Source organism: Pleurodeles waltl, chromosome 11 (genome assembly GCF_031143425.1).
Source record: "Pleurodeles waltl isolate 20211129_DDA chromosome 11, aPleWal1.hap1.20221129, whole genome shotgun sequence".
Classification (NCBI taxonomy): domain Eukaryota; kingdom Metazoa; phylum Chordata; class Amphibia; order Caudata; family Salamandridae; genus Pleurodeles; species Pleurodeles waltl.
The window spans coordinates 475,927,804-476,071,982 of NC_090450.1; the positions used below are offsets into that span (position 1 = coordinate 475,927,804).

The window sequence follows — 144,179 nt, forward strand, 5'->3', positions numbered from 1 at the left end:
ATGATCCTTCTAGACTGTGTGGCTGTGTAGAGTGTTGTCCATAGATTTTGTGCTGTATTTGTCCTGTGTGCTTTCTGTAAGGTCCTTTTGTGAAATAAATATTGTTTGTGTATACTGTGTTTTGTCTACATTTGTCCATTTATCTTGTGTATTTCTTGTTTGTGGGAGTCTGTTGTGGGTAGTGTTAGTTTGGGGATAGTTGGGCTCTTTTAGTGTTTAGGTTTACTTTTTTTCCGTCTTTTTACCCCTACTTTCCCCCTTTTCCCCTTTTTATTTCTTTTATCCCTATTCCTTATCTTCATCTATAAGTATGTCTGGTAGGCCACGTCTTGGCAGGATGGGGGAAGAGGAGTTGGGGGGCTTCATCTGGCTTGTGACACATTTCTTGCCGCTCATGATCCAGGCAGGGGGCAGGGTCATACAGGAGTATCCGACAGAGGCGCGCAGAATCCGGTGGGGAAAGGTGCTGCATCACCTGCAGCGTGTGTATGCCAGCCAGAGGAGTGACCACCAGCTGAAGCACCGGTGAGCTGACCTCATCACCAAGGAGCAGGATCTCTTGGACCTCCTGGGAATCATGATTGGTGGCACTGTTGGTGAGTACGACTATTGTTAATGTGCACGATTAAATGCGCTGTAGTGACATCAGGGGATTAGTGCAATGTCTGCCAGCTAACTTGATGACTGTGTGTAATTCTGGGGAAATATAAGGGGATCATTGAGGCACTATGTCAAGGATCACAATTGCTAGCTGTCAGGTAGCACGTGCTCAGCAAACTTACAGGTAACTTTACCATGAAGGAAATTGGTGCGGCCTTTTTGTCAGCACAGCTAACAAAATAGGAGCCAATCATGTCTATATAGGGTACTATTGACAGAGAAGTACAGATGTACCAACATTTAGGCCAATTATGTTGACGCGATTGCTAGACTGACTTTAGAATCACTACATGATGCTGAAAATGAGTGCTGCCTTCACGTCAATTGATAATAGCAAAGTGGCTCAGACATTGGTCTCATGTTAGTCTGGTGAGTGTGGAAGGAAAGCGTTAACAGAAGTACTATGAATGTGTGGGATTATTGTGTTTCTTGATCTTTTTGGATACATGTCAGTTCATGATTTGAAAACATTGTGAAAAGGTGTAAGGTGCCCTCAGCTAATATCTTAAGATGTTTGTTGGAATTAGTTGAGCCACAATCCAAATATGGATGGCAGTCCAAGTGTATGCACATGGCTTCACATCTCCATGGTTGGTGCAGATCACCATAGCTGGGCCACATCAATTGACTATACTGTAACAACAGGATGGCTTACAGGAGTCCCTGACCCTCTCTCTGTACATTGGGCCTATGTGCAATAAATGGGTCATGGCCACAAGGCATGTTTGACTGGTAATGCAGTCCTCAAGTAACCAGGCGTTGGATGTTTCTCTTGGATGCACATGATGAGACAATTACACTCCATATTTTTTAGTGCTCACCAATTATGGGGCAAGTTTGCAACCACATGATAGTTAGGGCCAATGTATGTGTGCAAATATGTGTGTAACTATCACAGGAGACCCATGCTATGTACAAGTTGGCCGTATAATATCAGATGCAGTACCATCATGTCTGGTTATGGACTTGTGTGAGTTGGACGCATAGCAAGGTGTGATGCGTTGGGGAAGCTTTTCACTTGTTCCATGAGTGGGAATGCAGTTCTCACATGTTTTGAGTTTGCCAATGCGTATCCAAAGGTATCATGTAGGGATTGTAGGACTTCCCTGTAGGCCCCACTGTGAGTACAGGGGATAGTCATGTGTATGACACTTGTATCACCATGAGTCGCAATGGAAGTCAGCCCCTATTTAGTCAGCCTGTCAGACCCACATTCTCTAAGATTGGTAGAGCTAATAGCTTTCCAATAGACATCTGCTTCCCTATTTACCTACGTAAGTTTGAAATAGTAGGTAGAACCTCCTAGCAGCATGTACTTCCACATGTAGTGCATCAGGTCGGTGGAACCTGAGTGTAATGGCCTAGGTGTGCATGCAATTCATGATCATGGGTGTTCTAGCAACTCTGTGTCTGATGTAAGTCAGGCCTCACTGGAAGTATGTGTTGTGTACTAAGTTCTGCATTTCCTGACATGTCTGACCCTATGAGTGCTCTAGGGTTTGCTGACTCCTAATTGTAGATAGACCTTACCTGTGGTGTGTCTGTAGAGACAAACATGTGTGGAGTTGCCTATACACTCCACTGTGTACATGTTGTTGGAAAATTATAGTTTTGTATCCACCGCACCCCCTCAAACTCGGCCATAGGTTTGTGAATGGGGTACCTAGTACTGATGCTATCAGTATGTTACACATGCCTGTGAATAAGTGACGGTTTGGTTGCATACTGGTATACACACTCAGGTTTGGCACTTGATACCATACTGGAAAGTCCAGTTACAACTTGCAGACCATGTGGCTTTAGTTTTGCTTTCCGTACACTGACATTTGTAGCCCAACTCTTGGTGGAGGATATGAGGCATGATTCTTAGATGATAACTGTCAGAACTCAGATTGCAAGTCAAAGCCAGTTGTTACCCATCTTGTGGGTTATGGGTGTGCTTTGTGTGATGTGACCTTTGTTGTCTGGCCTGCCATATACTTCCTCAGGGACATTCAATGCTCTGTATCGTGATATGAGCTGTTACAAGTACAGTGAATGTAATGTCTGATTAACTTGCTGTGCCGTTTCACACAATGCAGTTACTAATGTAGCATACCTCCATTTGTCTTCACAGCAGCTCTAAAATGACTCCAGACCAGGTCCGTGAATTTCAGCGCCGGGCCATGCGATACCAGCACATCCTGCTGGTGGAGTCGGAGTTCCGGAGGATGGCCCGGCGATATCACCATGAACGTGCCTCCGGGGCATGGCGACCCTTCCCACAGGGTGGGCCTACTTTGCCCACGACAGAAACAACCACCAATCAGAGCCAGGTGTCCCCACCCCCAGCTGCCAGTGTTGATCCAACATCTGCTGGACTTCCTGGCCCCATCATTGCCACCGGTGCAGGACAGCCCACACAGACCTCCTCCACCGGTACCCAGACTGCCACTGCTCCATCTGTTGACCCTGCAGCCTTCAATAGACTTGAACATAAGATGGACAAAGTGCTGCGCAAGGTGAGCCACCTGAGCCGGGGGACGTGCGGCACATTAAACGGTGGGTCAAGGATATTAAGAGGACCCTCCGGAGGTCCAACCTCTAGACACTTGATTTGATGGACATGATACCCTCCCCTCCCTCCTCTTTCCTTGTTCTTATAGTTAGTGGGCTTAGGGGGCTTAGTGTTAGGTTAGTATAGGCTGTTAGTTTAGTTAGTGTTAGTGGGTGTGGGGTGGGGGGTCCTGCTTGTTTCTTTTGTTACATATTACATGTGTGGGTGGGTGGGTGGGGGGCTATGTTGGGGTTCTTGTGTGTAAAAAAAACACAAAAAAATACCCCAAAAAATATATTTGTTTAGGATAGTATAGTATGTGTTTAGGTTAGTATGTGTTGTCCTCAATGTGTCCCGTCTCATATGGGGGGTGGGGGGTAGATGTTTAGAACGTTTCGTTACATGTGATTAGTAAGTGTAGCTTAGGTTAGTTAGAGACAGTTGTGGGTAATGAGTAGTCAGGGTAGATTAGAGTAGGTAAGATTTTTCCTTCAGTTTACTCATCTATGGTTAGCTTTTAATAAATATTTGGTTACCCCTTAATAGTATGTGTTGAATGGTACTTGATCGTGGGTTTGGATTCAGTGTACATCAATTTTGTACTATAACATCTGTGTCCTATGCTACTAACAAATCCCAACTGAGCTGTACGATTGGCAGCTAGCCCAGAGCTACCTTGTAAAGTGTCTACCCTTTGTTGCAACCACCATTCACAGTTAATATAGATCCCAATGTGTTCCTGTTGATAAGTGTGTTTTCAAAGTCACTAACAGTGCTTCCAGACTTGATATTGGGGAAACAGTTTTAGGTCTGACTGCAGTGTGATGATCATGCACACCCTTATAAGATGAGTTCTCATTGGCAATCTTGTATTCTTGTCTTCGTGACCCTCATACATCATTTGTGACACAGTTCGGCATGATTACTTATTTGTATGTTAATCCAGACACCTTCATTTGTGCAGTTTATTTTGTATTTACTTAGATAAGTGTGGCATGTTTATTGTGTTATTTTTGAATGGTGAAAACATTTTGCGGCCACTATTTGATGACTTAGTTATCCCCTGAGGAAGCATTCTTCTCTCCTACACAGCATGGTGGTGTATGGTTTCTCACTTCATCAGATTTGTCCCTCAGGATAAGCAGAGTATGATGCAATCATGGGCACTGTGCAGATTTATCTAACTACATAATATCAGGACAGTTGTATTGACAAGCTACGTAATTTGACAGTAGGCACATTTCAGTTATCTACTGCACAGTTGATATGTCACATTACCCAGAGACAGATTTGTTGTGTAAGTGCTATTTATTGAAAAGTGCTGTAGTGCTATATGTACGTTGTCCATGATTGTGAGTCCATTATAGTGATATCTTCCATTGTGATCCAACACAAGGGTTTACCAAAATGCTTTTGTCATGCTGGGGTTGCTGTTTCAGACAGTGCAGAGGGACAGACTTAGCCAATGAGTAGGAGAGAGACAATCACTGGGCTGGGTGACAAGATATACAGTGGTTAGCAGAACACTGCTTGAGTACAGTTGTTGTAAGACTGTCATGTTTCAAAACGCATGACTTTGGTAATAGTTGGCCATGTGGCAGGGACTAGTGCTTCCGGGTCATTTTCCTTGTGAATGTGATCTGTTCCATGTTTTCTTCTTCTGATGTGTGTGTTGCCTGCTTTGTCCTTGTTGTTGTTGGTTGTGAAGGGGCAACACACACCTCAGTGTTAGAAGACGTGGAGTCAGACATCCCGGTCACTGCTCCCTGTGAAGGTCTTAAGGGCAGTACTGCTGCAAGGAGGGCCTGCTGGTTCTTGAGAATAGCAGCCACATCACGATGGTAGGCAGCCAGGTCGGCCCTGAGGGGTTCAATGTTGCATTCGTGCACGCGTTGACAGGATTGCTGTTGTAGGTGTTGGGTCAACTATACTACAGCTGTGCTGATTTCCTTCTGGGTATTCTGCAGCTCCTGCAAGATAGATGTTAGGGCTTGCATAGCTGCTGCCTGATCTGCAAATGACATTATGCACGAACGCACCCCCTCTAGGCTGGCTGCCATATTTTGCAGCCCTACCCGCACCTCCTTGGCCAGCTCCCGCTGTACTCCAACTACAGTTCTCTCAAAGCTGGTGCCAGTATCGTCTGAGTCCTCAGCTGTATTGGAGCTGGCAGGTCTTACAATTGTGGTGGTGGGTGGTTCCTCTGCGATGGCTGCTTGTTCTGTGCTCCTCCTTGTGACAGAGGGCGGGGTCTGGAGGGTTTCAAGGACCTTTTGGATAGTCTCCTGGGGAATGTTTATCGGCTCGTCATCCATGTCATCAGGGAAATCTGGGACAGGCATAGCGGCAGGAGATCCATCTTCCTCTGCAATGAAACAGGGTACAATTAGTGTGTCTGTGTTGTGGCAATTTTGATGTGACGTGCCTGCCTTTTGATGAATTCACTTTGTGATCTTGTTTTGTGTTAATATCTCCAGTCCATCAGATGGGCATTGTTTCAGGCCTATGGCCCACCTGTGTGTCACATATATGTTATTGAGTTATCAGAATTGTCAGCCTCATTGCCTCTAGGTGTTGATTTTAGCCAAATAGAGAATTGCCACCTTCTTTTCCTACTCGACCCTCCGTGTACATCCGTTCTCATGGTGAGACCTTTCACTGGCTGTGGGTGTTCTGATGGCCCTGGCAGCACACTTAACAATCTGGACCTGCCCCAATCCCTGATCGTTCACATCGACTTAAATGTAATTGACATGTGGCATATCCTATGCATGGCAATGTTATGATCCGATATGGATGTTGACATTGTTAATGGGTTCTGCTGATGTTGGGTAATGTGTGTTACATTGGATTTCCCTGATAGTCACATCAATGTCCTATTTCGTCCTCTGACTGTGCAGGTGTATTTCACTGACCAGTTACATGTGTCCCCTCCTCAATGCTGTTGTCTGAGCAGTATGACATTTGGGATGTTGCCTTGTTACCCAGGCACAGGATGGACCCTGACATATGCAGCATGGGTGTGTCCTTAGTGCTGTGTCACTCCTATTGTTGTTTACTTTGGCTGATGTTTGTGACAACTATGGGCATTGACATTTGAGAGTACTGGGGCCTTTGTCTTGTTTCTGGGGCTTGTTGCAGTTGTCATCCTCACCCCCTAATTTAGGTGTGTATGATCCATGGGGAGGTTACTGCCATTGGCTACTTGAGCTGCACACAGATCAGAGGTGGTAGTGGCAACTGTTGTCGCAGTTACATTGCAGTTGTCGGTTTGGCTAGAGGATTGCTAATAGGGCCCTAGTTAATGTAGGGGGAATGTTGGATGACGAGTGCCAGGATGTAAGTTTGACGTAGTGGCCTTCCCTCCTGTCATGGCTTTCCCTTTGCTCCAACGTTGGCATGACAGCATGCCCCCATGGGACTGTTGTTGGTGTAGTGTAATGGTGTGCCCCAGCTTCTGTCTGTGCAAGCCATGCCCCAATGCCGTGCCCCTTTACCCATGCCACTCCATGTATATGATGACTTCCATGCATTTTGTGGTCGGTATCCCCCACGCTTGCAGTTAACATTTGTGCATTTTAATTCCCCATGCAACTTACCCTGCATGTGCGTTGTCTCCTGGTAGTCTGCGCTGTCCTGTCCTTGAATCCCTGTGACGATCTCCTCAGGGATGACGGCTGCGACCATCCCCTGCATGTGGTCCAGGGCCTCCTGGTGTGCTGGACTCCCACCTCCAGTCTGCAGTGCTGCCTTCCTGTTCCTGGCCATCTTTTCCTTGGTCCTGCGTTTGCAGTCATGCCAGCGTTTCTTGCACTCGATGACTGTTCTGCATACTTCAGCCATCTTGTCGACAATTTGTTGCCATATAGCCTCTCTCCTACTGATTGGCAACTTTGATGTGACAAACAGTTGGTGCTGGTGTTCCGTCACCTCTTTAACCAGAATTTCCTGCTCCTCTGCACTAAAGCGACACATTCTTTTCTTCTTAAAAGTGTCCTGGTTCTTGTGTGGGTCCTCCTGGCTGGTTCCTGGTCTGCTGTCATCTTCCTGGGGTCTGTAGTGGCATCTGGGATCCATTTTGTCTCTCCTCTGGTGAAATGGCTGTGTTCGCTGTGTTTTTTGACGCTATTGCATAAAAATAAAGGCGCATAACCAGTTTGCGGTGTCGTAAATCGACCCACAGTCATTTCCGCCGCATTAACGTTGTTTTCCTTTACAACTTGACACCGCGGTGTGCATCAAAAATAATGACTCCCACCTGTTGTTTGTTCCGCTGTGCGTCAAAGTATAAATATGACACCCGCACGGCGCACCAAAATGGCGTTAGCCGACGTCAAAAAGTATAAATATGGGCCCAAGAGTGAAAGGATAGATTAAAATCATAACGACAACGCTAATTATTCTCCAGTTTCACCCAAGCCTTGGAGATGTATGCTATGGATCCTTCATTGAGAAGTAGCGAGTTTAAAAGAATGCCTAAATATGAAAACAGAAAGAACAAATGTTTTCTTTTCCATTCTGATTTGGGGGAATTAATGGGCGCATAAAACCCCATGCAAGAGGGGTAGAGTTTAACTCTAAATTATATGGCACAGGCGCGGTGTTACCACACAGCTGAAGTAACTACCCAAACTCTTCTGTCCAGCTCATATTTGGGGGCCACGCAGTTGAAATGCTGTGCATGTTACCATCAACTAAAAGTCTTGAGCAAACTACTCTAATCATGAATGGCAAAACATGAGCTAAACACGATTGTTTTAGTTTTTAAACATCTTAGGGGAAATAATACATTCCTTTCATAGGTTAAGTAATTACCATGTTAAGCATATGATTTTTATTTACGCATTCTCTCCCGGCTCCAATCACCATCTTTGGTTACCTTCCCCCATTTCTCAATCTGGGCCATTTGCTACAACGCTGGCCTTAGCGGCATAGATTCAGGATGGGTGTTTGGTGTGTGGCAACCCCCACCCCCGAATAAATGCTTTCTTGGCCTGGTTGATGGGTTGGGATTCCCTGAGTCATGTCTGTTATTTCTGTGTTGGGTTTTCTCATCGTTTGGCAAGAATAAAAGACAAAACAATGGTCTTTGTTGTAAAACAGGAGAGAGAGAGAGAGACAGAAACATACATTTAGTGGCTGGATTTCAAAAACCAAATAACTTGGAATCAATGGTGGCTTGCCTGCTTGTCAAAAATGTGCTATCCTAGAAAAGATTTTATTTCATAGACTCATTTTTAGGTTTCATTGTGAAATCTATTGTATTTAATAGAAATCTTAAAAGGAACTCACATCCCGGTTCCCCTTCTTTCCTTACTTTTCATTGCCAGTGCCAGTGCTTGCCAGTTACATTTACTCTGTTTTATTTGCTGTAGCGCTATTTCCTGCATTTTCCAATGCTTGTTTTTTTCTTATCAGTGTTCTGAGGCCAAAGTACTCCTTCTCAGCCCCCGAACTTCTTTATTACATAACACTCACAGACTTTTGGCAAACTTCTTTGCTATTGTGAGCAATCTCCAAATGATCTCTGGGCTGATATGTGAATAGAGCGTGACTGGGGGAATTAATGCGGTGTCTTTCTCATTCCATGAAGCAGATGGCACTACTGTGGAGGCTGGTCTCTTTGTTGCCGATAATGGGCAACATTCTAGTGTTCCTTCTCTCCGGTATGAACCTCAGCTGGACGCCACTTTCTGTTTGTTCAGGCCTCCTTTGGAGCTGCAGCGTCTATGATACGTGGTACACTTATATACTCTTTGCACACGACCAATGCGTCCTTCTCACACCTCTGCTGTGGTCTTACTCATCTTCAAAACATGCAGTACAGGCACCTGTACTTAGCTTCCTCAGTTCACAACAGCACAGTGCATTTTTTGCTTGTCCACAGAGTGACCTGTTGTGGTTTGAAGCATGATTGACACTTCTTTATGTAATCTCTTTCCTTGTATATTACCCAAGGGCTGGTTTTACGCCTCTCTGTCTCAGAATGTCCACAACCCATAAAGCCCTCCCCATACCCTTTGAGGCTTCAGTGAGCTGACATTTCCTCATGTCAAGCCTCAGAAGCCTCTGGTTTTGCCGCAGTAAAATTTACGTTAGAGAGGATATTAATCTTACAGTGCAGCCTGTGGATCTGGCCTTTCCCTCATCTTGCCCCAGTTGCTTTATCGCATTGTGTTTCTATAAAACGACTCAACAAGCACAGCGTTTACATGTGCGCCTAATCTTCCTGTGGCTGCACGCATTTTAAAGCGTGCATGTAAACCCCTATGGTGCCTGGGGCGAGGTGGCCTTGTTCTCGCACACGCTTCCCTTGTGCTGGGGACGAGACCAGCCCGTCTTGCACCTGGCCCATGGGGGGAGCACTACCGCTCCCCTCGTGGGCCTCCCTCCCACAACACCCTGTCGGGGATGGAAGGGGAATCGCTTCCCCTTCCACCCCGACCCCCCCTCGGCAATCTGATGACGTTAGCGCACTCACATCGCACCCACGTCATTAAATGCTGCCGTGACGCACAGCGCGTCCATCGGAGAGGACCCTTTGCAGGTGAGTCCTTCTCCTAGGGGGCTTTTACGGGGAAAACAGACACAGGTGGAAAGAAAAGAGTTTTTCCTTTCCCCCTGGCCTGTTTTGAGTATTCCTGTTTTGAGTGGATTCCTGTTTTGAGTGGATTCCTGTTCCACGATCGCGAGCGAAGCCTGCGATTGTGGAACAGGATTCTACCCACTCGACACCAGGGATTCTTTTTTGTGTATTTTGGGGAGCAACCTCTTAGGCAAGGGTCACTTTCCTGGGGGCAATGATATATCCGTGTTCCAACCCCCCACCGTGGGCCAGATCGGCTGTTTTGTCTGCCGATCTGACCCCCCAGGGGGGGTTGAAACCCATTAGACAACAGGGATCTCTTCCTATTTTTTATTTTAGGGCAGTGACCCCTTGGGGAAGGCTCCCTGCCCTGGGGGCATGATTTGTTTTGTATGTTTTGGCCCCCTCGGGCTAGATCAGCCATGTTTTTGGCTAATTTGGCCCCCTGGGGGGTCAAAACCCACTAGGCCCTAGGGATTATTGTGTTTGTGTGTGTGTGTGTTTTGTTTTATGGGGCACCCCTTGGGCAAGGGTCGCCCCCCCCAAGAGCGGTAAAATGCGAATGGCCATTTCTGCCCCATTTGGGGGCAGATTGGCCTATTATTTTAGGCCCTCCTGCCCCCAAGGGGGCAGATCAGCCTATGTTTTTTTAGGCTCATCTGCTCCCAAGAGGGGCAGAAGCCACCAAGATTCCAGGGATTGTTTTTTTTTCTTTGTTATTTTTTGTGTTTGGTGGGGAGCCCTCAAAAGGGGGCACAGAACTGTTGGCCATTTCTGACCCTCTTGGCGGCAAATCAGCCTATTTTTTGAAGACTTATATGCCCCCAAGGGAGCCAGAATCCACTTAGGCACCAGGGAAAAATTATAAATGCTTGGTGGTGGGGTGTTTGTCAACTGGCGAAGTATTTGCATTTGTGATTATAACAGTTTATTTCTCCTTTTTGTTCTAGTACAAAGCTTTTGCTTCCTTTGCTGTGGCTCCTTGCGGTTTTGGCAGAGGATCACTGGGGGTTGCGTAGTTGCATGTTTTAGGTAAGTAAAAACAATTTACTCCAAAGGAGTATTGTTGTCCTTGCATGAATGACATTTATAGGTGGTGTACTAAATGCAGGATTGTGTGTGAAATTGTCCTTAGATTTGTACACAATGATATTTGTGTTGGCTTATGTCTAATTTGCTTTTCTTTTTTCTTTTTAGTGGGATATCATTGGTGATTGCTGTGTCTGTGCAGAGTAGTTGCTGGTGAGTCTAGCTTTTTCAAGCAAGTGAGTGGTATAGTTTTTGAATTGATAACTCTTTGTGATAAAGCCACACTGTGTTTATTACTTATTTTAGACAGTGCTAGTTGTTGTTGGTGCATTTGTCAAGTTACACTTCTTAGAAAGGATCATGGCTGGCCACAGAGTGACCCCTCAGCAGGTTGTTGGCATGCTTTTTTAGTCATCTGACCATGAATATGAGACTGACTCTGCATCTGAGGCAGAGGAGGAAGTGAGAGATTCTGGCAGTGAGTTTTCTGTCTGAGAGAAATCTTCTGATGAGGAGGCCACTCTGAGTGCAGATGAAGGGCCTGTTTTAGAGGTGGACACTGAATGCCAATAGTGCAGCAGCCTGGGGCTGAAATGTTTCCCATTGGAAGACCTGACACCTGGCTTGCCCCAAACATGGAGCAGCCACAGTCGCCTGCCTTTACTGGTCTCCCAGGGTGTAGAGTAAATATGGAAAACCTTTTGCCTGTCAATTTCTTTGAGTTGTTTATGGACAATGTATTTTTGTAAGAGATTATTGAGAAGACTAATTTGTATGCGGAGCAGTATTTGAGGGACAACCCTGCCAGACTTCGGCCTCAGTCTAGAGCTATCCAGTGGGTTCCCACAAATCTGGAAGAGATGAAAGAGCTCTTGGGTTTGACTTTTTTGATGCAGTTGATAAGGAAGCTGTCACTGGCTTTTTATTGGTCTACTAGTCCCTTGATGGAAACGGCTATATTTCTTGGAACCATGAGTCGTAACCGGTATTTGCTTCTTCTTCGGATGCTGAATATTGTTGACAATGCTTTAGCCTTGCCACAAGATCACCCTGATTGTGATCGTCTTTTTAAGATTAGTCCTGTCTTTGATCATTTTGTAGATCGGTTTTCAGAGGTTTTCAGAGGCACTAGGCCTACCCACTTACTACCATTTTTATTGGGAGACTTGGAGGAATGCTGGGTTGAAGGACATTTGTGGTTCCTCTTAGATTCCAGAACTTTCCATCACGGAAATGTGAAGAAAAAGTGTTTTTTTGCCAATTTGTTAGGTTTGCAAAGGATTCTGGGTAAGAGAACCTGGTAAGAGCCCCACAGATCACCCCATTCTGGATTCCCCTAGGTGTCTAGTTTTCAAAAATGTATAGGGTTGTTAGGTTTACCTAGGTGCCGGCTGAGCTAGAGGCCAAAATCCACAGCTAGGCACTTTGCAAAAAACAGATCAGTTTTCTTTAGGAAAATGTGATGTGTCCACGTTGTGTTTTGGGGCATTTCCTGTCGCGGGCACTAGGCCTACCTACACAAGTGAGGTACCATTTTTATAGGGAGACTTGGAGAAATGCAGGGTGGAAGAACATTTTTGGCTCCTTTTAGATTCCAGTACTTTCCATCACCAAAATGTGAAGAAAAAAGTGTTTTTTTTTGCAATTTTCTGAGGTTTGCAAAGGATTCTGGGTAATAGAACCTGGTGAGAGCCGCACAAGTCACCTCATTCTGGATTCCCCGAGGGGTCTAGTTCCTACAAATGTATAGGTTTACTAGGTTTACCTAGGTGCCGGCTGAGCTAGAGCCCAAAATCCACAGCTAGGCACTGTGCAAAAAATACTTCAGATTTCAATGTAAAAATGTGATGTGTTCATGTTGCATTTCCTCATGGGCGTTAGGCCTACCCACGCAAGTGAGGTACCATTTTTATCGGGAGACTTGGGGAACACAGAATAGCCAAACAAGTGTTATTGCCCCTTGTCTTTCTCTACATTTACTCCTTCCAAATGTAAGACTGTGTGTAAAAAAGAGGTCTCGTTGAGAAATGCCCAGTAATTCACATGCTAGTATGGGCAAACCTGGAATTCAGAGATGTGCAAATAACCACTGCTTCGCAACACCTTATCTTCTGCCCATTTTGCAAATACAAAGGTTTCCTTGCTACCTTTTTTCGACTCTTTATATTTTACCAAATAAGTTGCTATATACCCAGTATACAACGAAATCCCATTGCAAGGTGCAGCTCCCTTATTTGCTCTGGGTACCTAGAGTTCTTGATGATCCTACAAGCCCTATATATCTCTGCAACCAGAAGAGTCCAGCAGACATAACGATATATTGCTTTTGAAACATTTGACATCACAGGAAACAGTTACAGAGTAAAACCTGGAGTAAAATGGCTTTTGTCACCTCAAATTCAATATTTTTTTATTTCAGCTGTTAGTTTCTGTAGGAAAACCTTGTAGGATCTACACAGATTACTCCTTGGTGAATTCAGAATTTTTTCTACTTTTCAGAAATGTTTAGCTCTCTGGGATCCAGCATTGGTTTCACACCCAGTTCTGTCACTAATTGAAAGGAGGCTAAAAGGACAAGAAATAGTAAAAATGGGGTATGTCCCAGTAAAATGCCAAAATTATATTGAAAAATTTGGTTTTCTGATTCAAGTCTGCCTGTTCCTGAAAGCTGTGAAGATGGTGATTTTAGCACCGCAAACCCTTTGTTGATGCCATTTTCACAGAAAAAAACACAAGCCTTCTCCTGCATCCCTTTTTCCCATTTTTTTTTTAAAACAACATTTTCACTGTTTTTTGGCTAATTTCTTGGTCTCCTCCAGGAGAACCCACAAACTCTGGGTACCTCTTGAATCCCTAGGATGTTGGAAAAAGAGGACGCAAATTTGGCGTGGGTAGCTTATGTGGACAAAAAGTTATGATGGCCTAAGCACAATCTGCTTCCTGAGGGGGAAAAGGCCTGGCAGCGAAGGGGTTAAAGGCAATCTTGAAATCTTGATACACATGCTGCCATGGGGAGATTGGGTAAACAAGCGCAGCGCTTGCACTGTTTACCTAATCTCCCTGTGACTGCACGCATTTCAAGATATCAAGATTGCCTTTAACTTGAATGCTTGAAGTGGGTGCTTATACAGGGGGATTAGGTAAACAAGCAGAGCGTTTACGCTGTTTACGTAATCTCCCTGAGAATGCTTGTCACTTTAAAAAAAAGCATTGGTGAAGTCTAATGTATTTACCAGTGCTTGTTCTTTATTATTATTTATGAGAGCAATTTCATATGGCGTAGTTCAATATTCGCGCTGTTTAAGCACGTCTTACATATGATTTAATAGACTATAATGCTGTTTCCTCTGTAACAATTGGCCATGTATAGTGTTTACATGACTACTCTGGTGAATCTTAGGTCACTAATGGCATTGTCGTTGGTGTCGACACAATGACGCAATTTTCTGTATATGCTGGGATAAAATCTTATGTACGAAGCTGAAGCAGTTCTGCATGTCAAAGGAACCCCGTTTTTTTCATTTTTAAGAGATTGTATCATATTTTTACATTTTGGCTGTAGCACTATATACATGGCAAACATTTTCATTACTTGGTTCATGCACGGGCCCTTCAAGCAAAGGCAGACTCTTTGCTCAGTCTCGGCTTGGCTTCCTCTGTTAATCTGTTAGAGCACCCACCTTTCTTTGCGACTGAGGCTAGTAAATGGGGCCGTCAATACCTTGATAAAATGATTTGGAAAAGGCGAGTGGTGGGAAAATGAAGCTCTGCCGACATGCACCAATTTGACAACTTTGCCATGAAGGCTTTCATTTGCAGAGATGAAGTAGAATGTGTGCACTGATGCATTCAAAATAGGTGATCCATGGCAGCAGCACCCGGTCGTTGTGTTAGGCGTGACCGCAGGCATGAGTTCACAGGGTGAACTTCAGTTCCCAGGTGGTATGGAAAAGGTCTACTTTTATTGGGAAGTTTAGAATGTGCCACCCGCACATGCTTGCTTGACTTGTTAATTGGGTCCGGGGGACCTGAGTTGGGGCTGCTATGTCTGTCTCAGTTTTTCTCCTTGTTCTCATTTCACTAAGAGCTTATAACTTGTTCATGTTTTGGAGCAGAATGTTTTGATCTGTATAGTGACTGGTTTATCAAGAAAGTTGTAAATTTGCACCCACATAAGTACTCCTTGAATGGGTGAAAATTAATACTTTTTGGCATTCACAAACGTTAGCAGTTTTAGGCTTGGAAAGCTGTCTCTGATTTCCAGGCATACTAATACCCAAAAGATGATGGAATGAATGGTTGCAAATAGTCTAACCATTGGCAATCGCTCAGGGTAGAGTTCAAACTTATCGTTTTTCACCCATTGTGCAACTATAGACAGTGATCCACCAAATACAGATCACTACTACTCCAGTTTACCCCAAAACCTGGTTTTCACACCCCTCATTCCTGAAATGGACTGTTTATTTAGTTGGGAATTTTGAGAGTCACACCCCCACATCTCAAGTCAAAGCTGTATTGCTGGTTGACTTTCAAAAATAATTAGATGTGTATGGAAATTTGACAATTAGATATGTTTTGTAAAACCAAAAAAACTATTACATTCCATCAAAAACACTTGTAAAGAGATAGCAGTCTAGTTAGCCTTGATCAGTGACATTGGCATTGTTTCCAAACCCTATTTCCCTGCGGCATACCTGGCAACAATATAGTTGAATGGAATAGTAGGTCCAGGTACTGTGATAAATGGGGTATGAGTGTGTCACTTCATTTTGGCTTGACAGCTCAGCTGTCTGTCTACATGACCTATTGTGTCCCAAACCTTCATATATGTTAAGTGGGCTTTTGCTCCACCTACGCAAATATTTCTTCTTCACCTTATTCTATTAGCTGGTTGGTGTTGTTCCGCCTTCTATGAAGTTCTCAGACTGTCTTACACTGGAAAAGTTCACTGAATAAAAGCACATAAAGGCCCTCATTATAACATCGGCAGTAAAAACCGCCTACCTCCGTGGCGACGGCTGCCAAAAGACCGTTGCCGCGGCTGCCAGCCGTCCGCCATAATATGGCTACAGCCAGATTTCCCCCACAAGAATGGCGGAAATCCGGCTGTGGCCATACTGAATGGTAAGATGGCGCTGCTACCACCAGCAGCGCCACTCCAGTAGACCGACGCCAGCTGTTTTATGAGAAATAATACGGCCTTGCAGTGTTCTTCTGGCGGGCGCTGCTGGCAGTAGCAGCACCCCGTCTCGTCTCCTGCCAGAGGACCCCCTGGATCCGGGTAAGTCGGGTCTCCGACAGGGGAGGGGGATGGGGGGTGTTGTATGTGTGTGTGGGGGGTGTGAATGTATGTATGTGTGTGAATGCGGGTGTGTTTTGAGTGTTGAATGCGTGTGTGCATGTATGGACGTGTGAGTGCGTGTATGTTGTGACATGTGAATGAGTGTCTTTGTTTATGATTGGAAGTGTGATTGGATGTGTGTGTGATTGGATGTATGCATGCACGTAAGTATGTAGGAATGTGTGTGTGTGTGTGTGTGTGTGTGAAGGGGGCATGAATGTAGGGGGTATCTGGAGAGGTGGGGGGGATATCCCTATCAGTGACAGGGATGGAATTTCCTGTCACTGATATGACCTACCACCATGGTTTATGCCACGAAAACCATGTTGGTAGGCGGGGTCAATATCCCGCAGGCGGCACAATGGCGACCACGGGGCTGGAGATGGATATCTCCAGCCCGGCGGGTGTTACCGCAGTGGCGGTCTGAGTGGTACCAACCCACCAATGTCATAATGTGGCGGTAAGTACTTAGGTACTTACCGCCACATTATCGCCAACCGCCGGGGTCGTGAGGACCCTCTAAATTCTTTACCTCATGTATGCTTTGCACACTAAAAGCAATTCAATTCTTTTTGAGTTTTTTTCACTGCTGCAGGTTTTTTTATAACGTTTCAGTCATGAAGCAAAATGCCACAGTCCTATGGCATTCCAAACGCAGGTCTTCAAAGATGACAACAGTAGAGTTAAAAGTAATTGTCCAATCATCTAATAGCTAGAAAACCCAAGTGATTTCCAAATATACATTTACAAGAAGCTGGCCTGTTCTCTGAATTGCAGAGTAAACACAGAGTCAGATTGAAAGTGAAAGTGCTCGTTTCTTCCTGGTGTGTGCAAAAAGGCGGGGAGTTCCCTGTGACTTCTGAGTTGCTTTCTGCACAGAAACCGTTTTCACAAAACTGATAACTTGAAAGCAGGTTATCCAAAGAAGAACCCTCATAGCGAACGCGGTCAGTTCGACCTTAACCCCTTGTGTTCCATGGCCTCATCAACGCTCCGTCACGTGGATCAGGCTGAGCTAAAATGTGTGCAGGGAAGGGACGATATCGCAGGTACGGTACGTTTTTAATCTGTTATAACGAACTGTAGATCGCTTTCAGAAAGCTGTTGTTTTTGATAAATTTGTTCATGATGAAAGTGGGAGTTACGCATAGCTGCTCAGTTTTAAACTGCTTATGTGTGACGTTTTCATGGTTTCAGTGTGCTTATGACTGTCATTCCTCTGCCAAATGTGCACCACTTAAAGTGACACTTTACTGACTAGTAAAACGAAACATAAAGTTCATGTAATGACACAAATACCCCCTTTTCAGCAATGAAAAGCTCGAACATTACATTGAAACTGCATTACCGCCCCTGAAATAGGTCTCTAAACTTTGGGACAAAGTTTCCAATTTTCCAAGTGGCGATAGCTTCTAAGAGATAAGGCATGCACTGTAAAATAACAACTGCATTTATCGAGTCATGTAGCACTAATAACTCTTTATCACTTCTAAAAGGAACCATTATTTGCAACCTTAGAGTACTGAACGTCGGAATGAATAAAGTATGGCATTTCTTTGCTTTTGCAGTATATTAGTCACCAGAGTTATCTTCTCACTATTATCCCATGGCACTGGTTGGGTGCACAAAGATATTTGAAAAAAGCTGTCTTAACTCCACAAGACATTGATAGCGCGTTGGAGCCTTGATAGGTAAACTTACAAGGAGACATGCCTGGGTCGATGAATCTTTGTACCACGTTCGGAGACTTCCCAGTACGAAGTGTCTCTTTGATATCGCAAATCAATAGATCAATAACCCAATCAATATTCACAGTAACTAATCAGCAAATTTATCAATAACATTTAATAAGAATCAACAGTTAAACACACCATGACCTTTCAGTCACAAATAACCACAACAAATTGGTTAAGTGTTAGGATTTCTATTTCCCTATTGGTTACAGTCTAATATAATTTCTGTTAATCTCGTTAGCATTCAATCTCATTAAGAACTCATCTAATTATTAGCAATTGGAACGCAATTAATCAAAACATAGAGAATAGTCATTCAGCATATAGACACATCATTAATATGAAGCAACTTAGCAAAGTCTCACTAGTACATGATTCAACAAAGCAAGAACTCAGTCATTTGTCTATTTGCACCGGGTAATTGTGAACTCCTTATCTAACCTCAAATTAGCATTAGCATGTTGGGCTTCATGCAAAACAATTTAGCAAACACAAATTTGGAAAACATCTAACTATGGCCTCTATCAAAAGCGCAGTTGGTACCTAGAGAGAAATGCAAACGGACAATTAAAATTTTTCATCAGATAGTTACCCATCCAACGAATCAGCAAACAGCGACAGTCTTCGTCCTCAGGACATCAGTTGTTTCACCATCAGCAAAGATAGGACAGGGCAAAGTCTCATTATGGCATAGCTAAGGAATAGGACTCTTCCCTCATATGGAGGAGAGGTAAGTATCAGGTAAGAATGGATTGAGGATGGTTTAAAGTATCAGGAAGAATAAACGGCAAAGTCTCAAAAGAATGGCCTCAAAGCCTCAGTAGAATGGCAAAGAATGGCTTAGAGTGGAAAATGTCCGATTTCTCTTCAGATCATGCAGTTAAATCAATACTGCCTAATTTACACCTAATTCCTCATTGGATTATAATCTGTGCATTGTTATCTCTGTCCAATAATTCTCCAAGCATTTTAATAGAATTTTCCGTAAACCACAGTTCTCATATTGTTGATTGGCCCATGTTATTGACGTCTTCATTGGTTGGAATGTCAGGTAAGAAAAGTTACACTTTACGCTCCAGTCAGTAGCTCTATTGTTTTCTCCTACTCCAGCCAGCCTTGCACCTGTTACGAATTACACCTATCCATTCAGCAAGGATGTCTCCTTGAGCAAGTCGGGTCCCATGAGAAAGAATTTACTACGGCTACACACACATCTAGCTTCTGGAAAAGTACAGTTTTGTGTCCTTCAAGAAAACAGCACATTGCACGTTAGGATAACACAGTTTGATATGAGACCAGGCTGCTAGGCCCAGACCCTCGCTAAACTAAGGCCTAGTGATTAATTTAACAAACTCCTAATACATGACTCTAATTATGATATGCTAATACAAATTCAGAACATTAGTACATAATTAATTCATTACTAATACATTACATTTAAAACGTGTGCATTATTTTCTAAGTTAACACATTTTCTATGCAGCTTCATTACAGAATATATTGCAAACTTTTCATGTTAATATTGCTTTTAAAAGACACACTCCAACAACATTTCCAAGTCCAGCATGGACTACTGGGAATAGTTCATTGCTTAGCGGACCCCTGAGCTGTCCTCATTGGGCCTGGCTGCTGGGTACTTTTGCTATGAGGGAAACGGTTGACTTATACAGAGAGGTGCTGACGCAGGTGTATTAATAACAATTATTAATGAGTATCCATGTATTTTGAGTAATGGATATGTGCAGAAAATGTAATACTATAGAGAAGAATAATGCACACATTTGAAAATGTGATCAGGATGAGTGGCCGTCAGTATTCACGAAGTATTCTTATTAATGACTTATTAATATGAAATATGGAGCTTATGTTTGATTAATGTAGTAATACATCATATTAAGAGCTATGCATTATGTATTAGCTTTACTAATTGTAGGCCTTAACTTAGCAGAGGTCTTGGCCTAGTTGCACGGCCCCATGTCAAGCAGTACTTCTAAAACTGATTAGTAAAATGTTTACTTAGAGAATTAAACTGTGATTTTCCACTGTAACTACTAAGGGGGTCATTCTGACCCCGGCGGTCATTGACCGCCGGGGCCAGGGTTGGAGGGAGCACCGCCAACAGGCTGGCGGGGCTCCACAGGGTATTCTGACCGCGGTGGTTCAGCCGCGGCCAGAAAGGGAAAACCGGCGGTCTCCCGCCGGTTTTCCGCTGCCCTGGGAATCCCCCATGGCGGCGCAGCTTGCTGCGCCGCCATGGGGGATTCTGACACCCCATACCGCCATCCTGTGGAACAGGATGGCGGTATGGGGTGTCATGGGGCCCCTGGGGGCCCCTGCAGTGCCCATGCCAATGGCATGGGCACTGCAGGGGCCCCCGTAAGAGGGCCCCACTTTGTATTTCAGTGTCTGCCTTGCAGACACTGAAATACGCGACGGGTGCCACTGCACCCGTCGCACCTTCCCACTCCGCCGGCTCAATTCTGAGCCGGCGTCCATGTGGGAAGGATGATTTGCACTGGGCTGGCGGGCGGCCTTTTGGCGGTCGCCCGCCAGCCCAGTGCAAATCCCAAAATACCCTCAGCGGTCTTTCGACCGCGGAGCGGTATTTTGGAGGGTGGAACTCTGGCGGGCGGCCTCCGCCGCCCGCCAGGGTGAGAATCACCCCCTAAATGTGCTCATAGCTAAAAGTCTTTCTCATGAGAACGGATTGCTAGAAGATGCTGTTCTTGCTAAATGTAACAATATGAGTGTAATGTGTGTAAGACTGACTTTCTCAGGAGAAGAACAATAGAGACACTGACTGGAGTATAAGCTGCAACAATATTGTTTACTGACGAGCCGGATGATGAGGACATTTGATGAGAAGCCAATCAGCGACATGGGAAATGAGTACTAGAAGGTAGAGATTTGATGTTTTAGTTTTATTGGATAAAGTGTGAACATGCGCTCCCTTGAAAATAGGGATTCGGGAAGTAGTTTTAGGGAATCTAATTTAGCCAGACTGCGCCAAGGGAAGACAAGCCATTTGCCATTGTACTTTTGCCTTTTGCCACAGCTGTTACTTTCTTGAGCGTCTTGACAAGAGACGTGCTTAACTTTACTGCTCAAAGACTTTGCGTTTTCCGAACTGATGTCCTGATGATGAAGACTATCTTAGATTGCCGATCCATTTGAGGAGAGGTATATTACTACTGATGTATTTCTTAAGACTGTTTTGCTTTTCTTTCTAGGTACCAGCCACATGATTTTGATAGAGCCATAGCTAGATGTTTTCCAAAATTGTGTTGACTAAATTGTTGTGCATGAAGCCCAATAGGCTGATGCTAATCTGGGTTTAGATAAGGATTCCTCAACAATGAAGTTCACCATATGGAGTCACTTTTGAAGTATTTTTTTTGCTGAATATAAGTGTATGTGATATTGTCTGCGCAAAAGTTAATCGAATTGCGCTGTAACTTTAGAATGTGTAGTGGCGCAGTTTTGATTAAGATTAAGCTTCTTTCGCTGATTTGGACAGCAAGTGATTTTTCTGTATGTGTATCATTCGATTTTGAGATTACCTTCATGAGATTAGCATTGTTAATATAGGGAAATAAATATTCTAACTTTTACCAAAGGTGTGGTTATTCATGACCTCTCAGTCATGGTTTGTGACAATAACTGACTCCACTGTTTACAATGGCTATTGATTATCATTGATTATTGATGTTATTGATTAATTATTGTGTATTGATCTGCATGTACTGGATCTATGGTGTGAACATCTTAAATGCAAGTCAAAAGGTTCATCGACCTATTCGACCTTGTAAGTTTACTTATTAAGGTCAGACGCGCTAACAAAGGCGCCCCTTTTTTGGATGATCCAGCCAGTGTGTGCTCTTTTCCAGTGCTAGTTGGTAATATCCTGTCTGACCAGGAAGGAGGTTGCTCATTACTGTTGTGTTCTGGACCCTAGGCCCATGTGCTATAATGAATGGTCGCACAGACACCAGTAGGTAGGGTAGTGAACTGGCCTCGAACACATGTACTCAGGATCTTTTTTTGGCAAGGTCACCTGACCAGTGACGCCTGTGTTGGATGTTTGTGGGGTGGGTGTAAAGTCCAGCCCTTAGGGAGCTGTTGGCAACAGTGTTGCCAGATTGGGCTATTTCTCGCACAAATGTGCAACATTTTTCCAATTAGTGCGAGAAAAAACCCAAACGGCGGATCGCTACTTTTTAAGGGAATATTAGCCCATTGTGTACATTTAGTGAAGCTTGGATAGTGCCTCAGAGAAATGTCAGCAGCACTCCTGGCCTTGGCTCGTTATTGGTGCAGTGCAGTCACTCACTGAGCAGTGTGAGCGACACTATGATCATAGCAGCCAATCAGAGTTGCCAGACCACCAGCTTTGGCTTGCTCTTGTGATTGGCTGAGCACAAATGACACTGTCATGTGATGCAAGCTGAGCTTGCAAATTGCCCTGGAAGTAGCTCCTGTGGTCATGGTACAGATCTTGCGAGGGGAGACATTGAGAGGAATCAAAGGTGGTTGTCATGCCGAGCAGCCTGAGTCTGCAACTCTTTGTGTACCCAACAGTTTTCAGGTTAGTTCATATATCAGTTACCCTGCTGGAGAGATCTATTTTGAAATTTAGGCCCGTATTTATACTTTTTTTAGCGCCGCATTTGCGCCGCTTTTTGACGCTAAACGGTGCAAACCTACAAAATAAAATGGCATTTTGCAAGTTTGCGCCGTTTTTGCGTCAAAAAACGACGCAAATGCGGCGCAAAAAAAGTATAAATACGGGCCTTAGTGTCTGTTTATTGTGAAACACTCTTGAGGCATGGCTTGCACCATGTAAAACTGCCATACATTAAATGTGAGTTCTAATGTTCTTCAAGAGTTAATAACAAATTGTTAACATTTGCTGTTACAAAGAGACACCAGCTAGTGGCCAAATTGCAGAGTCTGAATTTGGAAATGTGGAATTAATGCCAGTTTCCATGCTTGAACAAAATTGTGTATTCTTAGGCAAACATTGTTTCAGCCAGTCTCTTTTTTTTTTGTTTGTAGCTTATGAGAACACCTTTGAATACCTTTAATTCAGAATGCACGCTCTAAAAACCCATTTGTGTATTTGATTTAATAGCTTATATGGTTGTGCCATCTATTTTGAGAATCTAGGCCACATTTAGGAGACAGTACACCTGACTTGCCTTTTAGTACACTAATAGCATTATCATCATGGAGGAGGCAGGAGTGCTTCTCAATTTATGTTTAAAAACTCTAATTTTTAATAAATACCTCTCCATAGGGTGGTATACTTTGGTGTGCTAAGGCGAAATGTTTTCATGTGTTAAAAATACACTTTTTGGAACTGTGAAGATGTCTTGTCTTCTAACAGACTTTTTATTGGTGGATATGCATTCCAAATATATTCTTGGCTCGATTCGCGTATAGCCTCCTGAAGCCCGAGACAACCCTTGACTAGGCTCTGGCTTGGCTAACACTGTTATGTTTTTTGGTTTGTCTTCCTCTGTACTATTCTATGAGGATCACTCAGTGGATTACTTTTTTTGTCAAAGAGATCTTTTTGTTACTTAGGGCCACATGTAGCAAAGTTCAGATTTGCGACTCGCAAATTGCGAGTCAGAGCATCTCGCAATTTGTGAGTCTCAAATCCGAATGTTGGGCAGTGTCCTTGACACTAATTGCGACTCGCAAGGGTGTCACAAATGTCCACCTCATGAATATTCATGAGGTAGGTCGCAATTTGCGACCCCCTTGGGAATGGGGGCCCTCACGGTGATGGTGGCCTGCTGAAGACAGCAGACCACCATGTCTGTGACTGCTTTTCAATAAAGCAGTTATTATTTTTTTTAATGCAGCCCGTTTATCTTAAAGGAAAACGAGATGCATTACAAAAACAAAAAATGAAACGTTTTTGTTTCATTTTTTTAGAGCAGGCAGTGGTCCACAGAAAATATTTTCTGTGACGTTCACAAAGGGGAAGGGGTGAACACAAAAGAAAATAATACACAAATCCTTACACCCTAATTCACAACACAACAGTAAACTACACAATAACCCATGACACAACAACATACTACATGCACACAAAGAGCCCAACAGTGATCATCCACATCATTCAAAGTCATTCAATTTCTTTGAAAAATGTCTACAACACATGTTGTGTTGGAATGTGTTAGATTGCACAACTACATCTGCACTAAACACAGCCGGATCAGTCCCAGAGCTGGTTGCCCCTAAACTCCACTCCATCTCAAGTTTCCTCCATGAATATCTTATACACCCTAGTAGACCCAAGAAAACCATTACTCCTTCCCTCTCCAGAGACACTGTAACCAGAGTAATCTCATGCCCATCTCTCCAGAAACTCTTTGCTGATTCCAAAGTTTGTCAGCCTCACTTGCCTTTTGAAAACTTGTGTACCAACCTGGGAAGAATCCATCTCACAGTTCCCTTAATATTGACACTTGGCCTCTTGACTCTCATCATCTACCCAACAATAATGCTTTCCTTAGAAGAACTGCCATTGCCCGCATTCATACATCTCCTCTTCTTATCTTTGATTTTAACAATGTGCATCCAACATGTTATGTTATATGTATTTGTAAAGTGCACTATCACACGCATGGACATGCCTTAGGAAAAACATTAACCATAACGTCATGGCGTTTTGTTAGCCATGAAGGAAACAATTTGGAACTAGGAGACCACCTCACAGTTACTGAACGGGTGTACAACCCGTAGCATGGTGTAGCGTCAAACAAAAAGACAACAACATAGCTTGGAGACCCTTCCTGCAACTTAATCCACCCCTCATCAATTACATAGTGTCCTTAATGACCTTGTTGGATCTCTTCACCTGAATAGTCACTTTAGGATGAAAAACTGCAATTCTTTTGTGCACAGTTGCTTAGATCAGGCTTCTCCAACGAGTAGCTCATGAGCTACTGGTAGCTCTCCAGCTACCATTTAGCATTTTTCCTGTGTGCATCCCAGTCTTCCAAATTATAACCTTGGTCTTGGTTGAAATAATGTATGTATGCCAAAATTATGTATTCAAGACTGATAATGTTTGGAGAAAAATGGGTGAGTTTCTAAAATAATAGTTAAAGCTGATTTTTGAGAGCTAAATCATGGGGGAGGACTTTGTACTAATAATTTTACTTTACTGCCAGGGGCATTGCAGCTGTGGCAGTTATATATTACCTATGTAGGGTTATTCCAAAAGAACAATATTTTTTTTACATTACTGCTGGCAACCCTTCCTGGTGGACTATGATGATCTCTGCTAGCTGTCTTCCATGTGGCAGCCACTAAAATAATCTTGTCCGATGCGGTCACTATTGCAACACTATGAGTATTAGTAGCTTGCAGTGATTTTCAATGAAAATAAGTAGCTTCTAAAATGCAAAAGGTTGGAGACCCCTAGCTTATATGCTCCAAATAGTCCCCAAGCTAGTACTTGTAAACTCAGGGCCATTACCCAATACCAAACATTCTGGTAATGTTTCTCTAGAAAAAACATCATTAAGGAATTCAGTAACAGTGTCCACATTAACTTTATCCACCATTCTGACTTCAGACAATTTTGAAAAATAGTTGACCATCAATATTCCAAAATTCTTCTTTTGTGGCAAAACCAAAATTGGGCCTGTTGGAAATGGCCCTCTTCACAGGGTCGCCCCCTAACATTTTCCCTTCCTCCTCCTAATTTTGCTGGATTTTTGCTTTGTTAGCCTTAGGATTCTGTGCACTTTACCACTGCTAACTAGTGCTAAAGTGCTTCTGCTCATGCTCTCTTCCTAAAACATGCTTTAAATGGTTTATACCCAATTGGCATATTTAATTTACTTGCAAGTCCCTAGTAGAGTGGTACACCATATACTCAGGGTCTGTAAATTAAATGCTACCAGTGGGCCTGCAGCACTTATTGTGCCACTCATCTAAGTAGCATGCTAAAACTTATCCGAGGCCTTCCATTGCAGCCTGAATGTAGTGTTGCTTTGCCATGTCGACTCTGCCATGTCGACTTGCCATTTTGACCCCCTTGTCAAGCCTTAAACCCCCCCCACATATACTGTTATTACATATGACATACCACTAAGTTAGGCCTAAGTAGCCCATAAGCAGGGCTCTTTTTAATTAAAAGGTGGGACAGGTACTTTTAAGTTTTACATATGCTAGTCGTTTTTCACTACTATGAACCTATTCCTCACATAGGATAACATTGGGGATTCCTTATTACAGTTAATAAGATGTAATTCCTAGTGGAAGGGAATTAGATATATCATGTTAGGTACCTATGGAACTGTAGTGATAAACCCTCTTTAATGGCAAGGTCAGATTTTTCATTGGAATTTTGAAAATGCCACTTTATGTCTGCAGCCTGTCTTGGGTCACATGACTGGATGTGGCTTACAGTTAAAGTTTGTGAAGTCCTCCCAGACAGTCACACCATATTGGAATTAGGTGTACCTTAGTGGCCCTTTAATTGGCTTGATGGGGCACTGGAGCTGAGCACAGCCCCATTTTCACCTGCATAGGCTGTGCCCTGTCTCCTCACAATAGGCCTAACAACCCTGTATTGTCATTGCAGTTAGCTTGGAGCTGGGGCATGGGAGGCAGGAAAATCACAAAATTTAAGAACCTTTCCAGAAACGTCTCTAACCTTCTAAGAGCAGGACACCATGGTGTAAAAATAGGGCCCTCAGACCCACATTTTAGTTCACTACTGGAGCTGCGGAAGGGCTCTCAGAGTACTGCCTGCTGCTGTGACCAGCTGTGCACTCCGCCAGACTGCAGCTGTACATGGGAGAGACGCTGAGAACTAGTTTGCTGATCTCTTGTTTAGAGCCACAGGAACATAACAGGCTCCCACCATCTTGAACCTGCACCTGGACCCAGCCTGAGGGAGTCCTCCCCAAGAGGTCTCCATACACTCCTGGACTCTTGGTTGTGGTGCTAAAGTTTATCAAATGTCCGCAGTTGGCACTTTTATTTGAAAGGCGCTATTTTGAACTTTAAACTGATTGGATTTTTAACATTTTCATGTCAAATAATTTTATTAACATTTGCACTATTTTTCTAAATTAGTTTGGGGGTTTTCTTGTGATGTGTTTTCACATTATTGGTGTTTGTGTGCTGCATATATACTTTACTAATTGCCTCTAAGTTAAGCCTGACTGCTTTTTTTGCTAAGCTACCCAGGTTAATTTAGTGACTTTAATGGTTTAACCTGCAAGGGATTGTGGCTGCTCACACTCCAGTCAACCAACAACCCACTTTTACACAGGGCCTATAATGTCAAGTCCCCACAGCTGCCATAGCCCTTCTGGTACATCCATGGCTTTCAGGTCAAGCCCACCCAGTTTATCTATTTTATCACTGTTCATGCAAGCAGCACGAGTCTGGGCCCAATCCTCAATACACTCATCCATTTCTCACTATCAAATATTTTCCAAAGCACATTTCTTGGAGCGGGCATACCTAAATGTCTTTCATGCCATTCCTCAAAAATAGTTTACCTCAAAGGGATAGGAGGCACCAGTTTTTCCCCAGGCATCACTGTCCATTTCCTGAACACACCCTTTTTCTTAAAGGACACACATAAGTCGCCTCTCAGTTTATGCTCCTTAGGCCATCCCAAATTAATATGCTCAAAAACTTTCATCAAGGTCGCATTTGCTTCCATAAGGCTCTCCTGATTCTCTTCAGTCACACATCTTGGGGATACAGCACGACACCAATGCACATCTTCTATAATAAAAGCTACTTCACATTCAGCATCACAAGGAGTAACATTTGTGTTTAAAGCACCCCTGACATGAAGTTAGCAAGCACATTACCACACTTGGAACATATTCAACTACAAAATGAAAAGAGTGTTAACTAGAGGTTTGTGATCAGTACGTAAATTTTATCCCCAGATAAACATTCTTTAATGATCAGAACCTCCAAGCAGATGCTACTATTTCTCTATAATAAAAGGGTAATCTCTCTCTACCTCTGTCAGGGTCCTCTGCCTATATGTGACCCACTCAGCCAGTCAAGTTTTTTAGTCATAATTAGTTTAAATCAATACTCAGCATTAAACTTTTAGAACACTTGATAATCTAATCAGTAAAAAAAAACGGAAGAAGACACTTAAAAAGGAATATAGAGCTACCCTGATTCACAGATAAGCAGGAACCCTGTGATCTAATCTCAGAACATTTTAGTCTCTTGAAGTGTAGATCAGCTCTGAATAGAAATTTTATAAACTGGCAGTTCAGGTCCGTGTTCTTAGAGTTAAAAGAAGTAAGGATTGCTTGTCTACAGGAACAAATGCCATGTTGATTAAAATACACTCTCTGAAGCTTTCATCTGTCCTTTAGAAGTCCGGGAAAAATACATACTAGTGAACTAGGTACCCCAGGCTGACCTGCATAGACACCAGATGGTTGATTCTATGGTCCGAAACCATGGCAAGTTGTGCATGAATCCAGGAAAGTGTCCAGATTGAGAAGTCATACATTTTTGGTCTAGATCCACAGGGTACCCAGACTCAAGGTGCTTTGGTTTAAGAATATCATAGTTATTTAACACCACTCAAGCTTGCGATTTGCTTGATAAGTTGTCATTAACAATGGGCAGCCTCTTCATTGTAATATTATCATATGAACAGCTTTTTAAAAAACAGCACAGGACATTGTAGGGTCCCAGAGTGATTGGATCCCAAGAGCCTGTATGGCAAAATTTAAGTAAAGCCTTGCTGGCGTACCGGGCCATTTGCTATATTTGCCTGTAAGACTTTATTTGTATGCAGATTTCAACTGCTAATTTGACCTTGAAAAATAAACCTTTTTTCCAGGCTTAAACCTCCCTTTTTCATACTGTTATACCTGCCAATCTTGGCTTGGTTTCCCCTAACATTTGTGCCATCGGACCTCCTGTTTTGCTAATTTGTTTTTGCAGGCTTTGGGACTCTGGTAACCTTACCAGTACTAACCAGTGTTAAAGTTCATTTGCTCTCTGCTTAAAACATGGTAACACTGGCTTATCCACAGTTGGCCTCTGTCCCCTGAACCGTGTGCCCACTGCCACTGACCCCAGGTCCCTGGTCATCCTGGGTTCGTGGGGTTGCCTGGGGTCCCTGTAGCGGTGGACACACTGCTGATTGACGTGTCCTGGGGACAGTGGCATGGGCCCGCTGGGTGGGTGCTTTGGTGGTGTTTCCTGAGGGGGGAGGCTCTGTTGTGGTTTGGGACTGTGCCTTGGTACTCGACTGTCCAGAGGTCCTGGATGGGCCATGTTGGTCATCCAGATCCAGGCATGCAGAGCTGCTGTCGACACTGTGGGCCTCTTCTTTGGGGGGCCTGGATGTAGCTGGCACCTCCTCTCCAGTGATGTTGACTATGGGTCCTGTGGTGATGCAAATGCAGTGTTAGTGCCATATGGAATTTACTTAAAAGTCCCTAGTAAAGTTTACTACATGTGTAAATTAAATGCTACTAGAGGGCCTGAGGCACTGATTGTGCCACCCACTTCAGTTGCCATTTAAACATGACTCAGGCCTACCATTGCAGAGCCTGTGGATGCAGGCTTAAACTACCATGTGGACCTGGCAAGTTAACTATCTTGCCAGGGCCAAACCTTCCTTTTTCATACATATGCCACCCATAAGGTAGGCCTTGGACAGCCCCAAGGGCTGGGTGCATTGTATTTAAAAAAGTTTGCACATGTACTTTTAAGTTTTACATGCCCAGGTAGTGAAAAACATTTACGTTCATTTTCCACTACTGCATGGACTATCTCTCCAGAGTTTAACATTGGGACTGCCTCATTTCATTTTGAAAATGTAATTTCCAATTGAAAAGAAATGTCACCCCCAAGTTTGGTGTCTTGTGAATCACAATTTAAAATCACAACTGATGGTGAAGTCGGATTTGAAACTGTAGTCCTGAAAATGCCACTTTTAGACAGCTGCTGGACTGATACTGTGAAGGAGCTGCTGCCTTGCAGTGTTGACCTGCTGCCCTCCTGCCTGCGGAAGAACTGGACTGCCTATTCCATCTTGCTCACAGGACCCCAAAGCCAGGAGCCGCTGCTGCAAATCTCAAGGGGGCGGAGGGACGACAAATAAAAAGAAAAGAAAACGTAATGTTCCCTCCACCGCCTCCTGTTGCCTCGCTCCTCTTCTGATGGTTCTGGTGTCCCAGCAGTCCCTGGGACACCAGCACAGGCTCCCCCATGCAATCCCTGTGCTGCTCTCATGCTATACCTAGCATGAGAGCAGCACCGGGATTGGTCTGAGCGGCTTGGTCTGCCGCTCAGACACTGTGCTGGAGTCTGTGCAGTTTCTCCGACCCGACTGTGCAACACAGCCGAGTTGGAGAAACCTAAGAGCACATGTCAATTTGGCTGGCCTAAGACAGCCATCCAAATTAACATGCACACTTAATACACTCCCTCCTCCCTTGGCCCAGGCCCCCCTCTCTCTGCTCACACTGGCTCAGCTGAGCCAACAGCTGAAAAATAAAATGAAATATAGTTTTATTTCTCAGCTGCTGGTTCTTAGCCAGAAGGGCGATTCCCCGCTTCTATTGCGGAGGAGCTGCCACTGCTCAGAGCAACCCAAAGGGTTAGTCTGCTGCCCTCTTGCTCTGAGTTCCAGGGACATAGCAGGCTCACCATATCTCCTGGACCTATCTTCACCAAGCTCCTGACCCCCAAGAGGCACCTCTAAGGTCCTGGGCCCTAGGTAGTGGTTTAGTGGTTCCTGAAATCAAGTTTCTGGGCTGTTCATGACTGAGAATAGGTCTGCTTGCACCGGAACCGCGCTGCTCGCATGAAAAATTAGTGTGAACCCCCACTTGTTCGTTTCTTCACACAGCAAGGCCCACCACTCACAACCATGAGACTCCAGTGCACCCATCCATGACGCCCTATCGTCTCTTCGCACCCGCAGACCATTCTCTCCTTGGTCCCAGCAAACGTCTTCTCCCCAAACGGGACTTCTAGTTCAACTTTGAGAAAATAAAACTTCAGCGGGACGTGTTTGAGACTGCATTGGACTGGCCATCCATCACAGTCGGCCTGACATTTTGGATTTCACCCTCTCTAATGGGACCAGATATCTCAGCCCCGGTTGGCACTTTATGCTTTTAGGCACTATAACTAAGTTTAATCTTTTAAAATTCATATCTTGATTTTTACTATTTAGATGTTTGGCATTCTGGTCTTGTTTTGTTAACTCAATTAACATCTCTTCTTCTAACCAGGTGTGATATCTTTTTGTGTGCTGTTTTCACTGTTTTACTGTTTGAAATGTTGCACCAATACTTTACACATTGGCTCTGAAGTTAGGCCTGTCTCGTCTGTGCCTCACTATGAATGGATGAGTACAGGTCAACCTTTAGTGTGTATCTGACTTATCCTGACTAGGATTGTGATTCCTGCTTGGGCAGGGTGCGTACCTCTGGCAACTAAAAACCCCATTTGTAACACATACATATGTCACCCTTAAGTTAGGTATTTCCATAGGGCTGGGTGCATTGTATTCAAATGGTAGAACATATGTTTTTAAGTTTTACATGTTCTGGTAGTGGAAAACTCCTAAATTTGTCTTTCACTACTGTGAGGCCTACTTCCCCCATAGGATAAAATTGGGTTACCTCATTACATTTAATAGGTGTTAAGATTTGATTGAGAGCAGGTAGAAATAGCATGTTTGGTTTCAAAAGTCGTGTAATTTAAAATCCTCTAAAATGGTAAAGTCAGATTTCAAGTCACAATTTTGAAAATGCCACTTTTAGAAACTTGTTGCCTGCAGCCCTTGTTCTAGCTCCCATCACTGTGAATATCTGTCAGATGGCCTTTGTGTGTCCTCCCGGACAATGAGACAAAGCAGAACTAAATGTTGGCCGGATGGGCTATCCTGCTGGGATGGGGGAAGCGGAGCTGTTGCCTGTTCTCTTGTCTGGTTGGCCATTTTTATGGTCTGGCTTGATAGCGCAGCTTTTGCCAGACTATGTTTTGAGCATCACTAAGGGAGGCTTTGGCTCCACCCACATGTTGGGAGCTAAGGCTACATGTTTTAACTGGGCAGAAGTTGTGTGCTTACACAAAAAAGTGCTTGCCCTCAACACAGCAGTGATCATTGTAATTATTTGTCAAGCTGCCTGAGCTTGAATATTCATGGTCACAGAAATTACATTGTATTTCTATTAAACTGTCCTAGATAAATAGACAGTTTACAATGTTTTTGTCTGGCAGCAGCACAAATGGGAGGAGGACATTCTTTAACCTACTTGGGTGTTTAAGTCTGATTTTCAGTGCAACTGTCACTTGACCTTTTAACCAATATTATTCTACAGTTCTTCACTTCTCCACAAATACAAACCACGCTATTTACTGGTAATTCTTCACTTTCCCTTACAACGTTCCTTTAAACACAGACCTGTTGGCATTTCCAGTGCTTGCTTATCGTTGACATCCCTGATAGCAAAACAAACGTTGCCTGCAGCAAGCTCAAACCCTTTTACTGTTCCATATTTTACAAAACAGTTATACAGCATATGTTTACAAGTTCAAAATGGCCCAGTTTGCAAGAATGGACCACTTTATTTGCTAACAAAGTCACTAATTGAGCCCACTTTTATTTTGGTGCCAGGGCATATTTTCCATCCCAGTCCGACCCTGAAATTGTTGTTGCTTTCACTTTAGGCACCATCTTCCTGGCCACTCAGTAAAATAGTAGAGGGGCAGTTGGTTCCTAGTCAAAGTCTTAATAAGCAGGTTTAGAAAAATGCTTATGGAACAAGAGAAAATGGGTAAAAGTGAAGCTTTATTCCCACTAAAGCAAAGGAAAGGAGTCAGGCTGTTACATGTGTTAAGGGTTAAATGTGAGGTACCACTCCTAAACAGAGTAAGAACCTCTGGTGCTGAATAAATTATGTGTCACAAGTTGATAAACAACAATACAATTTTCATCTGGACCAGGTAAACCTATACTTAGTTTTTAATCAAGGTGAGTGCCAGTGCTGTGCTGTGATATCTGGAATGCTAAAAGTACACAAGACAAAATGTGCCTGACATTATTTAGGACAGTGGGGGTTCTTAATTTTGGCAGGGAGGGGGAAGTGTGTCACACACAAACACAAATACTTTCACCCCCTCTCACCTATGTATTCTCTAACTCATACACACAGACCCATTCACAATATTCACTCACAACAAAGTCATACATTTATAAATACACAAACATAGGTACCAAACATTCAAAAACATAAAACTTAACAACCCTGCAGCTCCGGAGAAAAAAGCCTCAGCGGTCCCACAAGGGTTGGGACTGCTGTCTTCTCTCATTGACTGACCTCAATACAGCAGTTTTTCACTTCACTTGTCACTGAGTAGGATGCGCTCAGTAAGACTTGCTGACCCCACCCCCCTCTGTGACAAGGTGCCACTGATTGACACTCAGCACTGGGCACTTCAGGGCTTAAAACTGAAGTGCCCAGGTCCGAGGCAATCAGTGACACTCCACCTTATCATGAGGGGAGGGACTCGAGGCATTTTTGTCAAGCTGAAGAGGTCACATCCACAGTGCTGTGAAATCCTCAGTCTGGCATAGTGGAGCTCAAGCAGCCAGGAGTCCGCACATTGAGGAGCATATTGATGAAAAACTAATGCAGCACAGCAAGTCACGCGCTGTGCTGCGTGATGGGGAAAGGACAGGAATGTGCTGTATTTAACATAATATGGCACTTTCCTGTCTTTTCCCAGCACTTTTTCCTAGCATCAACACAGGCACATTTTCACCAGGGTGAAAAGGTGTCTACGTTATAAGCAGGATTGTTTATGTGTCCTGCACAAAACAAGTCCTCAGAGACATTTTCCTCATTTGCAGCACACAGAGAAAGAGAAAGTAGCAAGATGAAATATAGATATTACTCCTTTGTGCTACTCACCTGGGGAGGCATAGAATTTTGATGCATCCCAAGGTCTACCAGTAATGGTAAGTCTGGGAATGCCCCAGAATCCATGGATTGATGCATGGGAACACCCACACTCCACCCATGGAATGCCTTCCCAAGGTAGACTAACACAACACAGCGATTTGTGCTGCGTTGCATTTCTCTAGATTTATCAAGTCAAGCAAGACCACACATGGTGGCTTACATGCTTGAAAAATCTAACTCAAGATTTGCATCGCTGTTGTGCCCCAATGAACGGTGCAAGGGTAGCACAACTCTTTAATAAATATGCCACTTAGGACATGTGTGGCTCCTGGCAGCCTGACAATGAACAAGTAGCGTCTGTCAGGATGACCTTTGCTCAGCCTGACAGACTCTCTTCTTCTCTTGAAAAATGTGAGGGAGCGTGGCCTGACCACCCAGATGGATGAACTGTGGCTGATTTAGGATCTGTTGTCCTTTCTAGGTTTCTGCATGGTCACATCATTACATTTTGCACGGGGAGAAAGGTCAAACAATATGATAGGGCATGCAGTAGGACAAGGCATATGTGAGATGCACATGCTTAGTGGTGGGACTCGTGAGGGGGCAAGGCACACAAGTGTCAGTAATATATGTGATCAGATCTAAACAGTCTGAACTTGAGGACTGTTGAGAAAAAATGACTGGGGCAATACTCTCCCCACAATCAAAAATTCAAATATAGCTCCAGGTAGATACAAATCTTCGTAATATAGAGTAGAGTATAAACCATAACTTTCTGTTCAGGGTTATTGTTTTTAAAACGTTAAGCCCTTCACTTCACTGCATGTCTGAACTTTCTGCTGTACTCCTTTTGGTGGGAATGTTGGTGGTTCTTCTAAAAAGAATGAGAGAGAGAGAGGCACCTCACAGGAAAGACTAGTGGATCTATAGATATAGCTTTGTGGTGTTAAGGACTCTTCGTCAATGGTGGACTCTCTTGTATCAGTGTCTATCTCTTTTCTTGCAGCGACTGGTGGCTTACACTTGTCTATTGATATTAATGGTCCCTTATACTCCTCTTGTGGCTAAGCCTATAGGAATTACTGCTTATGGGTGATAGACATTAACCATATGGGTGCACATCCTCCTTAACTGAGTAGATAAGCTACTATCTCTGAATAAAATGTGTCCAAGGGTGTATGAGACATCTTTATTTGTTGCACCCCCAGCACAAATTGACAACCACTAGCATGCGTAGACTCCGGTAAATGGAGGTCAACATGCTTTCATGCTGGAAGTATTGTGGCAAACTCTTCAGGACCAGAAAACCTAAATGTTTTGGAAGTGTCTACAGAGTTTTTGTCGGATTCACATACTCCTAAAGGTAACTGCAAACCAGTGAGTACACTGGTTTCTACGTTGGCCGTGGCTCCTTGTCTTGTTGCCCATACAATGCTCTTCCTACTAATGGGAGAATCATACTAATTCTTAAGTGTAGGAAGCACACTTCTCTCAAGGCACAGTGAGGGGGATGTTCTTGAGAATGGTTGAGAGGTATCCCAATATATTTTTAGTTTTTAGGCTCCAGTCTTAAACATCTTTGTTGAAGTGTTTGTTGGCTCCATAGGTTTTTAGGGTGCTAAACAGGTGTTCACTTGAGTGAGATGAATGGATTTAAAATTTATGTTAGCCAAATTACATTTAAATCTGGAATCTAGAGTGTGGCAAAGCAGTTGTCTCAAGACAAGGGTGATATTGTCAAATTGTTTAGTTCCTGAAATACTCATGAATCAGGATTTCAGGGAGGAGCCAGCATGTGGATTTAGGAATGCCTGGAGGGGTGGTGTTTCCAAATCATTAAGTGAGATTACCGGAGCTTGAAATAACAGACAGTAATTATCAGAAACCAGTTGGTGATAAAAAGTGTTTTAGTTTTACCTTAAATTCCAGTGAACCTCCCTGATGAAAAACCAAATGGTGAAAATTCAGGGTATAGCTAAATGATAGCTCAGTATGAAACTAAGGTGACGCTTACATGCCAGCCCATATTTAACAAGCTGTCACACAATGCAGTGCAGTAACCAAAGTTTCTGTGCTGTGTTCCGTCACAGGAATAGAGAAGGAAAGCACAACATCTACACAGTCATGGCACTATTGTGTTCTGTCCTAGCACTGGTGCACAATCAGGCTCCCGAGCGACACGTCTTCATGAGTCTAGCATAGCTATCCTTCCAGTTCAAAATATTGGCCTTAGACTACTGTAAAGCCTTTCCCACTCTGGAAGAGTGTTATACAGTGCAGCATATATTTACAGTGGGAAAGGTTAGAAGAAATAAAAGTATTTACCTTTTTAAGCCTGCCTCAAAGTGGAATTAATGTTTGGTGCAACACTCTGTCCACTGGTGATATAGATAGACTTTTGTGCCAAAACCCATGGGTAGTTGCATGAGAATGCCCATGTACCTGCCTTGGAACATCCCTTGATGTAGAAAAATGCAAAACAACACTTTGCGCTGCTTAGCATTACTTTGAGTTAACTTTCAGTGCAAAACAAGTTTTGTTTTGGAAAGTAAAAACAGCCAAAAACATTTTGAGCAGGCTTGCATCACTTTTATGATGTACACCTTGCACAAAAGGTTTGTCATTCTGGCCGATAGTTGTACACAAATGTTGCAGTCAGTCTAGCTTTAAAACGGTGTGCATCCTGAATATCCAAGGTAAGGAAGTCTAGATTTTTTATTCCTAACTCCACATATATGTGCCTACCCGGTACATGTATCTTCAGGTTACGAAGATAGGGAGTTAGGAATAGTAAATCTATACATCCCTTTATGCACTTACATTTCAATATTTTGCCTTTCGATATTCTGCCTTCGATACTCTGACCTCGATATTCTTCTACCACGATATTGTTGATGTTGATATTCAGTAGTAGAACCCATTAAAATATAAAACATTTACCTAGTTTGAGTTCATGCAATTAAATAGAATATTGGGCATGCAAATGTTAATATGTTAACAGTACTTCTTAATAAACTGTGTTCTGTAAGTAAAAATGATTTTTCAAGGTCTGATGTCTCAGACTAAGGAGAAGACAAAATAGAATAATTGTAAATTAAGCAAACCTACACACTTCGTTATGTTTTTATGAGTGCACAGTAAAGCACCCTGATATCCAGTGTCCCTGTAACATACACTGACATAGTCGGGTGAGGGAGGCTCACAGTTGCAAGATATTGTCTCCTGTTTACATTGTGATCTTCTATACAATATTTATTCTGTGTTGTACCTGTTTGTTCTTTCTCATCAATGAAAATTGTGATCCTACGCTTAACAACAGAAGAGCTGATGCTGATTCAGCAGCAATATAGCACCTGAAAGAGATCTTGAGAAAAGATGAAGCAATTTCTGGGAAATCTTTGTCATTATCACAACTACATACCACACAATAACCAGAAATCCACCTTCATGGATAAAGACCAAGGGCCTGATTTAGCTGTTGGCGGTGTTACCGGCAAGCTGCAGCGGACCCTAAAAGACAATCAAGTCAACAGTGTTCTGCCCGCCGTACTCAGATGTCAAAATTTTGTAAGTGGCGGACTTGCGTTGGATCGCTGACTAAGTTTGACAGCAGCAGAATCCAATGGACTTCATACAATGGCAGGGGCTATGGAATAGAGGTAAGTGACACACACACACACACACACACACCATCATCCATCACAAAAAAACATACTTGCAGAAAACACAAATTGACATACATCCATGCCATCCATACATCCATGCCACAACATACACACACCATTGACACTGCACCCACACATGACACACCACAACAACCAAAGCGACTATACAACCATCTTCACAAACAAACTCACACACAAACACAGCTACACAGAGCACAACAACATCCACTACACAACAAAGATACTCACTTAAATGTGTCACACGGCAAACCAGCATACACAAGAACATCGATCTCACATGCAAGTGACACATACACAGACATAACCACACCACCCACTCCAGCTCCCTCAACCAGCCAATCCACACACACACACACACACACACACACATACTGACTCACATACACAACAGATGGCACAAACCTACCAGTGCACTGCCATGGACACCGTTGACAGGTGTGAATGTACCATTATTGTGGTGCCAGCGTTCATTTGGCAAAGAATAGTGACGCTGGATCTTGTTTTCTCCAAGGGTTGGTGGCAGCAGTGACTGTAGGTGTTGGGTCCAGTGGAAAACAGAAGTGGAATTGGGAAAAAAATTTTCGCCCCCTTCTCCCCCAATCCACCAACACAGAAATGGAGGTTGGACTGCCTCTTTTTTCTTGGCGGTAAGGCACATCCTAATCTGCACGGCCATAAGGATGTCTGGGTAACCAGCGGCATACCACTTTTTCCTCTTCTACTGTTGACATGGGCACAGTTTCTTGGCAGAGACGGCGGTTCGAAGCAGGCTTTCTGCAATGGGACTGCCAACATCTAAATTTGGTGGCCAGAATGTCCGGGCGGCGGATGGATTTTCAGTAGAAAAGTCAATGGCAAGACTGTTATCGCCAATATTTAAATCAGGCCCTAATTCCTTTGCAACACAAATACGAAGGACAAAAAATGCCCCATGTAAGTAATCAGACTACTCACCCATACAATTAGTTACAATTGCTTCAGATCTTACACAAAAAACACCAGTAATCGTGTAATCACATTGTTTTGTCTTATATGCAGAAATTGAAAGGAAATTCATAAAGATATTTTTCTGGCTCCCAGGGATTTCTAAGCTGGTTAGGCAGCACAATTGCAACAGTGGCCTGAGAGAGGCATCCAAACAATTGGAGATATATATTTGGAGGGCCATATGAAGCTTTTTGGGGAACTTACCTTGAGATACGAGGTAGACAGGGGATGGGTCCTGGCAAATTGTGCTCTACAACAATTCATGTGTCGTACTTGGCAATGCGGAGTTCGAGAACCTCCTACATCGCCCGTACTACACGAGCTGCTTTCCAGCCTAGGAGAACAACGCAGTATATCACAGCTATATAAAGCGGTACTTGATAACCCGGAGGTTGCTCAGCCTAGGCAAAGACAAGGTGGGACGGAGTCCTCTCAGCCCCATTGGACCAACGAGATTGGAATATGACACTAGGCTTGGTGCGGTCTGTGTCTCGCAACCCTAGGTTTCGACTTTACCCAGTTCGACTACTTACACCAGACTTATTTATCCCCGCACCGGCTACAACGCATGTTTCCTCAATCTCCCAAGGAGTGCCAACGATGTGGGGAGGCGGATGCAACGTTTTTCCACATGACATGGGAATGCCCGCCTCTTCGGCATGCCTGGCAAGACGTGACTGCTCTGACTGCTGAGCTGTTTGGGCGTCCGCTCTCCCCCACGCCTGCCTCGTGCTTACTGGGCATCCACCCGCACTTGAAAAAGAACAAGCAAACACAAAGATGCATTGAGCTGGCGTTCATCTTATTCAAGCGCCTGATAGCAATGCGATGGAAGGCACCGGCAGCACCAGACTTCCGACAATGGATAAAGGATATGCTGAAGTGGGCGAGAGCAGAGACACAAACAATGCACTCACTCCAAGATAGAGGAATACAAATCAAGGGGATAGATACTTGGGACACCTTGGTCACATCACTTGAAACTAAGGATGATTCCCGCCCGCCATGATTGCACGGTCGACCACGACCAGTAGATCATAATCAACACAATCCAAAAGATCTAAATGGACCCTGCGGTCTGGAGACACAAGCCACAATTTAACCCTAAGTTACACCTCAACCACAATGCACCACACAGTATGCGTAGCATAAGCAGACACCCCCGAGATGTTATGTTGCGGGCAGGAGGGGCCAGGCGGATGGAGATTCTGCCCAGGAAATGCTATTAGGGGATGGGACAGGAGGGGATTGTCAGCAGCAGTTGACCACAGGTGGCAGCCTCGGAGCCCTCCCCATATGGCCCGATCGTCATGGTGTGGGGCGCCTAAGACCAGCATATTACATCACTAAAGAGGGCACCCCTACCCCCCACCTCATTGGCCCTGCTCGTGGGCGCAGCCCCAGCCTGCCCAGTCTCTTGTTCAAGCTCACTTCCGCAAGACAATACTTCTCCTAGGATTGGCCACCCTCGCTCGGAACCCACACCGCTGGACGCATAGCTCTACCTTCTTCTTTCACACTTCTTCCCCTCCTCTCTCCCTATGTTCCTCATAATCTGGACTAAGTATTATAGATAATAACGAGAGCAGAGGTTGTAGCTCAGATGTATGCAATACTATGTTTTCCACACAATAAAGAGATTAAAAAAAATAATAAAGATATTTTAATGGCACGTTGGACATCTGCTAAAAGAGACTCTAAACTGAGCACCCAGAACATTCACCCAATAAGGCATTCCCCAAATTCTGTTATAAACTTCTCTGCCATTGGTATTCAGACTTCTTTTGTACCGAAGAGGTAGTATTTTGCGTGAAACTAATTTGGTGTAAATTTGAGTCTGTCTGCTTTTGTGCTGCTGTTGTGGAAAACTCTGACTCCAGGTTTTCAGTCTGAACATATATTTATTAGAAAAAGAGTATGAGTCACATAGCAAAAGCAAGAAAAAGTAAGGGGATTTCCCTTGCATCTGCAATGGATCCAAGCCCCCCAGAGCAAGACTCAAGACACATATATACGGTATTACAATGGTTTCTAGCATAGGTTGCATGTCTGCTGAGTTTCACTAAGAGACATATAGGTGGAGGGGGGAGATCATGGCTTTGAGAAAGAAACCACATTAATACACTGCACAACATTAGTACATGGTTTCAGCTGAACAAGCTATAATCAAGCAACATTGCATTGGGTAACAGGGCACTTCACATCTTGCCTGCAAGAGAACTTGCAATTTGTTAGAAATTGGGTTGTTAGTTGACTGAGGTGTGAACCTTAGTCAAACAACAACCACAATCGTAGTCAGGAAAAGTGTCAGGCAAACCCTAAATTAACCTTTGCTCACACTTTGGTAGCTTGACATAGAGCAGTCAGGTTTAATTCAAAGGCAAAATGTAAAGTATTTGTGCAGCACTACAAACAGTAAAACAATGAAAATACCACACAAAGAGATATCACACCATGTTGGAAAAATAGATCTGATTTTAATAAATAAAACAAGAACAAAACGGCAAAAATCCAATAAGAAGAACTTGAGATATTTATATTTGAAGGTTTTAAGTAAAAATAGCAGTAAGAAGCAGAAAGCATTTAAATGGGGTATCTGGTCGCGCTAGACTGTGACAAAGTCAAGCATTCAGGCCGACTGCAATGGAGCACTGGTTGGATAGAGGAATCTTGTTAGGTCTGCTGAACAAAAAGTAGCTTGATTCAAGGTCGCAGACCATTGCATGGGTTAGGAGCAACGATGCGTCGGCCCTACTCACACAGTGGAGGCAGTTTGCAGGTTCTGTTTGTTCAGCAAATGTGCTGCACCAGGTCGTAGATGCGGCAAGGCTACAATGCCACCTCCTTATTCGTTGATGCCAAGGATGCAGATGACTGCGATTACGATCCGAAGATTGATGTCGAGGATTTGTTGGGCTGTTGAGGCGATGCGTTGGTTCCAAAGAGCACAGTGGTTGTGATGCAGAATTTTTTGCATTGGCGTTGATTCTGCCGTCAACAGGGATGTGAGCACCTTGTGCCAGCAACAGCACTGGCTCCATAGCTTTGCCTCAGTCCCATGATGCAGAGGAACAGCAGAGAGGCGAAGTGGCTGCATTGGTTCTGACCCATGCATGTAGAGATGATGCATCAGTTCTGCTCCATGCAACATCAGCAATGCATAGGTTTTACTCTAATATTAGAGGGTGCCTCCGATTCGATGGAGCAAAGCACCCAGCTCCTCTTCTAAAGGCCCAGGACTGGGGTGCCACCACTTGACAGACCTGACAGGCTCATCAAAGGCAGAGGCCAGATGCAGAAGCAGGGTGCTTGTAAGTCCTTTATGTCCCTGAGTCTTTAAATCAGGAGGCCAGCCAGGCTAGCCCTTGGAGTCACTCTGGGTTCAAGTGATGCTGGTCCAGTCCTTTCCACCCAGGCAAGAAAGCAACAGGAGTCATCGAAGAAGCAGTCCAGCAGAGTGGCAGTCATTTAGCAGCACAGCAGTTCTTTCTAAGAGAGTCTTAAGAGGTCCACTTGCGGTGTCAGAAATCCAGTACTTATACCAAGTTTGGACTTTGAACTGGGGGGTACTTCAAAGACAGGCCTTTGAAGTGGACAAAGGTCCTGCCCTTCACGTCCTGGCTCCAGCCTCATCACAGGGGGGTATTCAGCCCCTTGTGTGGAGACAGGATACAGCCTATTCAGGTGTAAGTGAGGCTGTGCCCAGCTCCTCCGTCCCATCCTGCCCGTGATAGCCCATTAAGGCCCTTCAGGTAGTACTTAGGCTCTGTGTGATTGTTTTAGAGTAATACACAAAACCCAGCTGTCACCCTGTCCTATACATATGAGCAGAGATAGGCAGCAGGCCCCAAGGGCCAGATGTAGGAACCAGTTTGCGACTCGCAAACGGCAAAAATTGCCATTTGCGAGTCGCAAACCGGAGTTTCCTATGCAGAAATACATTTTGCGAGTCGGGACCGACTCGCAAAATGCATTTCTGACTCGCAAATAGGAAGGGGTGTTCCCTTCCTATTTGCGACTCGCAGTGGTATGCAATTCCATTTGCGACCGCGTATGCGGTCGCAAATGGAGTCGCAGTTACCATCCACTTGAAGTGGATGGTAACCCACTCGCAAATTGGAAGGGGTCCCCATGGGACCCCTTCCCCTTTGTGAATGGACCCCAAAATATTTTTTCAGGACAGGTAGTGGTCCAAGGACCACTACCTGCCCTGAAAAAGTACCGAAACAAAAGGTTTCGGATTTATTTTTTAAGCGCAGCTCGTTTTCCTTTAAGAAAAACGGGCTACACTTGAAAAAAAAAAACTGCTTTATTAGCAAGCAGTAAAGGACATGGAGGTCTGCTGACTACAGCAGGCCTCATGTCAGTGAGTGCCCATAGTCGCTATGGGGCCGTAATTTGCGACCCACCTCATTAATATTAATGAGGTGGGTCTTTGCAACCCCATAGAGACACCATTCTGCATAGCAAATTGCGAGTTGCAATTTGCGAGTCGCTCGGACTCGCAAATTGCAAGTCGCAATTTGCTTTGTACCTACATCTGGCCCCAAATGGCTAAAGTAAGAAAATGCCAACTTTGTAAAAGTGGCCTTTTCAGAATAGCAATTTTAAATCCAACTCCATCATAAGTTGTGATTTTAAATTGTTATTCTTGAGACACCACACTTTAAAAGCCTGACTCTTCCAGATTGTGAATCACACTTATAAAAAGTTATAAGGTGATAAAGTGTACATTTTCGCTCTGTTCCTTGTGCTACAAAGGTCAGCAGACTGTGACATGTTTCACTCACAAACATGCATGAGTGAAAAACTAACATAGAAAGCTGCACTTAAAAGCATTTCAAATGTGACGTTTGCTTGTATTTTGCAGTTCGACATTTGTGCCTTTCTAATTAAATCACATGCTATAAGGTTAAAGTTGATGTTAAAGTATAATATAATTTGACTCTAAACTAATTGTCAATGTTGAAACAAATTTGCATTTCTAAAGCTTTGCAAAAGATTAATGACTAAAAGTTTTTTTAAATGAGGAAAAGGCACTTCTCTGTTATACGTAATGTAATGCAATAACAATGTTGTTCCAATTTAAATGAAGTTTATTACTTACACTGATGAAATATTATTAATGATGAATTTATAAATTTACATATTATGTGTGTTTTATTAACAAGTACTTTTCCAATGCATTTGTATATTTTCTTGTGTTACCATAACTGAGGCCTACAGAGTGTGCATTTCACAGTCACGTAAAAGAGTTGGAACTGATTTTTTCATAACATGAATCCGTCTTTCCAACTTCTTTCTCACAAGAAGCAAAAGCCTATTTCTAATACGTTCTCTGTTTAACTGCAGGAGAATTGTAGTTATTCGTCCTTGAAAGTATATATTGCAGGCACATGGCATACTTTTGTTTCAAATCATTTGGAGTCATACTGAAAGAGGAGATGTTCTCATGACAGTCCTGGGAAAGTGTTGGACTGGATGATGGCCTTTTTCGTAATATGAATTTATCCTGGAAAGCCAGTTGGAAAATTTCATGTGGATTAATATGACATTGCTGATGACATTTTGCTCAGAATATTCTCAAATGCACTGATGCTCAAATGCAGAGCAGCTCTCGTCTTGTCTTGGCTTGAGGCAGACACTCTCCTTATGCTTGCTGACCAGATGCTTTGCTGACAAAGATTTCTTGAAAGCTGTATTCCTTCGAGAGGTATCTTCCTCTCTGCCATTTGCCCTCATTCATTGATTTAACGCTTTTAGGTTAGACTCTCCACCATGCTGGCGCACATTGTTTTGTTTTTCTTAGTTAGTGCCCTGTAACTTGAGTTACTCCATTTCCAAATTAATATTGTCCTTTTTGTAATTTTGTATTTGGCCTGCTTGTGTTACTCACCACACATGTGTGTCCCTACTTTGGTTAGCTGTAGTGCTATCTTGTGCCCAGTCAATGATTATTGACTTGATTGAATTTTTATTGATTAAATGATTGTGAAATCTGAGCACCAGGTCATTCTGTATATAATATCTTTCTGTTAACTTTTTGTATCATTCTTCTTGAATGCTTAGTTTTATTGATGTTAGTACGCCTGAATCTAGATTCTCCCCTTGTGCAATCCTTGGTGATTATGTATCTTTATAATTTGGTATCGCGCACAGTATACATGACTTTGAGCTTGTGTTTGTAATAAAGCTTTGAATTATTTTCCTGATTGGAATTTCCATTCCGTAGCCGCATTGGTCATGGTATGTAAATTAGTGGGGTGGAGTTGAAGTAATTGTCTATGTCCACCACACATCTTTCTGGGTCAAAAGGTTTGTTGATGTCACTGTGCATTTGATTCCTGCAAAGGATGAAAAATGAGAGATAGGCCTTGCAGAAGTGAAAAACTACTTTGGGAGTTTCTCACTCCCAGTCATGTAAAACATAAAGGTACATGTCCTACCTTTTAAACACATTGCACCCTATACCGTGGGTTTACTAGGGCCTCCTTAGGGGTGACTTATATGTATAAAAAAGGACAGTTTATGGTTGGCAAAAGGGTTATTTTGCCATGTCGACATCGCAATGTAAACTTCCTTTGATCCACGGTTAGAGGGCTATTTAAGTGGGTGGCACACTCAGTGTTGCAAGCCCACTAGTAGCATTTAAATTACAGGCTCTAGGTACATGTAGTGCCACTTTACTAGGGGCTTATAAGTAAATCAAATGTGCCATTACCATGTTTAGAGGGGAGAACGCAAACACTTTAGCACTGGTCAGCAGTGGTAAAGTACACAGATCCCTAAAGCCAGCAAACATGAGGATAGAAAAATTTAAGAAGTAAACAGAAGGTTGGAGGGAAGACCACCTTAAGGCTGTCAAGTTTAACACAGCTAACTTGCCCACCTGCTCCATTAGATAAGGAATTTATCCTATGGTCTTGACAGATAAACACATTCCATAGTTTTGAAACATGATAGCAAATAATCAAGCAGTATTTTTCTAGACACAAGCAGAAAGAGGCATTGGTAAGTTTCTAGTAGGTACTACATAACGAGGGAGACAGAAACCCAGCCAGTTTTTGGTCAGAAACACATAAGCTCGTTCACCACAGACATAGATATGTTCCAGTCTGCTTAGAAACACTACTTTGATAAATAATACTCCATGCGGGAAAACAGTTCTTCAAACTATAAAGATATTGGGTTTGCTCATTGGCTTATATGCTTATTACACTCACTACATCCCAAGAATTTTCTTCTTCGTAAACCAGTCCTTTGGCAGTCAAAGCCATGTGGATGGGAAGGGCCAAAATTCTTGGTCAGGCTTAGTCATATCATAAAGAGTAACATGGTGTAGTCATATTTAGGAATAATGTGCAGATTTAAATCAGCACACTACTCTTCCCATTCAATGGTCATCGGGAGCACCCCTCCCCCACTCTTCAGTGGGCACATCGGAAAACAATCTACACAAGGAAAGGAACAGATTCTGTTAATATAGGTCCACAACTTACAGGAAACTGTTGCCTTTGTAGATCAGCCTTTTACATCAGGAAGGGGCAGCAACAACAATCTGTTGCCTTCTTACAGCCCATTGCTCACTCCTTCCTGACACAGCCACACATTGAAAAAACTAAACAGGCTTACTGTAAAGGGGACAGCCAGACCAAGCAAGGTTGCTGGGAGGCTTTCCATGAATGGGCTTGCTGGCTGTAACTATGAGAAAGAGGAGTGAATGCATCTTTGTTGTATATCTGTGGTGCATCTGTGGGAGCTGGAGATCCTCTCTTAGTGGGTCTAGCTTCTTCAGATTGTTTTCATCTTTCAATGAAATGTGTGGATCAAGGCGGGCAGTCATTTGCACATGACAGTAGTGTTGGAAATAGGAAGGACTTTGTACTATCCTCGCCAGGTGGGTTGAAGGGATGTCTTTTACTAGTAAATCTTCACTTGGACCCAGTGGTCATGCTGTAGGATTGGGATGGCTTCAGATGGATCCTCTCTTAGTGCGTCGGTCTCCTTCTGGTTCTGTTTTCATCTTGCAATGTAATGTTTGAATCAAATCAAACAGTCCTTTGCACTTGACAGTAGTGTTGGTAATGAGAAGGACTTGGTACTATCCTGGCCTCGTGAGTTTAGGAGCACTAGTTGTTGATCAGGTCCGCACCTGTTGTGAATACAGTGACTGTGGCCTGTGGTGGAGTTGAGCTCAGCCTTCGAAGCCTACCCAGAATAAAGCATCCGCCTCTGGTGAGCCCCAAGGGAGATTGAGAAGAGACTGGTGAGACTCCCTTTCCAGTGCCATCCAGGGGGCTTGATGACAGATATGGTGCAGCTGACAGGCACCAGATCACTGGCTACGGGAGAGGCCTGGGTATGGCGACCCGTGCAACCAAGGGCTGCTGTTGACAGATTTGCTTGACTTAAGACTTTGCAGCACAGCCTCCCTGCTGCCATGTGACGTTGAGCAGGGTGAGAGCCTTGATTTTTTGGGTTGGGTGGGATCAGAGACTCAACGAGAACCTGTGGGTGTCAATTACATGGCTGGTTGCAGTTATGTGAAAAACAGCCTACAACTATCAAAGGCACTCCCCCTTTCCTTCTTCCTTCATCATGTATTGCAGTGCATTCAGGCAGCAATATGAGGGGGGTCTCAAGTTGCTGATGACCCCCTCCCCCAGAGTTGTCAACCTGAAAGTGCGTGGAGATCACCTGACCATAGAGATGGTACATAACAGGAGGTGGTTTGCTATTGCCCTATGGATCTGCTGGTGCCAAGGGTTGGGGGAGACTGATGGGAGTTTGTAGGTCCCACCACTGTTGCCAGCCTTGGGAGGTCAGGCAGTCCTTCTATTGCTTGGACTTCCAGGTATGTGGCACCTGCTGCACCCTTAACCAAACATAAGATGGGGAAACACAATTGAAATCATGCCATACTAAACTTTGAGAAGAGTACCATATGATCTCTCAGCCAGGATGGTAGCAGGGAGTAGTCACTGGAATGGGGCTTTTGCGAAATCAATGTAGATTGAGATATAACAAAAAATGACTAACTGAAATGTTGCACAGTCTCTGCACCAGTGATTCCAAGTTTGATATGCTGAACCAATAGACCTGATCAGGTGAGCTAAAACATTGATAAGCATGATGACCAACTGAAGAAACTAGTACACAAAGCCTCTGACACTCAGGATGATGCCAAAACATAAAATGAACAGGCTTTGAAGATGTTGAAAGGTTATTAAGACTAAGAATGAGAATCCTGAGGTACACTCCAACAGAACTAACATTATTATTTTGGGTCTGCCAGAATCCAGCGCCATTTTTAAGAATGAGACTTATATCGAAAGTTTGCTTAAATCTTTCTGAGGTACATTCCAACAGAACCAACATTATTATTTTGGGTCTGCCAGAATCCAACGCCATTTTTAAGAATGAGACTTATATCGAAAGTTTACTTAAATCTTTCTGTGGCAAGCAGTAGACAAGCATGTTCTCCATCAAGCGTGCACATTGATCCCTAGGCCTGCATCCCTGAGCTATCCTGGGATGGTTCCTATTTGGTGTTTGCTGACCCTGTACCTTTCTGGACCTGGGTTTGTGTTTGAGCTTTCTGTGGGTGGGTATTTTCTCCAGCAGGTTGGAGTTGTTGAAGTGGGCAGGGGCGGTGGTCTGGTTTGTGTAGTCTATCAATGTATGTCCCTCCCCTCACAACAAACTGACAAGATCTGTTTCCCACATGCCTACCAGACCAGGATGGCCGCTTAGCCACTGCTTGGTCCTAAGCCAGTAACTGTGGCCCACTGCTAGATGTTAATAGATAACAGTGTCACTTTGATGTATTTGAACATCTGAGGTTTGAACAACCTGCGCAAGATACTCAGATTTTCAAGTACCTTGGTAGATGCAGGGTAGATATTAAGCTCTTATAAGAGCTGATCCTCGCAGAACAAACTAAGTCAAGGCTGCAGGAGGGGTGCTTTGGGGAGGCAGAAGTGTTCACTTACTAAGCCTATGCAAGGGGAGTGGCAATGGTGATTAGAAAAGGAGTGTCATGGCCTCCCCTCGATTCTATAAGTGATAAAGAATGGTTATATGTTATCTTATTAAGAGTAGGACAATCACAATAGCATGTGTGTATGGTCATATTGTGGATTATTGTAACTTGTTTTTAACTGAATGGTACAAAATACTTAGGCTCCCATTACGAGTTTGACAATAATTACGACCCCAAAGGAAAAATCCTCCAGAAAAGAGCGAGTTATCCGACCCCACCAGGTCAAACAACGGCGGGAAACAGTCTGCACAGAATCTCCCACCGCCATGGCAAAAATAAGCCGCCCTCCCAATTGCGAATCCCACATCAGCACAGCGGTCACGCAACAGCAGTATGCCGTTGGCGGTACGGACCGCCACGGTCACCTAATGGACTCACCAACAACAACACCCCACATTGGTCATTTTGAAAATCCCACGTCTGAGACACATACATACACTTCACATACCCACATACACCACTATAATACACACACCAACAACACCACACAATCCCTAGCTATGCCTACATGCTGCCACACACCTCCCAGCCAACTGGAAAGGGACACCACAAACTCAAGTCACGTTTTTGCACATGCCACATATAACTCACAAACACACAACCACGCATCCCACAACTGCACCTTTCAAATATCACCACACTTGTCACCAACTCACTCTCACACTCCACTACCCCAAAACAACACCACCACATCACAGCACAGATCTCCCAACACAACCCACTATGGCACCCCCTTAGAACACCTATTTCACTGACAGGGAGTTGCAGACCATGGTGGATGAAATAATCAGGGTGGAGCCACAGCTGTTTGGTGCACACGTCCAGCAGACATCCATTGCCAGGAAGATGGAGCTATGGCAGAGTATCGTCAACAGGGTGAATGCAGTGGGAAACCATCCATGCACAAGGGACATGACATCAGGAAGAGGTGGAACAACCTGCGGGGGAATGTCCGGTCCATGGCATCCTGACACCACATTGACCTCCAGAGGACTGGCGGTGGTCCCACACCACCTCCCACCGAGTTGAGTGAGTGGGAGGAGAAGGTCATGGCTATCCTGCATCTGGAGGGCCTCAGTGGACTCATTGGAGGACTGGACTCTGGTAATTCAATGACACACCTCTCCCACCATCTGCACCTGAAAGACATGTTACCCCCTCCCCTTATAACAGACCCAACACCCTATCCCATATCCATCCCACCCCATCAACCACCCACACCCATCCCCTGCATGCCCACGCACACCTCTAACACCTACCCAAGCAATGTGCACACAACCACCAGTCCCTGCATGTAATGATTGAAAGACAACAAGTCCCACAATGCATCACCCATCCCACTGATTATATGCACTGGTCCCATCCCAATGGGAGTTCTGCATGGTGATGTATGGGGATGTAAGCACAAGAAACTGGTGGCAGATGCTGACAGGACATGGCAATAACAGGACAGAGGATAGAAACAGAAGGAAAAACATGCCACTGCTAATGTGTGCAAGTAATGCACATGTGCAGTGTCCACCATTGACAACTAACTGACTGTCAGTGCCATATCCCCTGAAGCTGTTGAACACTACTGCCACCCAGCTAACACACAGTCAAACACACTGCAGGACACACAATGGCAGCCGCCACGAGGTAACAGGAAGTGCCAGTCCCACAGCAGAAGAAGGCCCCAGTGATGTCAGTACAGCACTATGTCTGGATGTGGACGACCATCCTGGCCCCTCGGGAACCTCTGGTCAGCCACCCTCCAGAAGCTCCACCCAGCCCACCAGACAGACTCCCACTACTCAGCCACCACCAACAGCTGTGGCCTAATGCCCCCAGACCTGTGTCCCTGGGTCAGCCACTGTGTGCCCACCTGTACAGGGACCGGAGTCACCACACATCACCAGGCAAGACGATGAAGGTCCTGGTGCAAGTGGGAGTGGGCTCACTGTGATGGGTTCACAGGCACAGGGGGCCCGGGCCAGTGGGAGGGCATCTGTGGGACAAGGGGGGAGCCAAACCAGGGTAGCGACTGCCCAGGAGGCCATTTCCCAAATCCTGGCAGCATACGAGCACTCCCAGGACAGGATGGGCCAGATCCAGCCCACTCTGCAGAAGATTTAGAGGCTTGAGAGTGAACACCATCAGGAGGACATGGAGCAATGCCAGGCCCACAATGCCACCATGGCCTCATCAAAGGAGTGCTGCAGGACATGACTGCAGTTCTGTATGAGATCTCAACCTGCATGCTAGCCCCGTCCACAAGACACAAGACACCCCAGTGCTCGACATCTGCTGCTGGTACTGGACTTGTGGTCCTGCCAGGGGACTCACAGGACACCAGCACACCTTCCTCTGCTGCCCAAGAAACCCCTCACAAATGTGGCTGGCCAACGAGACATACCTCAGACACTGTAGCCATGGCCAAACCCACTGCCAGGAAGTGATCCTTTCTTGAACTGTCTCACTTGTGTGCCACTGACACACCTTGTTAACTATCTACTGTCCATGTTCCATTTCCCAATGGCCCTATGGACTCCAGACCTGTGCTACCAACAGCTGTGAACACCAAACTGACTATTTTGTCCACCATCTGCCCACTGCCTTGTATTTCCCCATCCCTTATTTTGCTGCACTTAATAAACACTATACATTCAGACCCAATGTATTTGTGCTTCATTCATAATGCATGCATGTGATGAGTTACTTTCTCAATGTAAAATGGTGAAACGGTACCAGAAATTGGCTAGGGCGAATGTCTGCAGGCATGTAACATGCCAAATCTGAGAAATGATTTCCTGACACTTGCACCAGGAATGTCCTAATCCTTTTTGTCAACGGCATGATAAAGGTTATCCCACCATAGGATGACCTGTGAGGAACAGATATGTAGCATACAGTCAGGTACAGTTTGTTCAATGACACATGTACCTGCTATGTGCCCAAAGTTGGACATCATTGCCAGACTACTGTCACTTCTTGACCGACCAATTTTACCATTTGTTAGTTGCACTACACACCAGTTATTAACTCAAATATGCAGCTTTGCAGATTAGTACAAATGCAGGCCATCTACTTCAGCTGAGGTGACATCCACCCACATTGTGAGGGGCACTTGGTTGGTGTGCAAGTGCTGAGGAGATGTGGTGTCACAAATACTGCCAGCAAAACTGGCCCACACCCTCTGTCCACGCAGCATATCCAAACAGTCCATACATGTGAAGGCAGGAAACACATCAAGGAAAACAAACTTTGCTGTGTGTACTACCTTTGGGAGTCATCAAACACATGAAGCAGTAAGGGGTATGTGACAGTGCACACATTGCTCCACACACTCTGCTGTGTCTCCAGCACTGGTTGTACATTCTTACAATTGCACACAAATCTACGTAGGCAATGTTGTGGGAAACATTATGCAAAATGTACCTTCAATTCATTGGAAGTATAGATGAATGAGCTGAGTTCTGGAGTTCACTTCATCCTCTCCTTCTTCATCGCTATCCTCTGTCCCCTCAGCTGCCACCGGTGGATCAGGTTGTTCCTCCTCTTACAGCAGGGCTACATGTCTCCTTGGTTCCAAGTTGCGCAGCATACAGCAGGCTACAATGATCTGGCAAACCTTGTTTGGAGACTAGGACAGGGATCTGCCTGACAAATGCAGGCACCGGAATCTTGCCTTCAGTAGGCCGAAGGTTCTTTTGATGACTCTTCTTGTCCTGCCATGTGCCTCATTGTAACAAATGACACCCCTTGACCTGGTATCCCTCACTGTTGTCAACAGCTAGGACAGGTTTGGGTGGCCAGAACCACCTGGGAAGAGTGGGAACATATACCACATGTCACCATTGTGTTGAGGGAAAAGAGTAAGAAAGGCAGGTTGGTAGCCACTGCACATTCACATCTCACTCACCCACAAGCCAGTCTCTCTCTCTTTGTAGTTGTGCCATCAGGTGTGGGACACTGCTGTTCCTCAAAATGTAAGAGTCATGCACTGATCCAAGGAATTTGGCAATCACTTGGGAGATGTAGTGGTTTGCAAGACACACCACCTGTACATTAATGGAGTGATAACTTTTCCTGTTCCTGTACACTTGTTCATTTACCCTGGGAGGAATCAAGGGAATATGGGTGCCATCTATGGCCCCAATCACATGTGGAGTGCGTGCAATGGCATAGAAATCAGATTTCACAGTGGGCAAGTAACCAGTTTGGGGAAATTTCATGTAGCTGTGTAGGTGTTTCAGAAAGGCAGTGAGGACATCCCTTAAGATGTTACTGAACATTGGCTGTGACACACCTGCTGCCAAAGCAAATGTCGCCTGAAATGACCCACTGGCCAAAAAAGTAGTACAGATAGTACCTGCACAGTAGGGGAATTAGCATAGGGATTACGTAGAGCTGGCAGTAGATCTGGCTCCAATTGAGCACACAGGTCACGTATGGTCATCTGGCTCAGGCGGTAGGTCAGTATGTGTCATTCCTCCATGGTTGCCAGATCAGCTAGGGGCAGATACACCCGTGCATTCCCCAGTCTCTGCATTGGTCGGTACCTAGGGTTGGACCAACACACATATGTCACCACACCAACACATTACGGATGATGTCAACTCAAACACAACTGCACAAAACGTAGCATTCATAAAATGGAAGGGTTGTATACAGCTAACATTGTGACAATCAACGTGTGATCACGGTGCTATGCAACTTACAAATGCAGCTAACTGATGCCACACATCACGTATGGCAAATATTGCTGTGTATAACTGATTTGCCTAACATGTACAAGAAGGACACATAGAGATTGCATTCCATTGCATCTTACACTTCAAATGGTGGTCGCCTGTCCTACATGCTGAGGACTGATGGAAGTGGCATGACTCTACTAGCTTAAGTCGTCATGGTGTTAAGCGGTCTGTACCGCTGTGCCATTCCTAATTGATTAACATTGGTGTCTATGGGGAACAAGGACCAATCATGATCGCCGCAGGCAGTGGCGGTGCTTACCGCCATGGTCCTCACCGCCATTTTGATTTCCCTTTGCCACTTAACTCCTGCACTCACCACGACCACAACTCCACTGCATGTGCTGCAGTATCTTGCATCTGGTCATGAAGATAGCATGTGCAACAGGGAGAGGGCCCCAGCCTTCACACATGAGGAGCTGGCCAGGCTTTTCGACGGGGTCCTACCCCTGTATGCCAAATCGCATGGGAGACCAGAGGAGCAGATCAGTGGATTAACAGTATCCTGGCAGTGAGTGTGATTGCTTGGGTGCATGTGTGTGTGCGAATGTAGGATTACCAAGTGTATAGGAGTAATGGAGTAGGTCATCAATGTGTACCTGTAGGAAGATGATGGAATGTATGGTGGCCTACTGTCAGTACGATTGTATCCTATGTCAGCATGCATGTGGTAAGTCTACATTAATGTGTATTGCTTTGTTTCTCCCATGCAGGTCAGCGCCCATTAGAAGAAGGTTACGGTGAGCCATTGCCAAGGATGTGCGGACCCTGGCATTCTATAGCTGGCAGAGCAGCCACTGCAGGAAACTGTGGGAGGACCTGAGACGCTGAGCCCAAAATACTGCGGAGGCCCACCAGGGGAAAGCCTCTCAGTGAGGGAGTGGTGCACGTCGGACCCTGACCCCCCCTAATGGCCCACATAATAGTGGAGACCTACCCAGCCTTGGATGGGCGCTTGAAGGCATCACAGCAGCCACAAAGGGGTGAGTTCTCACACTGTCCTGCATGCCAACTGTATTGAGGGGATGGTCAGGAATGTGGGGAAAAGATGCTGTTACAGTGACTCATAGGTGTCAGGGTATGCAGGTGTTCAGTTTCTTGACCAGGTTAAATTACCTTGTTGTATAGGGGGTATGTGCACCCAAGTAAGGTGGAATTTGGGTAGCCCAGTCAGTCAGGTAGTGTTCCTGTTGTCTTGCTATGTGACGTAGTGGTACTCAAAACATCTAAGCATTAAATGGATACCTCAGTTGGAGTTGCAGGACATGTGCATTGAATCTGTAGGGCCCCACTGTCAGGGTAGTGTACTCTAAAGAGGCAGGTGTAATCCCTATCAGTGGTACAGTCCTGTAGTGCAAAGGCTATGGAAAGTTGAGGTCTGAGACTGAAGTGTACTGCATCATAGTTGATTTGCTCACAGCCTGCATCCCTTTCTTTGTCTCCCCACCTCCCTCTCTGTTTTCCTGTGTACTTGTGCGTATCAGCATCATCAGGCAAAGGAGCAGAGGCACCAGCAAGTGGGGATGCTGCAAACCACGGGACTCAGGAGGCACAGTCCACCAACACCGAGAGAATCAGTGGGCTGGAAGGTGACGGGAGCACCACGGGGGAGCCTACCACCACTGCAACATCAGACTCTGATTCCTCCTCTGATGGCAGCTTCCTGGTGGTGGCAGACCCCTCTGGGACCACCCCAACGGCATCTTCATCCGCCACCCCCCTACCAGTGCTACTCTTCCAGTAGCTCCCCACTGAGTTGCCCGTGCCCGCTTACCCAGGATGGTGGGAGTCTCCGTTGCCGCAGGCACCTCAGCCCCTGCCCCAGGGAGCCCTGCTGTCCTCAATGAGGAGGCTTTTGACCTCCTGAAAACCATCTCTCTGGGACAGACAACCATTGTGAATGCCATCCAGGGGCTGGCATCCCAGATGCAGCAAACCAGTGCCTACCCGGAAGGTTTCACTGTGTCTTGTCTGGCCTCCAGAGATCGTTTCAGTATCTGGCCTACCCCTTGACGGCAGCCAGTGTCCCTGGTACCTCCGTCCTCTCTCCAGCCACCTGTGCCACATCCAGCACTCATCTACCCTCACTCATTCCAAGCACACAAGCCAAACAGCATGCATACAGAACAACACACATGCCACACAAGGACACACACAAGTAGCACAAGTCACACCGCAGCCATGAGCACACTCAGCATACAGATGCAAACACAACAACAGCCACATCCTCCACTGTCTCCCCCACTCCAACCTCCCTTACAGTGACCTCACCATACATACTGCATCCTCACTCCCAGATCCTGCCGCCATTGACACAGTCACCACAACAGCAGTCAGCCAGACATGTACCCCAGACACAACACCCACACTCACCACAACAACCATAACAGACACCTGCAGAACGCACACCAGACATGCAGACAGCACCACAACTTACATTCACACGACCTGTTTGTCCTCGACCACCCTTTTTCACCCACCTCCTCCCAAAACACGTAAATGCACCCACTCAGACACCCCACATTCATCCACCACACACAAGCTGAGCACCCACCTGCATCCACGTTCAGCACACCTGCACATCCTATGACCTCTACCTCTACTCACAAAACTATTTCCACAGCCCCTCCCCGTGCCTCTAAAAAACATTTTCTTTCCCGCGTTGACCTGTTTGAACCTCCTGTCCCACTCTGTCTTGTCCCTGTGTGTTCCCGTGGCCTCTACAAACCCAGTACCTCAACTTCAGAATCCTCCCTAGACCTTCCTTCCAGTTCCCATGTCCCTGCCCCCACAAAATAAAACATCTGTCAAGAGGCCTGATCCCGCTCCCACCCACTGATCTAAACCCACACACCCTCCATCAAAAGCTAAGGCCAAGCCCCCCCTCCCAAGCAGAAGCCCAAGCCCCCCTCCCAAGCCGAACCCAAGCCCCCCCAAGCCAGAACCCTAGCCCCCCTTTCCTAACCTGATCCCCACCACCAACCCCTCCCTCTGCGCCCTGAGGTGCTTGCCCCTCTGAAGCTCCTGCCCTGTGGAGACCATGGTCATGTCAGGAGTCAAGTTGGGGCCTTGTTGGGACTGTTTGGCCACATGGTCATGGACCTCAGAACTGCTCAATGGGCCCATTGTTCCTGTGTTTCCTCTTGTTTTTGCACAATAATATATCTGGCCTACCTGCGCAGTTGGTGCACTTTGATCAAGTTGTCCTGCATTTGGATTTGTGAGGCCACACATGGGTAGGGCCTTTGTGCAGAGCATATGGCTGCCTTGTGTGCAGAGGTATATGCATCGTTGTAGTGTGCTTGTGTGGGAACACCACTTCTATTTTTCACTTTTGCCCCTGTCTGTATTTTTGTTTGCAATGGTGTTTATTTGGTGATGGGTTTGGAAGTTGGTGGGGATGGTATGTGTGTGGGTAATTGATTGTGATGTGTGTTCAGTTGTTATGCATGGTGTGGGTGAAGTGAGTGGTATGGACGATGGCGTCATGGTATGTTACCATTGTATGTGTGGATGGCACTTGTGGTTGTGTGCCGTATGTGTGTCTGGAATGCCATCTTTTGCCTGGTGTCTGTGTCGGCAGTGGTTTTGGGATCAGTTTGTGTGCGGCTGGGTATGAGTGTTGTGACATGTTTACGGTTGTTGTTGTTTGGTGTGTGAGTGTCATGTGTGTAGGGCATGGTGTGTGTTCTGGTTGTGCCTGAGTGTATTGTGTGTGTGTGTATGTGTTTGTGTGTGTATGTGTGTGTGTGTGTGTGTGTGTGTATGTGTATGTGTAAGTGTATATGGGTAGTGGTGTTGCTGTGTGTGTATTTGTGTGTGGCCATGACAGTGGGTGTCGGGTGTGTGTGTGGCATGTGTGTCTAATTGTCCCCTTCCATCCCTTGCGTGGTAGGCGGGGTACTCACCGTTGTCGTCTTCATCTGCGATGTATGTCTTGGAGGTGGATTGCACATACCAGCATCAGGAAGATCTCCAGTTCACGCTTCATGTCGTCGGCGGCCTCCTCTCTGTCCCTACTGTGAGTGTTTCCTTAAATATTGTTCCTTTCTGCCAGGCTTTGAGTGGAGGTTGGCTTACCCCAGAAATCATGGTGGTGTGCTGATCCCTAATACGGTGGGCGGTAAGGTCCTTTCCGCAGCTCTGTGTATGCCATCCACGTCAGCGGCGGTGGTCAGGCCGCACTGGCAGTACAGGCGGTGTACTTTGTGTGTAGTGGCCTGTTCACCGCCACGGTCCAAATGCGGCAATCTGCACCACCATCCTGTTGGCGGTCAATCACCACTTCCGGGGTAGCGGGCCTGTTTCCATTAGACTCGTAATGAGGGCCTTAGTCTTCAAAACTCAACAGTTGTAAAGTGGATGACGTTAACGTTGGTGTGAACCATTACATTGATAAAGGCCCTACCCATGTGTGGCCTCACAGTTGCAAAGAATTGTGTCTAATAATAACCTGATAAACATATGGCGTGCTAGACATCCTGAGATTACAAGGGTACATATATCACTACCTCATGCAATGCTTGGTCCCACATGGATCCCTGACTGATCACCAGATGTGCTGGTGTGTGAACTAGAAGAGTGTAACACTTACCTCAGACGTTTTCTCACCACATACCAGTAGTGTTGACAATGATAATCACAAATACGGACAACTACACATTAACAAGCAGATGGCTGTCCAGTGCCCTTAGAGACCCAATCTTTAAATCTGATATTGTGAAATTCTTTAGTTTTAATGCAAATTCTGCTGCATCCCCTGTATATTCTGGGGGGCCTTTAAGTCCTTCATCTGAGGTGTGAGGGTATGGCATCTAAGAAGCATCTGAGGAAATGTGACAATGCACTTTGGGACACTGCACCAGCGACTGCAATCACCCCCTGGTAGCTACGCGAGGTCAAAAGGTGCAGTGAGTACACTACTTGTACATGTGTGGGTATGGAGCAGCTGTGCAGGGTATGACTTTCTAGCTGAGGTTTGAGCAGTTCTGTCAGCTCTAAGATCACTGTGCTAATCAGCCTGTATTTCTCATATATTTCCTAATCTGTTGAAATATGGTCTGTCTGGTTGTTTATATCGTTTCCTGTCTTCGCCTCCTCTTCCTCTGCTGGGCAGCCTCAAATAGACCTCTTCAATGCATTCACTTAGAGTGCAGTAATTGTAGAAAACCCAGATGCATTCTGACTCTACCTTTAAAGTTTGAATTTGCTTACCCTGTATATGGAATCAGTGCTAATCTGGATGTGCAAACTGGCCTTTTTACTCCTAGTCACTAATTGCAACTGCTTTGAGCATATGGTTTGCGAGTCACAAATTGATATTTCTTATTTGCGACTTGCAAAAGCCAGTCACACAATTATGTGATTCAGTAATTGGTTGCATCGCTATTTGGGATTAGGAAATAGCGTTTGTACATACCAATTTGCCAATTCCACAGTCGCAAATAGGTTTGAGACCAAATAACGAATCACAAAACATATGTACATGTAGCCCCTAGTTCTTTCTGCTTTATTTACAGCAATCTTTGTACAGTCATCCTTAATCCTACTCTGTCTTCTTCTAAAATGTTATCCCTACTCTTTATCTGCAATCTTGGGCCAAGGAAATCTTAATTCTTTCTGTTTAGCAGCTTATCAGTTTTTGTTTTAGACTATTGCATTTTTATTCAATAAAGTTTTTCAGACAACCGGTTTCTTTCAGAAATCTTTTTCAACAGCTTTTCTCCAATTTACAGTCTCAATATGATGGTTCATACAGTTCTGTACACAAATCAAGCAAATCTGATATTTGCACAATTAGCACTTGATTCATGTAGTAAGTCCATTCAGGTGCAAAATGCCTCTGACAAGGTACTCTCGCTCTTTTTGATCACCTTGGAGTTTGTTGAGATTCTCCTTCTGTGTCACTTACACTGCTTAAGTCTGCTTCTTCAGCAATTGCTGGTGGTATGCAGTCAACTGACACAGTTGGTCTCAATTTCTTTCGACCATAGGTTCATTGCCGTTCAGCATTGTAAGTAATTCTTCTTCATGCAGAACTTGTTCCTTCATCTGGAGCCTCTAGTTGTTCCGGTGGTAACTCAACTGTCACCTCAGGTTGAGTTCTTGTTTCTCTTTCTTCTTCACCAATAAAATCTGTCACTTTGTGAGATCTCAGGGATCTAGATTGGTGCACTTATCTATAGTTCTTCATTCCTTTCCCGTCTTTATTGTTGTGCCTCTTGCCATATTGCTCCTTGTATTTGTCCAACTCGCGGTGGTACTGTCACCAGTGCTCTAGGTTCTGGTTCAAAGAACACGATTTCTTCATACAGATCTCGTGTTTTCATATTATGCAATGTGTGCACCCAGTTTAGTACTCGGTACACATTTAACAGCAGTATTTGTGACTAAGGTCACCTGTTAGGGGCCTTCCCACTTTGGCTCCAGACAGGACTTTCTTACATACTTCTTGATCAGCACCAGCAATGGTATTGCTCTAGGTGCACATTGGTAGTAACAGCTTCAGCCTGTCAATAAACAGAACACACCACATCTGCCAATCCTTTGCAGTAATCGAGGATCATTTCTTCTGTGATTTTCACCAGTATATTTGCAAGCAGAGCAGGCAATCTCATTGCACGCCCCATTAAGATTTCATGGAGCCACAATTCTGTCTTCCTGGCAAGTGTACTTCAAAAGCTCATCAACATTAAAGGCAAAGCATTGGGCCATTTCAGTGAAGTTGATGCACAGACCTTCACCAACCAGGACTTTATTGTTCTATTTAGCTGTGAACCCTAGATACTTCTGGGCGATAGCTACAGTGTAATTTCTGCCCCACTTTTAATGCTGCACACAACATTCAAAGGACGTCGGTATTGAAATGATTCCCTTGATCTGACTCCAGAGAAACTGGCATTCTGTACCTGGGAATTAACTATCTCAACAGCAGTTTTGACACAGTGAGTAGGCTTCTATCCATGTAGAGAAAGTGCACACTATGATTAGGATGTTTCTCCGCCCATTACAAAAGGCATCTTGATAAAGTCCATTTGCATTCTGTTAATGGGACCACCTGATCTCTCTATATGACTCAGTGTAAGCGGTGTTCATTTTACTACGTTCATCTGCTGACATGTTACACAGCAGTGACACAGTTTTTCTGCAAGCATCCTGAATCTGGGATTAAACCAGTTTAGCCTCAATAACCTCACCTTTGCATTGCTCACTAGATGTGTGGGGCCATGGAAATGTTGTGTCTTGGGTGACAATACAATGCCTGGCAACACTGGTCTTTCATCTGCTGAAATCCAAATGTCATTTTCGTTTTTCCCACATCCTGCTTAAATCTAACCCTGCTGTTCTGCATCTGAAATCTCTTCCTGCAACCTCTACAGACAACAACACTGCAAACAGTGTCCTCTTCAGATTCACCTGGGTCCTCTTCAGATTCATCTGCTAATCAGCACATATTAATTGCCAAACTTCGTGACATCTAGAGAGTCATGTTCAAATGCATCATTATTTTCATCATTCTCAGGTAAGGGCATCAAAGTGGATGAATTTAAAAAAATGACAGCACTTCACAATTATATTATCACAAAGAATAGCTGCTAGTATTTTGTACGTCTGGAATTTGTTGTGTGCTATGTTCTCGTTCTGGTAAGAAGAGTCTCCAGAGTGTGTGGGACCATGACAGTTAAAGGATATCCATCACTATGTTTTCAGATCTCTCAATGCTGACACAGACTGCAGCTAACAATTTAAGGCAGCCAGGCAGTCTTGAGCAACTGGGTCAAGGGTAATTGAAAAGTATGCTATAGGTCTCCTATAATCTGTGTACATCTGAGTAAGCACTGAGAGGGCGAACTTTAAAGCAATGTGAACATATTTCTGTAATAAGGCATTCCTAGTGCTGGGGCATGGCAGAGAAAAGCTTTATAGCATTTGATGTCCCATGGAAGCGGATCAGGCACAATTTTGTGTGTCAGCCTCAGTAAAGGCTTAGCCACTGTGGAAAAGTTTTGCGTCTACAGTGCCAACCATTCCCAGCAATATTCTGACTTCTCTCTGTTTTGGGTGAACTGCTCCTCAAAATTTCCTCAGTTCTTTCTTGTGACACCTTTATTGTTCCCTTTTCAGTGATATGTCCCAGTATTGGACTTCTTTTTGACAGTATTGCAGTTTACTGAGATACCTTATGTCTACTCTCAGCTAGACGATTGAGCAAAGCAATGGTACCCTGTTTACAAGCTTCTCTAGTGCTCAATGACACAAGCAGGTCATAAGTATACTGCACAAGAACCAAATCACAAGACATCTGCAGCGACTTAAGATTCTTTTTTTAGATTTGATTACAAATGGAAGGAATTTTACTATACCCTTGGGGAACTCGCACCATGTCTAAGCTCTTCCTCAAAATATGCAAGGGAGCAACAATTATCTTTCACCATGCAATGGAATGGAGAACATTCCTTGGCAAATGTCCATAATGGTAAACCACATGCACAGGATTCAGAAAAGTATGGTAACTGAATTCAGTACCATGGGACAACATGCAACAATAATGTTATTAACCTTTCTAAAGTCCTGGGCAATCTGATACTTTTGATTTGACTTCTGCAAGCCCATTATTGGAGAATTACATGCGCTCCCATTTATCTCTCTCGGTATCCCTTTCCTCAGCATATCTAATTATTGGGGCAATTTTTGCCCCCATCTCTGGGTTCAGGTTATATAGTGGTGTGCTTGGAAAAATTGCATTAGACTTCACTGTGATATGGACTGGCTTTACAACTGGATACAATCCTACATCTTCTTTTTGGACCAATTTAATTTCTATGTCTTTTTCATGTGTTTGAAATTCTACACCATCCGGCATACAATAGATTGTGATATTTAACTTACACAAGTCTCTTCCTACCAGGTTTACAGGACTTGAGTAACACAAACTGGTGTTTTTCTTCATATTAACCTATTTTTACAGAGACTCCTTCTGTAACTGGATTTGTGATCTGTTTATTTGTAACTTCTACAACTTTGATCTTCAAGAGGAGTAGGCCTCGGACTTCTGCTAATCTACCAGTGGAACAGGTACCTATGGTGTCATTAAGAAATAACATGTGGTGACTATTTACCTCACTTTCTACGAATGGTCGATTCTGATCCACCTCTAAGACTGGGACAAGCACACAATCTTCCTCCCCTCTCAGGTGCTGTCATTGCAGATTATCATAGCCAGAACTCTCACTGTCCAATATAGGAAATTGCTAAATGGGTGTGTGTTTACTCTAAGCGTTTGATTTATGATAAATGTGGGGTTACCTATGTTTTGTGAAACCATCAGGGTTTCAGGATCTGCATCATGGGAACTTGGGTCTTTACTGGCACTTGCATTTGTTGCATGGGTACATTTTGCACATGCTTCTGGTTTCCTCCATGCATTTGGTTATTTCCATCTGCTCTATCTGGATTGGGCCTACACTCTTTTGTCCAATGCCTGATTTTGTAACAGAAATGACAAGAAGTTGTTTTCTTCAGCATTGTAACATCCACACCAGAATTCAGATCAATTGTAATTCCTCAATGTCTACCCTGAGAACCAGTCACACCTCCTTCAACACCTTGCATTCCATATGGAAACCAACTCCCTGCATTTCATTCTTAAAAGCAACACCTTGCATTGCACCAACATTTCATGCAAATGACTGATTCTGAATACTTTCCTGTGCCAATTTCGTCTGGGCTAACATATACTTTTCCTTAAGCTTCCTTTGCTTTATCTCCTGCTTATCACTACAATAATTTGCGTATTTCAGAATCTCACCAAATGATTTTGTCTGCCAAGAAAGCACACTGTGTTGTATACGCTGAGTAGTTTCTGGTCTCAGCCCAATAACAAACTGTGATGTAAAAAATCCCATATCACTCACCTCAAGATGTGACTGACCAGTGTGGTGCCTTCAACAACCCTTCATAATAGTCATGCACTGACTCTCTTAGGTCTTTCTGAATTCTGTTTAACCTCACATAATCCATAACTTTTGAAAAAGTAATCACCTCATTGTGTTTCTCCATTATGATAGGAAATGGTGCATTAGTGTGGGCGTCTCAGTGGCTTTGAGTTTGGCAAGCAATTTTACATTCAGCCCACAAATCATTTGGAACTACAATATTATAGATTGTGTTCAAATCAGTCCACAACATTCTTGAAATTTTAATAAGTATTTCAACTTGTCTGCACCCCTGCACAGAATTATATCTCAGTTTTGGGAAATTATTCATAAGTGCTGCAAGATCCCCTCCACTCCTTGGTACCTCAACATACCTTTCACCTGGTATCTCTCTCAATGGATACGCTTAAGCTTCTCCATCATCTGTGAATTATGTAGGTGGTTTATCCTTTATATCTACCTCACCCATTGATTTTTAACCATTTATTCTCATGTTTCTCAAATTCACTCCATTTGAAAATGCATTTAGCCAATTCTATATTGTGCAATCGCATCCCTGAAGGAAGCATTGCTTTCCTAATTGTATCCTGAAGCTTCCTGTTAGACCTGGCATCCTCGGTCTTTTTGCCACTGTTTCCTGTGTTTTGACGGTGTGCTAGACTTTGTTTTTGCTGGTTTTGGTACTCTGGGCACTTTACCACTACTGACCAGTGCTAAAGTACAAGTGCTCTCTGTTCAAACTGTATGTCTAATGTGCCCTAAAGGTAACCAGGGCCTGTAAATCAAATGATACTAGTAGACCTACAGCACTGATTGTGCCACCCACATCTGTAGCCCTGTAAACATGTCTCAGACCTGCCACTGCAGTTTTTGTGTGTGAAGTCTTGCACTGCTGATTTGACCTGACAAATGTACCCACTTGCCAGGTCTGAACCTTCCCTTTTATTACCTGTAAATCAGCCCCACTGGCAGGATGCAGTGTATTTAAAAGCTAGGACATGTACTGGTGTGTTTTATATGTCCTGGTAGTGAAATACTCCCAAATTCGGTTTTCACTGTTGCAAGGCATATCTCTCATAAGTTAACATGGGGACTGCCTTTCAATAAATTTTAAGTGCAGTTTCCATTGGGAGCAGATGGAGATATGGAGTTTGGGGTCCCTGAACACACAATTAAAAAATAATTGTGTTGATAAATTTGGTTTTTAGATGGTCAGTTTGAAAATGCCACTTTTTTAAATTGGGCATTTTCTTGCTTAACCATTCTGTGCCTCTGCCTCCTTGTGTTTTCTACGTCTGGGTCGGACTGACAATTGGACTGTCGTGAATTCCCCCTAGACAGTGACACAAAGGGAGCTAGGGTGTAGCCTGCATCTCCTGGGCTAGAGTGGGGAGGGAAGAGCTAATACTTACACCTGAAAGGGCTGTGCCCGGCCCCACGCAGTGTAATTTCCAACCCCCTGGTATGTGTCTGGGGCCAGGCCTGGGCACTGCAGGATCTTGTGAACAACAGAGACTTTCCTTTGAAGTTTGCCTACTTCAAAGGCAGAAATGGGCATAAGTAGTGGACCCAAAACCCCCATACTTTTAGATCACTTCTCGATCAAGAGGAACCTCTGCCAAGGAGAAGAGCTGGAGGAGGAGTACTGCCTCTCTGCCTGTGAGAGTGTTTTGCTGGGTTGGCCTGCTGTTGCTGCTTCTGCCTTTGAGAGGACAAAGATTGGACTTTGCTGTGTTTTCCTGCTTGTGAAGTGTCTCCAAGGGCTTGGACTGAGCTTGCCCCCTGTTCTGCATTCTTAGGACAATTAAAGACTTCATTTGCTTACACCTTGGCTCTAGTGCTGAGACTCCTATCCTGCGAAGTGGTGCTCAGTCCAGTTCCTAGGCCCTTGAAAGGAGAAGCTGGGGGAACCAAGACTGAAATCCACGCACAGGAGCCGTGGGGGAGAAAAATTGATGCAGCACCTGCTTTGCAACTGGAAAATCGACTCACCACCTGCATCCCGGCTGGGAAATTGATGCAACACCCGTGTGCGGCTGCCAAAATCAAGGCATCACCCACGCAGCGTGGCTCTTTACCACCATGTGCCAGGATTTTGCACGTATAGCCACTGGGTGTCAAAACCACAGTGAACCTGCGTGGACCAAAGGCTGCCCGTCTGGAAATTGATACATCGTTCTTCTGTGGGAGAGAAAAACGACACATCGCCTACCCGACCAGTGACGAAACGACACACGGCCTCAATTGTGAGGCAAGCATTGAAGCATCACTTCCTTTTCTGATGGACGCTTACCCGTGCGGCTTTATTTTTTAAGAACACCAGGTACTGTGTGTAAAAACAATGCATCCATTGATTTTTATGGTTAAGACTCTTTTTTTACTTTAAAAATTCATAACTTTGCTTGTGTATGTTGCATTTCTGTCATTTTGGTCTTGTTGGATTTGGATAAATATTGGCTATTTTTCTAAACTGTTGTTCCTTTTTGTGGTGTTTTCACTGTGTTACTGTGTGTGTTGGTACAACTACTTTACACATTGCCTTTGAGATAAGCCTGACTGCATGTGCCAGACTACCAAGGGGGTTAGCAGGTTATCTAAGCTGTGTATCTCCATTACCCTGACTAGAGTGATTGTCCCAACTTGGACAGGGTGTAAACAGACTGTCAACTAGAGACCCCATTTCTAACACTTCTTTGCAATGGAATATTCTTTGAAGGATTAACTTCCTACTTTCTGGCAAAATCCTCTATCTTCTCATAAATGGTTGTTGCTTGTCTAGTAATTTCTTTGCTAAGATAATGTGTTTCTTAAAAATGACTCCCAAGTTCCAAATCTAAATATCCCCTAATTATTTCTTTCAATTGTACTTTACGTCTCAAGACATCTAAAGGTCTTTTCTTTCCTGAACTCTGATTGAGACCTTGATTTTCTGACTTCTCTATCTTTTGATTGTTCTTGACAGTTTCCTCATACCTTAGAGGGAAGATCATCTTCAAATAAAGTCATCTCGCCTTCTGTTGTTGGTGTCGTGAAGACAACCCTTCTCTCTTCCCTTAATGATTGAATAGTCTGTTGTGGGGTCCATGCAACAATATGTGAAATGGTACCCCTGGTATCTAGGGTTTGGGCACTAGAGTGGGCCCGCAAGGGCTGCAGCATGTATTGTGCCACCCTCAGGGATCCCCCCCTAAAAATGCACCCAGCCTGCCATCACAGACTGAGTGTCATCGTGCAAGCCATGAGAGAAAACACAACATTGCAGGCAAACAACTTGTGGCCGTGACCCCACTCACTGCATTTAAGTGTATGTAAGTCACCCCTACAACATCCTTTGGAGCCCTGATGACAGGGTGCATTATAATTGATGTGTGGACATAGCTGCAGAAACAGATATGTCTTATAATGTCCAGTTTGATTACTAGATGTTGCAAGTGAACAGGGAACTGATCTTAAGGTATGTCGTTATGAGTTACCCGGCTACATAATGGCATTCACTGAAACCTAGGGTGTTTGGTATCAAACACCTCGTCTTAATAAGTCCATACTGATGCCAGTCTTGGATTTATTATGACATGCACCCGGTGGACACCACACAGGTGCCCTCCCGAAACCTACCAGACCCTTAGTGTGTGGGCTGACTGGTCTCGACCAACCTGCCACTGCAGACATGTTTCTGACCCCCTGGAGGGGAGAGACACGCTCTCAGATGCCAGAAACAATGCCTGCTCTGGAGGAAGGTGTTGTCTCCTCCTCCAGCAGGATGGGTAGTGAATCAGCATATCAAAGACCAGGCTGGATATTAGCTATGCAGTTAGGCGTGGTGTACTACCAGGCTAATCACAACCCTGAGGTGGACAGCCTGAGGTGCTCCACAAAAGAAGAATTCTACCATCTTGTTTTTGTTGGAACTAGGAATTCTGGGACAGGGTTATGCCTACTTCCTGCATAAAGTGATCATACGGGGAGTGTGGTCACCCCAAGGGTAAGTAGCCCATTGGCTACTACCCTACAGTCCCCTTAAAGCCCCTAAATTGCAAATGTAAGTGCCCCTAATGCCAGAAGAACGGATTTGTCTGACCCAAGAAGATCAAGGACAAAGAAGAGCTGAAGATGCGAGTGCTGCGGATTGAAGGTAGACTTTTGGTGCAAAACCTTGCCTTCCTACCTGCTTCTGTCCCAACAACACAACTTCTCCTGCAGCTGTGCATCTTGAAAAACATCAGAGGGCATTCAGCACTTCACAAAGCAATCAGCATCTCCCTTGGAGTGGAACAACCACTTCCCTGCACTCGGCAGGCACCAACTGCACCATCTGGCACACGGTTCAGCTGACCCCCAGGTCCACTGATGCAGAAACCGCCTAGAGGGAGTTCACCATGCTCCAACTGATTGAACCTATCCCTTCACCAAGTTTGAAGACTCAAGGACCCACAGGAGCCGTCCTACACAACACCTAGGGTACCAGACCCCCTGCAGCAACCAACGTTTGTTTGAAGTCCAATCTGGACTCCAGCAACACAAGCGAGGACCAGCCATCGTAGGACATTAGCAGTACAAAGGAGATCACTGAGAATGGTCCAGCTGCCCTCTTTTGTCCCCTCCTTGCAGGTCCGCCCAAAAAACATGCGCACTTTGACCCAGGAGAACCCAATGACAAAAATCCGCTGCACCGGAGCTCCACGACCTAGGTCCCCGACAATGGATGGTGTTCCCTTGCTCCCAGGACCCCACCAACCGACAACCCCTTGGGAGCGCCCAGACTTTTCCCCCTTGCAGTCTCTTCACAAGTGTCCCTCCACCCATCACCAACTGTGTAGGGTACAGGGCACATGATTCGAGCAGCACCACCGCACCCAGACATCACATGGCAGGTAAATCTTTACTGCTCGTGTTTTTAGTGACCTTGACTTCCTACCACATTACACTCTACATGGAACCCACGAGAACTGTCTGCAAGGATCCCATTACAGTAAAAGTACCTTTAGGACTGCATAAAAGCGCATACTTGCAAATGGCGATACACTGTAACAGTACTTACCTTTCAATTCTACAACTCTTAGCGAACACATAATAAACAATCCTTGCCTACTCGCTAAAGAAAACAGAAAGAACAGTTCAACAAACGGAATATTCAGGTTTTTAACCCTTCAACTTTTCTCATTCAACAAAGAATTTCATACATGCAAATGAAGTCTCGACCAGCAGAAAATCACCCTAATCAATCCAGCATTACTTTTGCACAGCAGGTCCCACTAACATCAATCAATATTAGTACATTCACAACAAATCATTACAGTCCCTATCTCAGTCATGCAGACAATGACACCTCACAACCTGCACTACAAATCTTAGTAGATAAAAAAACATAATTAAATTCCTATTTGTCAATCCCAGGATCTTGGACTATTCAACTTCTTTAAAATAAGCCCATAAACATCACCAATTCATTCAATAAACACACTAATACTTGATCAAAACCACAATAACCAAAACAATTATTATGCAAGACCTTATTGATACTCATGCCTCCAGTTCTGGAATGCCTTCAGACCTGCACTCCGTCAGTCTTCAAAATTCTGGCTTTGGGCTCTGGGATATGAGCATCTCTCTATCTCAGATCAATTAGTTATAGCTCCTCATTTTCAAAACATAAACAGCCCTCTGCTACCAACTTTTGACAGCATGGAGAAATCTCAGTTAAATATCGGTTTACGAAGTAAAGCTTACCATATCATCAGAGAGAAATCCCCACGTCACTAGGCCAATAGACCATGGACTTTTGGTGAGATTAACCAGGCGCTGCACATTAACCAAAAATGAACATTCATTTCCTTTTGCTTTTCAGTCAATGATGAGAGTTAGTGTGAGTTTCAAAGTTTAATTTATCAATTCTAGAGTATCGTTATCTGAAATCAAAATATGATGTCATTAATATAAATCATCTATCAATAATTCAAAATAAGCAATCAATAAATCAGCACAAGTACATCCAGCACGTTCATAAAGGAAGGAATCCCTATTGTAAAATTAAGGATGATTTTGGAGAACCTCTGGCATGAGTGAGAGTAAAAGGGGTCTGTTGCAGAATTTTAAACTTCATCAAGGCATGAAACAGGGTTGCATCCTGTCCCCATTAATATTTGCCTTAACACTGGAACCCTGGCGGCCTTGATAAGACAAGATTCTCTGGTCTGAGGACATCATTGGACAGAGCACTGGAAGGATAAAATCTCCTTCTGTGGAGATGATATTTTATTATATATTTCAGACCCAGAACTCACACTACTTCAACTGATGTAAATCTTCCACATTCATAACAGCCTTTCTGGATATACTGTCAATTGGGGGAAATCCCCAATGTATATCCTCCACTGTAGGCTGCCATGGCTTGCAAGGGGCTGCCTTGCTGAGGTGGTGACTGAGGGTTTTTGATACCTAGGTGCTCCATATTACCAGGAACCAAACTTCCTTTTATGAAGCAAACCTACACCGCCGAGAGATTAAAGAGGGATGTCCAACATTGGAGGACGCTCCCCCTGACACTTTTAGGCAGAGCGGCGCTATTTAAAATGATGTTGTTACCCCATTTCCTATATGTATTATAGAACACACCTTATCCCTTCCCATCTCTTACTTTAAGGCCATTAGCAAAGAAGTGGTGATGTTGCTGTGGAACGGGGATCATGCAAAGACAGCACAATCGAAACTCAGACAGGGTGGTATGATGGGAGAGTGTCATTACCAGACGTTCAGAAGAACTGTTGGGAGGCACAACTGACCACCGTTAACGATTGGGACCATAGGACATCCGACGATGTGGCCAATCGCATGGACCACCTTAACTACAACCAGGTAGCTAGCTACCTGAGAGCTCTCTATGGGTCCTTCAAGTGATTGAAACTTCAAGGACCAGCAGCCATAATAGGCCAGATTTGGCATAGGACCACTAGATCCCTGCGATGGTCCGAGAGGCTAAAACTAGCCACACACCTATGAGACACAGCAAAACTAAGGAATCTGCAAGACCTCCCTGGGTTCTCCAAATGGAACCTTATAGGGATCTCCAATGTGGGAGACTTATGCCACCAAGATGGGATGCTATCCTTTTTGGATCTGAAACGAGAATACCAATTGTCCCCACAGAAATATATTGATACTTGCAAATTTGCCACACACAGCCCACCGCTATACTGAAAGGCACACACCTCCCTGACTCTATGCCATTGGAAGACCGTCTGTTAGGCGACTGTACGGCATGCAAAGCCGTATCCCTCACATATAGGAAAATCATCTACAACTCAGCAGACACCCTAATACACCTCCAGGACAAGTGGGCTTATGATCTGGAGGGACTAGACAAAGCAGATCGGGTGGAAGCCATGGCCTTCTCTAAGGACACAGCCATCAAATCCAGACTCTGACATGTACAGTTAATAATATTGCAGCACTCCTACTACTTTCTAGCATTACTTTTGCACAGCAGGTCCCACTAACATCAATCAATATTAGTACATTCACAACAAATCTTTACAGTCCCTATCTCAGTCGTGCAGACAATGACACCTCACAACCTGCACTACAAATCTTAGTAGATAAAAAAACATAATTAAATTCCTATTTGTCAATCCCAGGATCTTGGACTATTCAACTTCTTTAAAATAAGCCCATAAACATCACCAATTCATTCAATAAACACACTAATACTTGAACAAAACCACAATAACCAAAACAATTATTATGCAAGACCTTATTGATACTCATGCCTCCAGTTCTGGAATGCCTTCAGACCCGCACCCCGTCAGTCTTCAAAATTCTGGCTTTGGGCTCTGGGGTATGAGCATCTCTCTATCTCAGATCAATTAGTTATAGCTCCTCATTTTCAAAACATAAACAGCCCTCTGCTACCAACTTTTGACAGCATGGAGAAATCTCAGTTAAATATCGATTTACGAAGTAAAGCTTACCATATCATCAGGGAGAAATCCCCACGTCACTTGGCCAATAGACCGTGGACTTTTGATGAGATTAACCAGGTGCTGCACATTAACCAAAAATGAACATTCATTTCCTTTTGCTTTTCAGTCAATGATGAGAGTTAGTGTGAGTTTCAAAGTTTAATTTATCAATTCTAGAGTATCTTTATCTGAAATCAAAATATGATGTCATTAATATAAATCATCAATCAATAATTCAAAATAAGCAATCAATAAATCAGCACAAGTACATCCAGCACGTTCATAAAGGAAGGAATCCCTACTGTAAAATTAAGGATGATTTTGGAGAACCTCTGGCATGAGTGAGAGTAAATGGGGTCTGTTGCAGAATTTTAAACTTCATCAAGGCATGAAACAGGGTTGCATCCTGTCCCCCTTAATATTTGCCTTAACACTGGAACCCTGGCGGCCTGGATAAGACAAGATTCTCTGGTCTGAGGACATCATTGGACAGAGCACTGGAAGGATAAAATATCCTTCTGTGGAGACGATATTTTACTATATATTTCAGACCCAGAACTCACACTACTTCAACTGATGTAAATCTTCCACATTCATAACAGACTTTCTGGATATACTGTCAATTGGGGGAAATCCCCAATGTATATCCTCCACTGTAGGCTGCCATGGCTTCCAAGGGGCTGCCTTGCTGAGGTGGTGACTGAGGGTTTTTGATACCTAGGTGCTCCATATTACTAGTAACCAAACTTACTTTTATGAAGCAAACCGACACCCCCGAGAGATTAAAGAGGGATGTCCAACATTGGAGGACGCTCCCCCTGACACTTTTAGGCAGAGCGGCGCTATTTAAAATGATGTTGTTACCCCATTTCCTATATGTATTATAGAACACACCTTATCCCTTCCCACCTCTTAGTTTAAGGCCATTAGCAAAGAAGTGGTGATGTTGCTGTGGAACGGGGATCATGCAAAGATAGCACAATCGAAACTCAGACAGGGTGGTATGATGGGAGAGTGTCATTACCAGACGTTCAGAAGAACTGTTGGGAGGCACAACTGACCACCGTTAACGATTGGGACCATAGGACATCCGACGATGTGGCCAATCGCATGGACCACCTTAACTACAACCAGGTGGCTAGCTACCTGAGAGCTCTTTAGGGGCCCTTCAAGTGATTGAAACTTCAAGGACCAGCAGCCATAATAGGCCAGATTTGGCATAGGACCACTAGATCCCTGCGATGGTCCGAGAGGCTAAAACTAGCCACACACCTATGAGACACAGCAAAACTAAGGAATCTGCAAGACCTCCCTGGGTTCTCCAAATGGAACCTTATAGGTATCTCCAATGTGGGAGACTTATGCCACCAAGATGGGATGCTATCCTTTTTGGATCTGAAACGAGAATACCAATTGTCCCCACAGAAATATATTGATACTTGCAAATTTGCCACATACAGACCACCGCTATACTGAAAGGCACACACCTCTCTGACTCTATGCCATTGGAAGACTGTCTGTTAGGCGACTATACGGCATGCAAAGCCGTATCCCTCACATATGGGAAAATCATCTACAACTCGGCAGACACCCTAATACAGCTCCAGGACAAGTGGGCTTATGATCTGGAGGGACTAGACAAAGCAGATCGGGTGGAAGCCATGGCCTTCTCTAAGGACACAGCCATCAAATCCAGACTCCGACATGTACAGTTAATAATATTGCAGCACTCCTACTCCTTTCTAACAGCACTTTACAAAATGGGAACAATCACGCCGACCAGCTGTAGGAAAGGTTTACTCCTGGTAGGTACCTTCCACCACTTGGTTTGGGACTGCCCGAAAATCCAGGCCCACGGACAAATTGTATTGAATTTCTTAAGTGAGGTATTGGGGTCCTCCCTGGTCCTAATGCCAAAACGATGTCTATTGGATGTATGGTGGAATTTGGCTCTTTCATGCACGGCCAGCATAGGAGTAATACTGGTTTTATCCATTGCCAAGTGAAACATTGACAAATTTTGGGGGGTAGAGATTGTACCAAGATTAGCTGAATGGAAAACAGACATGGACTTTTGCATAATGGCAATAAGAACAATATATGAGGGATAAGAATGCCCGCAGAAATGGGATAGAATTTGAGGTGCCAGGAACACTTACAGAGGCAACAGCTGTAGAACCGCCAATGAGATGGCTTTCCAGAGACATAGCTCTAGGTGTCCGCACTGGTGGGCCAATTACTGTGGTGACATACAAAGAAGGGCGGAAAGTGAGGGTGATTCGGATGAAGTATTATGCTAAATGGGTGTCAGAATTTTATCTGTGCTGTTGTTGATTTCTCTAAAATCACTAATAAAAATATTTTTTTAAAGGATGGTTTTGGAGAAGGAAACCGGAAAAATAAGATGTCAGTGAGAACTCACAAAGAGTTCCAAGTAAAGAGGTTATAGCATAAAGCTTCAGAGTCAAATATCAGATATAAATTAAAGCAGAACGTCCCATAAAGGGAGGTTCAAGAGACTCAGTAGAGTCTCAGAGCAGCATATTTGGCCAGGGAACATGGCAAGTGGATGAGTAGTGAATCCCCAGAATGAGGCTGGGATAACAGCGCAAAGTTCTACAATCTTTCTTTACTCTATGAACATCTCAGTCTCAAACATTTGCAACATGTTTCTTCTTCTCTCTCCAGTCAGCCAATTAGCTTGTGATATCGTCATTGGAATAGGAGCACTCCTCTCCTCACCAGTGATGATAGCAACTTGCCAACATTCACATTTTGTCAGCTTGTTTATCAAAACCTTTGAGGTTTCTCACTAATGAATTGCCTTTAAGAAATTGATTTTTAACATTAGCATTTCCATTACTTCATTCAAACAACAAGTGCTTTATTCAATATTTTACATGTTCTTTGGTATAACTAGAAAAATTTGCTGAGTGAAACTAAAACAATTTGATACAAATAATGCAATTTTGTCAAACATGCCTATGGGAAGGTCAATACTAAAAAAAGTTTATAATTCTCCTAGTACATCAATTTGTCAAATATTAAACATTTCGCATTCTTACCCTAGGTCAACTTTGCATTAAAATGCTTCTTTAGCTATTCAAACCTAATACGTGTACATGTTGCAGCCTACTGCATCGCCATGAATCTAAGTGCAATTTGTAGAATTAGTTGTTATTAAAAAAAAGTTTGCTCCAGCAATTTGCAAGATAGGCCCTTGTTCTAGTACTTTATTGGTTTACTTATGTATAGGCTACAGCCGCTACACCAATGTTTTGGTGCTGATGTTATCAGCAGTTTGTAGAAGGGGTTGTTATTGAAAAAAGCTTTTTCCATTTTTAGGTCTGGTGGTTAGGTCTGACATTAGTTATTCTTTCGATTTCACAAACATTATATACATTTGGTATACTAAATTGCAGGGGATTTCAGCCACCCCTCTTCATCTAATTGGCTCTTGTGTCATTCATATTTTTCTTTGCCAAACACAGTATACATTAAAGGCCAATGAGTCAACCCACGTTGGCTAACTTCACGGTGACAGTGACACCATTCTGCCCTTTCACAAGGAACACACCTGGATATAAATTAGTACCCTTCAGTGCCATAGACTACCATGGCAACAAGTGCTATTTGAGGCTAAAAGCTTATAATTTTGGACAATATTTTTGTTACATATTTGTAAAGGCCTTGTAGCTTCCCCAACAAAAATGTTCTACAAACGAGAGGACAAAACAAGTACTGACAAAGACAAAAGGCTGGCCTCCAACTCCAGACCTATTGCCTTTGTCAATGTTGTTATTTCGTATCACCTCTTTGTTATGTTTGTGTATTGGATCCTGTATCCATGTCAGATAAAAACGTTGATTATCATAACAGTAATAGATAAATTAATGCAATTAAACCTAAATCACTGTCACACAGAAACAAAGTGGAAGGTCAAGGAATAAGGACCCAAGTAGACATTAGTATTGCGAAACTGAGGAAATAAGCTAATTTTTATATATAGATGGGTGGCATTATAATAAGGCAAGACCAGTACTTTGCATACTGTGGACAGTGGTTGTAAGTTGTATTATGGCAAGGGGCTGAAAGAGATCAGGAGGGACTAAGGCCCAGATTTAAGAGGGCCTAACGGCAATGCAACTCCACATTAGCGTAATTTGTTTACGCCAATGTGGCGATGGAAGAGCAAAGAAATTGCAGCATATTTACAAAGTGGTGCAATGCATGCATTGTGCCACTTTGTAACACCTTGTGCCACATTATGCCTGCGCCAAGCATAATGTATACAAGGGGAGCGTTTCTGGCACCGGGGGGGGCTGACAAAATGGCACAAAGAATTCTGATCGATTTCTTTGCGTAATTTCTTCTGGGATTTTTTCGCTTGCTCAGAGCAGACGTAGCAAGGAGGCTCTCATTGGTTTCAATGGGCCTCTGGGTGCTTTGCAGGATTGGCGTCAACATTTTTTACGCTGGCACTGCAAAGCGCCAAACTAGCATAAAAAAGTATGACGCTAGTTCCCTAACTACCTCCATTGTGCCCCATATTTTAAATACAGTGCACACATGGTGGCTCAAGGGGGTTTGTAAGGGGCACAAGAAAAGTGGCGTGGCACTAAGTGCAGGGCCACTTTGCATAAATCTGCACCTAAATCTGATAATTGCAGGTAAGTTAGTTCTATATTTAAGGTGTCATGCATGATTTATATTTCTGAGGAATGTGTTTTTTTAATTCTGAAAATAGCCTTTTAGTGTTAACAACTTGGAGCCTGTGAATTAGGAAAATTACACACTTGCTTAAGGATAAACCTTGCCCCAATTACTAGTTCAGCTGCCAAAATTAAACATTTTAGAGCATATTAGGTACTGGTAAAACGTACACAGCCGGGGTCGATCTGGGTGTTTTTTTTAAACTAAACATCTATGAATACTGAGACCTTTGAACTTCTTGCATTTATTTACTTTGTAGGTGATGATGAAATTGATCTTCGTTTGGAGTTGCCATGTGGACACCACGCTGCCCCAAGTTCTTTATTCCAGTGGTGCTGTACTTGCTTAGAGTGGGTAAGGAAGGAGAGGCGCATAGTATTATTGTTGCAGTTTCATCAGCTCATTAAAATTATGAACTTCCTGTGCCACTGATATTAGTATTAAAATGTAATAACTTCTTACTCATTATTGCAAACCCTTTCACTGAACCCCAATTGCATGATGAGCAGGTAAGTCCAAGGTTATTGTCAAAGCCTCTCAGATAACTGAAAAAGAATCCTGCTGTGAATGTTTATTTTTTATTTTAACAAAATAACACACAAATCTATAGTATATCTTTTTCCAGTTGTCAAGATTAGTCACAGGGAAATGGTAAGCTTCCTCATGCTACAAATATCTCCACAATTGTGTTGATGTAAGTAAGTAAGTAAATCTTTATTGCATAGTTACTTAAAATAATTGCACAACATGGAAACCATGAAATACAGATTGTAAAATGCAATGTCAGCAAAAAGATTGAAAACAGTTTTAATGGGGAGCCTTGAAGGGCGCAACATATGTAGCCCGGCAGTATTCGTTAGAGTTAGTGCTCACCCCAAGGCGTCCCAGGCCAGGAGAACCATTGACTGGTAAGGGAGCATCAAAGAGCTGCCTATCATTTGTCGCAGGCTAGGGCCCAACCATGGGGACGCTAGTACAGAAAAGAAAGCCCAAGTGTCAGAGTACCAGTGCAGAAATAGTGGACCAAATTGAAAGCTGGGAGCCTAGAAGTGAAAAGTGCCAGCGCAGGAGTGGATGAAAAGCCACCTTGTGGTCCTGCCTTGCACGTAGATAAGTCCTGGGGCCCATTCTGTGTGTATAAGGGCCAGGCATGTCTTATACATTCCTTAGTAGCTAAGGCCTCAGCAATTTATTTCTCAGGGCCCTACGTTGCAAGTACACCCAGGGTGCAGCTCTATGCCACATAGAGCTGTCTTGAGCCTGGGTGGAAGCCAAGGCACATTCCTGATGGCCCCAGAGCCAAGGACAGGGGCCAAGGAGCCAATATGCCACTACAATGAGTATATAAGGGCTGGAAGTGACTAATGTATTCCTTACTGGCAGAGGCTACTGCAGTTTGATCCAAGATGCTACGTTCAGGTATAACAGTAACAGTGAAGAGGTCCAGGTCGGGCGCCACGCGCCACAGTGTCCGCCTTCAGCATTTTCTTCGAAGTCAGGTTAAGGAATTTTACAAATCTGCAAATCAATTGAGCACCTCCAGGTGCATAGCAGGCAATCACTGCCTGCCTCCGGGAGCAGTTTCCTCTTTGGTTAAAGGGGATTTTTAGCAGAAGTCCTCTTTTCTCCAACAGGCCCACATCTCTTCACAATTAGGCCCATATTTATACTTTTTGATGCAAATCTGTGGTAGGGCAGATTTGCATCAAAAAGTATAACGCCAGCTATCGCCATTCCAACGCGCCAGCCGGGCATCATATTTATGGAATGATGGTAGCCGGCGCTGCGTCCTGGTTAGTGTCAAAATAAATAACTCTAACCGGGCAGCGGAGGCATTGGGAAGACTGGGGGTTGTGCGCTAAAGAATGGTGCAAGTCTTGTTAGAGTCCAAAATATTGACTCTAACCTGACTAGCGTCATTTTTTGACGCACAACCCCCATGGAAATGACTCTTGTCTTAGGAAAGACAGGAGTCATGCCCCCCTGTCCAATGGCCATGCCCAGGGGACTTCTGTCTCCTGGGCACGGCCAATGGGCACAGTGGCATGTAGGGGGGCCCAAGTTAGGCCCCCCATGCCACTTCCACATAAAAAATAAACTTACCTCTACTTACCGTAGATGGGTCCCGCCATCCATGGGTATCCTCCAGGGGTGGGTGAGGGTGGCAGGGGGTATCCCTGGGGGCAGGGAAGGACACCTGTGGAAATGACCCCACAGGTCCCTTAATGCCTGCCCTGACCCACGCATTAAAAAATGACTCTAAAGTGGTTAAGGCTCATTTTTTGCCTGGGAACGCCTACCTTGCATGTCATTAACGCAAGGTAGGTTTCCTCAGTAAAATAATTACTCTCACTCCATAAATTTGGCGCTAGACAGGTCTAGCACCAAAGTATAAATATGGAGGTAAGTTTGCGCCGAATTTGCGTAAAATAAAATGATGCAAATCCGGCGCAATCAGTGTATAAATATGCCCCTTAGTGTGGCATATGTTCAGGGTCTGAGCCACATAATCTGCAGATCTTCGTTGTGTTAATTCTCTGCCATTGAGGGAGATGCTGAGAGCAGGGCAGAAAACTCAGATGATGTTTCAGGAATTTTTCGTTCATAACTCTAGAAAAACCTAAACTTAGGTATCTCTGAGGTGCTACCGTGGTGTAAGTGTGCAAGGCCATCCAGGCATGGGATCTGACAGAGAGGGTCGCCTTTTCTTCCACATCAGATTGGAGCTTAGTAGATTTCCACACTGCTTTTTGAAACATGTTTTCACTACTCAGGAATTCCCACAGCTCTGTTAATCTAGTCTAAAGAAGGGAGTCTTTAAGATAGATTCCAGCTGGTGATGTTTCCTTCTGTTGTATCTCCTGCCAGCGGTTAAATGATCCTGCCAGAGCATTCCTTATTTTGTCCCAGAAGTTAATAAAAGCTCCTTGCTTTGACAAGGATTGCTTCAACAAACCAAATTCCAGCCTGATCTGTGCCGGTGAAGTGAACTTTGGCAGGCTGAAGATTATTCTGTATGCTTTCACTAATGTACTATCCAGGATTTTGATGTCCCTGCCCTTTTGGAGTTCACTGGCATATGTCAGTAGGAGCTTGGCTTGTATTACCTGGAGAAGTGGAGACAGTGGTGGCCCATTCAACTTTTCTTTCATGGTCTTTAGCAACACTGCCAGTGACAATGTTTCCCGTGTTATTGCCTCCCTTTGGCATATAAAATTACCATCCTTGTCGACTAATAGCCCTAGATAGTTGTATTCTGTTGTTGACACGATTGCTTAGTTACCCCAATGCCAAGTTGGTTCCTTTTTCCGGGTGTGGTTTATAGAAAGGTGCGTGTTTTGTCGAAGCGGACCCATAGACCATTTTCATCAGAGTATTTCTGTGCTGTGCACAGAAGATGTTGCAGGCCCATTGGGATATGGCTAACTAAAGCTATATCATCTGCTTACAGAAGATTCAACAACAGCAGGCCCCCTAACCTCAAGATATGGGAGTTGCATTGGTCACATGCCAAGGTCCAGATGGCCAGTAATAGCTTAAAAAGTGTGGGTGCCAGGAAACATCCCTGCTCTAGCCCCATGCCTGTTGGTATTCGCCTTGAGAAGTGCGTCCCTACCTCCAGCTTTATCAGCATTCATGTATCTGTGTGGAGAGCCATTAGCATGTCCAGAAGAGGTAGTGGCAACCTCCAACTTGCTAGAGGGCCTGGCACAGTCCACATGGTCGGAGGCTGCTCTGAAAACAATAAAACAAAGGTGGAGTGATTGTTTTCAAGCTTTCACCCTGTCTACAAGTAGTGCAATGGCCATTGTTAGACTTGGAATCCTTGGCGTGGTCTCCCCTAACCTTTTGCCTCTGTTTCCCAGGTTGTTGATGTGTGCTGGACTCTGTTTTTGCTGTTTTTGTTACTCTGGGGACTTCATCACTGATATCCCGTGCTAAAGTGCAAGTGCTCCTATACAAAAGGTGTATGTAATTGGTGTATCCATGATTGGCATATTTGCCACATGGAAGTGTGGAATATTCCAATTACCCTGGGAAAAGCCACATATTACCTATAACCTATAACCAATAAGAGGCCTTGCAGGTGCAAATGCTAACTGGCAACAATAAACAGGTACAACGGAACTCCAAGTGCATGATGGTACAATTCAGTGGCTCACAGTGGAAGCGTAACTATCCTAAATAGATATGTGATCTCTGCAGGTGCAAAATAGACTAAACTTGCATAGCAACAGAATACGAGGGTTGATGGTTCAGGCTTCCTGGGAGGGAAATCAGGGAGTGTTTGAGAGGGGAGCGTGCCAGAAGGGAATGATGACTGGGAGTACTTGGGACAGGGAGGTGCCACAAGAGAAGGGTGACATGAGCTCGGCTAGTAAAACCAAACACACATAGGGCACAAGATGGAGTTGTGACAACTGAGACTTATGAGAATAAGGTCTGCCACGAACAATTAAAATATAGAGGCACAGGTATAAACTCATACTTTGAGAACAGGGACCATCACAGTGAGCAACTTCTGCTGTGCCTGGAAGAACCTCCAATCATGAGTATATAAGATCACTCTTGAACTTTGATTAATGGTCTAGTATATGGGACCATATACGTCTGGCCTTATCTTTAAGGAGTTTAGACTCTCACCCTCATTTGTGACCGGCCTGTTGGTGAGGTTCTAACGAATTTTAAAGTTTTTATTGTGTGCTGAGAATATTAACTCACTAAAGGGGGCACTCAAGTTAATACTGTGTTTGTATATATTTATTATAACTGTTTAGCATCTTCCTAGCTCATGATTACAACCAGTGTTAAAACCTAAGTTGGAGAAAACATGATGTCACTAAAACCATATTTTTATTATTTTGAATGTTGACTGACAGCACATCAAAGAATTGTTACACTATTGCCACAAAGCTATTATGAGGCCTCAAAAACACTGGCCTGATTTGGAGGCACCAGGGCAGTTTTTCACCTCTGCAGTTCAGTTTTTTGTCTTTTAGCTTGGGAATGGTAACCTGCATCCAGTGATGCACTGCAATGTGGTAAGCACATTAAAATGGTGCTGATGTCGGAATTATTTTTATCCAACCTGAGAGTTCAGTGGGTATCAATTAGAAAATCATGGTCCATAGCAGAAAAAGAGGGAGGCAAGAGGTTGAGTAATACCTTAAACAAGGCTAGACGCATGAGAAGAGGCAGGGTTCACCCCAGAATTGAGAGGACAAGATCTTGCAAAGATAAAGCAAGAGCAAAATGTTATGAGTGATCTGACAAAATGAGTAAAACCAGCAGAGATGCCATCTCTAGAACCGCGTTGAAAGGGGTAGCATGGTTGGGAGTGTTAAATACTACAAAGAGATACAACCAAATCAAAGTGTAAACACTTTGACATCTATCACCTACCAGTGTTCTTCCATAAGGGCAAAACGTAAAGGTTTTGGAGCCCTCTGCCACTCCTTAGTGCCACCTGGAGGGAGTGGAGCAGATTGTTAGGTTCCACATGCCTCATAAAGTGAGATGACGACTCCTTCAGGGAGTTCAGATAATCTTAGAACTGGGTGGTTACTTGCAGGTTCAATGGAGTTAAATATGTGCTTCTTGAGAAGTGGGATAACCACTGTGTTAAAACGTGCATCCTTGGCGTGGTCTCCCCTGTCTTTTTTACCTCTGCTTCTTATGTTCTGACTGTGTGCTGGACTTTGTTTTTACTGGTTTTGGTACTCTGGGCACATTACCGTTGCTGACCAGTGCCAAAGTGCAAGTGCTCCCTGTGTAAATTGTATGTGTTTTTCCATGATTGGCATATTTGATATACTAGTAGGTCCCTAATAAAGTGCACTAGAGGTGCCTAGGACCTGTAAGTCAAATGTTACTAGTGGGTCTGCAGCACTGGTTGTGCCACCCACATGAGTAGCCCTGTAAACATGGCTCAGACCTGCCACTGTAGTGTCTGTGTGTGCAATTTTAAACATTGCGAAGCCCAAACCTTCCCTTTTTGTACATATAAGGCACCCCTAAGGAAGGCCCTAGGTAGCCCCATGGGCAGGGTACAATATATGTTAAAGGTAGGACATGTGCTGATGTGTTGTACATGTCCTAGCAGTGTAATACTTCCAAATTCAGTTTTCACTGTTGAAAGGCATATCTTTCTCATAGGTTAACATAGAGCTGCCTTAAAATATCTTTGTAAGTGCAGTTTCCCTTTGGGAGCAGATAATGATTTGGAGTTTGCGGTGTCTGAACTCACAGTTTAAAAATACAACTTTTGGTAAAGTTGGTTTTTAAGTTGTCAGTTTGAAAATGCCACTTTTAGAAAGTGGACATTGTCTTGTTTAAACCATTCTGTGACTCTGCCTGCTTGTGTATTCCCTGTCTGGGTCAGATTGGCAATTGGGCTTTTTGTGAATCTCCACTAGACAGTGACACAAAAGGGGGCTGGGGTGTAGCCTGCATATCCTGATTGGCTGGAGGGAGGAGTGGTCACTTACACCTGAATGGGCTGTGCCTTCCCTCACACAATGCAGTCTCCAAGTGCCTGGTGTGAGTCTGGAGCCAAGCCTGGGCATGGCAGGATCTTGTGAACAACAGAGACTTTCCTTTGAAGTTTGCCTACTTAAAAAGCAGAAAGGGGTATTAATAGTGGACCCAAACCCCCAGATGTTTAGACTATTTCTGGGTTCAAGTGGAACCTCTGCCAAGGAGAAGAGCTGGAGGAGGAGTACTGCCCCTTTGCTTGTGACTGTGCTTTGCTGGGTTGGCCTGCAGTTGCTGCTTCTGCCTAAAAGTGGACGAAGACTGGACGTTGTGGTATATTCCTGATTGTGAAGTGTCTCCAAGGACTTGGACTGAGCTTACCTTCTGTTTTGAAGTCTCCGGGCCATCAAAGACTTCCTAGGCCAGAACCTGGACTATCCGCTGAGACTTCTGTACTGCCAAGTGGTGCCCTATCCAGTCCCTGGGGCCTTCAAAGGTGAAGCTGGTAGAGCAAGGACTGAAATCTATGCACAGGACGCTGTGGGGGGAAAATGTTGTTGCACCACCTGCAACATGGCTGTAAAAACAACGTGCAACTGCCTCGCAGCTGAAATTGACGTGCCACCTGCATTTCGACTGGGAAATCAACACATCACCTGCATCGCAGCTGGAGTAATAAAGCAACACCTGCTTGCGGCTGCTGAAAACAACACAAACTCCACAAAGCTGGGTTGTCCAACACTGTGCGGCTGGATTTCACACGCATCATAGCTGAATGTCAGAATCAATGTGAACCTATGTGGTTTTGAGGTGCTCTGTCCAGAAATCGACGCATCGTTCTCTTGTGGGAGAGAATAATGACGCATTGCCTACTCGACCAGAGAAGAAATGATGCACAGCCTAACTTACGAGTAAGGAATCAACTCATCGATGACTTTTCCGACATACGCTCGCTCGTGCAGCTTTATTTTTGACGCAAACCAGGTACTTTGTGTAACAACCTTTCCATTGTTTTCTATGGGATAAGACTCTTATTTTAAAAATTCAAAACTTTACTTGTGTATGTTGGATATTTGCTGTTTTAGTCCTATTTGATTCAGATTAATATTGGCTGTTTCCTAAACTGGTATGGTGTCCATTTTATAGTGTTTTCACTGTATTACTGTGTGTTTTGGTACAAATACTGTACACATTGCCTCTGAGATAAGCCTGACTGCTTGTGCCAAGCTATCAAGGAGGTCAGTAGTGATTATCCTAGGGGTGTATCTCCCTTACCCTGACTAGAGTGGGGGTCCCTGCATGGACAGAGTGCAAAATCACTGCCAACCAGACACCCCATTTCTAACACACTGCCTTCAGTAGATGTTTTGGGGCTAGTATAACGCAAGTGACAAATTGAGTAGCTGTGACAGTTTTGGGGGTACCCCTCCCTATCTCTAAGAGATACTTCCCCAGCCATTCACTTCCCTCCCATGTTCATCTGGCTGAGGAACCTTGAAGAAGCTCTGCTGGCATGTTACCACTTAAAACGTATGTGCTTTTTTCTCAAAGGCCGCATTTGATGGTTCTTGGAATGTTACCGTCTAATTTTCCTTCATTGGCTAGGCTACATTTGTTTTAAGAAGAACTGGCTGTACATATTTGTGCTAATAAACAATTTAAACACAAAAGGATGATGGACAGAGTGCTGACAATGCAAACACTCATGCCCAGTTACAGATCAGGGTTTAATCCATCGTTCTTTTGCTCACCATGCCACCCCAGTTTGGACCCAGCCCTATGCAAATCAGTCTTGACCCTGTTCCTCATGGGAACAGTCCAGCCCAAACTGCCAGGCCAGGTCCTCCCTGGACCAGAAACAAGCATCCTGGTACTGGTTTAAGAGTATCACCCTTCTTCAGCCAGGCTAGCTTGATTCCAGTGGCATAGTGAGCAAGGGACCCACGCCTGGGCATACCCTTCCCACTTAGGGCAACATTAGCAACACAAAAGGATGATGGACGGAGTGCTGACAATGCAAACACTCACCCCCAGTTATAGATCTGGGTTTAATCCATCGTTCTTTTGCTCACCATGCCACCCCAGTTTGGACCCAGCCATATGCAAATCAGTCTTAACCCTGTTCCTCATGGGAACCGTCCAGCCCGAACTGCCAGGCCAGGTCCTCCCTGGACCGGAAACAAGCATCCTGGGACCGGTTTCAGGGTATCACCCTTCTTCAGCCAGGCTAGCTTGATTCCAGTGGCATAGTGAGCAAGGGACCCACGTCTGGCTGATGAGGGGTGAAACCCCGAAACCGGTCCCAGGATGCTTGTTTCCAGTCCAGGGAAGACCTGGCCTAGCAGTTCGGGCTGGACTGTTCCCATGGGGAACAGGGTCAAGACTGATTTGCATATGGCTGGGTCCAAACTGGAATGGCATGGGCAGCAAATAAACGATGGATTTAGGCCCAGATCACTGTACTGGGGGTGAATGTTTGACAATGTTCAGCATTCCGTCCATCACTTGGTGTTTTTGCTTTGTTGCCCTTAGTGGGAAGGGTATGCCCAGACGTGGGTCCCGTGCTTCCCATGCTACTGGATTCAAGCTAGCCTGGCTGATGAGGGGTGAAACCCTGAGACTGGTTCCAGGATGCTTGTTTTCAGTCCAGGGAAGATCTGGCCTAGCAGTTCGGGCTGGACTATTCCCATGGGGAACAGGGTCAAGACTGATTTGCATATGGCTGGGTCCAAACTGGAATGGCATGGGCAGCAAAAAAACAATGGATTTAGGTCCAGATCACTGTACTGGGGGTGAATGTTTGACAATGCTCAGCATTCCGTCCATCACTTGTTGTTTTTGCAATGAACAATTTAAAAGCAGGATTTTCCAAAACTTTCATGTTGAACATGTTTTTGTACATTTATGTGATTTTTTTATTCATAAGATTTTGGTCTCAGAATGGCTTTGTAAAAAAATGACAACTGTTTATATTTTCTGAATTTAGGGTAAAACCAATTTTTATTGCCCAGCGCTTAATGACGAGGGTGTATGTTGTGGTACCGAACTGAACCTTGCCATTATCCAGAGTGCTGCAATGAATACTGAAGAGGGACTTCAGAGACTGCGGGGCTTTGAAGTAAAATTGGCTGCAATGGCAGCCAAACAGTTTTGTCAATATAAAGAGGTGAGGATATTTTGTGCTAAGGTCGAAAGACTGATTTATTTCTTTTTTCATTTTGTTAAGACATGACTATTCATACATTTTCAGATACTTCCAGGATGACAGTTCTCAAGTAAACAATGTTTTATAGATATCTAATCTTGATAGAGTTATTGAGGATTTCATGTATTTATGCGAGGTCGAAACACTATGATACAAGATTACCCAGTTTATACTGTGCCAACGGCCTAGTATACCTCTGGAAAAATAAACAAGGCATGCAGCTAGTCGTCCTGTGTTGGTTTTCAATGATCTGTACGTAATCTTATGTGACGTCTTCTCTTACAGGATTAATATTTTGTAAGGATGCGTGGCGCATGTGCGCCTAGACACAGATTCCTAAGGCTATTACATATCTCCTGTTTATTCCATATTGGTAGTGTAATTGTGTGAGAAACTGGGGCTGATTGCAGAGGCCCCATAACGTTTTGCCCCCATTTTCCACTTTATGCTGGTGTTTTCCTGACTCTGATGGTGCCCTGGGTACTGCTAACCAGTCCCAGGGCCTGTGCTCTGTGTAAAATAGATATGCAAATTAGGCTAATTATAATTGGCTAAGTTAACCTACCTATAAGTCCCTAGTATATGGTAGGGCATGTAGGTTTAGGGACCACAGCATAGGTGGTGCACACCTAGGTGCATTGCTGAGGTGCCCAGTGTCATTTTAAAAGTAAGCCTGCCTTGCTGGCTGCTTTTAAATTAAGGTTATATGCAAATTCGACTTTGGAATTAAAGGTACTTCCAAAGTCTTAAACTACCTTATTTTTACATATAAGTCACCCCTAAGGTGTGCCCTATGTGCCCCTAGGGCTGGGTGCCATGTAACTATAAGCAGGGACATTATACAAATAGATTTATAAGCCCTGGTGAGGTAAAAACAGCCAAATTCGTTTTTCCCTCATTGAAGTAAATGGCCTTCATAGGCTAGAATGGGCAGACTTTATTTTAAATTTTAAAGTCTCCTTAAATGTTACATACCAAGAATTTGGTATCAAATTGATTGTTATAATAAATCCCACAACTTCCAGTTGTTGGATTTAATATAACCAGTTCAGGTAAAAAGTTTAGACTTTACCTAAAAAGTTGCCAATTTCAGCTCTGCATTGTTTTTGCTGCTGTGCTCTGATTGGCCAGCCTGCAGCAGCTTCTGCCAGGCTACTTTAATGAGGTGTGAAGTGGCCTGACTTCACACAAAGGAATGTGCTTGGGGGAGAGAATCTCCCCTCAGCAGATGGTGAGGCAGGAAGGGGGAGGGCTGCCAAACTGGTCTTCAAAGGCAGAGAAGGACATTTGCAGCACCCAGCAACACCCCCACATCCTGCAACCCCAGACAATTAGGTGCCCCCTTGATTAGATTAGGAGAGGGCAGGAGAGGGGTGTGTTTATGATTTTTAGCCACACCAGTGGTGGGCTCAGCCAGATGTAACCTCCAAAAATCAGATTCATCCATGTTGGATTTTTAGAGACTGTTGCCTTCTGGGATGGATTTTTGCCACACTTCCCAGGAAGTGGTCATCACAGGGGGACGACCCTGTCCCTGATTGGAGAACCAGGGCCCCCCTGCTTTTCACCCAGGAGCAAGGATAAAACTGGCAGACCTGCACCCACGCCTCAGATCCCTACCAGATTTCAACAAGAAAGGAACTAAAGGAGAAGAAGGACTGCCCTGCTGGACCCCTGGCCTGCACCTGGAACCTGCACTCAGAAGGACTGCACCAGCTGCACACTTGGGCTTCACCACAAGAAGGACTTTGCCTGGCTTCAACTGGTTCAAGGAGGGACTCCCTGTTTGCTACAGGTGAAAAATTGCTAAACCAGAGTCCCCTGCACCAACTCCTGAAGAAAGCGACCAGCTGACCACTGTCCAGTGGCCAAAAAGGAGTTTGCGCCAGGTGCATTCTGGGAGTTGAAGTCCGCACCCCCAAGGACCATCACAGAACTTCTGGACCCTTGGGGTGAGCTGTGGACCCCAAAAGAACCTTAAAAGAACATCTGGGTGAAGCCCCAGAAGTTTGGAAAAGATTGGAGAATTTTTGAAAAAAAGCTCCATAAAGTGACCGACCCGACGCGGAAATTCTAGCCGGCTTGCCTCAACCGCGACCCGGCCTGACTTCGTGGTTCGTCCCGGTAAAGAAAAACATCCAAAAAAGAGACTAAGTCCGAAGGTAAAAAGTTGACCGGGACCTCCCAGCCATCGTATCCGAGAAGGGCTCCACGGACGTCGGATCAAGATCCAGGTTTACCCCGGTCGAAGGATTTTCATCTCGAAAAAACGACTAAGTCCGAAGGTAAAAATCACCACCGAGGAAACCGACTTCGCGTATCCGGACAAGGGCTCCAGGAGGTCGGATTCAACTGGCAGGTTCGTCCCGGGGAAGAAAAACATCAAAAAAGAGACTAAGTCAGAAGGTAACTTTTTAACCGAGGCCTCCCGCGACTTGTAGCCGAGCAGGGCTCCATCGCGGTCGGCCTGAAAGTTTGACTTTGCCCCGGTCCTGGTGCAACCAGATGACCCGATTGGCGCTTTTTGTTTCTAAGCGCTAGAAAATAATAATACTTTAAAAATTCATATCTCCGGTTCCCCTGAACCGATTTTAATAGTTTTTGTGTCATTTTAAAGATAAAAATATAAGCTATTTTTATAAATTGGTTTTGGATTTTTAAACTGTTTCCTGTGTTTTATTTAATTACTGTTTTGTGATATTTGAATGCTTTACACTTTGTCTCCTAAGTTAAGCCTTGACGCTCGATGCCAAGCTACCAAGGGTAGAGCTGGGATTAATTTACTGAGACCTAACTGTACCTATGTGGAGGTTAGTGGCTTGTTGCTAGGTGTAGGTACCTACCTGCCCTACCAATAACCCATTTTCCAACAAATTGTTACATGGCCTATGGCAGTGGTTCTTAACATTCTTACTTCTGTAAATCTCCACTTGATCATTATTGAGATATGGGGACCCCAACTGAATCATTATTGGAATCCCAGGACACCCACTAAGTCATTACTGAAAGCCGGCCTAAGCATTTTCGGTCATTTAAATGACAAAACAATACACAGAAACAAGCGTTCATGAAACAAACACACAAATGATACAGTATTTTATTATAATAGGAAGGCTGTCACTTTTCTCAATTCAAATGAGGTAACTAATTGTTCATATGATATTCTGTTTGATGCAATGCCACTGCTCCCACAATCAATCGGAGGACTATATCTCAATTTCTAGTTTCCAGTTTCAAATTCCTTCACATTTAAAGACCATTTTAAAATGTTCAATTGTACATTTTCCTTCTTTATATATATACACCTAATTAATATGTTGATTATTTTTATAGGCAGTCACGTGCCCCCTGAGTAGGTTTCAGTAAGTCTCGGTACCACAGGTTAAGAACCACTTGCTTAGGGGCCAGGGGGTAGTCAGAAAAATAAAATAAATCCCCTTTGCATTATATCCCAGTGGCAACGAGTGAGCAAGCAGACAAACAAGCTTGGCACTCGTTTGTTCGTTTTCTTCTTTGTTTTTCTCATGCTTTAATTTCTTTCAGTCCAATTTTCATATTTACTTGGTCATTTATTTGTCTCTGTTTACACCTATTCTTTCTCTTTAATTTGTTTCTTTTTTATTTATTTGTTTCTATAGTCCTTTTTTCTTTTCATCTTTTCCTCCATTTATTTCATCTGTCCCTCTTCCCTTCCATTTCCTTTTTCCTTCTCTCCATCATATGTCATTTTTCATCTGTCTTGGGTTCCTTTTTTCTCTCATCCTTCTTTTTCTTTCTTTTTTCTTTCCTTTATTCTTTGCTGCTGCTCATCTCTCTGTCTTCCTTTTCCTTCTTTCTTCCTTTGTTCCCTCTATCCATCATCCTTTCTCTCACCATCCATTATCCTTTTTCCCTTTTCTGACCCATCTCTCTATCTATGCTTCATCCACTGTTTCTTCTACCCTTCTCCACGTCCATCCATAATACGATTCTCTCCATTCTTCCCTCCATTCCTTCTATGTGTGCTTCCTTGATCCATTTGTTACTGTCAAATACAGTTCCATTATACTAGTCTCTTGTAATGGAGTTTCCATTTATATGCCAATATTTCCAATAAAAGACAAATGATCCATAAACAATAATTCAAAGGACTTATGTAACACAAACCTTGCCAGTGGTCCCACTCTTAATCGATCTTCTAAAGTGGGGAATTCCTGACACCGTTGGATAGGGGTGGGATAGAAAAAGGTATAACTAACAACAAGGAAGAGGAACCAGTGTTTTTCTGGCAGGGTGTGGCTTAACATTAGTGCAGAAAATGGTTTCATTGTTGAACGAGTACACAGTGTTTGTCTTCACAGGGACGTCTGTGGACAGACCTTGACCATACCCCTCCAGCCAATATAAAACTAAGGCCCATATTTACAAAACAATGATGCAGGGTGGCGCTGCAAGCCAGCTTGCTGTGCTACTCTGCGTCCTTCGAAAGTGCAGGGATGCGTCGTATTGACATCAATACAACGCATCCCTGTAGTTTCCTCTGCACTGGAGCACAATTGTCTACTTAGCACCAGCGCAGGCACCCTTGCACTGTGGTGCAAGGGTGCCTGCTTTGCAGCCCTGATTGTTTATGTGCAGGAAGGGGTACCTTCCTGCATTTAAACAATCATTAATGATGTTTTCCTTCTTCTATGTACAGAATGCACTATACGTGGAAAAAGCAAAAAACAAGGAGAAATAAAGTTATTTCTCTTGTTGCACCACATTTAGGCCACCCCGGGGGTCGCGTAGGAATCTGCCACATTCCCAGGTTTACAAAACATTGTAAATATGGGAATGCATCAGATTCCGTGGGTGTTGTGTTGGAACACCCTTAGCAATATCCATGGAGCGCCCCTTTCACGCAGAGATATGTGTGAAAGGGGACCATATTTACAAGGCCATGAAAAGCCACGTAAGGTGGTTTTACCTAGCCGTGTGAATATATGTGCTGGCCAACTGCCCCGCCGGATGTCACCAAAGTGAAGCTTCGGCGGTATTAGTGTGCCTCATGGGCATGGCAAATATGTTGCTAAATGTGCTACTTCTTGTGTGTTTCCTTGCTGGGCAGAGACAGTAAATGGGTGCAAACAAACTGTGTGTATATGTAGCAGCCTTAATAGTGTGTTACTACTTCTCTTCCGGAGAAAAGGCCTTCTTTAAATCCCCATAGAATCAAAGTTGAGTGAGTGCACCACATGTGCTTGACTGTACGAGTAAATTCAACTAACTTGCAGATTACAAAGGGTCATCTCTATAATAAACATTCAACAAATTCTACATGTTTCTCCATACCGCGATTTCTCTATACCACGGTCTCAGAAAAAAAAATCACCCACTAATTAGTGTGAGTGTTCCCCCTTTCTCAGCTATGATCCTTGCTGCACCAATCAATTCTCTCCATCTTACATTTGCAAAAGCAGGTATCAGGGTATTATTGCTTCTGTTATACACTGGCAATCAAATGCACACTCCAGACCATTAAAATATGTTTTTTAAATGCTTTTAATTTAACTAGTGTGAGGTTCCGGGCACTATTCGACAAATGAGTATTTAAGTAAGAGAAGAGCTTGAGAAGGCTAGAGACATATTTCTCCTAAAACATAGAGGTGACTCTAGACACATATTTATTTACCTATTTTGTTGATTTACGTTTTGTTTTTATAGTGCAACTCCACCAACAGTTATTGGAGCACTTTACAAGAAATAGCCATTACATATATACTAGATATGGTTGAGTACATTAGCAAAAAGATCAACAGTATTTTCAGTAAGTTCAACTGAATTGAATGAGGGTTGGGTCAACCTAATGGAGAGGAGAGGTAAGGAGGGAGGTTCTGCTGACATAGGCTATAAAAAGTATGATTGCATCGGATGTAACTTAGAAAGGCCAAGAAAAGTAGGGATCACTAAATAAAATGGCTCTGGATATTGTAACCCTCATTAAACTTAGGTATCTCCCATGCAAGCATGCCATGGACAAAAACCAGAAGATCATCTCTATCTGATTGGGGTTAGTTTGGCTAGTGAAACAGAACAAATTGTTAGATTTTTAAAATATGTTACATCACATGGGAGCCCTACAAAAAATGATGCCTCTAATTTACTTATTATATGTGACTTGTGATGTCTCTAATTGTCTGTAATAAGGAAATGTAGCTGCTCAACTGTAGTAAATTAATATAGTTAAGTTCTGAAGTCATAGGGCCTGATTTAGATATTGGCGTATGAGTTACTCCTTAACAACAGTGACTGATATTCTGTCCGCCGAAAACTAAATCCCATAGGATATAATGGGATTTAGATTTTGGTGGACGGGATATCTGTCACCGTTGTAATGGAGTAACTCGTTCACTAAAATCTAAATCAGGCCCATAATGTCCACTGCTACCTGTGAATAATCACAGATACAGTTTAAAAAAGAAAAACGTCAACTGGCCTTCCATTCTTCCAATATATGTTTATTTTTTCAACATTAAGGGCCATATTTATGAGCCCCTTTGTGACGCTATTGCACCACACAAATAGTGCAAAAGCAATGCAAATAAAAAATGAGATTTCTGAAGCCACGCAAGGCCACCTTGCGAGGCCCTGACAGGTTTCATAAATCTCGAGTAATGTAATGCAGTGCAAACCACAGCGTTACATTACTCTGTGGCAGGGAGGTGTTTCCATGGGTGTTGCATGAGTATGCCCATGCAACACCCATGGATTTTGACGCATTCCCAGATTTACAAGAACAGTTAAACCTGGGAATGCAACAAAATAGATACATCTCCTGAGGTGAGGCGTAATGAGGAGAATTATGTTTATTTCTCCTCGCCTCAGGTGATTGTTTTTATGCAGGAAGGTGCCCGTTCCTGCACAAAAACAATCTATGGTGGAACGGTGCCTGTGTTGACACTAGGCAGCCCATTGTGCACCAGCTCAGGGGAAAGGACATGAATGCACCTTATTGCCTTAGTTATGGCCTATTCCTGCCCTTTCTTTGTCATGCAGTGTCACGCAGCAAGGTGCTCTGCTCTGCTTTACTGCATGACTTGTCCATAAATATGGCTCTAAGTTGTTTACTGGAAAAATATAAACTCTGCATTTTCTACACATTTTGAGTCTCAGCATTATTTTAATCTTACATTAAACTGAAATTTTCAAGCAACAAATTCTTAAGTATGTTTTTGTTTTCATTTCAATGCATTGTATTGAGATGTTCAACAAAGAAGTACAGCAAGTGAGAAAAACACACAAAAGAATACAAGAAGACCCCATAAGAAATGGGGGTACTTTGTGAACAAACACGGACCGCAAGTGATTATGCAACATGAATGACAATGAGGGTTATTCTGTTAAAGAGGATCATCAATAGTTGTCACAGCATTAACATTCACGTTATGATAATTAAGACTGATATCTGATGAGAGAACTGCACAGAATGCCTAGAAAGCATAGAGGGTAGGAGGTTGAACCAAATGACAAGGATAGAAGAAAGATGTACATTCAAGAGCAGAATTGGGGCAATGGGCGACTGAAGAAAATGGAGGGGTAAAAGGCCAAGAGGGGGTGGGGGCAATTGTTGGGAAAGCTGTGGGAACAGAGGTGCTAATGTCTGTATACAAACAGACCTGTGCCAGTAGCCTATGTAGTTGGAAGGCTAGATGCCAGCTGCTGTTTCTAAAAATATATCAAGATGATGCCAGATATTAGCGATTCCCTCACTGGGAGCCTGCATAGGATAATGTGATATATGAATGCTCCGGATGCAGGTAACTCATGCCCACCATGTGTGCCAGTTGCTGTGTCTAAAAGTATATCAAGATGATGCCAGATGTTTATTAATTCACATACTAAGAGCATGGATAGGGTAATGTGATATATGAATGCTCCTAATGTAGGTAACTTATGCCCATCATGTATAGAAAGAAATATAATTGCCACATTTCCAATCAAGCAGTATTTGTTTCATCGCAATATTTAACTGGAGGTCTAATATTGTATACTGAATATGAATCAATGAAAGAGGGAGTATTGAAAACAGCAGGGCCCAAAATAACTTAGAAAATCCAGTAAAGTGACTTGATTGAAAATTTTGGAGAGTCACCCAGCCACACTGTACCAGACAGGTTTAAGAAATCCACAGCCAAAGAACATAAGGTCAACTTCCCTTGGAGTCTGATAATTTGACTCTGCCCAGAGTATAAGTTGATCATTATGTTAGATAAAGAGTGAATAACTTGGCTTGTGTGATAGAAGGTATAATTTTGTGATTTAGCACAGATGTGAAAATGTTATTCCACATTTCCTCATTGGGAGTATCTTATCAACCTTTCTAAAATATTTGTCCCACTTGGCAGAGAAAGTTGGTTTGTAAAATGTGTATATTTTGAGAGGTAGCTTGGCCTAAAGAAATCCATTTTACTAACAGTTGAACTACGTAAAGGTCTCTAAGCAGATCAATTTTTGTCAACTTTACCTTTAACTTCAGGAAAGTATAGATGCCAGGATTGGACAGATGTTTAGAAACCTGACGTTTGGCAAAATATCATGGTCTTGGGCCATTGCATAAATCTCTTTGACTAGGGAGATTCCTTTCCCTGCACAAAGGAGCTTGTCAACGTGTGTAGGATCAATTACAGTTTTTTCACACTTCCCTAGATATAACATAATAGTCTCCATTTTCCTGCCTAGGACAGGGATGTGGAATTCCTATCGCCCGACGCCCGGGACATCTTGTTTGGGGTCAAGGGCAACAAGTTTGTTTGTTTACTTTGTCCTTGGGACAAGTAGGCCCAACCCCCTGCAGCACAAACCCTTTGGCTGCCTGTTTACAGAGAGTGGAACTCTCTGCAGTTGAGGTAATGTGTTGCCAAAAGATAATGCTGTTCGAACTTGTATTTATGGTTCATTATTTGAAAGCCTTCATTATTAGGGTGAGTGCTGTAAATAAATGTTTTAAGGTCACACTTCACTACTGACGTTGGTTCCAGTACAAAAAAAAAAAAAAATGTGTATACACATGTTTGAAAAGTTTAGGCTATGAGGCTAAGTATAATGCTCCCAGAATGCTCTCTGATTATATGCAAATGAAGTGTCATTTAGTAAAATGTGTTGATGCATGCTAGTATTTCCCAAAAATATTTCTAATGGAAAATCAGTGTAACCATTTTCAACACGATTATGGGAAGCATGAAAATAAACAAACACTGACAAAGCCAACTGATCTGACATATTTTTATAAGTCTTTTAGTTTCATCAATGCGTGTCTTGTTTTGACATGGCTTTTGTAACACTTTATTGTTGTGGGAGCTACCAGGCCCTCAACATTGTAACAAACACTGGCAAACCCCCCCAAAAACGTTTTTGAACTCTAAAAGCACACGTAGCCACCAGCGGCATAACAAAGGCCCCGCAGCCGCCCTCCAGGGGGCCCCTTCAGCACAGCACCTGCCCTGAGTGAGTCTGGAGAGGGGGCTCCTCCATGTTCTTTACAAAGGGGCACCCTCCAGTTTCGTTACGTCACTGATTGCCACTGTAGTTCCTGACACTGAACAAAACTACTTTGTGTGACAATATGCTCCTTGTGGAAGAGCAGAATGCGATCACTCACAGTAAAGCCGGCCGAAAGAGAGAGAAATAGAAGTTTAATAAAAACAAAATGTCTTTGTTAACACCAGACCTAATTAGGGACCAAGACCCACATGTAGGTAGATTTTTGCATGTCGCAAACAGTGACTTTCGCTGTTTGCGACGTGCAAAAAGCACATTGCGATGCACAAACCCAGTTTTGCGATTTGGTAACCTGGTTACCGAATCGCAAAACGGGTTTGCGACTCGCAATTAGTAAGGGGTGTTCCCTTCCTAATTGCGACTCGCAGTGCAATGTAGGATTGTTTTGTGACCGCGGGCGCAAACCAATCGCAGTTTGCACCCATTTCAAATGGGTGCTAACACTTTTGCAAAAGGGAAGGGATCCCCATGGGACCCCTTCCCCATTGTGAATGTCACTGTAAACATTTGAAAAGAAAACGTTTCATTTTTCATTTTTGTTATGCATCTCGTTTTCCTTTAAGGAAAACGGGCTGCATTACAAAAAAAAAAAACTGCTTTATTGAAAAGCAGTCACAGACATGGTGGTCAGCTGTCTCCAGAAGGCCACCATCCCTGTGAGGGCCGCCATTCACGAGGGGGTCGCAAATTGCGACCCACCTCATGATTGTTCATGAGGTGGGCATTTGCGAAGCCCTTGCGAATCACAGATGGTGTCAGGGACACCATCCTACATTCGGATTTGCGACTCGCAATTTGCAGGTCGCAAATCTGAACCTACCTACATGTGGCCCCAAATTCTTAAAGAAAGTCACAAAAGTGCACCCATGGTATATGTCGTACCCCTATAAAATATTTGTGAACTGTATTTTAGCATGGGTAAATACGATGTGTAGATTTGCTCTTGTAAAAATCTATTGAGCATTTGCAAGTTCATTTTCCCTCCAGCCACTTTCTTCCCAATCCTGGAAGAAGTTCTAATTCTGCCATTGTCAGGAGTAAATGTCCAACCTTTCTTATTATGGGAAAATATTAGAGAGAAGCTGGTAAAAATCTTTAAAACATGCAGGTTAGTAGGTTTGCAGACTCAAAGGCATTCAAGCCCTGGAACTATTGCTTACTTCATCCTCCAGCCCCAGTATGCAGATCTGCAGAAAGGTGGCAAAATAAGGAAATTGCTACAGTAGGGATTGAAACTGCAAGTATTCAAGCCCTACTATGGTAGTAGCCCTGGCATAATCAGAGAGGCTATTATCAGAGCACTTACATAATGAGATTGCTGCCATAATTTGTCGCCACACTACATGGCACCAAAGGGACAAGTAGATCTTTTTACAGGACAAGTAGATTTGAGAAGCAACCTGTCCACTGGACAAGTAGATATTTTAATAAATTCCACACCCCTGCTAGGAGGAGAATTGCTATGATGGTGTCTTTAAGAATTTGTTAGGAATCTAGAGGGTGATTTGAGGCATTGTAGAAAGCACAAATAAGTGGTAGGGGACAGCTAATTCTCTTTCCACCCAATACCAAGGTAGTTGGGACTCTTTAGTATCATAAACCATCTTGCTTCTTGTGTGGTAAAGAAGGCAGTTTGTTAATTAACCGATTGGGGAAGTGACAACCACAGTTTATTTAGTAGAAACACAGGCTGATTTAAGAGCCCCTAGTGCCTCCTTGTGCCACATTACTGTCATTTTTTTACACGCTAATGTGGCTCAATGAGGGTAAAATTGCCGCGCCAGATTTACAAAGCTGCGCAGTGCATGCATTGCGCCACTTTGTTACCATTTGTGCCACATTATGCCTGCTCTAGGCATAATTAATGCAAAGGGGGTGTTGTCCTGTTAGGGGGGGCCAAAGAAATGGTGCAAAGAAATCTAAAAGATTTCTTTGCGTCATTTATTTTGGTGCTTGTAACACCTGCTCAGAGCAGGCGTTAAAAGGAGGCACATCATTGTTGTCAATGGGCCTCAATGGACTTGGCAGGATTACTGAACATTTTTTACGCTAATCCTGCAAAGCTCTGAACTAGCGTAAAAAATTCTGATGCTAGTTCCTCTTACTACCAACCATGGTGCACCGTATCTTAGATACAGCGCACACACGGTGACATTAGGGGGCTTTAAGGGATGCAAGAAAAGTGGCCTAAGAGCTGTACCTCTCCGAGGCCTTGGAGCTTCGAGCCCCTCAGACATTAACACTCAAGACTTATTCACACTCACATGAGGAAAATACAGCAATACTATGGAATGGGGCTAGTATCTCAATATTACAAGACTTTGCTACAGTAGAGGCACAGTGACCAGAAAGAAAGGTTTTCTTGCTCTTTGCTCTGAACTATACGACATGTGTATTCAATACTCCTTTATTGGTCCGTTTAAATTCAGAATTTTCTTCTAAGGTCAACCATTAGTGTGTACAGATCCTTCTGACCGTGCATCCTTTCTAGGCAATAGGATTGAATGTTGAATGGATTTTTGATGACATTTTTGGGTTGTCTTGCTATCAGGTTGTAACATACATTTATGATAACCATACCTCTTGCTCATTCTCCTAGACACACTTACTTGGGATTACCCAGGCAATTCAATCTGCTTCTATTTACAATCTGTATTCAAGCAATCTGGACCAGACCTTCCCAAAGCTTCAACCATTATACTCTGTCTTCATAGTGAGACATCCTTGGTGGCTGTACGGTAAAGTCAGTCTAAGTTGTAGTATGCATCCCACTCAGGGTAAAATCCCTAACTAGTAGCTAGTATTATAAATAACATCTTAATCTAACTTCATAGAGTTGTTTCTTATAGCTCTTCACCTTGCCAAATAGGATAAGAAAACTGTCTCTGGAAGGAAATCTTACATATTTTTGGGATCCAAGAATCAAGAAACTCAATCACTGAAGGAGCTTGTCTGGGCTATGGATTTGTTTGCTCTGGCATTTACTGCTGTCCTTCAGCAAGTCTCAGATTTAAATCTTTTAAGTCCTTTCTGAATCCCCCTCTTATACTTATAGAATATCTGTATTGGTTTTGATATCCTGCATAATATTATATTCAGCATTGAGTTTCTTTAGGATTTTATGAACTGTAGTCATTCTTTCCGCCTTATCTTTGATAGGTGAATCTGGACTTGGAAGGTTTTGTTTTGACCTCGCTAGGATGTCTTTGGGGTGTTTTTCTTTGAGTTCTTTTGCTTCAGCCATCCTGGTGGTGTATTATATACAGTTGTAGAAGAAAGTCCAACTAACTCAACACTGCAACCGCACGATAGAGGAGAAGGGGCTGATCACGTTTCAAGTCATGTCCTCCCAAAAAAAAATTACTGCTTTTGATGTGTTAAATTTTGCACTACATTCCAATTTTACTCTTAATGTATCCAATCATAATATCCTTTTCATATAAAGAACAAGTCACCAAGGATTTAGGTGATTTGTGGGTAGGGTGATGCTGTGACCATGTTATATAAGGAATAAAACATGCCTTACTGTATGTCATAAGGATGTTGCATGCCACCTTTGTTTTCCATGACCTTATAAAGGAACTCAGCCATTGTCATCGTTCCTCTATATGTTCACCAATCTCCTCGGTGACTTGGAATATCCTTATAATATCCAATAAGGGGTACTTTATTCCATATTTAATGTTGACAGGTAACCACTGTTTGGTACTTCCATCACCTTATATTGGAAAAATGCCTCATTCAGTACCCTCATGAGAATTTTATGTAATTCAGCTATACTAATGATGCCCATTTTGGTGAACCAGGAGCATATCACTATGGCATACCCAGCACTTGATAGACAAGGCCCACTGCATTGTACGAACCACAGTTGATATATAACATATAAAGAATACAAGCTCAAGCCTACATTTAATCAAAATTAGATCCATATGTAAACAATATATATATTTATATACAGTGTGGGACGGTGGTGCATTCCTTTTTCATGTGTACTGATGCTGTTTATGTTTGAACTCTGGATACTCTTGTCCAGTCTCCTGTGTATGTGCTGTTACTCCCTAAATTTGGTAAAATTGGCTTATCACCAGGTATCATATTTAACATTCCAGTAAGACCATCATTTATGGGTAAGAAAATGAACCAGTAGCAGAGAAAGTAAATGTCTCCGATGGACTGCATGGCATATAGGGCCATTGACTCATCTGACAAGGAAAACATGACTACAGGCCTTAATATTTAATTGCTCCCTGCTGAAGGATTTCACCTTCCATGAAAAAACGTCAGAAGGCAGAAACTTTTTTCCGGACAACCCACTTGGTGTATCTGAACTCTGCTCCATCACAGTTTGCCTGAAACTGCACCTAGTTCCCATTCAACAATTAACAGTGATTTCTTATTGGCACTTTACTTTTTCTTGGCCCTGTGTGTTGTAAAACTTTAAAAATTCATATCTATGGTCACCTTAATTGGATTTAAGTAGCTTTGTGTCATATGCTACTAATGTTTTCTTATTTTTAGAAATGTGTTGTAGGATGTTTATTGTGTTATGTTTTGACTTATTGACTATTTTAGTTTTGCTAAATACTTTGAAGATTTTCCTAAATGCACCCAGGCAACTCTGTGCCGTAGCTGCCCAGAGTTGAGCCCAGGTCTAAATTTGTGTTTGACGGGACAATATTTTGGAACTTATTAATTGTGTAGGACTCACATTGTCTCCAGCTAGTAACTCATTTTCTTGCAATCATGAACTGTAGAATATATTATTTTTTAAATGTGTCTTTGATTGCTTCCATCACAGTTCTAGATGTGTGAAGGAAGTGAAAATAATCATCAAGCCATTTCCCCTGAAGGCCAGCTTTAACTCTGCCCTCTAAGAATTGATATTAATGTTTTTTTAATTTGTTTTTACCACTTGTTCAAAATCCACTTGCTGAGATAACTTCCGTCTTAGGAAGAAGAGGTATAGATTTGTGGCCTCTGTTGTCAAGCACTGACTCCATACATAGTGCATTTGTTAGGTCCTAGCATTTACTTCATTCTCGCCACTAGTGGTTACTGGTGGGCTTACACTGATCTGTTCTATTTCAAAAATTGTTCCTGAACTATTGTTTACACCTGCAGTCACTTGTTTGCACTGAGCACTGCATCATCTAGAATTTATAACGATATCACCAAATATCAGTTACACTTTCATGTGTGGACAAATTTTGCATCATTTGCAGGAATCAAATGCACAACGAGGTCGGCTGCCCTTTGGACCCAGAAACAAGTGTGGTGAACCATCAACAATTTCATAACACCACCCCAGAAAATTAGACACTATGACCAGTGTGGCCACGGAAGGAAAACTCCAATCAAAAATATAGTTAAAAGCTTTATTACAAACAAGAGCTCAAAGTCATGTAGACTATGCCCAAAACCAAGTTATAAAAATACATAATCACAAGGGTTGCCCAAGGTGACGAAATAAGTTCAGGCAAACTAAGATCAGCAAAACTATGCATTTAAGAACGATAATACAGGAAGTCAATAGAAATATCCGAGACACAGAAATCATGTGATGCTTAGGTTTCATAATCCTTTAATCAATTCAGATTAAATTATCTATAATCTTTGGCTGTACCCAGGTCAACCCTCCAGCTAACCAAATTGGGGGAATACATGTGTGGGGCGAAACACATGCGGGCAAAATGCAAAAAATACGAAAGGGACAAAAATTACTTAGAAAATAATAATTTGGGCTACAGGACACTAAGATAAGAAACAAAATAAGCGTCAGCATGGTGGCGTTTCTATTGCAAAAAGGGCCTGTCATGGGGCAAGGGTTAATGGCAAAGAGGAAGATACCTCTCCAAGGAATGCAACACTCAGCGAATCTTCAACAACAGAGCATCTGGTCAGCAAGGCTTCTGCAAGCTTCAGGAAAGTGTCTGTCTCTGACCAAGACAAGACTGATTCTTCTCCAAGTTCGATCATCCTACGGTATATTAATCCACATGAAATGTTCCAATTGGTCATCAGTGTCAGTTTGTGTCACACTAAAGGGGCATCATCCAATCATAATTTATTACCAGACCTCAGGTTGCAACAGTCGACATTTTCCCAAATCTGTTATGGGAACATCTCCTTTTCAGTGTAACTCCAAAGGGTATCAACATTTGTATACAATCTCAGTCCATGCTTCTGCATCACAATACTTTTGCTAGCGCGACTTGTCCTATGTAAGTAAACATACAAGGGGACGCGCATAGGTCGATTAATCTTTTGGATCGCATAGGATATCCTAGTTAAGTATAGTGAGTAAAAGACATCCTCAATAATTCAATCCAATCAACTCTAAATATCATGAACTATTCTAATAATAAATAACCACCAGAACTCATATGGAAGTTAGTTTGTTTATTTCCCTATTTGTTACAACTCTAATCAAAAACCTTTATTCAGTGAAACCATAATTGCCAAACTTTATTAGCAATACGAGCAATGAATTATCAGGATTTTTATTTATATGCAACCAACATTAATCAAGCATAGCGATTCATGAACATTGAATAATTCAGCAATATGAGTCGGTCAGTCTTAGTCCGAGTCACCATTAGTCAGCCTTGTCAGCCTACCTATCTGAAATTAGCATCAGCATTAGGGTCTTCATGCAAAAAATAATTTAGTCAAAAATCAATAATTTGGAAAAATCTAACTAAAGAGAAAAACATTTTTAAAACAGCGCAGTTGGTACCTAGAAAGAAAAAGCATTCATTAGTCATTCAGGTTATAGCTACCTATCCAAGATAGATCAGCCAAGAGTCAGACTTCGTCTCCAGGTCATCAGTCATCAGCAAGGCTTAGGCTCACAGAAGCAAACCCAAGTTTCAGCACTTCGGACAGTGTCTCCTGACGTCATCGACTTTCGCCTCTCTGTTCTGATTTTCCCCTCATGTCATGACTTTTTATTAGGGTCTTTCAGTCCGTCCCACAATTTGCCTATTGGTCAACCTTATCAGGGGTTATGACTCTAACCTATAAGTTTTGTTTACCACTTGTCTACGTTATTTTCAGAATCAAGTTCCATTAACATGATTGGTCCTTTAGTCGATGAGGACATCATCCGGCTCTTCAGGTAACAAAATTGTTGCCCCCAGCTCTTAGTCTGTAGCTCCATTGTTCAAGTCCTGGGAAAGTACATTTAGCCTACCCTACACATAATTGTATCAATTTGTTCTGATCGTCTCCTGTCCGCTGGTGAGTTTGCAGATTTCTCTAGCAGAGCTCGTCGCTGAACTCTGTACAGTTCAAGGTCCCTTTTCTCCAGTTCCAGTCCACGGCTGCTCATTGTGTCTCCATGTTTAAACAAGCAAGGCCCAGCGCCGACCAGGCCTCTGGCTAAGCCAAGAACATATGGCATCACAAACAAAGAATATATTGTTAATTATGATATATTAATACAAAACTTTTTAAACATTTCACATTATTTAGTACTGTTAACACAGATGGTAACCACTCCCTGTGGGCACAATTTGCACATTACACGTTATTTTTTAATTACTGTTAATCAAATGTCAAATTTTCTCATTAGTAAATATACGCAACTCATTAGCATATTTTCATATTAGCATATCTGCTGCAACAGTTTCAATGCCAAATAGGTACAGTTCTTCTACAGTTAAAAAATAGACTTTTTACAAATGGTTCTTTGCTTCTCATGGGAACGAAATCTGAATGAAGACTTCACATTATGAAGAAATAGTTCAGCACATTTACATGATTTTGAAATGCAAGCTCTGTAGGCCTCAGTTTTGCTAACACGAGAAAAAATAAAATGAGGTTGAATAATGCTTGTTAATAAAACACATTTAATATACAAACTTTAAATTCATCATTAATGATATTTAATCAGTATGAGTGAAACATTTAGGGGCATATTTATACTCTGTTTGCGCTGAATGTGCGTCAAAGGTTTTGACGCACATTCGGCGTAAACCCTGACCCATATTTATACTTTGACGTCCGACGCAGCGGGCGTCAAAGTTCCACCATATGCGCCATTTTTTGGAAGGGGGAACCAGCCTTGCGTTAATTATATGCAAGGTAGGCGTTCCCTTCCAAAAAATGACTTTAAGGCCTGTGCCCCATATTTATACTGTGACGTCATTTTGACGCACAGGAGGGTGCAGGCCTTAAAAAACGGCGCCCAGCCTGATGGGCGCCGTTTTTTAACACCTGGGTCAGGGCAGGCGTTAAGGGACCTGTGGGCTCAGAAGGAGCCCAGAGGTGCCCTCCCATGCCCCCAGGGACACCCCCTGCCACCCTTGCCCACCCCAGGAGGACACCCAAGGATGGAGGGACCCATCCCAGGGAGGTTGAGGTAAGTTCAGGTAAGTATTTTTTTTGTATTTTTTTTGTGGCATAGGGGGGCCTGATTTGTGCCCCCCTACATGCCACAATGCCCAATGACCATGCCCAGGGGACATAAGTCCCCTGGGCATGGCCATTGGGCAAGGGGGCATGACTCCTGTCTTTGCTAAGGCAGGAGTCATTTCAATGGGGGTTGGGCGTCAAAAAAAATGGCGCAAATCGGGTTGAGGCCAAAAGTTTGCCTCAGACCTGACTTGCCCTATTTTTTGACGCCCAAGCTCCATTTTCCCCTACGCCGGCGCTGCCTGGTGTGAGTAAATTTTTTTGACGCACACCAGTCCGCAGCGCCGGCTAACGTCATTCAATAAATAAGGTGCCCGCATGGCGCTTTGGAATGGCGTTAGCCGGCGTTAAAAGTTTTGAAGCACACCTTGCTATTGCATTACATTGGTTATAACAGAGAAGTCTATTTTTCTCATTTGCACATATTTTTAAAGTCAGTAATTTTTCACACACAAACACAAGAAATCGAAATTTGTTTCAGCATAAGCTATTAGTTTAGAGTCTGAATTATTCTTTAACACCATCTTTAACTTTCTAGCATGTGATTTAATTGAAAAGGCACATATGTCGGACTGTGAAATGCAAGCAAACTGCACATTTAAAATGCCTGTCAGTTCAGCTTTCTTTGTTAAGTTTTTCTCTCATTTACGTTCATAAACTGAGACTTTTCACAGTCTAATGACTGCAGTGACATGAGTGACAGAACTAAAATCTGTGCTCTATCACATGAATACAGTGACTCAAGCAGATCTGGTATCTTTGATGTGTGTATCTAAATTTCTGAATTTTACTTACCCAGACAATAAAATGCATCATTTTGTTGGCATTGTATATTTTGGTATGCTATTCATTATAATAGTGAAGTCTTTGTTTTCAACTATGTTGAAAAGGGCAGGAAAAAAACAGACTCTGAATGGGTAATAATCCTATATCTCTGATCGGCAACAGGTTAGCCTAAGCTATTTGGAGAGGCTTTTGTTGGGCCTTTTGGACGTTTCTTTAAGCTGTTCAGAACCTTATATGTCTGCTTAGGGTCAACTACAGTTTCTGTTTTTTTTTTGTATTTCTTAAAATATAGGGCAGGCTTCAACTGCATGATAATTAACAATGGATTGGCTTCTCGCTTTTTTGGTACCATTATTCACATTTTATGGCCTGCTGCTAGCATTCAGGACAAAGACTCCCCCCCGCCTAAAGTTATCTTCAGAAGCACCTGCTGGAGCCCTCATTTTAGTAGTCTTTGCCTCAATTGATTACTGTAGTTTCCATATGTTGCTGGCAGTATCTAATTTGGGCTTGAAAGGTTTTGGGTTCCACCATGAGGGGTGTTTGCCCGACAGGTTTGGATCTAAGTGTATTCCCATTGTCATGCCTATTGCTAGCAGATCAGCTTGTTAGGTTTCCCACAATTCCAACATGGCAGCCATGTATGTTATTCAGAAGATATTGGTTTGTTATTCCGGCCTAATCCAAGATAGCATTCTGCAGCAACCCAGTCCTCAATGACATATGAGGAAGAATCATCAAGCTTCAATTCATGCAATTTACATTGCATTCTTCGTTCTGGGTCCACTTTCCTAGGGGTGGTTTACTGATTTTCAGTTAACCTGAGTGAATGAATTATTGACATGTGGTCTCTTCTGCTCCAGTTATCATCAAGCTTCCTGTTTGTTTCCATTATTTATTTGCCTTTGGTCCTGCATGGTGAGATCATAGTGTACATTTGATTTCCCACTTTGAAGAGTTTTCAGGTCATTTGTGAATTTTCCTTAATCATGTCTCTGGGCAGAGTTTAGTTTCTGGATCTGCTTTTAAACCCTCTGGGCTGATCAGTTTTCACAACAATAAAAATGTTTTTGTGGTCTCTGGGCCGGGTATTAGAGGTAGCAACCCGTCAGTAAATATTCATTCCCCTATCTAATCTGGCTTTCCTGTAATAGTTCAACTCCATAAAGTCTGTCTTTCAGTGAGGGGCCTTGGCATCCGAAAGGCACTGCCCAAGAGCATCTTTCCAGTCTCCCTCCTTTTTCAAAAATGCATAATTAACAGAGTTTGCACATTTGTACAAGCGCATTCTTGGATTTTTTTGTACAAATGGCTTGTGGACATGCATATATGAAGGAACGTAGATCAAATTACATGCTTTTATTTAAATCGTCACTGAATCTGTCACTTTTTTGTGCATGTGTGAATCTGCCAACAACCTGTAGTACTGTAAACTCCTTGGTATTGATAAGACAATATGGAACTTTAAAAATGTGCAAACATTTATCATTCTCATTTTAGTGCCCTGGGTGCAGGTCCTTGGTGGAACGCAGAGACAAGAGCAACATGAGAGTCTTCTGTACCATCTGCAAAGCCAATAAACGGAGTAACTATGAGTTCTGCTGGCAGTGTCTAAGACCCTGGAAAGGTGGCATCAAATCATCTGTGGGATGTGCAAATAGGGAGTGCCAGGACCATAATCTGGTGATACTTCAGAAATGCAAGGTCATCGACCTGCCTCACAGTGACATAAAAAGCTGCCCCTCCATTCGTGCTTGCCCTACTTGCGGCCTCCTCATTGAGCACAAAGAAATGTGCAAGTACGTCATTTGCTGCAGTTGCAGTGTGGAGTTCTGCTTCGCCTGTCTCAACACTGCTCAGGCCTGTCAAACACTGAGACCAGCAGCTAACTACATGACCTGTGCCATGCCTGTTGCTCCCAAGCAAACCAAAATTCCGGTCTGGTCAGGGGAAACATAGTATTCAAGTCTGGAATCCCAAATGGAGGAGCTTTCCCTCTGAAACTAAATGTGGCATCCATTCTTAGGTGCATACATGAATGGGCAAATCTAATGATATTGTTATATGCCTTGCTACATTTCTGCTTCTGAGTCCCCTCTGTTTCTAATCACAATGTATTAGTGTATACTTAATTTAACATCAACAATACCCTTGGAGAGTAATAAAGTCATGCTACCATATCTGAGTACAATTTAGTATTACAAAATAACAGAGGACAGGGGAAATCATTTGTTATGAGCCCCCTAATGAGATACATGTATTTATGTGCTCATTATCATTAAAATATTTAGAGTATAACAAAGTTTTATGTTTGTATGATACTGTGCTTCTGGTTTGTGTTATATATCCATTATTCAACATACTTAAAAAGAAATGCATTACCTTTAGATAATCCCCAGATCACAGGTTTTTTTCCTCAAAATAATGTTGAAAAATAGTATACACAGCTTGTGTGAGAGACTCTCAGAGACAGGAATCTCAGAATTTCCAGAGAAAGCTTCTTCAGAAGAAACAGTCTCCCCCAAGGCTGCTCTCTTTGCATCTGTAGAAGAACAAACAGGTGAAGAGCGGCATTGCCCAAAGGCAGGTGACAGACTGGAAAAAATGAACTATGAGCTGATATGAGTGTGTGCCATTTGGGAAGCTCCTATTTTCAGAAGAAATTTGGGTCTAATTTAGACATTACCCAGGACATGAGAATAAGGGAATTTAGCCCATCAACCATTGTATCAGAGATTGTCACTAATCATTTTTCTTATTTTGACACTGCTCACATGTATCTTCATTTTGCTCACCATCTGTTTATACAGATATGAGTTTTCACATCTTCTGCACTAAAACAGAGCTCTAACATACTAAACCATTCTAAAAATAATAGTTTTGATTCTTGTGTGTGTGAATCCTTCAGAGAAAGGTGTTCCATCAACCTACTCAACAAAAACACATTCCTATCAGTTCCTGATAGTGATATATATTAAATTTTACAAATGCATTAGTGGCATAGAAGTCAGCCCTAGGCGACTTATATATCTAATTTCAAAAGCCTAACAGAACATCAACATAAAATGTAAAAATGTGCATGTTTGAAATTTGGGGGCCATTGTGCCCTCCCCTTGTTTGGGGATTGTGTTTTACCATGGGAGATGTGGTGCATTTGCTTTTAGTAGACATTAACGTGGTTTTCTTAAATAAAAATATATGTATTTTAGAGATATAATAGATGTGAAAAGTATGAGTAGTAAGTGAACAGTACTTATGTTGATTTATATGAATGTATTAATATGGAGTTATATGGGTGCAGAAAAATAAATGCACATCTCAATCATTTCTAACGTTATGTATTACTAATGACTGCAATTAAATGATTTTGTTTCCATATGTGTTAAATACATGGTACACAGTTAGCATAAGTGTTTATTAATTATGATTATGTATTTAGGCTTCTTTAGCCAGGCGAGCCCTGAAAATTCATTCTTGCAGCAGTGGTGGTGAAGTGCTGACTCATCTTGTTCCCTTTGACCTGAATTCTTTTCTAGTTTGCCTATGTGTTAGAGACTGTCCTATTGTATTAATGACAGAGGCCATGGTCTTATTAACCTTGAAACCTACAGAATTTGTACCAGTTACCGGGCAAACAGCAAGCATTAATAATTCACATGAGAACTGTTGGAATGATCCTGTGACCCATGGGAAGAAATCGAAATGTTTCAAATGTTATACAAATTGTCATTATTTAACAGAACTGTATGAATTCATCGAGATGATTTGCACCTTCTTGAGAAAATCTGGAAATGTTGCAGACCTAATGGATGTCTAAAATTTCTATTGGATATTGATCAGCCTACATGCAATGGGCACACTCTGCAGAATCAGTGAGCTATAGACATTTCTAGTTAGGGAGAGACTTTAGAAACTTTTAGTTAGCCTCCTATGGCCATTCACAGAGTTAGTTCCCTTCCTGCCTCTCGTGCTGTGAGTAATGCTCTTTTCTCATCCCTTTAATTCCCATGAACCTTGGATGCCTGTGAAAAATCCTAGTCACCCTTTCTAATTTGCCCCATTTATTCTTGCTGTTCAGAAATAATAGGCCCACTAAATTCTGAATTGCTAACTTGCCCTATGTGGAGCCTATGTTCTGCACTGCCCCTAATGGCGTTGTCTACTAATGCTGTGAAGTTATTGGTGCTCTGGACCAACAAATTCTTCCTGTCTGATGTCCTTTGAGGATAGCTATCTATGTAATCTGCAATGCAATATTTCTTGTTTGAACTTTCAGCTTAAACGACTTACACCAGTGTATTTTATAGTAAGTTTCCCCAGTTAGGTGATATTACAAATTATCTTTGTCTTTTTTGTCTTATGTTTTTGACTGTATGTTTGAGCCCTTCCCCAAAATTGTGATAGGAGTAGAAATGACCCGACCCAAAAATTTATTGTTACTATTCGAGTGTGAATTTTTCACCATCAAATAACCTGAAATCGGTCTCAATTGCTCAAGTTATTGTGGTGTTAATCTGTTATTTTGCTAGAGTATTTGATAGAATTGATGTTGGGTAGGTTGAATTTATTTAGACAATTTGGTCAGCCTACGTTTTTTATGTATGCTTACAATTTAGTTTTGCATGCCTTTTATATTACATTGGATTTGTGGTTGTAATAAAACTTTGAAATTAGATTCAGTTTGAAGTTTAGATTCTATGGCCGAATTGGTCATGATGTTTAGTTTAGTTTAAATTTGTTATGATTATGATTTGTGTTGAATGTATCTGATTACCACACACTTCGCTGAGTCCAGTGACACACTCCACTCCAAATGCAGTTTCCGAATCCTAATTGCGCTTGCAATAGAACCTGATAAATTCCCAGTATGTGTTTTCTCTAAGGAGATGTGTGGGTCTAGTGTGTCTATTTATCCCACTCAAGCTTGTAAGTTGGTTCAAACCCTCGCATGTCAGAGTGCCAAGGCGAATCTACTGGGCCTTGATGACAAGGTGACTTGTAAAAATGTATCCGCTTTATGGTCCTCTGCATCTTCCCGCAATTCCAGTTGCCTCCTTCTGTAATGTTGAGCTTCTGTGATTGACTGCTCAGAAACACATGACTTAACTTAGGTTTGAAAATCAATTGCATGCATTCATTATCGTTATTTACATAGGCTGCTCAGTCCTAAATTGCAGTATATTTATTTTCAAGAAATTATCTTATCGAATTATATCATTTGCATATGTGAGAATTGTAAGAACAGTATCAAATAAAATCCAATATCATAAATTAAAAATATGTCAACAAGTACATAGATTGAAAGACCAAATAATTCAAATATCCTCCTAATTTCATTATTAATCAACAGACCCAAAGAAACTTCTAAAATGGGAAGTGTCATGTTATATAATGTTGATATATCTTACAATAACAGTCACTGTGGCAAAATGTTTCATTGAGAATAAATCGGTGAGTGCATCATTCAGGGTTAAAATGTGGTATCTTGTGAAAACTGAATGAAGAATTTCTATCCTTTCCACCATCAAACAATCAAAAAAAGATGAGTTATGCTATATTTAACTCTAGGATTGTTTATACAATATTGATTATTATGAGAAATTCTTCACCTAAGCCCCAATATTTCCCAAATTGGATTAATATCAATACGGCTCAATAGAGTTTTCTTCCATATACTTTTGTCTGGGATTTGAGATAATTAGGGAAAATTCCCTTTGACTTTTAGACTTTCAATTGCGTTTAATATCAACTTTTTAGTTGACAAACAGTTCCTATCACTCCATTGACTGGCTTCTATAACCATTTGACTGACAAGGTATTTCATCTTTGCTACTGAAAATTCTTTACCCATATTGAGAATGTCCATTCCTGCATTAGAGTTAGAGGCAAAGTTTAGAATTTGTCAGAATGATTCCACGTATCCTTTAAAAATTCAACCAAAAATGTATTGCTATCCAGTTTCTTTACTAAAGTAAATGGGAACCTTAGTGGACGAGATTTAGCTAATAAATCCCAGGAGGTCAGTACCAGGTCTAACCTTATTGCTGGTTTCATGAAACTTGTGAGGCTTTTAAAAGTTGCTTTAATTGATAATGCCTCACATGAAATAATAATATCTTGCTTTCCAGCTCTCTCAATTGGCAGTGTATCTGAGACAACCTTTTATGGGATCGCCTGGCACACTACCTCCTCCATGGTCTTCTCCCTTTCTTGCCACCCTATCACCTCTCTACATGTGGAACAGTGGTCCCAACTCTGTTTTAGCTGCGACGTCAGTGACATGGAGGGAGGCTCAAAGGTTAGTGGGTGCCCTCTTGTGGTTACACCACAAGGCACCCTTATGATGCAAGTTGGCTCTCTGCATTGGGAGAGTGCCATTTGTCTGGGAGTCTTGGCATTCAAGGGTGCTACTCTGAGTGGACCTTACGTATGACAGTGGCTTACTCAAAACATTCATAGTGCTACAAATGTAATTCGGGCTTTGGCCCACAGATCACTGGTGTGACTGCCAGCTAATCCTCTCAGACTACCAAAGGTGAAGGTTCCCCTTTTCCCACTCTTCAATACTTGATCAGCCTTGGACTATATGGATTTGAACTGTATGGGGGACTAGTTTCCAGCCTGCATGATGTGCTCATTAAACCTTCCCACTGAGAGACCTTGATTAATACAATCGGACTGGTGTGGCAACTGAACTTGAGCATAACCTATTCACCTGAGGAGTGGGAAACCCTACTGGCTGGACATGACAGAGTGCTTAGGAAATCCTGACTTAAGTTTTTACACTTCAAAATTCTCCATGACTGGTACTGGTCACCCAGAAGCTCAAGAAAGCTAAGGTCCTGCCTCGTGATTGGTGCTGGAACTGCGCTGCGGATCACTGTTACCTGTTTCATATCCTAGGGTCATATCCAATACTCAAGAGATATTGGATGGATGTGTGGTCTCTACTCCGTAGTCACAGCCCCTTCACCTTCCTTTCACCCCACAGATTGCCATTCAACACAACATTGCTGACCTGATGTCCCATGAGCACTGGTGCATAGGGACCTCCCTTGCCATGGGGCGGCTCTGCATTCCACGGCACTGGAGACAACCTACCATACCTACCTCCAATGAATGGTTTATTGAACTCCATAGAGTGGCCAGCAACGAACAAACAATGTGCAAACTAAATGTCAAATTAGATACTTTCGAGGCAGTCTGGGGCTCCTTATTAGCAACTGATAAAACTGTGCCTGTGTGAGCAATTCTGCCCCACACACTGCTTACCTGCCCCTGACATATGCCATCCCACTATGCTGCGATACACTCCTCCACCCAAGTCCCGACTTGACAGGTTGGGCAAAGAACCGGAAGCCCCACCCTTGCCCTAGCCCCAGTCACATGCATCTAGTGACCCCCTCACCCACACCCCTCTTCTCTATTATAACTATTACACAGTTATCGGGCCACTGAGCCTCTGTTTTCCTCCATCCCTATTTTTCTGACCACCCAACTGCCCGGTTACAAGCCATCTTGCTGGGTATCCCTTATAAGGTCTTCGTAGTTGGCCTATGTCTCTAGTTATGGAACCAGTGGAGCACTTTTGGATTTGTATTATTTTACAGTGCCCTTTGTAAGCCCAAGATTCCCCCCAACCCCCTCTTGGTACAGTGCTACAAGACTATTTGTACCATATGTGTTTCCCAAATACATATACATAAATAATGCAAAAAAAAAAGTTTCTTTGAACATATCCTTTCCAAATTCTCCCAGCTACTCCTCAATCAGTCAACAAAACATACTTTATTTAATAAAAATCATAAAAGCACATATTGCATAAAATCACAAATAGCTAAAAGCATTTAAAATACTTCAAAATGCATTGATTTTCGACAGCAAACAGTACTTTTTGAAAAGGATGTAACTGTTTGATAGGTAGTTTGATCCTTAAGAGTCTGCAGAAACATTAGAGCAGGTCTGCATATCCCAACATTATGAGCTTTCACAATTGGCAAAACGAAAGGGCTGGACAGGTCCATGAAGACCAGGTACAACAAGCAGTGTCTGGCCACAACATATTTGCTGATAATCAATTTGAGAGTCAGGCACTGCGTCACTGAGCCAAGATGCTCCCTAAACCCATACTGACAGAATCTTGAAATATTCTAATTATTAGTCCAAGTTCATCTGAAATGTAGGCGGGCTTCATAGGCTGTTTCCTCGTCATCCTACAGATCTCAAAAAAGGACTCGATTTTTGCACCACTGTCCCCTTCTGCTGTAAGACATGTAAAAAAGGTCACGCTATTGCCCTTGATTCGTTTTTCAAGGAGAGTTACTTGGTTGGAGAATTTCCAGGCATAAACTGATGTCATTGGTGAAGATACAAATGTTGGTGATTGGATTATGAACAAAATGTGGTATATGAAGATAAAGAGACAGAGTAAGTGGATTATGGTCTCCAATACACAGGTTGATAGCTTCACACTTTGAAGCAGAACTGGTTAGAGGCATGGGCATAATGATATAGGGCCTTTTCTAGTAGGAAGTGGCACAGCTTAGTGCCGCAAGTGCTTTTGCAGTGCCGAGCTGCAAATTTCCAGAAGGCAGGGATGTGCCATATTTACAAGAATATGGTGCATCCCTGTGTTCTACCCTGCGCCGGCGCTAAATCAGATGCCTACCACCAACACAGGCACCTTTGGTCCATGATGCAAGGGTGCCTACACTGCGGAGGTGATTGTTTTTGAGCATGAAGGGAGCCCTTCCTGCACAAAAACAATCATTAATGGCGATTTGCTCCTTCTGTGTGTGCAGCAGAAGGCAGCACACATAGAAATAGCAAAAAATAAGGAGAAATAAAAAAAAGTATTTCTCTTTGTTGTGCCACTCTAACGTCACCCCTAGGGTGGCATTAGTTTTTTGTGCTGCCTCGCGTTTTTCTTTTCACGTAAATCTGGGGTAGTGTCAAAAAGCAATGGGAGTTGCGTGGGTACGCCCAGAGCAACATCCATTGCACGTCCCTTTTCCGCAGAAAACTGCTCTAAGGTGGCCCATATTTACAAGGCGGCATTAAGCCATGAAGAGTGGCTTAACACAACCTTGCAAATATGGAGCAGGGAACAGCGCCACCGAACTAATGCAAAAAGGGATGCTGCAGTGGTGCAAGCGGCTTGTAAATAAGCCTTTCAGTCTATAACAATAGCACACCTGCAACCTAAAAAAGTGGGGATGACAGGCATTTGAGAGAAATCAAGATCATGGGTACATATTAAATCTCTATCAAGGATCGGGTTGCCAAGCTCAGTGCCTCTAAGATCGGATCACATAAACGTTTTGTGGAGAATAATGGCAGTTCTTTGATCCTGATCAAGAATGTGGACATGTAAAACAGCATTAAAACCCCACATAAAATTGTATTTGCATATTGCAACCCCACCCCCAATGTTATTTGATAGCCATTTCCATTACTTCAAACAATCGTTTCTACTTTGCATTAGAATAAGAAAACTCATAATTACAAAAGTTAAATATATATATATTATAATTGTTTCATTTGACCACTAAGGCTTGTATCACATGGCCATCTACAGGGGCGAGCTTGACCTCAGTTCAAAAATAGCTTTATCCAGATTGATAATTCCCCTTTTGCTCTCCCCAAACTAGGAGGTTGCATGGTGATGGAATGCGAACTCCATCCATTGCACATGACATCAATCACTTCCCAAACCTCCTGCAGGAGCACTATATCAAAACTCTCAATAAAGAGTCTAAGATCTACACTTGTGCCTGGCTGCATAGCATGCAATGTTTCAGTTTACCACCCTGATAAGACCACAGCTTCAATTAAAAGACAACAATTCTGCTCCATATACAGCTTGTGGGAAATATTTAGCCAGGATTGCCTTCTTGAAAGGGTCAGCTGATAAGCCACCATAGGGAACATCAAACCTTTTAGAAGCATTGACCATGGCTATTATGGAGGTTTTTAGAACCCCAAGTGTGTATCCTGTTTACAGAGGTGAGACTTGAGTACTTATAGACATTAACCTGCTCAAATGAAACAGTATTAAGAAACCAGATCTGCCTGATCCCCATTTCTAGAGTGAAACAGCTGGATCATGTATAATAAGTATTGTGGGATGTTAAAGCTCAGCACTTTTTTTGCACTGTCAATAAAATCAAAAATAGCACGAAAGTCCACAAAGCTGCAGCATAATACGCAATTGATAAACTGAGTTTTCTTGCTGCAGTGCAAAGAGCCAGACAGTGATCCACTGTGGAGTAGTTTTCACTAAAGCCATCCTGGTCTCTTGGGATAGTACTTGATGTAAATGTCCAGTTCTCAAGGTGAATTAGAATATGTTTACTTTAATTCCTGTAGTAGTGTTAAGTAAAGAAACCAGCCTGTAATTTACAAGTTCTGATCAACTTCCTTTTTAACGGATCAGCTTTATGATAGCACTCTTCATGATACCAGTAGATGACACCCACCTAATAAATAGACAAAGTGAACTTTCACACGAAATGGGGTCCGCATACAATATGATAGCTGTAAAGCAATCCAGACCCACTGCATGTGAATATTCATGTTGTTTATTACATTTGAAGTAATCCCTACTTCCTGTGATGTAATTAACAGTGGAGATGCAAACTCCTCTGCATTAGAATTAATTAGGAACTTCAGTATAATACAATGATTACACTTACCCATTGAGCTTGACTGACTTATGCTTCCAGTTTGCTCAGGAATATTGTTGACTCAGGGGCATATTTACAAGCCCTGTGCACCGCAGGTGCATCACATTTTGTGATGCACCATAGGTGCATAGTGCAAGCCCTTATTTACACGGCCACACAAAGTCACTTTGCGTGGTTTTTCATGGCATTGTAGGTATGGTGTAAGGCAATGCAACACAAGTCGCTGCATTGCCTTACACTGTAAGTAAGGCATACCATGGGTGTTGAGTTGGGTGTTACTATGCTACATCCATGAGTTATTAACATTCCCAGATTCACAAGAATCGGTATATATGGGAAAGCGTCAAAACTGTACGCCGCCCCACAATAGGTGCAACAAGGAGAAATATCTCTGGCTAAGTTGGTGCTAGGCAGCAATTTGTGCGCCTGTGCAGGGGGAAAGGGCAGGAATGCACTATATCTTGTAGAAATGGTGCATTTCTGCCCTTTCTATGTGGCTCAGGGCAGCGCAGCAATGTGACTTGCTGCCCTGCCCTGTGCCATGGGGCTTATAACTATGCCCACCAGTGTTTATAAACCGCCAGAATTTCATTGAGTTGCCCTGCAATATAGCTTCTTTCACTTGATTCTAAGGGAATTATAAAAACTATTGTTTTCTATCAGTAGAGAGTGCTATTTTCTTTTCACTATATTTAACTCGTCTTGCTGCTTCACTCCCATTATTAATTAAAATGCAGTGCATCCTATTGACGACCTTCCTTCGCAACACACATTCTGAATAAAATCATCTCAGGGGAAACATTTTCCTATCAGCGCTTTTCAAAGGTCGAGGGTTATATTTTGTTGTCAAATGAGACACATTTTTCAAAAATTCATTTTACATCACTATATTGCAAGTATCACCATAAATGTTCAGAAGTTTAGCAGTCTTCATAGTGAATAGATGTTGTAACCCTAATTCTGTGACTGAAAACCATATTTAATTCAACGGTTGGCTTCCTATTACTTTGATGTGACCCCTAAGTGTTATCTACATGGCAGGATGGTTACTTGTACCCAAATTGACTACCTCTAAATCTTCAATTTATTTAAACTTCTCTAGAGGTACAAGAGAGTAGTCAATCAGGATCAAACGCTTGCCATGTATAAATGTAGCAAAGCAGACCTATCAATGGGAAAGATATTTTGTTGCACTGTGAAAGTAAATTGTGTTGCTTTAGTAACCAATGCACCTGTCATGATCTACCTGTTATATTTCCCTCTGCTACAGCCACAAATGATATTTCACAGATATTCAATACGTGAGTCTGAAAATCAACAAAATTATGCAGTGGCATTTTCAGGTTAAAGTCTCCTGCCAAGAATAAAACATGAGGTTGGAAAGCAAGAGTTAGCCAAATCGCTATAAATTTTTTTCAAATTTTCATCAAAAGCTATTGCAATAGGAGGAGTTTCTGTAGTAATACAGACTAAAAAACTAAAGGCACCGGAGGGGATTTATGGTTCTTTAAAACAAGCCAACAAGTTACAGGTGGTTTCTATTGTTAGCATCTTCTTCCCATAAAGAACAGACACCAAGATCAGCTGGTCACCTGAGAGGCTGTGGGATAAGCATGTTTTGCACAGGTTACATAACTAGTAACCAGGTTCCCTCCCGTAGCCAGGTTTCCTGAAGAATAAATATGGGGTATTTTTTACAGTCAATTTGGACCAAAAATCTAAGAGGTTTTTGTAACCATGAGTATTCCATATAAGGAACGTGACTGGCAATGGATGCCTGTTAACTTCAAGCAATCGCTCATACATCCAGAACATCTGAGGCTACAAATAGGGCTTTTTTATGTACAGGGTGAAGGAAAAGGCTGAAGTGAGTCATTGTCAAAGAAGTCTTTGGGGGACTTGGACCCTCATTACAGCGGTGGAGGTGGCGATCTCACGGCCGCAATCCCGGTGGTGTAGACTGCTGCATAATGAGCATGTCAGTGTGGCTGACTGGTAAGAGCCACACTACCGCCAAAACCTCCTTCTCCGGGTAGCCAGCATGCCTCACACAGCCGGCCGTATTACAAGGGTGCAAACTGTCTGGGTTTTCGTCGTGGTCGCCTGCCATGAAAACTCTGGTGGTAACGCACCCGGCAGCAGGAATAACCATTGCTGTCGCACCTGCATGCAACCCCACACCTATACACACCGATGCAGACACACACACACCACAAACATGCACTTTACGCAAACCCCCTCCCTATATCAGTCGTACCACCTACCTGTTCACGGCCACAGCGAACCTGATCGTTACCGTCGGCGATTGTCGTCATGGACACCAGTCCCCCATTGGCAGTGACCACACCCCATTGGTTGGTGTATGACGTTGCGAACCGCCAGTAATGCACCGCCGTGCAGTAATTTGCCTCATAATATGATGGGCAGAGTCATGACGTCATGGCGGTGCTGGTGGTGGGACCACCTCTCTCCTGCCCTGGCAGTCTTTGAAATCCAGCCGTATTTGGGCGGTCTCCCGTGTGTGACTCATAATGCAGCGGTCAGGAGACCGCCATCACTGGCAGTATTTCAGCAGCCTCGAGTGTGGCGGCTTGCCGAAATACCACTGAACAAGTAATGAGGGCCTGAGTGTCTGAATTAGAGTTTGGCAGACTGGTTAGGCTGTCACTAACATGATGGATGTCCCGTCCGTCATATTACGATTTCCATAGGATATAATGGAATCGTAATATGGCGAACGGGATATCCGTCACGTTTGTGACAGAGTAACCCCATCTGCCAAAGTCTAAACTAGGCCATTAGATTGTTATATTATGGCAAGAGGCGCCAAACTGAAGTCTTATTTTCAGGAACTGGGAGAGTAAGATGGGAAAGTTCGACATGAGTGGAAGACTTCACTCCGTTTTTTCTTACACACTGAACTTGAGAATCGCTAACTGCGCTTGGAGAAGCTGACTCACAAAACCCATCACAAATTTCTATACTGTCAGAGTGTAGCTCGGTAACTGCTTCTTGAATATGTGACACTAATTTTGATTGACATTTAATTTGAGTTGAAGTTATCTCTTTCAAATAAGTAGTTGCATGAGAGCTTCAAAATAGAGAACAATGGTGCTTTTAACGTCATGCCCAGAGAGTCTTGGTTTAGTGTTGGCTTTTTCCATGTTGATTGTTTCCTTATTTATTTTTGCAATCTACACACACAGGTCATTTTTTGCAATGAGTTAAATTATTTAGATGAAACAGGAAAAACAAGAAAATGAACCCATCTTCAAGCAAGGGGAAGGTTACATTTTTACTTTTCTTAATTCTGAAGTTAGTAACAATATTTAGCTTGGATGATAACTTAAAGGCACATTTTCAATTATCATAGCAATAGGCGACCCTCTTAAGCACCTTTAGCAGTCTTTTACAAGGCCACGCTTTCAAAACTTGCCTTGTCCTTATATTGTGCCTTCCACCAAAAAGTTTATTTTGTGACAATACACATCTCTTCACATATTTGATATGAAAGAAAAGTGAGAATAGGAAGCATTCAATCTCAGTTTGCCTGAGTCATTAGTGCCAGATGATGCCTCCAGAGGCCCATTTTTTTAACTCTTTGGCTCTTTAGTCATCCCAGATTTCATACTCTCAAGCAAAGGAATTAGCATAGCTTTGTAAGAGTTTGACAGAACAGGGCCATCAACATCCCCTGAAATGAAGTTTCATCAATGACAGCATGTTAAGCATTGATAGATGAGTGGATCCACCCAACTCAGCAAATTTAAAAAACAAAGATCTGATCTGTGACTGATTATCAGGTTTGATTTCTTCAGTATTTACAGCTGCAGGTGATAAATGAACTGATGAGAGTGGGATATTTGTTTCCCACAGTGGACACATGACACCACCATTGAGCAAAAGCATGGAGAGGAGGATAACTGAGGTACCTCACTTAGCCACATGCTTTAACAAGTACTCCAGTGAAGAATCATTCCTATGGAATGCAATATCTTCAGCTAATATCACTGTTTGAATTTGTCCTTACCCAACAACCGACTTGGGGCCACATTGAGAGCATCTGGATTGGTCACATCCTCTGCAAATTCCAAGGGCAACAGGATAGGTTCAGTTGGACCTCCAGGGCCTCCAGAACATCCAGATCCTATCTTGGGAGATAGCTTGGCCTTGGTCCTATCCAGGAACAACCACATTTTCCGGTTGACCTGTCTTCAATGAGTCTGAAAGTTTGAAAATTCTTAATAACAAAATGTTGCACAGTCGTTGATAATGGCAAAGAAATTATATTTGTTGTCTCATACTTGAGACATAGCCTGGAATAATAGAACTGTGAACAACTTGAGTGCATGTTTGGTCCCACTGTGACCAAGACATGAGTCATCAAAGAAATACATAAATGAGTCTTTGACCCACTGTTAGAGGATGTTGTCATTTTGGTTGATATGTTTATGATCAGTCAACCTAAGTTTGCAGGTTCAGCAAATAATCTCAGCAAAGGATTTGCTGAATAGCATAATTACTCGAGAACACGCTGCTAGAACACAGCCAAGACTTTTATAATGGATAAAATGGTCAAAGAGAAAGCCCAATGCACTGGCTGCAGACTACAAGCTGCAATGATGCCACTTGAGCCTACATCAAACTCAGAACACCTCTACCAGGATGAGACTGACATTGCCCACGACCATCTCCTTCTTACCACTCTGGCTGCAAGCCGGAGTCAGAGAAGAATTCGGGTAGATCGGTAGGCTGAGGACTGGGCCACAACAAGGGCCTGTTTACGAGCACATCAGCTGATTCTCCAGTTTTTTAACTGTACTGTATCCACCTCAAACTTCTCCCCATTCCTGGCCACAGGCCACATCACTGCAGGACTTCGTTGGAGATGTGAGCTGCAAGCTCCTTCATCACAGGCTCTTCCTTCTATTGAGGGTATATGCACCCTTGTATCACATGTGCATGCACTTTCACATCCTAAATTAGAGCAAGACCTGTTTTAAAATGTATTATACCAATGCCATAATGATTGAGCACTTATTCCTAGTTTGGTGCAGTTATAAATTGGGTGCAAGCAGTTTATTGACCTGGGATTGCTTTGCACTTATTACAGGCTTAATACGAATTGCCTCCACTCCTGGGTTTTGATTGGGAAATTTCTTCAGCGTCTTAAATGGAAGAAACTGCACATGCAAAATAGGGCAGTACTACTGTTAGAAACGGGGCCTCTAATTGGAGGAGGTATGCACCCTGTCCAAGTAGGGACTACAAGCCTAGTCAGGGTAAGTCAGACACACATTTTAAATTAACTTGTGCTCACCATCTGTATATTAGCACAGAACAGGCAGGCTTAACATAAGAGGAAATGTGTAAAGTATTTGTGTAACACTTAATTAAAGTAACAGAGTGAAAACCGCCACAAAAAGACCTCACACTCGCTTAGAAAAATATAGAATATTTATCTCAGTGAAACAAGGCTGAAAGGACAAAATTCCAATAATTAGATCATGAGATATTCAATTTTAAAGAGGTGTGTGAAAATACTTCACCAAAGAGCAAAGTGCCAACTGTGGTTATCTGGTGATGCCGGACTGGGACAAAGTCAACTGTGTTAGAGCATGGGCCGGATACAGGGACCCACTTCGGCCAACTGACCACAGGACCTTAAATCCTGGTGTGTGATCTGTGCTGGTGTTGCTTTGTGAAGCTTTGTGGTAGTTCCAGCGAAGGCCACAGAAAGCAGAACACCTTAGGCTCACTTCCAATAGTCCAGGTCTGCGATGGTATCACTTGGCAGGTCAGACTCACTGATGGCAGAGTCCAACAGCATCCGGAGAGTGGCAGGCGGCACTTGATGTCCCTTAAACTGCAAAAACAGGGGGTAAGCCAAAAAGGTGTTAGAGAATCTTGGGCTTCAAGGATGTAGACAGCAGGTCCGTTCCAACTCACTCCAGGCCAGAAGCAGCAGGCCAATGCAGCAAAGCAGGTAGCAAATTGGCAATCCCCGTTACAGCACAGCACACAACAAGCAGTAGGCCTACAGAAAAGTTACCATGCTTAGAGTACAGAGCACGTGCATTTTAGCACGGGTCAGCACTGTTAAAGTGCCCACAATACAACAACCAACAAAAACAAGATCAGAAAATGAGAAGGAGGAAGACAAAAAGTCTAGGGATGACCCTACAGAAAGGGCCATTTCCAACAAGTACCATGTGCAAAACACATTATATATTTTTCACATTATCCTTCTGAAAAGTAGGAATCAGGCACAAAACAACCAATTAAAATAGGTATTTAACCTGTGTATTTGCACCTGTTAGCATCTAGGTTTTCAGATTCAATTTGCTTCTGTAGACTTGAAAGCGGGTGCTTTATACTGCTTAAGTTACCTCCTACGTTTTTAGCATGTATTACAGTGTAAATGCAGAATAACGTTAAAGACAAAAATACATTGCTAGCCATAGCCTAGGTTAGATTGGATCAAATGTTTGTGAATGCCATTATTAATAAGCTCTTCACATGTATATTGTAATAAACAATTTATAACAGTGAAATGGTTCTGCAGGGAACACAAGCTTTATGGAGGCTATCTGATGATTGAAAAAAATATATTATTGCTTTTTGACCTGATGTTGTTTTGGATCTAGAAACAAAATGTTGCTGATTTTGCATGTTCTATTGTTTATTAGTGAAATTTTAGTTTGTTCTATTTTTTCACATTTGCTGCTGACACTTCTGTCAGTGGGTATTCCTATTAGATAAATTCTGTGCCCTCTACTCTTTTACCTCTAATCCACCTTCTTTAGTGATAAGAACTCCACCCTCCTATTTTCTTTAAATATGTGTGAACAGCACATGTATCTTTTCCCATCATTCATCTTCCACCTTCAGTCCAGCACCCCAGAATGTCTCACATTCACCCAACATTGAGGCCCTCCATTTCCTCATGCTTAATTGTTCTCAGACCATTTGAATTTACTTTCCAGCCCACTTCACTGTATCTACCCCATTCTCTCTTACTTTGGACACACTTACACCCTCACTACCTACCACACTTTTAAGTGCAATTGGACTCAGGCATAATATTACATATCTCCCCACCACTCCTACTGTAACACAATTCGGCAACTGAGCATACAAAAGCTTAGACAACACCACTTCCTCTTCACTGCTAAATTCCCTATCAATATCATGGTCCTGCTATTCATAACGTTGGGCCTGCAACATAGCCAGGCGACTACTATCTCGTGGCGAATAGTTGTTTTGCAGGCACTATGCAGTCACACAATTAGTATGAACCCAGACTCTCCTTATGAATTATGCCAGAACTCAAGTGAGATTGTGCAAAGTGAGCCAAGTGTTGAAGCAGAGCAGGGATAAGAGCCACAGTGCAGCAGAAGCAATGAGACAGAGAAGCTAACATTTTGATTTGGTCTCAGCATGTTAATCAGGTCTGCATGTTTGTTGTCTGCATGAATATGTGTGTTTGTGAAAGAGATAGATATGGAGATAACCTTAGTATGTGTGACATGGTTTCCTTTTAGGTTGTCAAAGTCCATCTACCGCAGTCTTTCACCCCCTAGCGTTTTAGAGCGCCCATAGTCTCTAGGTGACTTGCACATCAACATGCACATGCCAACCGTGAAACAACAGGGCATGCCCCTGGCATACTGGTAGCCTTTCCTGTCTTGGTATTCTTGGCATGATGGTGCCCAACCCTGGCATCAGGCTGGCTCTGGCTTAATTATGGTCATTTTGGTATGTTATCATCATTCTTGATAACTGTTTCTATTTTGATTATCATGGTAGAAATCCCTGCCAGATTATTGGAAGCCCTGACATAGGATGGTAATAGAAGGGCATGTAGGGAATAGTCAGTCTATGTGTTGAGATAGTACATGGGAGTAGCTGTATTCACATTGCATGTTAATTTACTGAAAAAAAAGTGTTATTGAAGGATTTTAGACCTGACATTCTTGGAGTTGTTTCCCCTAACTTCTTGCCTTCTGACCTCCTGTTTTGCTGACTTCGTTTTTGCCGGCTTTACGATTCTGGGGATTTTACTACAGCTGATCAGCGCTAAAGGGCATGTGTTCTATCCCTCAAACATAGTAACATTGTCTTACCCACACTTTTCATATTTAATTTACTTATAAGCCCCTAGTAAAGTGCCCTACATGCGCCCAGGCTTGTAAATTAAATGCGACTAGTGGGCCTGCAGCATGAATTGTGCCACCCACTTCAGTAGCCCTTCAATTGCAGAGCCTGTGTGTGCAGTTTTAAACTGCCATGTTGACCTGACAAGTTAACCCACTTGCCCACCCAAACCTTCCTTTTTAATACATATGTCACACCTAAGGTAGGCCCTTGACAACCCCAAAGGCAGGGTGTAGTGCACTTAAAAAGTTGGACATGTCCTTTAAGTTTCACATGTCCAAGTAGTGAAAAACTCAAATTTGTTTTGCACTACAGCAAGGTCTACCTCTCCCATAGGTTAACATGGGGAGTGCCCTGTTACATTTGAAAGTTTCCTTTCCAATTGGAACCGGATAGATATTTCAAGTTTGGTGTCTCTGGACTCATGGTTTAAAATCACAAAGCATGGTGAAGTTGGATTTTAAGTTGTAAGTTTGAATATGCCACTTTTATAAAGTTGCCATTTTCTTCTGCATTCTGTGTCTCTGCCTGTCTCTGAATACACGTCTGGATAGGTGCCAGCTTGGCTCTTGTACATTTCCTATTGACAGCCACATACAAAGGGAACATAGGTGTGTCTGATAAGACTTCCACATCCTGATGGGCCAATGACATCTGTTGAGTGATCCTGGGCAGGATAAGAAGAAGGCACTGACACACCCAAATAGGCTGGGTCCTGAGCCCTCACAAAGGGCTGCACAACCGCTGTAGTGTGCCTGGAGCCAGGGAAGGGTGGGCAGGGACTTTGTGCACTTCAAAGGCCTCTCTTTGAAGTCTCCCCACTTCAAAGGCACAACTAGGTAGAAGTACTGGACCCCAAACGCCAAAAAATCAGTACATTCCATGACCTGAGGATTCTCCCAGGAAGAAGGACTACTGTGCTGCTATTGGGACTGTCACTCTGCTGGAACTCTGCTGGACTTTGACGGAATCCTGCTTTACTGTGCCTGCTCTTCTCCACCACTTGTCAGGGAGTGAGAAGGAATTGACCTGAATCTCTACATCCTCAGAACCAAAGTGACTCCATAAGCTTGCTAGCTGGCCTCCAGTTCTGAAGTTTCAGGGGCAACAAAGACTTCACTCACTTCTGCTACACCTCCTGGACTCTGCTAACTGTGAGTCCTACCATGCTTAATGGTGCTAATCTGGTTCTAGGCCCTTGGAAGTGGGTCCTGTAACTGGGTTCTGAGAAAATCCATGTATCTCCATGACTGCACCTATCCTCACTGCTGCATCTCTCCTCTACGCTGACACATCGCCACTGCCACTGAGGACGAGGACTTTGCATCCCCGATTATGCAGCTCAGGGTTGACGCATCACCATCAGCCTTTGCATCTCCGGCTGTGAGGCTCCACATCGACTCATCACCTTCATCACAAAGAGCTCAATACCGCACTTCAAGGACATCACGTTAACGACTGTGAGGTTCGACAACAATGCGTTCCTTTGCAGCTCAGATCAGACACGAGGCATCATCTTTGCATCATCTTTGCTCGCATCATATCCGAGATGCAACCCTCGGATATGATACTGTTTCAGTGGGACAAGTTTGGTCTTTGTAGCCAGCCAATGCTCCATCGCGGTCAGCCTGTACTTGGGATTTACGCTGGTCTAGTGCAACCAGGAGGCCCCGAGTTGGCGCTTTACTCTTTTATGCACTACGTTTGCAGGTATTTTAAAAAAAATCTACATCTCGACTTCTACTTATTGGATTTTTGGCGTTTTGGTCTTGTTTTGTTCATTAAAGTAAGATCTACTTTTTTTCTGACTTGGTGTGCACTAATTTTGATGGTGGTTTCGCAGTTTTACCATTTTAAGTGTTGCAAAATACTTTACAAATTGCCTCTAACGTTAACCTGCCTGCTCTGTGCCAAGCTACCAGTGGGTTAGCACAGGCTAATTTATGGTGTGTATCTGACTTACCCTGACCAGGATTCTGGTTCCTGCATGGACAGAGTGGCAACCAGAAACCCACTTTCTAATAGAGGAATTGAGTTTATGTATACAAAATATAAATGCTTGCATTTGGTAGCAATATATATTTTCCCAAATAAGAAAGCTCATATTCGTGCACATAGTAATTGGCTTTCACAATACATGGATGGCTTATATTTTTATTACAATTCATGTTGACATCATGAGAGGTTTTACTGTTGTTTGCTTGGTGCAAAATGGCCTTTACTGCTATAAAGGTGTTAGCGCGTCAGTCCTTAATAAGTTAACTTACAAGGGGACGCGTATAGGTCGATGAACCTTTTGATTCGTTTAAGGTGTTCTTACCATAGTTCCAGTACAGAGACAATAATCAACACACAATAATCAATAATCATTAATCAATAAATAATCAACGGAGTCAGTAATTTTCACACACCATGACTTTACGGTCATGAATAACCACACCTAGTATAAGTTTAGTACGTTTATTTCCCCTATATTAACAATGCTAAAGTCATGAATCTTAATCATCGAATAAAATCAAATAAAATTAATAATGCTTGTGAATCAACAAGTCGCAAGAAACATGAGCTAATCAAAAGGCATTCCAAAGCATCAGCACAAATCGTTAGTAAAACCAATTTCAGCAAGGCTATAATATCCAGAAGTTCAGCAAAATAGTCCGTCAACCATTTGTCTCTGCATTTCGCCAGTCGTCATGTGAATAACCTCAACTAACCCAGATTAGCATCAGCATGTGGGGCTTCATGCAAAACAATTTAGAACACAAATTTGGAAAACATCTACCTAAAGAAAGTATTAAGACAGCGCAGCTGGTACCCAGAAAGAAAAGGCATAAAAATGCAATTCAGTCATTGTCATATCTACCTACCCACGGTATGGGTCAGCAAGCAGAATCAGTCTTCATCCTCAGGTCATCAATCAATCAGCAAAGCATCAGGCTCCGAGTCAGAGAGTATGAGCCCAATGACAGAATCTTCAATCTCTTCTAACTCTCTTCTCACACCGTCACTCTAGATCTCTAGCCTCATAATCTCTTAACAGGGTAAGACCTGCCTAAAATTCCCTAATTTCCAATTGGTCAATTAATCGTACCAAATCTATGAATTCTAATATTTCACAGTTCACATGTCGTTGATTGGTCTGCTTTACGATGTTCTCATCATCCGGCTCGTCAGGTATCGAATTTGTTGCATCTTCATCTCCAGTCAGTGTCTTCATTGTTCGCATCCTGGGAAAGACCCCTTTGCACATTTTACACATTAATTGTTACTTTGCGAGAGACCTCTTCACCTGTCCATTGGTTCCCATAGAAAGCTTCTGCTAAGCATTTTATTAAAACAATGAGCATTTCACAGTTAGTTCAGAATTGTTCATGAAATGCTAAGAAATACAGCTTCTGCATGAGGCCTGGCACCTAGGCCAAGACACTCCCTAAGTTAAGGCCTTCAATTAATAAGCAAAAACATAATTCATAACACTTAATATGACATATTACTACGTTAATCTAACACATTTTTAATATTTTCTACGTATTAATTATAATTCAGTCTGTTTTGTGAATACTAGTGGCCATTCTCCGAGGTCACATTTTCAAACGTGCACATTATTTTTCTACGTTATTCAATTTTCTACATAAGTTAATATTCAAAATATGTAAGGATTCATTAATAATTGCTAATTAAAACATCTGCTTTAGCAAAGGCATGTCACTATCTAAAGGGATTAAAGTTTTCATGACATTACTTGTTTCTGAAGTCTGACCCCATAAGATTAGTATAACCTGTCTGCTCTCAGAACCCATAAGCTTTCTGTAACCTGACCCGAAGTAATGCTGTATAAAATATAAAATCTTGCTAGGTCTGCTGTCTAAGGCTTAAGGTTGTGAGATGTATGTAACTTTTACATTTTCTACACGCCCCTCCAAAGTAGTTTTTCATTCATAATGTATCACAGTTTGGATGTTGTAATGAACATTCCATCACTTTCAAAGATCACCAGCTGCCATATATACATTATACTACAGGTTTGAGGGTTAGTTTATTACGTCAATTACAAAGTATCACACGCATATACACTGTATAAAGGGGGAGCAATACAATTTCGATTTAACAAGTAGAGTGAAACCTGTAGATAAATCCATGGATGTGTGTGTATGCTGTATGTGAAGCAATGAAAACAGATCCTAGTAAATTACTGAAGAACAATTGTCATTTCACGGAAATCAGGGTTATAATGGGTCCCAAATGTATAGGAAGATTGGTAAGCAATCTCTTAAGAGCTGGAGTTTTTTAGATGGGTGGATAGCACTTCATGTTATATTGTAAATAGGGCTAAATAGTAGATGTTTAAGCACAGATACTTTCAAATAGATCTAAATACACGGCTAAAATCCATTCTATGTCAAGCTTTTGAAAAACAGGCCTGTGCGTTCCGATGTGCCACAGAACCTACACACATTCAGCTCGAGTCACTTATTACGTATGTAAGTAGTCATAATCTCTACTTGCAAAACTCACTGGTTATTCACAAAGCTTTCCTTCCATGTTCGATCGGATAAAAAAAAAAAAAAACAATTAACACAAAAAAATAAACCAGCCTCATGATATCACCTATCTCTTAGCAAATACAATTGGATCCAACATTTCACATTAATTAATAAAACATCATCAATTGTATTGTAATTTACACTCTAAATACACACATTTTAAAGTTCTGAAGTATCAAAAAGCCTTTTCATTCACCTGCCTTTTTAATTTTAACCCTTATATGCCATGCTGCTTGCAGAAACTTTGAAATAGATAAAGCTACTCTAATGGTAGTATCTGTTTAACATATCCTTAGAGCTATACAATATTATCTGATTCCCAGAACTCAATAAAAATAGGCAATCCAATATGCCCTCTTCTTCTAGTATCACCTCTCTACATATGGAACAATGGTCCCCAACCCTGTTTTAGCGGCGACGTCATTGACATGGAGGGAGGCTCATAGGTTAGTGGGTGCCCTCTTTTGGTTACACCACAAGGCACCCTTATGATGCAAGGTGGCTCTCTGCAATAGGAGAGTGCCATTCGTCACCCTGTCCACATTGAACTGCCATTGCTCCACTTCCTATGCCCCCTTGGACAATGCACCTGTGACCCAAGTAGACTGAACTCTATCCTGGGCTTTCCTCCATCATCACCCCAGCCCATTGCACATCCCCATCTACTTCTCAGAACTAAAATAAACACAAGTATGGAGTTTGTCAAATAATTTAAGGATGTGTTTGTTTAACAATCTGTAGACATCACAATTAGACTGTACAGTTATGTATACATAGGTATGACCTGTAATGTGCTGCAGTCAATACACCAGGATCCAGAGTAGGTCCAGAGTAGGGCAAAAAGATCTGTGAATAGACCTGTCAAAGGGTACAGTAGGTGGCCAGAGTAGTGGGAACAGCAGCCTGCCTAGAGAAAATTAACTACACAAAACTGCAATGGAAGGTGAAATTACAGTGTCTTACCTGTGTGTCACTGGAACTACTGTCGTATGATAGTTGTTCTGTTGTCCACATCCTCATCCTCTGCCTCCTCTTCGTCACTGTCCACAGGCTACACAGCTGCCACACGCCCATCTCCAGCCCCATCCTCCTGCAGAAAAGGCACCTGAAGTCTCAGGGCTAGTTTGTGCAACATGCAACATGCCACGATGATCTGGCACACCTTCTTGGGTGAGTAGCACAGGGATCCACCTGTCAGATGGAGGCACCTGAACCTGGCCTTCAGGAGGCCAAAGGTGTGCTCCATAATTCTCCTTGTACACCCATGTGCCTCATTGTAACGTTCCTCTGCCCTTGTCCTAGCATTCTTCAATGGGGTAAGTAGCCATGAGAGGTTGGGGTAGCCAGAGTCACCTGTAAATATCGAGGGATACCTGTTAGCCACACACTCACCCTTAGGGCCAACCCACACCCACATACCAACAGACACTGGGTGGAGACCATGGGCTCACCTATTAGCCACACCCGGTGCCTCTGGAGTTGAGCCATACCATATGGGATGCTGCTATTCCTCAGAATAAAGGCATCATGCACAGACCCAGGATACTTTGCATTCACATGGGAGTTGTACTGGTCCGCAAGGCACACTATCTGCACATTCATAGAATGAAAGCTCTTTGATTTCTGAACACCTGTTCATTTCTCTGGGGGGGGGGGCAATATGTGTACCATCAGTTGCCCCAACGATGTTGGGGATATGTCCCATTGCATAGAAATCAGCCTTCACTGTGGCCAAATCCTCCACCTGGGGGAAAACGATGTAGCTGCGCATGTGTTTCATCAGGACAGACAACACTCTGCTCAGCATGTTTGAGAACATTGGCTGTGACATCCCTGCTGCTATGGCCACTGTCACTTGGAAGGAGCCACTTGCCAAGAAATGTAGCACTGATTAGACTTGCATAAGAGGGGGGATCCCAGTGGGCTGACGGATAGCTGAGATCAGGTCTGGCTCCAATTGGGCACACGGCTCTTGGATTGTGGCCCTATCAAGTCTGTAGGTGAGGATAATGTGCTTGTCCTCCATTGTTGCCAAGTCCAACAGGGGCCTGTACACGGGGGATGTCTCCATCTCCTATCGCACCGATCCAAGGACCACCCTCAGAGGATCCCTCATCTACCGTCCTCCCGGGCCACGCGCCCCTTTCAGCGACGCCATCGCGACTTCATCTCCCGCACGCCCTCGCCTCGCCGGACTACATCCTCCTAGGTGACCTCAACTTCCATCTGGAACAAAACAACGACCCCAACACCACCACCCTGCTCGACAACCTCGCCAACCTTGGCCTCAAACAACTGGTGAACACCGCCACCCACATCGCCGGACACACGCTTGACCCCATCTTCTCTGCCAGCAAACACGTCTTCTTCAGCCACGCCTCTGCCCTACACTGGACCGACCACAGCTGCGTCCACTTCACACTCCAACGCGAGACCCGCCACCTCCGCACCCAACCCATCCCTCGTCGACAGTGGAACAAGATCCCCGAAGAGCAACTCTTCTCCACACTCGCCGCCAACCAACCCACCCTCACCACCGACCCCAACGACTCAGCCCTCAACCTCACAAACTGGATCTCCAACTGCGCAGACATCCTTGCTCCCCTCAAACGCACGCATCGACAGACCAACACCAAAAAACCTCTCTGGTTCTCTCACACCCTCAAAGAATCAAAGAAAACTTGTCGCGCCCTTGAGAAAGCCTGGCGCAAGGACCGCACCGCTGACAACATGACCGCCCTCAAGAACGCTACCCGCGAACACCACCACCTGATCCGCGCCGCCAAAAGGAACTTTTTCACCGACAGACTGGACAAAAACAGACACAACAGCAGAGAACTCTTCAGCATCGTCAAGGAGTTCTCCAACCCCAGCGCCAACGCCAACGCCGTCACGCCCTCACAGGATCTGTGCGAATCCCTCGCCACTTTCTTCCATCGCAAGATTAGCGACCTCCACAACAGCTTCGGACACCAGACCCAAGCAAACACCACCGAACCGGCATCCACGGCCATCACCCTCAACAACTGGTCCCACATCAACACGGAAGAAACCAAATCCATCATGAACTCTATCCACTCCGGCGCCCCTTCGGACCCCTGCCCGCACTTCATCTTTAACAAAGCCGACGACATCATCGCCCCGCACCTCCAGACCGTCATCAACTCTTCTTTTTCTTCTGCTTCCTTCCCCGAATGCTGGAAACACCCCGAAGTCAACGCCCTACTAAAGAAACCTACGGCTGACCCGAGCGACCTGAAAAACTTCCGCCCCATCTCTCTTCTGCCTTTCCCAGCCAAAGTAATAGAGAAGACCGTCAACAAACAGCTGACCACCTTCCTGGAAGACAAAAACCTGCTCGACCCCTCACAAACCGGATTCCGAACCAACCACAGCACTGAAACCGCCCTCATCTCAGTCACTGACGACATCAGAACCCTGATGGACAACGGTGAAACAGTCGCCCTCATTCTGCTCGACCTCTCGGCTGCCTTTGACACAGTCTGTCACCGCACCCTAATCACCCGCCTCCGCTCCACTGGAATCCAAGGCCAGGCCCTGGACTGGATCGCCTCCTTCCTCTCAAACCGTTCCCAAAGAGTTTACCTCCCTCCGTTTCGCTCAGAACCAACCGAGATCATCTGCGGCGTACCCCAAGGCTCATCACTCAGCCCGACACTCTTCAATGTCTACATGAGCCCCCTCGCCAACATCGTACGCAAGCACGACATCATCATCACCTCCTATGCCGACGACACCCAACTTATACTCTCCCTCACCAAGGACCCCGCCAGCACCAAGACCAACCTACAAGAGGGTATGAAGGACGTCGCAGATTGGATGAGGCTCAGCCGCCTTAAGCTGAACTCTGAAAAAACGGAAGTCCTCATCCTCAGCAACACCCCCTCCGCCTGGGATGACTCCTGGTGGCCCACGGCCCTCGGCACCGCACCGACCCCCACAGACCACGCCCGCAACCTCGGCTTCATCTTGGACCCTCCTCTCACCATGACCAAGCAAGTCAACGCCGTGTCCTCCGCCTGCTTCCTCACCCTCCGCATGCTCCGCAAGATCTTCCGCTGGATCCCCGCCGACACCAGAAAAACCGTGACCCACGCCCTCGTCACGAGCCGCCTGGACTACGGCAACACCCTCTACGCCGGGACCACAGCCAAACTCCAAAATCGCCTGCAACGCATTCAAAACGCCTCGGCCTGCCTCATCCTCGACATACCCCGCAGCAGCCACATCTCCGCACACCTGAGACACCTGCACTGGCTCCTATTCAGCAAAAGGATCACCTTCCGACTTCTCACCCACGCACACAAAGCCCTCCACGACAAGGGACCGGAATACCTCAACAGACGCCTCAGCTTCTACGTCCCCACCCGCCTCGCACTCGCTACTGTCCCTCGCATCCGCCGCTCCACGGCAGGTGGGAGATCTTTCTCCTTCCTGGCGGCCAAGACCTGGAACTCCCTCCCCACCAGCCTCAGGACCAACCAGGACCACTCCGCTTTCCGGAGACTCCTAAAGACCTGGCTGTTCGAGCAGCGATAACCCCTCCTTTTTCCCCTAGCGCCTTGAGACCCGCACGGGTGAGTAGCGCGCTTTATAAATGTTAATGATTTGATTTGATTCCTATTCATCCTCAGTGGTTGTACTCTAGGGCGAAAAACAATGAGCATCTGGTCAGTTTTCAACATTTCCTCATTGTACAATGCATTGCATGTTGTGACAGAAACAGTATGTTTATGTTAATTCCCAAAATGTGCTTATGTCGTCTGTGGCGCAGTTAGGTGCCATGCCCCCCCCCCTGAAATGACGAACGCCTGTCCTGTGTGGAGGGACAGGTGGAAATGAGGTAATTCCGCTGACGTTGTGCGCCGTTGCAGGAGGCGGTCGAGAACCGCTGTGCAACTCCACATTGGTTATCATTGGGCCCTATGGGTTCCAGTAACCATTGGTGATGTACAGTGGCGGTGACGGTACGCACTGCAGCGGACATGACCGCCATTTTCTATCTGTTCACACACTTGCTACCTGACCTTCAACAGGAGACGACATACACTGCAAGTGCTGCTGTGACCTGTGTCTGGAAGCGACCATGGCTCGGGTCTCTGGGGAAAGGACCCCAGCCTTCACTTCGGAAAAGTTGGAGAGACCGCTGGATGGGGGTCCTACCCCAGTACCGATTGCATTATGGGCCTCCAGACCAACAGGTGAGTAGACTGTGTGCACGATACATGGGGCATGAATGCATGGAGTGCTGTGTGAGAAGGCCTCGTGTGCATAAGGGGATGGGAGGGATATGGTGGGCCATGAGTGTAACATGCCAGACGGCATGCCTGATAGCATTATTCTATGTTTATCAGGTCAGCGCCCATCAGAAAATGGTTATATATCGTCCCATCGCCAAGGATGTGCGGACCCTTCGGGTCTACGACAGGCAGAGCATCTACTGTCGCAAATGGTGGGAGGACCTGAGGCGCTGGGCAAGGAAGATGGCGGAGGCCCAGCTGGGGATGGCCTCCCAACGAGGAAGGGGTGCTCGTCGAACCCTGACCCCTCTGATGTTCTGCATACTGGCGGTGGCCTATCCGGAGTTGGATGTGCGCTTGAGGGCATCACAGCAGTCACAAGGGGGTGCGTACAGTTTCCAATTCTACAAATTGTGCGTGGTAAGGTGTTACCTGGGTGGGGGATGTGGGCCTGTGGGTGCCCCTAGGCCACGTCGAACATTGCAGGGTAGGTTCCATGTTGGGCAGGGTCTGTTGCACTCCACCCCCAAACATGGTAGTGGGCATCTACTCTTGGGCAGGGTTCTGTGGGTCTCAGCTATGCTGCTATTGGCATTATTCTCCATGGCCTGGTGACTAGCATTGTGACTTGTAGTGCATTGCCTAGTGCATAGAGCTGTCCTCTGTGTGTTGTGTACGCCAACAGTGGTGTTGTTGCTGGCATTGACCAACTGTATCCTCTGTCTCTCCCCCCCCCTTTTTGTTTTGTCACCCTGTCCTTCTGTCCATTAGCATCATCTGGCGGAGGAGCAGAGGCACCGGTGACGGAGGGAGCTGCATCCCGCATGGCCCTGGAGGCCAAATCCACTGACCGTGAGGGCACCAGTGGGATGGAGGGTGAGGGAAGCACCACGGCGGAGTCTGGAGGGGACAGTTCGGACAGTGATACCCCCTCCGATGGAAGCTCCCTGGTGGTGGCGAACACCTCTGTGGCCACCCCAACAACAGGTACAGCCACCACCCAAGTACCAGCACTGCCCTCCCAGCAGCCCCTCAGCGTGTTTCCCGTGCCCGCTCACCCAGGAGGGTGGGCATCTCCTTCGCCCCAGGCACCTCAGGCCCTGCCCCAGTCAGCCCTGCTGCCCTGAGTGAGGAGTCTATTGACCTCCTGTGATCCATCTCTGTTGGGCAGTCAACCATAGTGAATGCCATCCAGGGGCTGGCAGGGCATTTGCAACAAACAAATGCATTCCTGGAGGGCGTTCACTCTGGCGTGGTGGCCCAACAGAGTTCATTCCAGGCTCTGGCCTCCTCCCTGATGGCAGCCATTGTCCCTGTCTCTATCCTCCCCCATTCAACCTCCTCTACCCAGTCCCAATCCCCTGAACCTCAGCCTATCCCAAGCACACCAACAGACAAGCATGCACCCAAGACAACACACAGGAGTGGCTCGGGCAAATACAAGCACCACACATCATCCCACAGGCACTCACACAAACACCATCCAGAATCAGACATGCCAACATCCACTGCCTCCATTGTGTCCCCCTCCTCCTCGTCGTCCACTTCCCATTGTGTCCCCCTCCTCCTTGTCGTCCACTTCCCTCCCAGTTGCGTCTCCACTCACACCTGCATGCACTACATCCTCATCCACTACCTCCATCACCATCATGCCTATCACTACACACCCCTCACTGGCAGTCAGCACCCCCACATCCATGCACATGTCCCCTGTGTCCTCTCCCCCTGTGTCTGTGCCCCCTCCTCCCAAAGTACACAAATGCAAGCACTCAGACGCCCAACAGCCATCCACCTCACAACAGCATCCAGCCCATGCACCTGCACCCAAACACAGCAGACACCTCCAATCACCACTCCCTCTTCCTCCACTCCCAAACCTTCACGCTCTTCGCCCCAGTGTCCCTAAAAAGCTTTTCCTTTCCACCCTTGACCTCTTCCCTGCCCCTCCACCCCCCGTCCTTTACTTCGGGCCAGGGTAGGCAGAACCCAGGCCAGCACCTCAGCCACACAGTCCACGGCCACTGTAGTTTCTCAGCTACTGCAGGTGTGAGAGGCTCCAAGGAGACACCGGTCAGCACTGCCAGTGTGCCTGCACCAGCTGGCAAGGGTAAGAAGGGACCACCTGCTATCAAGGGCAAGGAGGCACCACCAGCTGGAAAGGGCAAGAAGGGACCACCAGCTGCCAAGGACAAGGAGGCGCCACCAGCTGGAAGAGGCAAGAAGGGACCATTAGCTGCCAAGGGCAAAGACAAAGGTCCGGCCACTGCAGGCAGGATGGATAGGGGGCCTGGTGGTGGAGCTGGATCTGAGCACACAACACCAACCATGGCACTTCAGCGATCTGAGGCTGCAGGGGAAGGGCTAGAGCCTCCCACCACCACTGCCAGCACCACCATCAGCATCGCCACCAGCACCACCACAAGCACCGCCAGCTGCACCGCCACCTGCAGCGCCACCTGCACCACTGTCAGCACCACTGCCAGCAGCAGCAGCCTGAGTGGGCGGCCGCCTGAGGCTACAGGGGAAGGGCTGGAGCCTCCCCCCACCACTGCCAGCACTGACACCAGCACCGGCACTACCACCACAGTGCAGCCGCTGCCGCCGGCGGATGGACTGTAGTCCTGCCTCCATGGAGTGTCATGCAACCTGCCCACTGCAAATCTTGTGGGTCTGACGCCTAGGTGAAGGACTGTGACCTGGCACTTCCCAAGTGCTGCATCACCGGGCACAAAGCCCCCTCCAAAACCATTGGAAGAAGGCATCCACTCACCCCCTCCTTGCCAGAATGAAGCACACTGGGCACAAAGCCCCCTCCAGAACCAGTGGATGAAGGCATCCACTCACCCCCTCCTTGCCAGGATGAAGCACACTGGGCACAATGCCCCCTCCAGAATCAGTGGAAGAAGGCATCCACTCACCCCCTCCTTGCCAGGATGAAGCACACTGGGCACAAAACCTCCTCCAGAACCAGTGGGCGAAGCCACCCACTTAAGAGACTGTGGCCTTGCACTTCCCAGGACCAAGCAGTGGGCAAACCACCCACTTGAGAGATGGTAGCCTTGCACTCCCCAGGACCAAGCAGTGGGCAACCCATCCACTTGAGAGACTGTGGCCTTGCACTCCCCAGGACCAAGCAGTGGGCAAACCACCCACTTGAGACACTTTAGCTTTGCACTCCCCAGGACATCGCAGAGGGCATGTAGCCCCCTCCAGGAGCAGTGACGTTGTACTATCTTCCGGCTGAGGTGCCGCCCCTCCCCCTGAGGTGCCTGTGTATTTTTGACCTGATGCCTCAGCAGGGTTCTCTCCGTATTGAGGCAGGAGTCAAGAGGGGCCTTGGCCTATGTGATATGGACCTGTGGCCCATGGACATTATGGACTGGGCACTGTCCATCCATTTGTATTTCTGTTTATACTGTGTTTATTTTTGAGGACGTATACCTGTTATTTTATCTTATTACAAGCACTTCATTCACTTCCTTTTGTCCTTGCATTATTCCTGAGGGGTTAGGGGTGAATATGTAAGGTTATTGTATCTGGTTGTGTGTATGGTGTTGGGGGTGGGGGTGTTGCGTATGTGTGTGTCACTCTCTTTTTCCTCCCCCCTCCCCTGTGTGCTAGGGGTGGTACTCACCGTGGTTGTCTTCGCCTGCATTGGTATTCCTGATGTAAGAGGAGGTAGACCAGCATGGGTAACACCTGTAGTTCAGGCTCCATGGCATCATGGTTGTTCCCTGATTGTCCAGAGGTGAGTCATTTCCCTTCTGTGTACTGTTTCTACTGTGCTTTTGATGGCGTTGGTACCGCCCCGGAAAAAGTGGCAGATTGGCCTGTTGTAATAGGGTGGGCGGTACATTGTCTTCCGCCTGGCTGTTGGTGGTAATCGCTGTGGTGCTTGTTGCTACCACCATGGCGGTCAGTGTGTTAAAGTGGCTGTCTGTGTTGGCGGTTTCCGCTGTGGTCATAATTCCATTTTACCGCCGCTTTATCACCGACCACCAGGGTTGTAATGAAGGCCTAAATGTCAAATTAGATACTTTCGAAGCAGTCTGGGGCTCCTTATTACCGACTGATAAGACTGTGCTGGTGTGAGCAGTTCTGCCCCGCACTCTGCTTACCTGCCCCTGACATATGCCATCCCACAGAGCTGCACTACACTCCTCCACCCAAGGCCTGACTTAACCGGCTGGGCAAAAAACCGGAAGCCCCACCCTTGCTCTACCCCCAGTCACATGCCAACCCTCTCACCCACACCCCTCTTCCCTATTATAACTATTACACAGTTATCAGGCCACTGAGCCTTTGTTTTCCTCCATCTCTGTTTTCCTATGACCACCCAACTTCCTGGTTACAAGACATCTTGCTAGGTATCCTTTATAAGGTCATCGTAGTTGGCCTATGTCACTAGTTATGGAACCAGTAGAGCACTTTTGGATTTGTATTATTTTACAGTGCCCTTTGTAAGCCCAATATTCCCCCCCCGTCCTTGGTACAATGCTACGAGACTATTTGTACCATATGTGTTTCCCAAAAACATAGAAATTAGTATTGCAAAAAAAAGGTTTCTTTGAACATATCCTTTTCAAATTATCCTAGCTACTCTTCAATCAATCAGTCAACAAAACATATTTTATTCAATAAAAAAACTTAATCATAAAAGCACATATTACATAAAATCACAAATAGTTAAAAGCATTTAAAATACTTCGAAATGCATTGATTTTCGACCGCAAACAGTACTTTTTGGAAAGGATGTAACTGTGAGATAGGTTACTTGGTCCTTAAGAGTCGGTAGAAATATTAGAGCAGGTCTGCATATTCCAACATTATGAGCTTTCACAACTGGCAAAAGGAAGGGGCTGGATAGGTCCCCTAATTCTAGGTACAACAAGCAGTGTCTGGCCACAACATATTTGCCGATAATCAATTTAAGATTCAGGCACGGCGCCAAGATGCTCCCTAAACCCATACTGACAGAATCTTAAAATATTCTCATCATTAGCCCAAGTTCATCAGAACTGTAGGCGGGTTACATAAGCAGTTTTCTCGTCATCCTACAAATCTAAAAAAAGGACTCGATTTATGCACCACTTTCTCCCTCTGCTTTAAGACAGGTAATAAAGGTCATGTTATTGCCCTTGATTGTTTTTCAAGGAGATTTACTTGGTTGGAGAATTTCCAGGCATAAAATGATGTCATTGGCGAAGATACGAATGTTGGTGCTTGGATTATGAGCTAAATGTGGTATATGAAGATAAAGAGACAGAGTGAGTGGATTATGGTCTCCAATACACAGGTTGACAGCTTCACACTTTGAAGCAGAACTGGTTAGTGACATGGGCATAAAGATATAGGGCCTTTTCTAGTAGGAAACGGGATAGCTCAGTGCTGCAAGCACTTTTGCAGTGCCAATCTGCAGAATGCAGGGATGTGCCATATTTACAAGAATACGGCGCATCCCTGTGTTCTCCCCTGTGCTGGGGCTAAATCAGCTGCCTATCACCAACGCTGACATCCTAGGGCCATGGTGCAAGGGTCCCTGCACTGCAGGGGTGATTGTTTTTGTGCAGGAAGGGACACCTTCCTGCACAAAAACAATCATTAACGTCGATTTGCTCCTTCAGTGTGTGCAGCAGAATGCAACACACATAGAAAGAGCAAAAAACAAGGAGAAATAAAAGTATTTCTTCTTGTTGTGCCACTCTAACACCACCCCTAGGGTGGCATTAGTATTTGGTGCTGCCTCGCGTTTATCATTTCTCGTAAATCTGGGGCAGTGTCAAAAAGCAATGGGAGTTGCGTGGGTACGCCCAGAGCAACATCCATTGCATGCCCCTTTTCCGCAGAAAACTACTCTCAGGCAGCCCATATTTACAAGGAGGCATTAAGCCATTAAAAGTGGCTTAACACAACCTTGTAAATATGGTGCAGGGCACAGCGCCACTGGACTATCGCAAAAAGTGATGCTGCAGTGGCGCAAGGGGCTTGTAAATAAGCCTTTCAGTCTATAACAGTAGCACACCTGCAACCTAAAAAAGTGGGGATGACAGGCATTTGAGAGAAATCAAGATCATGGGTACATATTAAACCTCTATCAAGGACCGGGTTGCCAAGCTCAGTGCCTCTAAGACTGGCTCACATAAAGGTTTTGTGGAGAATACTGTCAGTTCTTTGAATCCGATCACGAATGTGGTGATGTAAAACAGCATTGAAATTCCCACATAAAATTATATTTGAACATTGCAACCCTACCCGCAGTGTTACTTGATAGCGATATACATTAGTTCAAACAATCTTTTCTAGTTTGCATAGAATAGGAAAACTCATAATTATAAAAGTTAAATATATATATATATATATATATATATATATATATATATATATATATATAATTGTTGCATTTGACCACTATGGCTTGTATCACATGGCCATCTATAGGGGCGAGCTTGACCTCACAGTTCAAAAATAGCTTTATCCAGATTAATAATTCCCCTTTTGCTCTCCCCAAAGTAGGAGGTTGAGTGGTGATAAAATGCCAACTTCATCCATTGCACATGATATCAATCACCTCCCAAGCCTCCTGCAGGAGCACTATATCAAAACTCTCAATAAAAAAAGTCTAAGCTCCACACTCATGCTTGGCTGCATAGTATGCAATGTTTCAGGTTACCACCCTTATAAAACCCCAGCTTCAATTAAAGGACAACAATTCTGCTCCATATAGAGCTTGTGGGAAATATTTAGCCAGGATTTCCGTCTTGAAAGAATCAGCTGATAAACCACCATAGCGAGCATCAAACCTTTTGGGAGCATTGTACAAGCTATTATGGTAGTTTTTAAAACCCCAAGTGTGTATCCCATTTACAGAGGTGAGACTTAAGTACTTATAGACATTAACCTGCTCAAATGAAACATTATTAAGAAACCAGATCTGCCGGATCCCCATTTCTAGAGTGAAACAGCTGGATCATGTATAATAAGTATTGTGGGATGTTAAAGTTCTTCGCATTTTTGAACTGTCAAAATCAAAAACAGCACGAAAGTCCACAAAGCAGCAGCATAATACGCCAGTTAATAAACTGAGTTTTCGTGCTGCAGTGCAGAGGGCCTGCAAGTGATCCACTGTGGCGTAGTTTTCACTAAAGCCATCCTGATCCCTTGGGATAGTACCTGATATAAATGTCCAGTTCTCAAGGTGAATTAGAATACGTTTACTATAATTCCTGATGTAGTGTTAAGTAAAGAAACCAGCCCGTAATTTTCAAGTTCCAATCAACTTCCTTTTTAACGGATCAGCTTTATGATAGCACTCTTCATGATACCAGTAGATGACACCCACCTAATAAATAGACAAAGTAAACTCTCGCACGAAATGGGGTCCGCATACAATATGATAGCTGTAAAGCAATCCTGACCCCCTGCACGTGAATATTCATGTTGTTTATTACATTTGAATTAATCCCTACTTCCTGTGATGTAATTAACAGTGGAGATGCAAACTCCTCTGCATTAGAATTAATTAGGAACTTCAGTATAATACAATGATTACACTTACCCATTGAGCTTGACTGACTTATGCTTCCAGGTTGCTCAGGAATATTGTTGACTCAGGGTCATATTTACAAGCCCTGTGCACCGCAGGTGTATCACTTTTTGTGAAGCGCCATAGGTGCATAGTGCAAGCCCTTATTTACACGGCCACACAAAGTCACTTTGCGTGGTTTTTCATGGCATTGTAGGAATGGTGTAAGGCAACGCAGCGCAAGACGCTGTGTTGCCTTACACTGCGTCAGGGAGGCGTACCATTGGTGTTGAGTTGGGTGTTCCAAAGGCAACAGCCATGAGTTATTAATGTTCCCAGATTTACGAGAATCTGTAAACATGGGAATGCGTAAAAACTGTATGCCGCCCCACAATATCTGCAACAAGGAGAAATATCTCTGACTATGTTGGCGCTAGGAGGCAATTTGTGTGCCAGTGCAAGGGGTAAGGACAGGAATGCACCGTATCTTGTAGAAATGCTGCATTTCTGCCCTTTCCATGAGGCTCAGGGCAGCGCAGCAAGGTGACTTGCTGCGCTGCCCTGTGCCATGGGGCTTGCAACTATGCCCATCAGTATTTATAAACCGCCAGAATTTCATTGAGTTTCCCTGCAATATGGCTTCTTTCACTTGATTCTAAGGGGATTTAAAAAACTCTGGTTTTCCATAAGTAGAGGGTGTTATTTCCTTTTCACTCTATTTAACCCGTCTTGCTGCTTTACCCCATTATAAATTAAAATGCAGTGCATCCTATTGACAACCTTCTTTTGCAACACACATTTTTCTGTCAGCGATTTCCAACGGACGGGGATTATATTTTGTTGTCAAATGAGACACATTTTCCCACAATTCATTTTACATCACTATTTTGCAAATATCACCATAAATGTTCATAAGTTTAGCAGTCTTCATCGTGAATAGATGTTGTAACCCTAATTCTGTGACTGAAAACCATATTTAATTCAACGGTTGGCTTCCTATTACTTTGATGTGTCCCCTAAGTGTTATCTCCATGGCAAGGTGGTTACTAGTACCCAAATTGACTACCTCTAAATCTTCAGTTTGTTTAAACTTCTCTAGTGGTACAAGAGAGTAGTCAAACTTGATCAAAAGCTTACCATGTCTAAACGTAGCAAAGAAGACCTATCAATGGGAAACCAATTTTGTTGCACTATTAAAGTAAATTGTGTTGCTCCACTAGGCAATGCACCTGTCATGATATAACTCTTAAATTTCCTTCTGCTACAGCTACAAATTATATTTCACAGATATTCAATACGTGGGTCTGAAAATCAACAAAATGATGCAGTGGCGTTTTCAGGTTAAAATCTCCTGCCAGAATGAAACATGAGGGTGGAAAGCAAGTGTTGGCCAAATCGTTATCAAATTTCTTCAAATTTTCATCAAAAGTTATTGCAATAGGAGGGGTTTCTATAGTAATACAGACTAAAAAACCTAAAGGTACCGGAGGGGATTTATGGTTCTATAAAACAAGCCAACAACAAGTTACAGGTGGTTTCTATTGTTAGCACCTTCTTCCCATAGAGAACAGATACCAAGATCAGCTGGTCACCTGAGAGGCTGTGGGATAAGCATGTTTTGCACAGGTTCCATAATCAGTAACCAGGTTCTCTCCTGTAACCAGGTTTCCTGAAGAATAAATATGGGGTATTTCTGTACAGTCAATTTGGACCAAAAATCTAAGAGGTTCTTGTAACCATGAGTATTTCATATAAGAATCTTGACTGGCAATGGATGCCTGTTAACTTCAAGCAATCGCTCATACATCCTGAACATCTGAGGCTATAAATAGAGTTTTTTTTATGTCCAGGGTGAAAGAAAAGGCTGATGTGAGTCATTTTCAAAGAAGCCTTTGGGGACTTGGATCCTCATTATGTTTACGATGGTCCAAGGACCATAGCGGTGGAGGTGGCGGTCTCACTGCTGTGATCCCGGCGGTGTAGACCACTGCATAATGAGCATGTCGGTGTGGCCAACTGGTAACAGCCCCAGCACCGCCAATACCTCCTTCTCCAGGCTGGCAGCATGCCTCACACTGCCGTATTACGAGGGTGCAAAATGTCAGGGTTTTCGTGGCAGTCACCTGCCAAGAAAACCCTGGCGGTAATGCACCCAGCAACAGGAATAACCATTGCTGTTGCACCTGCATGCACCCTCACACCTACACACACCCATGTAGACACATGCACAGGCACACACCACAAACATACACTTTTTGCAAACCCCCTCCCTATTACAGTCGTACCACGTACCTGTCTGGACCACACAGCGGCGCATGTCGAGGAGGTCATCTGGTAGGGAGCAGATGAGGGCTATGACGTCCTCCGCAAACCTTATTGTCACCGTCGGCGATTGTCGTCATGGACACCAGTCCCCAAATGGCAGTGACGGCACCCCATTGGTTGGTGTACAGTGTTGGTGTACAGTGTTGGTGAACTGCTAGTGGTTCACCACCGTGCAGTAATTTGCCTCGTAATATGGCGTGCAGAGTCATGATGACCTGGCATCTTTAAAATCCTACCGTATTTGGGCTGTCTCCAGTGTGTGACTTGTAATGCGGCAGTCAGGAGACCGCCATCACTGGTGGTATTTCCGCAGCCTCGAGTGCAGCTGTCTTGCCAAATACCACCAAACACATAATGAGGGCCTTAGGGTCTCAATTACAGTTTAGCAGACTGGTTACACAGTCACAAACATGACGATGTCCCGTCCGTCATATTACGAGTTCCATAGGATATAATGCAATCGTAATATGGCAAATGGACTATTCATCACATTTGTGACAGAGTAACCCCATCTGCCAAACTCTAAATTAGGCCGTTAGATTGTTATTATATGGCCAGAGGCTCAATTGATGTCTTATTTTCATAGGAACTGGGAGAGTAAGATTGGAAAGTTCAACCTGAATGGAAGACTGCACTCCGTGTTTTCTTACACACTGAACTTGAGAATTGCTAACTGCGCTTGCAAAAGCTGACTCACACATCCCATTACAAATTTCTGTACCGTAAGAGTGTAGCTCAGGCACCGCATGAGAGCTTCAAAATCTAGAACATTGGTGCTTTTCAAACCATGCCCAGAATGTCTTGGTTTAGTGTTGGCTTTTTCCATTTTGATTGTTTCCTTATTTATTTTTGCAATTTTCATACACAGGTAATATTTTGCAATGAGTTAAATGACTTAAATGAAGCAGGAAAAACAAGAAAAGGAACCCATCTTCAAGCAAGGGGAAGGTTACATTTTTACTTTTCCTAATTCTGAAGTTAGTAACAATATTTAGCTTGGATGATAATTTAAAGGCACATTTTCAATTACCATAGCAATAGGTGACCCTCCTTAGCATCTTCAACAGTCTTCTACAAGGCCTCCTTTTTTTCAAAGCTCTCCTTGACCTTATATTGTACATTCCACCAAAAAGTTTATTTTGTCACAATACCCGTCTCTTCATATATTTGCCAAGAAATAAAAATGAGAATGGGATGCATTCAATGTCAGTTTGCCTGATTCATTAGTGCCAGATGGTGACTCCAGAGGCACCATTTTGAACTCTTTGGCTCTTTGGTAATCCCAGATTTCATGCTCTCAACAAAGGAATTAGCATAGCTTCTTGAGAGTTTGACAGTACAGGGCCATCACCATTCTCTGAAATGTTGTTTCATCAATGACAGAATGTTAAGCA

At 43.8% G+C, this 144,179-nt stretch overlaps 1 protein-coding gene across 2 annotated transcripts; it reads left to right on the forward strand.

The window, feature by feature from the left end:
- The first annotated feature begins 16,999 nt into the window (after positions 1-16,999).
- On the forward strand, positions 17,000-108,964 carry LOC138265792 (uncharacterized). Of its 2 annotated transcripts, none has more exons than XM_069213826.1 (4): positions 17,000-17,209; positions 76,149-76,243; positions 85,350-85,529; positions 105,792-108,964. In XM_069213826.1, exons 1-4 carry the CDS (start codon positions 17,176-17,178, stop codon positions 106,248-106,250), a joined length of 768 nt encoding a protein of 255 aa, XP_069069927.1. In that variant the 5' UTR covers positions 17,000-17,175; the 3' UTR covers positions 106,251-108,964. The 2 variants fall into 2 exon arrangements, with proteins under 2 accessions (XP_069069927.1, XP_069069926.1); XM_069213825.1 differs by having other exon boundaries at positions 17,000-17,204.
- The last annotated feature ends 35,215 nt before the right edge of the window (positions 108,965-144,179 follow it).

Coding starts and splice junctions, on each gene's coding strand:
- LOC138265792 (XM_069213825.1), top strand. CDS start 17,132: ATGGCCTCATCAACGCTCCGTCACGTGGATCAGGCTGAGCTAAAATGT. Junction 17,205..76,148: donor GGGAAGGGACGATATCGCAG/GTACGGTACGTT, acceptor TTTACTTTGTAG/GTGATGATGAAATTGATCTT. Junction 85,530..105,791: donor AGTTTTGTCAATATAAAGAG/GTGAGGATATTT, acceptor TTCTCATTTTAG/TGCCCTGGGTGCAGGTCCTT.